The sequence below is a fragment of the Eleutherodactylus coqui genome, chromosome 13 (genome assembly GCF_035609145.1).
Source record: "Eleutherodactylus coqui strain aEleCoq1 chromosome 13, aEleCoq1.hap1, whole genome shotgun sequence".
NCBI lineage: Eukaryota > Metazoa > Chordata > Amphibia > Anura > Eleutherodactylidae > Eleutherodactylus > Eleutherodactylus coqui.
The window spans coordinates 57755532-57869034 of NC_089849.1; the positions used below are offsets into that span (position 1 = coordinate 57755532).

Here is a 113503-nt window from a genome sequence, read left to right on the forward strand (position 1 = left end):
CAACATAAGAGATATGCCAGTATAAGGTCACTTCTCCCCACATGTAACAGGGTCTGATCATAGTGTGAACCCACAAGTGGGCTCTTACCCTAGTGGTAATTGTACATTTTGCCCTTGTGTTACGAAATCTGCTAGTTAAGACATAAATATCCCCTCAATTCCTACAGTTATTGTACTGTCTGATGGTATATGTGGCAAAATGCCCTAGTCAGAATATTTACATGAGGAAACCTGTACAAGAATTAAGACGATGTGTACCTAAAACATCTTGGCTCGGTAAGAACAGGAGCCCAAACTCCAGTAGATAGGCACATGAATAACATGCATGGTGGCAATACTGAGTCCTTCAAATTTTAGGGACTCGGTCTTGTGAGCATTGGGCCACGAGGTGGGAACTTAGATTCCAAATTTATGAGAGACGGATGGAGGAACCCTATTGGCCTGAATGAGGGTTTTTCCTTTTCGGCTTTCATTTGATGGGTTTAGTTAGTGACTTATTTCCATACACTCTATTATACTACATGGATTTCTGTTTGCACCTTTATTTTTTTTCTGCACCTCTCTATCAGCCCTTAAGGAGATGGATTTAAAGTTTTTTTTTTTTGTTTTTTTTTTTAAAGATAAATTATATGCATACCATTGCTTTATTTTAACGCCTTAGGCCTCATGTCCACGGGTACAGATCCGCAGCGGGTGTCCTGCGACCCATAGGGATGCATTGGACACCCACAGGTAATTAAATACCTGCGGATGTCATTTTCCCTTGAGGTGCGGATTGCATGTGCGGGAAAACACCCGCAGCATGCTCCATTTTTGTGCGGGTCTCCCACGGGGACGGCTCCTGCAGGCTTCTATTGAAGCCTATGGAAGCTGTCCGGATCTACGGCACACCCGCAGCTGAATTCCTGCTCTCCAGCGCCTGAGAGCAGGAGTTAAAAAAAGAAGTTCACGCCGCATGCGCGGCACACTGCCGGTGTGCCGAGCACATCCGCCGGCCTGAAGAAAGAAGATCCGGCCGCGAGGGAGGCAAGATCCGCAGCGTCCGGACAGGTAAGTAAATCTTTTTAGGCCTCATGTCTGCGGGTACGGAGGGACCCGCTGCGGGATTCTGCATGAAGAATCCGCGGCGGCCTGGTTTTTCCCGTGGGCATGAGGCCTTAGGCAACTCTCACATATGAGTTATTAACACTGCATTGACATGCATGTTTGACTGCATTTTCAACACAGTTATAAACGCAGCCAAGCAAGCTGATGCCAGAACTGGAAAAACCGCAGCTGAAAACAGTCAAAAAAGCAGTAACCACATTCTGAAAATGCAACACATTCATTTCATGGGCAACATATCGCTTTTTAAAACACAAACGCATGAAAATAGTACAGACAGCGCTTGAAAAACGCGATTTAACACTTGTCTGAAAAGCCCCATTGAAATCAAATGGTAGTGATTGACAGCATTTGGCGCTACGCTGAAAACGGAGCATTGAACACAGAAAATAAAGCCTGTGTGAGAGTCATCCATTTACCACGCTTGGTCCTTCAGGCCAATCTAGTTTCCTTCTAGGACATTATCACCGACTGGGTTGATCAGGGAAATGCAGTGGATATAGTATATCTTGACCTTAGTAAAGCATTTGACAAAGTATCTCATACTATACTTAAAAAAATTACCAAATATGGGATTGACAAGGCAACTGTTAGGGGATTCACAACTGGCTGAGCGATGGTACTCAAAGAGTGGTCATAAATGGCTGCACATAGAAGTGGAAGAATGTATCAAGTGGGGTACCACAAGGCTCTGTCCTAGGCTTAGTGTTGGTCAACATTTTTATAAATGATCTGGAGGAGGGAATTGATGGGAAACTGATCAAATTTGCTGATGACACAAAGCTAGGAGGGATAGCTTACACTAGGGAAGAGCGAGAGAGTAGTCAAAAAGATCTAGAAAAGCTTGAACAGTGGGCAGCGACTAACAGAATGGTATTTAACAAGGAGAAATGCAAAGTTCTACATATGGGCAAGAAAAATGAAAAAAAGCACATACAGAATGTGAGGAATTGAGCAAAGCAGCAGCACATATGAAAAAGACTTGGGTATACTAATAGATCATAGACTGAACATGAGTCATCAAGGTGATGCAGCAGCCAAAAAGGCAAACACAATTCTGGAATGTATTAAGAGAAGCATAGAGTCTAGATCACGGGAGGCAATTATCCCCCTCTACTCTTCCTTAGTCGGACCTCATCTGGAATACTGTGTCCAGTCCAGAGCACCCCATTTAAAAAAAAAAAAAAAAAAAAAAAAAAGACAAACTGGGGCAATTTCAGAGAAGAGTTACCAAGATGGTGAGTGGTGTGCAAATCATGTCCTATGAGGAACGGTTAAAGGGTTTGGGAATGTTTAGCTTGCAAAAAAGAAGGCTGAGAGGAGACTTAATAGCGGTCTACAAATATCTGAAGGGCTTTCACAGTGCGGAGGGATCAGCCCTATTCTCATTTGCACAAAGAAAGACTAGAAGTAATGGGATGACACTGAAAGGGTAGAGACACAAATTAGATATTAGAAAAAAAACTTTGACAGTGAGGGTGATCAATGAGTGGAACAGGTCACTATGGGAGGTGGGGAGTTCTGCTTCAATGGAAGTGTTCAAACAAAGGCTGGACAAATATCTCTCTGGGATGATTTAGTGATCCTGCATTGAGTAGGGGGTTGGACCCGATGACCCTGGAGGTCCCTTCCAACTCTACCATTCTATGATTCTATGAAATATATAGCGCTTGGTCCTGGGCCAATTGCAGGTGCAGAGGCTTTAATACTGCGCTGTACTTCTGCTATTAAGCAGTAGGCAGAGTCTTCAACTGTCAGAAACAGCTGAGGACCCGGAGTAGAAGGGAAAATCGTTAAGTTGCTTCTGACTTCTGCTTTCACTATTAAGTACACAGAGCTCATTGAGCGCTATATAGCCTGAAAAAGAGAAGTGTTCGTTCCGCAATGCGAATCGGCGATCACATGACCGCCTGGCGCCCTTTGTCACAGCAGAGCTGCCGGATCCTAGCAGACCCAGATCATCTGTGTTGGTTACTACAGGGGGATGTTTTTCCCTGTAACTGGGGCTCCTACTAATGCCCCAAATACAGTGAAAAAGTATCAAATAAAAGTGTAAAATTACTTTTTTTTAAAAATAAATACGTTTTTGTTTTTTTTTGGAAAACAGTACAGAAGATGATAAAAATATACATATTAAAAAAAAGGCCCTCCACCAATGATGCCAACAGTCGCCACGTGCACTATGTAATCTGAGACTATACAAATTATATATCAAGACATCCAAAACCAAATGAGGAACCCATTCCCTTACTTTAGTTTAGTGTAAATATACGAATCTCAAAAATAAACTATGAATATAGCCCTATATATGTCACGGAAAAAAAAAAAAACTGCAGCAAAAATAACTTTATATATTTTTCCCAGGGTTTTGTTGCTGTACTCCCGTAATCCCACTATTATACTACTGATAAGAAACATTAAGGGCTCATGTCCACGGGCAAAAGAAGAATTAAAATCCGCAGCAGATTTTAACTCTTCTCCTGCCCGCGGATCCGCACCCCATAGGGATGCATTGACCACCCGCGGGTAGATAAATACCCGCGGATGGTCAATAAAAGGGATTTAAAAAAAAAAATAGAGCATGAAAAAATCTGGACCATGCTCCATTTTCGTGCGGGTCTCCCGCGGGCTTCTATTGAAGCCTATGGAAGCCGTCCGGATCCGCGGGAGACCTAAAATAGGAATTTAAAAGAATTTACTCATCCGGAGCGGGCGGGGAAGGTCTTCTCTTCCTCACGGCCGGATCTTTCTTGCTTCGGCTCATGTGCCCGGCGCATGTGCGCAGCACGTCGGCGACGTGCCGCCGGTGTGACGAGTTCATCCGCCGGCCGAAAAAGAAGATCCGGCCCTGAGGAAGAGAAGACTTTCCCCGCCCGCTCCGGATGAGTAAATTCTTTTAAATTCCTATTTTCAGCGCTCATGTCCGCGGGGCAGGAGGGACCCGCTGCAGATTCTCCATGTAGAATCCGTAGCGGGCCTGATTTTCCCCGGGGACATGAGGCCTAAGGCCAGCTTCACATAGTCGTCAAAAAACGCACTAGATGTGTGTTGCGAGATGCACAAATATGAGCCCCATTCTTTTGAATGGAGTCTTACACATTAGTGATGTTCCCCTGCATGGCGATGCTATGTGGGAAACTCATCGCAGCATGTTCTATCTTGGTGCGCGATCTCGCATCGCAGCCCCATTGAAAGCAATGGGAGAAACTCTACCTGAAGTGATGAGAGGCTGTTTTGCCAAGAAAAAGCCTTGCATCCCTGGGAAATTGACATGATGGGGAGTGCGATATGGGGGCGGGTTTCACTGCTTCATATGGCGCTCAGCTGTGTGAGGTTAGCCTAAATCCAGTAAAACAAATACTGGCACATGGGCCATATGCAGCTAGAAAAAGTCAGCATTGGGGTCTGTTCACACGTAGCGGGAGTGCTGTAGATTATAGTGTTAAACATGACAGTAAGCACTCTCTGGGCGGTTTCAGACCAAAAATCCTGTGTTAAAATGTATATAATAGAAAAAAAAATAAATAAATAAACTTGGCAATCCTCTTGCCTTACCACCTCCTCGCAAGAGTCGGAAAGGTTTACATCCTGAAAAAAACCCTTACTTATTCAGTATACCTTGTGACTGCTTTGCTTGATCAGTATATCGTATATTGAACTATGATGGTTTTTCGCTCTAGATTCCCTTGATTTCCGGTCACTTGAGAGCACAGCATTATGGGATTGCAGATAGTATTAAGGGCATGTTCATATGGGACTTTGCATTGTGCTTTGAAATGGAACCTAAACCATTAAAAAGGTGTATGAGTAGCAAACCAAGCTTATGGATGCTGTTCTAGGTGTGCTGCTCATCAAAAATACACCATATGGCTTAAAAAAAAAAAAAAAAAAAGAAGGATACATAAAACATAATCAGGAAATGAATGAACTATTTTCCGTTCCTTGGGCTATAGGAATACATGGAATTGCACCATACTTGCATGTATACAACTGCCATGAGATTGTAATGCAAAAAAGAAAAAAAAATCATCAACAAGACAAGCAGTGCAAGAATTCCTACTGCAACAAGCAGCAGTGTGCGGCTCCCGCCTCATACAGGTAAGTGCACATGGGTTGAAATTCTACAGCAGATGCGCAAGTGAAATGCAAAGCCAACTATGCAAATTTTGGTGCAGATTTGTCACGGTGGATAAAGGCCCATTTAAACAGGAAGAATGTCGGGCAAACGATACCCGACACTCGTCCCCGCACATACTAGCTCCCATGCTGCAGCACAGGAGCTAGTATCGCAGGCTGGAGCAGATATCTCTCCTCGCTCTTCCCTGCCCCTCTCCATTGACCAAACATATCGTCTAGGCAGCATAAACGATGGACAACGATCTGATCGCTCAGTGTAAATAGCAGCTGTTCAGTACTGAACGGCCGCTATGCTAAGTCAATGGAGAGGGGTGGGGGAAAACAAGCAGTGAAACCTCCTCCAGCCTCCTCGCTGTGAGCCAGCGATACTAGCTCCCGTGCAGGGACGAGTGACGGGCATAGTTTGAACGACACTCATCCCGTGTAATGGGACTTAATGTATATTAAAAAAAAAATAATCTGCATCTGAATCCGAAACAAATTATGCTGTGGATTTTGAAATCAATGGGAAAAATGCTGCAGCAAGTTTACGACCGATCCGCATCGGATAGACGTGTTGCAGACTTGAAAATCTAAACTGGAGGTCAATTTCCATATGCAAGAACTGGGCAGCTTATGGATGAGATTGTTAAACTGTCATTCACAGAACCTGTTCTGGATTCTGCTGTGGATATCTACCGGCAGCATGTCCAGCATTTCCATCATGCCTGAATTCACCCTAAAGCTAGGAGCACACTAGTCGTAATGAGCGACATGGGAGACTCGGGCGTAACTCGCATTGGACAGCACATGGTCTGATACACACTCTGCACCTCGACATGTCCTATTTTTCATGACAAGGATGAGAATAGGACATGCCATGAGTTTCTCCACATGGTCAATGTGGAAAAAAACATCTAGTTGTTTAGCCTCATAGGTCTATAATTGGGCGAAGTGCTGTCTGTGGATTATCACGGCCAGCACATGGCACCAAATCCGCTAGTGGGCCAGAGGCCTAACTGTAGGTAAACTGCTGTCCAATTCCAAGGTCAACTAGCAGAACTTTAAAGTTCATAAACTCATTACTTCATACCAGGAAACTATCAGGTCTTCTAAGCGGTCCGGGCAGCAAGGGGCAGGATATAATGACAGACATGCTGATGTCAGCGGTCTGTCGCTCATAGCAACTGGTTTAGCATTTTTGAAAATCTAAGTTTTAAAACTTTGCAGGGATGGACTAGAGAGGAGTCAAATGCAGCTTATGTATATCCATATATACAGCCACCATCCCAGCATCCCATTTGCAGATAGATATATATCTGCAAAAAGATTCCTCCAACGCCATCCATGCAAGAATTGGAGACCACCTGCTCAAACATGTAGACATATTTATTCATAAACACCATTAGTCTAAATGGCAAATCTGCAGCAAATGCGCTAAGACTGCGTGTTCATTGTCAGACCTGCAGCCGCTGATTAATATGGCCGTCTTCACCGCACACTGTGGTTGTATTGTAGTTTGCACTTTTTGCCTTTTATTTGGCGCATGAAGTCAGCCCAAAGTGCAAACTCCTAAGCCATATCCTCAGCAGATCGCCTTTGTAGAATACACGTTTAGGTAGATTTTTAGGCTGAGAAATAGTGGAAATGCTTGAAACCCAACTTCAGGGGATGTATAACAGGTATTTTTAAAAACATTTAATTACACATGTAATTTAACCCTTTTCTTCAGAGGGGACTTCCACATTCAGAAAGTAAGGTTTAGTACCGTAAGAGTGTAGTTCCAGGTTAGTTATTAAAGGTGTGGGGGGAATGTCCTAGAACAGACTTTGCTATATTACTAATCCCATTATCCCCCTCAGTGTAGGGGTTGCAGAGAGGCTGCACTGAGGAACAGACTCAATAGGTTCCTCTAGAGGTGTTCACATGAATGATTGTTAGGAGCGCAAAACTGCGTGCAGCTAACAAAGATATGGCATGCGAGTGCAAACTCGCATGTCGGCTCCGAGGTGCGCACAAAGATGTCCCATCTTTGCTGCGTGCTTTCCATACACTCCTATAGGAGCCTTGAAAGCCCGTAGCCCGCACCTCAGAGCGTGTGAATGGGCTACTTCTTGGAGCTTGAAGCAGCATGCTCACGCAATCTTAACAGCGCTGTTAGCAGCAGGCTTTTCGCTCTACGCGCGTGTGAATGAGCCCTGATGCTCCGATGTAGAAAACTTGCAGCATGTTCTATTTTTTACGCGCACACACACACGCGCGCGCGCGCGCACACACACACTTTTCAAGTACGATGTGATTTTCTTGTTTTTCCTGAAGGATTAACATGCAATATTCACATTGCAAAAGCACGTTTGACAATGCGATGCCTTGTTGTCGCAAAACATATTGCACTCGCAGGCTAAAATGCCAGCAATATAAGTGTGACATCGCGCTCGCCCATGTAATTCCACCCTTAAATTGATTTTCTGTAATAACAAATTATCAGTAATAACACTGACGTTCTACAGTATTGTGGAGTGTAGCGGTCTAACACCAAGTGGCCCTTCATTTTCACACAAGCATCCACATGTCACTGTATCTGGTAGTGCAGCTCAGCCTGGTTCACTTAAATGGCATCTACAAGCCTCTGAAAAATGAACTATGTTCCCCTTGATGGGCACTTTGCAAACTATAGCACTACTGGCACATCACCCATAGTATCCAGTTGGGCCGTCTGTCCCCGGGCGCTGTGATATACTGCGGGAGCATTATCTTACCGCGATTTTTATACGATTTTCCACTTATGTACATCGGGCTGTACTTTCCATAGTTATCCTATGTGCAAACAGCTGCGGGCATATTCCATTGTTCTCCTTGAGGCTTGTGTAAACCGGACACGAGGAGAACATCCTGCAGTCTTTTGAAAGAGGAGTGAAATACATTCAAATGGAATGCATTTGCTCAGACTTTCAGTGGCTTAACAATGGATTTTAAGTGAACTAAAATCCATAAGTCAAGCAAAAAAAATGCACAATGCCCTTGTTTACATGATTATAGGTCATTTTCGGACGTTTGAACAAATTTTGAGCGGTAATCATTGCATGTAAAAGGGCCTTTAGTCACGTACCTTCCCCTTCACCAGCCATGACATACTATCAGTATCGTATGTATGGTTTTTAATATTTATTATTGTACATCGGTCTGTAGTACAGATGCATTATCTTAAAAAAATTGTCTGTCATTGCATAAGAAGCACATAAATAAGCCCCAACAATAGATGGGCATTAAGGAGAGAATTGTGATCGGACCCGATAATGCAGCCCTGTATACTAATGACCTGCAAAGTGTCCAATGAACGGTCCTGCCACTCATACTGGTCCCGATTCTCTCATCCGAATCCTCTCCAGACCTTCTACTTGCCTTGTAATTCACATTTACAAACAAGAGTGGATGGAGCAGAGACGCAGAAGTAAGACGAAGTAGATGGAGCAGAGAACCAGTAAGAGCTGCAAGACGGCCCTTCAAAAGGTTTGCAACTCATTATCATACAGCGTGCAGAAAACAAGTGATTTCTCAGTGAAGGTTGCATTGTCAGGTACATCTAAGGTGGTATACAGCTCTTCATAGTACCCCATCTGTTGCTGGGGCCGACTTATGACTTCATATTATGACAGACTTCCTTTAAAGTGGTATTCCCATCCTGGCTTTGAAAAGCCAAGATGGGAAACCACCGCCATGACTACCAGCCACCCGGCTGGAGACTACGGAAAGAGCCGTGCGTAGTTTCCATAGCTTTCACTGAAGTGAAAGGGAGCTGCGGAAACAGCATAGCACGCTGTGCTACGCCATTTCTGTAATCCCCCATTGACATCCTTCTTCATGTCTCACAGGAAAAGAGCCACCCAAGATCTGCCAGCAAGAGGTAAGAAATCCTAAGCTGAAAAGGACAAACCTGATAGGAGATAAAATTGCGAAAAGATTGACAAATACATTAAACTTTATACCACAGAGTAGTTTGCAAACACACGAGAATTAAGAGCCCTGTTGCAAATATTGCAATGTAATTAATAACCAGCTCCGTATGCCAACTTAAAAGAAACATTCATTCTGTTAATTTAATGGCTGTACAACAATAATGAGATCCACGATTACAAGTCATCTTGTTGTTTTTAAGTCATCGGTTTAAAAAATATGGTACATCTGGTTTAATATGAAGAACGGGTCCTCCTTGTACCCTACTGAAAAAAGTAGCAAGTGTGCAGAGCCATCGCCAACCCCCGGCAGAGGCAGCCGTTCTCAGAATCTGGATGAGAACAGCAGTGGAGTCTTCCAGTTACAGAAAAACAAGCTGATTATCCACCAAAGATGTCATTATCTCCAGAGATCACTGGAGAGAACTGCAGTCGGCTCCCCTCGGTGTCATTACACTAGAGAAGACCTCACCAGTGATGCAGAATGAACCAGCAGCTGCCTTTAGTACAGTGCATGTTAGGCGTAAAATATTTCCGTGGGAAACAATGCAGGCTCCAGCTAAAGGCAAGTGAAATCTGTTTCATGGTGCTTTTCCCAAAAAGACAACAGGTCCCCTTCCCGATTTCCATTGTGCAGATATCCCAGTCTCTGGAGATGGCAGGAAGCGGCTTTTTATTTATCCCCTCCCCATTATGTGGTTTTCCCAAGTTCAATTTTCTTCTGAATGGCACGTGTGGAGTGGTAGATGAGTGCATCAATAAGTCCTGCAACTGCGTTATGAAAGTAAAGAGTCAGAGGAGACAATGCAAACAGCATTTAATAATATCCATAGGCATCAGATTATTAGTGACCGTAGCTTTAACTAGTCTTAACCTTCAACTGCATGACTTACCTGTAAACACTCCTCCGATAATGGCACACACTCCAGTAAGAAAGTGAGTGAATGATCTAGAATAAGGAGTAACATATTACACACCTGCATCCATACAGGAAGGCAGGAGTAAAGCCCAGGCAGGGCCCGAAGATCTCACCTGTGCTTCTCTGTCAGTTTTACCATCATTGGAGAAAGCTCATACAGGACAAACACCCCTGGTAGACCCTGATCACCAATCGCACCATTCGCGATTTTTTCATGTCTGGTCACTGAAAACTGATTGGTGCGTAATGCCTGCAATAGAAAAGGAGAACAGAAGTTTAAAATATTCATTGTAGCAAAAATGTACTTGTCAAGGACACTTAGAAATTAACTGTTTAATTAAACACCTTTTGCTGCATTCATTCAGGCAGCTGCGGATTACTTGTTCTCCCTTTAATCTACACACAGCACTTCAGCGTCATTCTAGTCTTATATGCAGGTAAACACACCTGGGTCTGGACTTATCCAGGTAGCTTTTCAGGGTATATTTACATGTGGTGGATTTCGGCTTTAAATTTTTATTTTTTGCACTGCAGCTCTCCCGCACCCATAGAGATCAATGGGGCCTATCCGCGTGTGATCCATGTTAAAGTGAAGCATGCTGCATTTGATTGATCTGCGGATTTGCTAAATGAATTATGCCCATGGACATGACACCTTAATATTTGTCATAGAGCTGCTAATACCGTGCACAGACATAGTTATAAAGTAGGGGTGCACAATGTTCTCTTGTCCAAGGCCCCCTTGTCATATTGAACCACTCCTAAGAATTTTAAAAGGGGTAGTTCTGTTTGAGACCCTTATGGCATATCAAAAGATGTGCGATAGGAGGGAGTCCTGGGCAAGCAGCTGGCACCCATCTGGAAATAGGAGTCTACTTCTCCCCAATCAGCACTACAAGCAGGAGGCCATCTTTGGTTCCTCCATATAATCAGGAGATAAGAGTTTGGCACTATTAGTACTGTACTTGTATTTTTCACATCAGAGAGATAAGTCGTGCATAGCTCAGGAGCTGGAACGACATGTGGGCAGCCACATACAGGCAAGTATTTCTGTGTCTGGATGGGGACTGCACAGAAAAGGCATTGTGAGTTGCAAGTGGCCCCTGGATCGCAGGTTCTACACCGCTGTTTTAAAAGGCTACAGGCTGGCTTCCTGCAGTCACCACTAGAGGGAGATTAGGAGCATACTGCTTACACACTGAACTCAACAACATCACAGCATTCAGCAAGCTCCCTCTAGTGGTGGATATTCTAAAAGGCAGAAAACTGTTCATTTCACCTTCAAAACAAGGGTGGATGAGAATAGACAGATCACTCCTATCTAGCCATCCACTGATAAAAAGTGGGCACAGCCCCAGCAAGGAGAGCCACACATAGAAGTCAGTCTCTTGAGGTTCTCTTAATCCATAGTTGATATACGGACCCATCTACTAGGCTCTGCAGAGATCTCGGAGTAACAGAATATTCTGAATGCCAATGTAGAAAACTAGTCCAACTCCACGCTTTCAGTCACGCAGTACAGCTACTTTGGATCTAAATGGTTGCAGTTTCTTACCTCTCCGTCTACTTTCACATATACTGTCGGGACAATTTTCACAAAGTATTGGAACATCATAGATGCTATAAAACAAATATATATATATTTAAGAAATAGCCTTAAGAAAACAGAGTTGCTAGACCTAAAAATACAAGTTTAGTAACTCCTTCAAGGTACGTTCACATGTAGCCGAAAACAGTGCAGATTTTCTGAAGTGAAAAATCCACACCAAAACCATAAAACGTGTAAATCCAGGCTGCTGGTGCGGATTCTGAAACGGTCACAGTTTTGATGTGGATTTTACGCTACAGGAAATCGGCACCATTTTCTGCTAGATGAGTCTTAGGCCACCTGCAGACAGGCGGAAATTCCGCGGTGGGATTCCCCGCAGAATTTCCGCCTGTACACGCCTGCATAGGATTGCATTACAATACGCAATCCTATGCAGAAGGCTGCGATTTGTTTGTGCGAAATCCCGCGCAGAAAACAAACCGCAGCATGCTCTATTTCTGTGCGGGCTCGCAGAGCCCCGCACAGAAACGTCACCCACCGGCTGCTGGCACATGAATAAGCCAGAGCTGCGGGAGTGGGCGAGTCCCGTGTTGCTCTCTGTAGGCGTTCGGGTCGGGTCCCGCTGCGAGAATTCTCACAGCCGGATCTGACCCGGGCGTCTGCAGGCGGCCTTAGTCTGATTTGTAAGAAATATTGCTATACACAATAAGCAAGAAAAAAAACTAAGATAAAGCTTTACTGAAAGTCAATGGCCGCAGCCTGCACCCCCCTGAACAGCCTGCAGCATTGTACCATCTGCAACACTCCTGCTTGAAGTTTGAATGTGCTGCTAGCACAGCAGGCTAAATCACTTAAGAGGGGTATTCCAGCAATGGGGCTTCTTTTCAGTTTTAACCCATCCATTACTGCATAAAACTATATTTACGAGGGTGCAAATTTTCCACAGCGAAATATCCACATAAAAACCCACATGTGGGAGCCAAGGGTGAAAGTCAGCAGCATAAAATGACATGCTGCAGTTTTGAGATCTCCACTGCTGGCCGATTTACTCATGAAATTTCTTTAAAAGGGTTTTGTGGGTAAAAACTATTGATGACCCATCTGCAGGGTAGGTCATCAACAGTTAAAATGCCAGGGATCCACTTCTCGGGATTCCTTGCGGTCAGTGCAGCGGGGCTGGATGTAGTCATCGTGGTCAGGAGTGGAAGTGGCATAGCCACAATCGGAGCTCAAGCCTCCTATTACACTTCTGCCTCCAACGCCGGGGTTGCCACTTCCACTGCCGACCACGATGACTACACCCAGCCCTACTGCCATGACAGCAGGTTGGATGATCAGCTAATTGCTGCAGATTATCTACTAATGACCTATCACGAAGATAAGGCATCAATAGTTTTTGCCCTAAAGACCCCTTTGAATCACATTAAGTTGCAAACCTGAAGAAAAAGCTGCAGCGAATAAGCCACGTGTGAACATACCCCAGCAGGCGTTAAAAGTTCTAGCTTATTCCACAGTCTCATCACATACCAGCTGTGGGTTTCGCCAACTTTAAGTGCCATTTACTATAACACTAGAAGTCCCCATACACATTAGATTCCTGTCCAATTTCAGCAGGACTGGCAAACTATTGTGTGTACAGGGGCCTCCTGACTTTCCTCTGACAGAGTAGGTCAGGAAAAAGAAGGACTGAACACGCTGAAATTTAAAGGGTGGATCCTTTTAACCCCCTTGAATGTAAGACGCTGCCAGAGCTGTGGTCTGTAGCTTTCTCTACAGTATTTACGCAATACATATGAGCGTTCAAGTGTATGTGGGAGTCAGGGAAATGGCTGCCGGCCGACCGAGAGTTTGACCAATACCTACTGGAGATGTATGGGCAACTTTACTCAGAAGTCTGCAACCTGCGACATTCAGAGAACAGGTGAGTGGTGATTGCGGCCAGCTACATTCCACCATCATCTTGCCTAGGAAGGTATCACACATGGAGTTCTGTGTGCACTAATGTACTGACTGATGTGACGGAAGGTGAACCCACACCGATATATCAATGACCTGTACTTTAATTACATCAAGACAACCACATCACAAAAGAAGATTTCCACTTACACTGTACAGCGGACACACTCGTCCCATCCAGAGGGTTCACTAGACCTGGATAGTCTCGTCCAAAGGAGAGATGTTTAATATGATGCGTCATATTAATCTGTAGGGGAAATGGGTTTATGTTTAGGATATTTCATTTGAAGTAAATTGTAACACATCTCAGAACTCCAAGGACAGGATGGGGAACCCTACCTCCGAGATCAGGAAAACCCTCCCATCAGCCGCTCGTTGGCAATAAATATACATCCTCTGTACAAAACCATAAGCCCACATGCAGAGAATTCAACCCCGATTTTAGTCCGAATTTACACAAACATGCTATTAGCTGAATACAAGTATATACAAGAACTTACATTGTCAAGTCCAAAGCTTTGCAGGTCATGAACTGAAGAGGAGGAAAAAAAATAAAAAACAGATAAACCATCACCATATTTTTCAGGCTATAAGACGCCCCCAGGTTTAGACAGCAGAAAAGAGGGAAAAATATTTCATACAAAATTAAAAGTCTCTAGGGTTCCAACAAAATGGAGGGGCTACCATCATTAATTTGGTATACTAGTATGGAAAAGGGTGGTTAACAGTGGGCAGCCTCTATTAAACCTAGTGTGTCCATTCAGACAGTGACGCAAACACATAAAGTCACATTACACAGCACTGCTGCATGCACATTGTACATGCGCACAACACACGCACAGCTCTGCTGCACATGCCTGCACACAGCTCTGCTACACGCACACATGCAGCGGCACGTTAAATACCAAATTATTAACACTAAATCCCTACATACAAGTGTAGTAATACATGACCCCCACTTGCTGCTTCCTGATCACATGTTTTTAACATCAAAGTTCTGCTGCGACTGTAAGCCTTCTGATCTTTGCTATTGTCTATCCCTGTGTGTACAGAGGAGGACCTGCACCCCAGGGGGGATATGAGGGTGATCTCCAGCACTATCTGCTGGAGGGGACTGATCAGGCAGGGAGATTGAAGATTGTGCAGCCACGGCATGTATGACTGCAGAGTTCTCCCATGTATCAGCACACTGCTGGATCATTAAGGCAGCGGTCAGGGGCCTCTGGATCTATCAGACCCCCCTGCCCCTATACGATAGAGCGCAGATGGTTTTCAGCAAAAATTTATCTTGCTGAAAATCTGCGTCATAGTCAGAAAAATCTGGTACATTTATAATTCAAGAAAGGTAAATTCTTACTACAGAAATCAATGCTCCTTACGTACCGTATATACCGGCGTATAAGACGACTTTTGAACCCCGAAAAATCTGCTCTGCAGTCGGGGGTCGTCTTATGCGCCGGTAATACAAAAAAAAAAAAGTGTAAAAAAAAAAAATTACTCACCTCCCACGGCGTTCTGTCGCGCTCCGGCGGGATGTCGCTCGCTCCGGCAGGCTGTCGCTCGCTCCTCGTCCCCGGCGCAGCATAGCTTTCTGAATGCGGGGCTTGAAATCCCCGCTTCCAGAAAGCTAATACACACGCCGGCAGCCATGACAGCATTGAATGGCTGTGATTGGCTAAAGCACACGTGGCTTCAGCCAATCACACTATTCAATGACATCATTGAATGGCTGTGATTGGCTGAAGGCGCACGTGTTAGCAATCACACCCATTCAATGATGTCATTGAATAGTGTGATTGGCTGAAGCCACGTGTGCTTTAGCCAATCACAGCCATTCAATGATGTCATGGCTGCCGGCGTGTGTATTAGCTTTCTGGAAGCGGGGATTTCAAGCCCCGCATTCAGAAAGCTATGCTGCGCCGGGACGAGGAGCGAGCAACAGCCTGCCGGAGCGAGCGACATCCTGCCGGAGCGCGACAGAACGCCGTGGGAGGTGAGTAATGAATTTATTTTTTTTTCTCCACTGTATACCGGCGTATAAGGTGACAGTTGTGGGGTCGTCTTATACGCCCCGTCGCCTTATACGCCGGTATATACGGTAACTTTTCCTATTAAAAGTGAGAACGTTTCTTCACAGGGTTTTTGATGGGAAAAAAAGTGAAGCCTTAAAACTGTCCACCTTCAGATGGTCATACCACCGGGGCATTTTACTATCTGTATTCCAACTGCAAAAGCTGGAGCTCCGACTAAGATCTCCAGCATGTATTATCAGTATTGATTCAAGGGCAGCACATAGCCCCATTATAGGCTATGCATATTAATGTTTTACTCACGTGGAACAACTGTTGGCATGAAAAAACATTTGCATGTCCTATTCCTATGTCCTTATCACTTGGACAGAACACGGACAGGTGTGCAAGCGCTGTCCAATGAGAGTTACTTCCAAACCCCTTGGGCACAACTTGCACACTCAGAAGGTGTGCACCCAGTCTAAGGGCTTATTCACACAGGTGTGAGTCATGTAGGTGTGTCCAACAGAGTTCACACAGACCCATAATAGACGAAGCTACTCATACTTGTGCCGTATGTGTTATCCTGGTCCACATTCATGGATGAGAACAGCCCATTAACGTTAAGAGATTGGTGAACATCTGACAGCATCCATGTCTGGTCCTATGTTTTTTTTAAATTTTTTCAGACCCAGCAAGGGCTCACCATTGTGAATAGGCCCTGACGACAACAGTAACACTTCAAGAGATCAGAGTTACTCTGGCGATATCCTGAGCAGTCCTTTTTCACACAGCCAATCCAGTGTTGGATCCGGATGCACCCAATGCGGTATTCTCGTCTGTAAAAACTGGACTAGAATAGAGTTTACTGATGCTCTTTTCCGCTACACAGACCAAATGTATGAATAGGCCGACTATTATGGGTCCGTGTGAACTTCCCTGGACATATGGACAGCACAATCACGTGACTCCCACCCACGTCAAGAAGCCCTAACATAAGGCTTTACCGGTTTCACAATTAGTTAGGAGGCTAACAAACTGACTAGCAAAACTGCACAATCCAGAATCTCAAAGCCCATGAGATGTACTATATTTGCCAGTGACAAACTGAAGTCAGTTAGATCAGTCGCAAAATATGAACCGAGCCCCGGGTGCAAAGTGCATTTATTACATTTACTCAATGACTTAAAAATAAAAAAAAGGAAATATTATAGCAGAGACTTCCACACACTAACATTATTCAGAAACATTACCAACATGTCACAAGTTAGTTTCCTCTAATTCAGAAAAACAGTCCTATAAAAGTTCATCCAGGACACTAAACTGGTAGACTATGTGGACTGAGAGAATGAAAGTTACAATACAGCAACACACAAGGGTAACCGGTGTAATAATGAGGTTATAAAGACTTACTCTCAACAGCGTGTACTGCACAGAGAAGAAGGCAGGAAGAGAAGAGAGAAATGCATTCTTTATTACACAGCAGTAGCTGCTACCGTCAAACAGAGCCGTCTCCAGACATGACTGATCGGAGGGGGTTAGCCACATTATAGGAAAGACAGGCAGACAGTAAGAAATAGGTAAAACCAATGAACTAAGGGCCGTTTCAGGTGAGCCAATTAATCGTTTCAACAAGCGAACAATGTCAGATTAATTTTCCCATTTTTAGTTGTTTCTTCTTTTTACAACTTAGTGGATGCCCCCCAGCAAACACAAACGCAATACAAAGCGCACACACTAAATATTAACCAATCCGTTCAGCAAACTGCACATAAAGAGCAAAAAGCAACAGTACAAAATGCAAACAGCCGATCCACCGTACAGAGTCATTTACAGGACAAGAAAGGTTGAAGAATAAGAACCCGTCCCCATTCTCCCAGCCCACATAGTCTCCGTGTTTATCTTCCTGTTCAGATCCTGTTTAGCTTGCTCTGGGCATTCAAACGCACAACACATGATTAATGCTCTTAAGAGGCAAGATCCAAAAACTGAGCTGTAGAGCACAAATAATCCACAACCTGATATAAACCAATTACATTACAGGCAATGCAATGCTTACCGTGGACATGTGACTGCTGGAAGCTTTTTCCAGGGGCAAAATGAAAGTTTCCAGCAACCTAAATTGAAAGAGAAGTCAAATGAGGAGTTATTTTGGACATAAGGAAGAAAGTTTCTCCGTGAGGAGAACACCAAGCTTGTTTAGGAATGCAATGCTTCCTGGGGACAAAGTATGCAAAGCAGGAAATGGAAAGGTACCTCCTCATCGCCACCTTATGGAAGGTGACCTCCCGATAGATCTTACTAACTTACAGGGGAGTCACCTTCCAATAGGTGGCACTATGGAGTTACCCTTCTATTCCCTGCTTTGCGTACTTTTTGGACACTAATATTATGACTGAAGCCGGACTAGATCAGAGCTCCAGCAAAGACATTACCTTGTTGACTTCTAAGAAGCCGTACACCTCACACCCCTCATTCTTCTGCTCCTGCATCTTCTGACTGAACCCTTCTCGTTTACACTGTTCTATTGAGTCTGGGGTCTTGAACGCCCACCCCTTCCTACGGTAAGCTTCTCGAACATCGTCACATGTGTTACAACACCTGCAGAAGATACAAGGGGAGTTATGATTGTGCATTTTAGAAAAAAAGATGCATTTTTTTTTTTTACTGTTCAATCGGTTTTTATTGAGAATTTTTCAAGTAATGCATTTTTTATAGGTGTGTATTCTATATAAATACCTAATATCATCAGTTTCTGCGCCATAGCAGCTTTCGCAGCGATTTGGATCTAATGTTTTTGGGTCAAACACTACTTCTTCCTCCACTTCTCCTAGATCTGAAAACAAACAAGATATTCAATAAAACACCAATAAGGGCCCTTTAAACACTGAACGATACATTCAGATTCTTGTAGGACAGCGGAAATCTAAATGATATTCAGTGTAAATGCCTGCACGAGCTGAATGATCCGATTGATGAACCACAGTTTGTTCACCGTTTGGTTTATACAGACATAAAAATCAAACGACAATTAGCAAATGTAAACGGGTCATCGCTCATCTGTGAATGACGGCCTATTTCTTAGGGCTCCTTCACAGTAGTGATAAAATCATGTGTTTGAGTGATGCAAGAGTGAGTGAAAACGCAGACTTATGAAAGCAATGATCTTCAATGGTTTCATTCCCATTTGCGATGCTTTCACTCATGCGATGTGAAGAGAAAAAAAAAAAAAAAACAGCGCATACTTTCCTTTTGCCTTTTTTTTTTTAAATCTCCCACATTTTCCTATGGAGACTCCTTTTTATCGCATCACAAAGTACAAGCTGTGATTTTTGTGTGATGCGTTTAATATTAGAAACTCCTATTGTCCTTCACAATAAAAGACATATGAGAAAAATCACAAGGGGCAGTAATGTTTTTGCAAGAAAAAGCACCTCTAACGCTCAGACATCGCAATCACCGGTGTGAAGGAGCCCTTACTGGGGAAGGAGGCAAACGGGGAAGACCCCCAAGCCCGCTCCGCCTCCATTCACTTAGTGATGATCGCTCACGTGTAAAAGCACAGCAACTATTTATTGCTAAGCTGGCTATTTGGCACTATTGCGCCTGACAGTTGCCCCGTGTGAAAGGGCCCTAAGGAATGAACACATGAAAAGTCTATAGTGGGTGGTAAAGACCCTAAAGCCTCAACAGTGGTACGAGTACACCAGGGAGTAGGTCACGTCTGAAGGCAGTAGGTTCACGGATATTATCTTGTACTTTTAAATAGATTGTTTGAGATGTAACAAAATTAAGCCAACAGCAGGAAAGTTAATAAAACAAACAAAAAAACCCAAAAACTATATTCACCCGTTCAATCCCCTGTTGCTGCAACGGTCTCAGTTTACTTCCATGCTGTACATGAACTTATTGGTGCAAGGAAGTAAACAGACAGGCTGGGACCAGTAGGGAGGCCCTGGTTATAGCCCCATTCAGTGCGCTGTGCAATCCCGGGTACAGTATGTTTGACAACACCAACTGCATACAGCAAGCGAAAAGTTCATGTTCACAAGTAGCGGATTTTGGGGCAAATGTGTATTAAAATCTGCACCATCTGGGTGGCTTTTTAAGCTTTTTTTTTCTGCGGATATTGAGTAGATTCACTATTTCCACGACATAAAAGCGCCCGACCAGGCGCTTTTACATCATCGCCGGCAGCTGCATAGATTCCTAGGGGAGACTATGCTAGCTGCCAGAGAGAGGAGGTGGGAGGGAGTTTAGCAGCGCGACTGCTAAACTTCAACTTTCTCTTCTCCACCCCTTGCCGCTGTTTGCAATGGGAGGAGGCAGACCTAAGCTCCACCCCTCCCATTGCTGGCTGCAGACAAGGGGCCGGAACTTAGCTCCACCTCCTCCCATTGCAAACGGCCGGAGGGGAGGAGGTGAGCCGGCTAGGGGGAGGAAATGTCTCCCCAGGCCCCACGGCATTGTGGCCCCAGCGTATATGTGCTGGGCCCTTTGCCGTTCAGGTGTTTTTACAGCGTCAGCGGGCACATGTAAAACGCCTACAGCCGTGTAATTGGGCCCTAAGGGAGCGTTCCCAGAGTTTTACACCGTCCTGTGCGGTTCAGTTAGGCGGTTACATCACAGGTGCTAAAAAATGTGATATAACCTTTAAAAGGAAACAAACGGAACCATTCGCTGTCATCAGTGAAACTGACCTGACTTTGGTGTCTGTTTGACAGGGTTTCTGTTCATTTGTGATATATGAAGTGCAGAATAACCTAGTCAGCTAAATTATTCTACGCTCCAAGTAACGGAATCTAATAGAAACCTTTTGGTCAGTATCACTTATGACAAGGAACGGTTCTGTTGGCTTCTGTCACCATGCGGTTTTTGGCAGCTGTGATGCAGCATAGTGAAACCATTATGGCATGCACCCTTATTCCTTAAAGGGGACCTGCCAGCACCTTAGGGCCACAAAACCTCCAGTGTGCAGCCATAGATCTAGGTTTACCTTTCTAATGACATTTCTGTGACAAATGGCTGTCACAGCATTAACTAAAACAGGGGCTTTTTCTGAAAGCCTCATTCTGATAATCAGAATTGCATGGAATAATTCTGATAATGGGTATACATTAAGAAATTGCTATGCACGAAATTCCCTTATGAAAAAAAAATGCATTTGGGTATTCTTTTAGCTTGTTTAGCAAATAATATCAAGATTTAAATTTGAAAATTTGGGGGGGGGGGGGGGGGGGGGGAACCCCCACAAGATATAAATTTTAGGCCATATTGCCCAACCCTACTAGAATTTCTTTGCTTTTTACAGCTTGTTAAAGGGGTTGTCAAAGTAAAAGTAAAATGCCTTCTGCATGCAGTAAAGCAACAAATAGGCTAATAACCCCCGTTTCCGCTGTTTCCTTCACTGCCGCTCCTAGTCTCCCCTGTGACGTCACATTTACAGGCTGATCGATCGTCGAGCTCAGTTATTGGCTGCAGTGCCCTATGACATCCCGTAAACCAAGTGGGACTGCAGCCTGTAAACAAACACATGCAGAGGACTCTGCAACAGCACAGGAGACAGCGTGAAGTTTGTATAAGCCCATTTGTTATTTTACTGCATGCAGAAGGAGTTTTACCTAGGATCTATAACTTGGACAAACCCTTTACTGTTTCATATGGACCAGCAATTCCAACAACATATGAACAATTGTTCGAGTAGTGCATTCACCATGCTTTTCGGCTTCTGAATTCACCGGTTTGCCATCCTTATCCAGCCTCTGCTTGAACAGATTGTGCTCCACATCCAGCTGCTGCTCCCCCGCTACATCCATCGCATCTATGCTCAGATCTGCCGTACAAACAAGTCAGAGGATCAGGTAAAGAAAAGCCTTGCCCAAAGTAAACTGCAACGTACCTGCCTGTATTTGGTACTGTATGTGAACTACCATTTATTGATACCTCTGTTGTAGTTACACCACATAGTAGAATTCAAGCATTGACATTCTTTGGAACTGAAGCACTATAACAGTGGCCACTAATTGTCAAAGACAGCTAGCACCAGTTATGTATGGAGTGAGATCAACTCCTGATCCCGCTCTATACAAATCCCAATGCAGGAGAGCGTACATATACATCCAAAAGCAACAAGGTGAAGCACCCTATTGTGCTTACAGAAAGTCTGGGCGCCCTCGTTAGAGAACCCTGGCTTAGTTTCAGCTACGTTGGCACATGACTGTCTGCTGGGAAATTTGATTCCCCAAGATTTTTCTGTCACTTAACCTCTCAGATGGGTTATTGTTCTAATTTACCTGTGGGTCTGTTATAGATACCGTGTTTCCCCAAAAATATGACACTGTCATATTAATTTTTGCCCCAAAAGATGCACTAGGTCCCGGACTCTCCCGCTGCTCTCCACAGCTCCGATGCGGTTCCCACAGTCCTTGACCGCTCAAACAGCATCACTTCCTGGTTACGGGATTCATAAATTCCAACACCGGGAAGCGATGGCTGTGATTGGTTCATCACTGCTCAGCCAAATCAACAGCCATCGTGTTGTAGAGGCAGGATTTATGAACTGTCTGAGCCACGCCCAATCACAGCCACCGCATTAGTTTATCGAGCGCTGCATTGATTGGCTGTAATTAGTTCTTCGACTGCTGTTCAGCCATCGATCCTGGAGGTGGGATTTATGAATCCCGTAACCAAGAAGTGATGTTGCACGAGTGGCTGAGCACTGCGGGGACCACGTCGAAACTCTAGAGCAGCAGGAGGAACCTGGACTGAGCCTGCTAGGTAATGTAATTTTTTTTTAATGTAGTGTAACTAGGGCTTATTTTTTGGTTAGGGCTTATATATCAAGCCTCCTCAAAAATTAGGCTAGGGCTTATTTTCGGGGAATCGGGGTATCCAAATCTGTTTATTGTGATATCTATATCATTATCTCCTTGCATTTTACACAGTACACGCACTACGAGCCATGTACTCTGCATTCTGTGTTTGTTTTCAGGGGGAAGGAATGGGAATGTAACAAATCAATAAAGAATGAAAAATGTTAGGAAAACGGTCAATAAAACCTATTGGAATCAATTCTGATGTCTTAAACCACACCAACCGTGCATTACCAGATCCTACTGCAAAACCTGTGGATCAAGTTTTTAATCTAAACATACTTTCTATGAGCAAACTGCAAAGGATCAACTTGTAGTCGCGAGATTAGGCTACTCGCTGCTGGATAAACTGCGACACACTTAGGTCCCCTGCACACAGGCGGGATTTCCCGCAGAATTTATGCCCGTGGAAGCTTCCATAGGATTGTGTTATAAAACGCAATCCTATGCAGACGGCCGCGATTTGACTGTGCGGAAAACAAATTGCGGCATGCTCTATATCTGTGTGGAACATCACAGAGCCGAAGCCGTGGGAGCAGGTAAGTGCCGCGCTGGTCCCTGCAGGGGCTCGAGTCGGATCCCACTGCAAGAATTCTCACAGCGGGATCCGACCCGGCAGTCTGCAGGCAGCCTTATACAGCTGGAAAAGGACTATAATTATATATATATATATATATATATATATATATATATATATATATATATTTTACACATACATACACGCACCTCATTGCCCTTTTCAACTAAGTCCAGATAGATTATAGGGATGTTTTAACCAGGTTGGCAGTGGTGGGGGCCAGAAACACACGGTAATGATAAATCTGATTTGCTACAACATTACAACCTGTTTGATAACTAAGAACAGTACAGAAGAGGTTTTACTCACAGGCACAAGGCATATGTGGAAACACTATATCAATGTTTATCTTTAACTTGTCTCCTCTAGATTTGTCAACAAATAATTCTGGATAAACCTGAAAAGAAGCAAATAGATTAGATAAATTGTGGAATCCGTTTACTGCACAGATTTAAAAAAACAAGACAAAAACAGATGACCCAGCGCCACAGATACTTAAACACCATTGTACCCTCTTACACAAAACTATAGCTGCAAAGCTGTTAACAGAAGCAGCAGGTACTTACCTGTCCAAGCAACCCAACGCTGCTGCCCTGTGGTCTTCCCATAGGCTGCAGCAGTCATGTGCTGTTCTCCTGGCATCACTGCTCAGACTCTGGAAGCCATGCTGCCAAGAGGACGACACCTGATCGCTGCGGCCTCCAATTGGCTGCAATGGTTTGATGGTAGCATTCCTACATAAGGAGCTGGAGGCTGCAGTGCTGGATCACCAGGGTAAGTACTGCTGCTTTGTCATTAGAACACATTTACAGCCATATTTATTAAAATAAATAAATAATAGACGACAAACCACCACACACACATATGGTATCATCCCATCCACAACGACCCATATTTTTACAGAGTTTATCATGCAGTGTGTGGATAATCAAGAAAAAAAATTTTGAAAAAAAAATGCCAAAATGCTTTTTTTTTGCTCATCTCTCCACTCAAAAAAGATGCAATAAAAGTGTGCACAGAAGCCATACACACCCAAAAATGGTAACGATGAAATAGTGCAGTTCATCGAAAAACCCTCACAGTGCTTTATCAATGGAAGTCCCTGGGGAACTTCAATTCCCGATGTAAGGAGCCACCAACGATGTCCGCGACATAAGGCCCATGTAACTGTTGCAGGCAATCACCGACTCCCTTCAGCCGATGAATAGCTGGGGTCTCATGAGACCCAACGTTGGGTCGTCATAACTCCTTTAGGAAGGGAGGTTCAGCAGGAACAGGAAAGCCAGCGAGACGTCAGTGGTGATGGGTTGGGGTAGCATATTTGGGATTTCAGCCGCACTTAAGCAGTGCTGCCGATTAGAGCCACCTGATTGGCTCTTCGGCACCACGTGACTACACTGCGTGCACACGGATTGCCTTAAGCAGCCGTGCACTACACACTACACACTACACTTAAGCATCAGTGCACGAAGAGCCGTGCTAACCCTAACCCCTCGCGGGTCCCGTGAAGTAGCACTCGTGCACATCTCCAAATGGGGGTCTGTGCACAGCTGCTTAAGTATAGTGTGTAGTGCACGGCTGCTTAACTGTAGTGTGTAGAGCAGGGCTGCTTAAGGCAATCCGCGTGCACGCTGTGTAGTCACGTGGTGCCGAAGAGCCAATCAGGTGGCTCTAATCAGCAGCGCCGCTTTAGTGCGGCTGAAATACCAAATATGCATTGGGGTAAGATCTTACATAGCTTAGGCCTCCAGCTCACTTCGAACCCATGCTAGTCAATGTGGCAACACACACTAACTTGTTTTTTTCTCACAGACACGGACTTCATGAAAAAAAACAAAAAAAACTCACTGTGTGCACTATTCTGCTCCGTTTTATGGATGAGACTTGCCTATTCAAGTCAATGGGGAGAAGGAACAGAAAAGAAAACAAACAAAAAAAAAAAAAAATATGGGTGCTCTCCATTTATTTATTTATTTCTAAAGGTGCAAGGAAAAAAAAAACGCGAATTGGGCTCCTTTCATTTTTTTTTTTTTTGCAGAGGTGAAAGATGGATAGCACATGGAGTAAAAACATGGAGGTGTACACGGTTGCAGACACAACAATGCTTTTTTTTTTTTTTTGTAAAGTGTGCACCTAGGCTAGGAGCAGGCTCACACAAGCGTAATTTCGTCACGTAGAACACTGTGAAAGGAGTTAATGAAGGTATACAGATTTTCATTGACACTGGCATTTAAACATTGCTTTGAACAAGGCCAAATAAAATAAGACTTGTGGTAGACTCCAGAACAGAGGAAGGTAGATTTATGCCAGATCATCCCAGTAATGAGGTGTAGGACAATCACTTACAGCTTCACGCTTACCTCTTTAGTGAGAAAATACTGGAGCTCAGAGAAAAATAAGATCAGCATGATGAGTCCACTAATCACCGTAACTAGAAGGGAAAGGAAAAGAACGTTCGGTCAGCAAACAGTGTGTAACATTTAAAAATCATCACTTTATAAAAGGAGGATAAATAACCCTTCGAGGAACAACGGACATACGTGTTCCATAGTTGTAAACGGTTTCAAATTCAATGAATCAATTACAGTCCTACAAGGGTTAAGGCTGATTTGTGCACTACGGTTGGCATACACTGTGAACAGATCCATATGGCTCCTGTCACCCGGGTTCTTTTGGCAGTATGAGTATACAGCTCTCTATGTATGGAGTAGTGGGCAATGCTTTCCCATGTAATACAACATATTACACTTTTTTCGGCTACAGAGCCCCATAAACAACCCATGTGACTGCACGCCTATACAGTAACATCTGTCAGTGTCTCATACTACTAAAGTGAAGCTCGAATGCAGTGGGAATAGAGCCCAATCTGCTCACAGTAATCCCATATGAAACCAGTCTGATTTCCTGTGCATTTGTTCTTATAACCCCCATTCCTGCACCCCAGCACAACTTCTGGCTTCACAATAAGTTACCAGCCTAAATGCAAACAAATGGTTAAATGCCACGAGTACAGCAGCTCTGCCAAGGTGCGTCTCCGGTTCCTAAAGCTATTGTGTCCTCAACCGCCTCTATACAAACACATCACTTCCCTGTGACACGGGATCTCCACATCATTGGGTAGAGAGGAGCAAAGAGCCGTCCGCGGACCCAATCAGATGACCGATGTTATATGTAACGGGCACTAGGACGGGAGCTAGAACGAGCAAACTACTGACCTTTTTATCCGCGTAAGACTGGTGGGGAAGGAGCAGATTAGGGGCACATTTCTGCATCAGTAATACGGACAAGGTCCTCGGCCTGGACTCCGATCAGCATAGATCCCTACGATAATTTGAGATTGGGCTACATGTGGCTGCCCAGCAACTAGCGCAACCACTTGTACCCAGTAAGGAAGCTGCCCAGCGACCACAACACTTGCCCAAATTTTTAGAGTCAGGCTACCTTCACACAGGCCAATACTGCGTTTTACTCGCGGATGCAAGCAGTTTTTCATGTAAAAACGCCTTGCATCACTTTTGTTAAATTGCGAGCCTCAGGCGCTTGTTTCACGCGTGGCCGAGGATCGGCAAGAGCTTTCCACTGATAGGAGACATCACATCGCACTCACAGGCGCATCGCTTGGCATGCCATGTGTTTGACTGTCCTATTGAATACAATGGGCGATGCGTCCCAGGGGACACGAAAACTAGGAGATGCAGCAACTGTTTTACCTCGCAGGAAAATATCGCTCATGTGCATGACTCCATTCAAAACAATAGAGTTTATATTCGCGCTCGTGTTAACGAAGCCTCCGGCTGTGGAAACTTTTTTTTTTTGCTTCCTTTAAAAGTGCAGTTCATATACAGAGAATACTAGAGAAGAAAATCTACTAACTGTCCGCTAGATTGATGGAATATCTACTCTGTGACCTGCGCCGTGCCAAACCTGCAGCAGACCAGGCGTTACAACATTTGGTAGAAGCCCGGCTTGTGCAAAAAGGTCACAACGTTTTGATAGATATGTCGCTTTCCCAAAAAGACAATGTGGCCGCCCTCAGTCCAACACATTTGAAAACTGGCATAAAATACACCAGAAATCTATGCTGGCTCCTGGCTGGTGTAGATGTCCATGTCGGTGAACGGAGGAGTCGGGATTACCGAATACATGAAGAGGCGTGCGCCAAAGGGGATACCACCAGTATATGAAGTGTTGGTCTTAATAAACCTCCCCCATTGGGTCTATTATTTCTGATGATGTGATGCGAGTCTCACAGAAATGAAGACACGCTCATGTCCACGGGCATGTTTGAATTCCGGGATCCGCGTGGCGTACCCGCACGGATGATCCGGAGTTCAAGCCGCCCATAGGCAATTCATGAGCGCCCACAGCTAACTTAAAGCATGCAGGTTTGTTTTCCGGACCATCTGAAGTCAATGGAAACCGTCTCACACTGCTGCGGGTCCCGTGGGAAAGCAAGAGATAGATAGATATATTTTTTTTATTTGTTTTTTTTTTTTTTTTTTTTTTTTAAATCTCCACTGCGCACGTGCAGGGGTCGTGCCGGCCGAAGGGCCCACCCACATGCACTAAGGAAACGTCGGATTACTCGCATATGTCCGGAATGTCCTCATGCCGGAGGCAGGGTGGGATCCTGCGGTGGGGCTCCCGCCCACAGAACCCTACCCGCCCATGGACATGAGGCCTAATTGTACAAGGGATGATAATTGGGAGCAGCAGCGCCCATCAGTTGTCCCTGTGACTGTCACTCCTCTGCTTTCACAAAGGAGCAATAGTCATCCAGTGAATGGAGGCGGAGCACGCCGGGGATGGCTACCATTTTATCCAATTACTAAGCAGCGTGGAGACTTTTACTACATCCTCCATTGTGCTCTTGAGCGAGGTCACCTTGTCCTGCGGGCGCTCCAGCCGCCCTCCCTTTGGATTCGGGATCCAGATATCGGTTAACTTTCAAAAAGGCCCCCTTGGACTGGCGGTGTGGATGCTTGTCACCTGACAGGCGTTCCACACCAGGCGAGTTCCACCTTTACTCATTTTTACGCAAGATATTAATATATTATTCATTGATCGGAGCACAAACCCATTTATCGATACATTTGTCCATTCTGAGTGAACAGGCCGTGGCTCAGAGAGGAACATCTGCCTGTTTATACGGAGGGCGACGTCGTTTACTGCTCGTTTCACCAAGCTGGAATGAAGTGACAAATGACTTCTCCCTCACTGTGTCGGGTCTCACAGTTACACCCGTGGGCATTGGGCTTATTTGCACAGCTGGATCTGGAGCGGGCATTCACCACCGGATCCCGCAGTAAATACTGCCCATAGACATGCTATACAAAACGCTTTTCCATGCCCAGGAGCGGAAAGCAACTGCGATTTTCTGCTCGGGTGGGGGGAAATCGCAGTATGTCCTATTCTAGTGCGAGCCTCACACAGACGGCTTCCATTGTAGTCAATGGAAGCTGTCCATTCCACGGTGATTCCGAAATAACAATTTCGAAATCGCAGCAGATCCACGTCATCGCCAGTGTGAAGGCGCATCATTCTCTGCACTGCGCATTAGTAGTGGCACGCCAGCCGGCACATCTGACAGGTCCGCAGGGGTCACCACCAGGGGACCGGGTCTGATTCCACTGCGAGATCGCTGTGTGCATTGGGCCTTACACAGGACAGTATGGTCGGCCCATGTAGGAGCACCCAGAGCCCCTCCTGGTCGCACAGCTGTGGGGGTCGGTCCGTCGCAGCGGAGGTCACAAAGGGAGATAAGAGCAGATATCCCATCAATAGAACAGTCCATAAATCTATTACCCAGAAGGCACCTTGTCACAGCTGCACCCTGCGGTCCTGAGAACGGTCCCCAGCGCGGCTCTATAATTACAGACTTCCACATACGACACGATGACTAATTGTCGAGGTAATTACACCCTTTCACGGACGCGTTCTGTCTGAGCAGCTCCAGGCTGATCCATCCCAGAGACGCGAGTGGCGGGCGATCACACGCTCCGCTGATAACGGGGATACAGGGCGCCATTCTCCCAGCAGTCACAGCTCACCGTGTTATACACACCGTGTTTTACGCATGCGCCCGAGTGAGACGGCTTTAAGGGCGGTTTCACATCTGCGGTCGGCGCTGGCGTCGCACATCTGGCACGAAACACCAGAAGAAAGAGCGGCATGCAGGCTTTTTCTTCCGTCTACAAGCCGGGCAGCTGAGTGAAAGCGAACGGACACCATTATAGTCGGCGCAGTCCGCCCGGCGATGACCAAACAACACGTGGTTCATGTGGAGAACTATCTGTGTGGTCGGCGTTCCCATGGTTACCAGCTGCCCTGCCCCCCACCGAGCATACTGCTGTGAGGACCAACCAATACGGCCACTACGAGGTAACAGACCGGTAGATAGGGCTGGGCTCCCGTTATACGTCCCCTCCTGCCGCCTGTCAGTGTCCACCACGGTCGGTATCACAGCTGCTGCAGCCCCCCTCTACCTCACGCCTTTAGCCCCGCCCTCACCCACTGCTCCGCCGCACGTCTTCACTCGGAAATCCTCCAACGTCTTGGGATAAGCATCAAATTGCCGGAGCCGGTGAAACGCCTCCATCTTCTCCACCGGAAGTAGACGTCCGCTACAGCACTTCCGGGTCCATTCACTATACGTCCTAATTTCATTGGTCAAGCTTGCAGCCAATCCTGTCAAAGCTTTCGGATGACGCGTGCGCAGTGGAACAGAAGCAGAGCGAGAGCTCGCGCTCGGAAACGTCACTACTTCTAAGCGGGACACGATATAGTGTTACTTGTGCGCATGCGCAAAATTCTCTACTAGGAAGAAATAACGAGGCTGTAGTGCCACCTAGTGGCAGATTCTTTATTTTGACAGATAAGTTTTGGTTTTGCTGTATAATTTATTTTCTGCAGCCAATTCCATGTTTATGAATCATTAGACTAGGGCTGGAGGGCAGAGGTCACGTGGCCAAAGATCGCAGTGTAGCCCTGTGAGCTCACCGTTCTGGCGCTAAAAAACAGAATGAAATAGATGCTGTCTGTATCGCTATTTCGTCCTGTGAAAGATACCGCATGCAGCGTTTTTTCTTCCACCCCAAAACTGGGCAGCAGTCAGTGGGGTCCGCCATTTAATAACAAGTTAGTAAAATCAAACAAAAACACACAATATGACTAAAAATATAAAATCTGTGCTCTTCTTAAAGTACAAAAAGGATTTGAAGCTCACAATCTCAGGGCCTCTTCAGATGACGTGATTTTCGGGCGTTTTGCGGGTGTGAAAGTCAGTTCAATGGTTTTGTTTGGACTAGCAGGATTCTCGTGCGATATTACTAGGCGCGAGAAAAGATGGGGAAAGACCTATATTCCTACTTTTTTAAAACCTCACATGCAATAGCGCAGAGTTTGAATAGTAAAAAAAACCTGACTGGTTCATTAGCAAATACGCTCTGAAACGGCGAGCATTTTTGCGCACGTGCCCATGTGTAAAAGCCCTCATTCAAGCCTAGATGGGAGGATGTTTTTAATAAGACTCCACTTTGTTTCCTTACGTAAAAATGCCTTTTTTATGTCACCTCCCCTGATTCCCAGGGTCACATGATCTGTCACACATCTCTTAAGATGGAAAGGGTTACAATTAGAGATGAGCGAACGTACTCGTTTCGAGTAATTACTCGATCGAGTACCGCGATTTTCGAGTACTTCAGTACTTGAGTGAAAAGATTCGGGGGGCGTCGGGGGCGGGGGGAGGCGTGGCGGCGCGGGGGGTAGTAGCGGGGAACAGGGGGGAGCCCTCTCTCCCTCTCCCCACCACTCCCCGCTGCAACCCCCCACTCACCCACGGCGCCCCCGAATCTTTTCGCCCGAGTACGAAAGTACTCGAAAATCGTGGTACTCGGGTGAAAAAGGGGCGGGGCCGAGTACGCTCGCTCATCTCTAGTTACAATCATAACATTCACAAAAGTGTTTAGGAATAGGCTTACGGTTGGTTTCACATCTGTCTTGGAACCTCTGAATGGTGGTTCCGTCGCAGGTCTGGCACAAAATACTAGAAGAGAAAGCGCCGTCTGCTGGGCTTTTTCTTCCGATTAAAAAAAGGGCAGTTGAGTGGAAAGCGAACGGACCCCATTATAGTCAATGGGGTCAGTTCGGCGCTGGAAAGCGAAACCTCCGAAGCGGGTGTGAAACCACCCTCAGTCCTTCCATATCAGTTCTTGGCAGCATGAATACCAATTGTCTGGTTGTCATGCCAACATAAATGAATCCACAAGAACATAGTAAACAGCATACCATCCTATATTCTCTACCCCCTGCTGAATTATAAAATTAGAGGACCACATCATATATTTACAAGCCCACAGCTATATGAACCCCATGGAGGGCTCCTACCACCAAAAAGAAGCCCCCCCCAACAGGGGAGAACATAATGACTCCTTGACAATAGATCATATAAATTCCAAGTGATTTGTGGGTAGGATGACAGACAAATCTCTGGTAACAAACCAGCCCCTAGTTTGGATACCGCATCACAAAATCTGTCCAATGTTAAGGCTATGGAACTACTGGGTCAACCTACCCAGTAGGCAAAGGACCAATCCAGCGAGGTTGACAGCTGTCCCTTGGTGATCGGAGGCGAAGATACCAGGCGGATGTGAAACTGTGCGAAGAGGAGACCTATGGATGAGATACTTAGCCCTCAGCTAGTACAGGAGAGAAGGGATAGCCCTTCCTAGAAGCGGGGCTGCCGTCCTGATAAGGACGACCCTGTGGTCTTCCTCGAGGGCTTAGCTAACCCTGACAGGACACAAGACAAAACACTGTAAAACAGTGGCATAGCAAGGTGAGGTGGTACCCAGTGCTGAAATTTTTTTGTCACCCACCCCTTCCCTAAATTTTGAAATTATTGAAAAAAGGGAAAACAAGATACTTACAGTTACAAGTGTAATTTTCTAGTAAATTTACTTAACATTGTGAGCATAAACACTTAAATCCTTTGTCTCCTAACTCTGTTCTCAATTGACAAGATGGCTAAGCCAGAGGGCCGAGCCTGACTCAGTGAACCTCAGTGAACCTAAGATCTCTCGAGTGAACGAGCCCTTAGGATATTCTGCACACAGATTTCTGCCTCATCTTTTGACGCTGCTGATTCTGACAGTGGCATTTAAATGCACTGTTAAGTATTATGGGGTCCCGAACAGACCCCACTTCCACCCCACCACCCCATGATTAGAGAGTGAGGCGCTGATTGTTGCCATGGCAGTCTTCTGAAGGCTCAAAGGGCTGCTATGTCCGATTGCTTATCAAGACATATTGGTGGCACATCGTGATAGACTGCCTGTCAGAGCACCGTATAATGAAATACTATGGTACTGCATTACACTCTATGAGTATCGAAAGTTCAAGCCCTCTGTAGGGACTAAATAAAAATGTAAAATTGAGTAAAAAAGATTATTAAATAATTAGAAAATATAAAAAGTTATAACGTTTAAAAAAAAACCCAAACCTTTCTAATTAAAAAAAATCAAAACAAAAAACCCAAAACATATTAGCATTGCTGCATCCGTAAAAGTCCAATCTATCAACGTAACATGTTATTTGTTCCGCACGGTGAACGTTAACTGAAAAAAAAAACAACAGCAAAATTGTTCTTTTTTTTTTTGTTAAAACAGACTCCAAAATAAAGTTTAATAAAAAGTGATCAAAAAGAGGTATGTACTGCAAAGTGATAGCAAGAGAAACTGCAGGGCGTCCCGCAGAAAACTAGCCCTAGTACAACTACGTCGAAGGAAAACTAGAGTTATGGCTGTCAGAAGATGGCAGCAGAAAATTTTAGTTAAAAGTTAATTTTTAAAAAGTAATACAGCAAAAAAAACTATATAAATTTGGTGTTGTGGTAATCGTACCGACCCACAGAACAAAGTTGCCATTTTTGCTCATCAAAGATGGCAGAACTGCATTTTTTCATATCTTGCCACTTAGAAATTTGTAAAAGTTTTTCAGTACATTAAATAGAACCACTGAAAAATACAAGTTGTCCCACAAACAACGAGCCCTCCAATTGCAACGGCGATGGAGAAATAAGATTATGATTTTTTTAAAGTGGTGAGGAAAAACCGAAAATGGAAGATAATAAAAAAGGCTGCGTTCTTGGGTGTTAAAGCTGGCACATTTTGCGCATAACACTGCGATGATGTAAGAAGCTGCAGGTTGTTACACTTGTATACATACAGAACCTACATACAGTATAAATATCACCACCGCCGCTACAGCACCATTCGCAGGCCTTACTGTCGTCACTATCCTTCTGCAGGTAGGCGATCAGGTACGGGATTGGGTCTTCTGGTCGGTCGATGAGCAGATTCTACATCATTTTCTAAGGAAAAGAACCCAATACCAATAAGCGTCTCAGAGCGGCCATCGGACGATCAACTGTACACTGCAGTAATGTGCTGTGTAACTACAACCGCTCAATACTGAATGGCTGCTATTTACACTGAGCGATTAGCTCATTGTCCATCGTTTATGCAGCATAAACAATGGGTGATGAGCTGATTTCTTATTGCTCAGTGTAAATAGCAGCCGTTCATGTTAAGTTATGTTAAGTTATGCCGCTATGTTAAGTTAATAGAGAGGAGCAGGGGAGTGCGAGGAGAGAATTCTTCTGCAGCCTTCCCGCCCCCCTGCTGGATGCTCTGTGAGTGAGCCAGTGCTTCTAACTCCCATGCAATAACACGGGAGCGAGGACACACAGGGAAGAGTGTCGGGCATCGTTTGCCTGACATTCGTCTCGTGTAAATGGGCCTTAGGCTCCTAGCCACCCTTACTTCCTCAACCATCTCCTCCCTGTTGGTAAAAATTAGATCAAAGATAGCAGATCCGCTTGATTTCTCTTTGACCTTTTGGAAGATAAAGTTGTCAGCAAGAGCGGATAAGAATTTGTTGGATCCATTACTTTTACCTGAGAGAGATTCCCAACAAATGTCTGGATAGGTAAAATCTCCCATCATCACTATGTCATGCTTTTTGAGAGCTTGGCTATCTGATGTAGAAAGAGTTCATCCATATCTTCTGGATGCCTACAATGGTGTTCTTTCTGTTTGGATTTAATTTGTGGACTTTTTGGTCCGGAAAACAAATTGCAGCATGCTCTATTTTACTGTGGACGAGCTGTGGATCCCGTGGGAAACCAGGATTTAAAACAAAACAAACCCCTACTGCACATGCGCGATGGCGCCCACACACATCCGCCGTGAAGAAGAAAGAAGATTTGGTCTGGAAACAGAAGACCCGCACAAGTAAAATAGTGCCCTCGACCGCGGGCAGGGTGGGATTCCACTGCAGGCTTCCGAATGCAGAACCCGACCCGCTTGTGGACATGAGCCCTTTTTTATCTCCATTGCACAAAATTGCACAACTGCTGTTTATACTAACTGCACAAAAGTTCTCAGTGCACATTTTAACCAAAATATGTGAACCTTGTGATTAGCAGTCTTCCCTCTACTTGCTTTTCCTCTTGTACTGCTTCCTCCTGTATCTGTTTGTTGGTCAGATGTGGTTGTCTACTCATTCTCATCATTCACAATTCTTTAGGTTGCTTTTGTTCATGTATTCTATTGTCTTTTTGGGAGACTGTTCTTGTCTATTGTATAATATGTAATGGTTTTGTATACCCTTCTCTAATAGGCTGTATTTGTTTTTCAATTAAAGTTCCTCAATCAAAAATATGTGGGCCCATCTGTTGCATCCAGGCGAACCTTATTGGATGGGTTCCTAGCTATATAGGCGCCCCTCTATGGACCAAAAGCCTCCGAATGAATAGGAAAGCTGTACACTAGGATATGTACTCTCACTGATGCAAGTGGGACAGATGGATGAATAGATGAGGCATATGTGGCCACATATTTTGATCAACCCGTATGCTAAGTACCTTGCATTTTTATGCGGTTAATATAAACAACAGCTGTGCAATTTTATGCAGATATTAAAAGTGAATGAGTGCTAAGACATGTGTTGTAATTGTTGCAGCCATGGCTTACCTTCACATTTATTTGTTGGAAGTGCTGACTTTGTTTTTTGGTGCATGTACGTTTGTGTTTGCAGTGGCTGCCTTCACTTTTGTTATGCACTCCATTCATCCATCTGTCCCAGGTACTACAGTAAGAGTATATAGCCAAGATGTGTATGAAGGTGTCCATAGCTTTTAAGGTGTAGCAGCTATGACTCTTGCCAGTTTATTAGGAGACTAGCTAGGATATACAGATACCCATCTTTTTTCCCTTCTCATTCGTTCTGATCATCACCCTCTTCACCTAGGTGTGTATTCTTGTGGGGTTTTGTATGTTTATTGTACATTTATGGATACACCATGTAACTATTTTTTATTAATGTTTTCAACTCTGTTTTTACTAAATACTTATCCCCGTGTATCTAATAAACGTTACTGAATAAGTTCATCATAATGTTTGCTGTTATTATTGTACACACAGGACAAATCATCAGTAAGGTTTAATAGGATCTGTGAATCAACCCATAAGAAGTAGACCCATGGGGCAAGTGCCCATCTCCAAAGTCAGCTCTAAATTGAGTTGTCTTCTGGATATCTGTAGCCCCGCTGTATTAGGGGCCATTAATGTGTCACAGTCTGGGCTCATCAGAAAAGCCTCTGATATTCTGATGACTTAGTACTTCCACCAAGGTGTCAGCTCCTTTTTTAAAAAAAATAGATTTTTAAAAGGCCCTCTTGGGATTCCATGTAAAAAATTCAGGTAGGTCATTGAATCTGCCTTAAAATCCCCATGTGATTCATACGGACTGCCATTGTTTAAATAGGGGTTCTCTAAAACACCATCCTCTTGCATAGTACTGGAACCTGTTGCAGATTTAAAGAGGACTTATCAGCACTTCTGACATGTCCAATTCAGTAAATACTTGTATTCCTAATGAATTAACAATTCTGGGACATCATTTTTTACAGCTCTTTGTTTTACCTCCTATATGTTTGTGAATAAATTGATAACTTGGTGTTACCATTCCACTTTAAAAGTCGTGTGTCCCTACACAGTCTGGCCCTGTCAGTGCTGGTTGAACAGAGTGAAAGTTTGCAGGGTCACCTTCCCAGTGGGCAGACCCAGGCTGGCCCACAGGGGAATAGGTGAATCCCCTGATGGACCCTGAGCAAGAAATGGACCCCCAGTCTTCCCACCCTCCTGCAGTAGATACAGATTGGAAAGGTTTTATATGCTGCCTAACTAATACATCCATTTCATGAACCGAGTAGTTTATCTATTTACATAGCTGCATTGGCGGAGATGACATCTAGGTGCACTGACAGATCTGCCAGTATTCTCCCTTCCTGCCTTCTTGTCATTGCCCCCTGCCACCAAACATCTTGAAGCTATTTCCTAGTGCCTGCAACCTGGCACTGAGTGCCCATATATTACCAGCTCATAGAGCTGAGAGGCTCGCTAGTCCAAGGTAAGAGCCAGGCACAGACTGAGAGGACCCCAAGACAAACAGTCTGAAGCAAAGGTCAGGCAGCAGCTACTACTGAAAATAGTAGGAGACGGGACACATACTAGTTAATTTGAAAAAAAAATTCATGTCATCCCTTCCCCTTCATAGGGAACTATAACTCCCAGCTACAGATAACTGAGAACCCAAGGAACCTTCTTAAAGTTACACACAAACTACGCTGACATTCGCTTTTACTGCAAATCGGCGCAGTTTTCAAATTTTTCATTAATGGCAAAACTGTTGTTTACCTGGAAAAACGTAGAGACATTAAAAGTCAGTTGTAAACTGACTTTTTTTGTGATAAAAATGCATATCTGTGCATTTTTCGGCTATTGCTGTGACTGTTACATGTGATCTCACCTTTTACAAGATATGCATGAATGCCGCCTTTGGAATCCTCACATATCGGGTGACTGGGAGGCCACCAATTCTCACATGCCGTGTTCTCCATATACTTCACTGCATTCTGGGCTGCACACAAATGTAGCCACCTTGATGTGTATGGAGAATGTGGTGGCTGGGAATTTGCGAACAGTATTAGGTAATATTTGCAATCTAGCTGTACAGCGCTCATAATGATTGTTAATGATGGTCCCCAGCACCCCAGTCTGACACTGCCAGCTGGAAACATCAAGTTGTCAATGTATTTATAAAATTTCAAGCAGGAGCAACAGAAGAATAACACAATGCAGAATCATTATATTATGGGGAATATACAGATTTCCGAAAACAGAAATGTCAGGAATGGTGACAGCTCTGTAAATCAGCAACAATTGAACCCAGCTTCCAAATATTTTATCGCCAACCGCTTAAAAAGCGTGGTTCAAAAGGCAAATTACCACACCTCATGAATCAAATCCAATTTTTTTGTAATGCTCACTTGTATTATGCTGCATCCACTCAAATGAGCTGCACTTTTTTCACTATAGGTTGCTATCTAAAGGGGTCTGCCAGTCAAAGTGCTAACGACCACTTGTCCATCTCTCCGTGTGTGAGTCAAATGCAGAGCCTGACAGCACCTGTGAATGTCAGTAACCGGCTCTTAGCTCCGCCCCCTGATTACATGATGGTGATGTCATCACAGTTCCTTAATCCTTTTGCATTGAATGAGGGATTATGGACAGACTACATCCCCCACAAACCCCCGTGGCCTCAGTTGCTATGGATACAACAGTAGTCAGTCTGGCAGTTTGTAGCTGCTTGTGAGACAGCTGCACACCTGTGTGGAGATTCCAATAAATGAAACCTCACAAATGTACACATACAATGTTGGTGGTGCATATTGACCAACAACATAGAAACATAGACCTTCATCACTATCTTCACATCTCCTGAACGTGATATCAGGTCATCTCCAGTGCTAATGCCGCCAACACCAGTCCAATCTTCATCTAATCAGCAACCGATGCCCAGTGGTAAAACAAACCCTCGCTGTCGCACAAACATGTCCCCACAGAGGGTTCAACGCCGCCATGAAGCTAATGCAACTTACCTGACACAGCGACAAGCCACGATTCCACCTCAGCCACCATCTGAAGTTTGTAAAACACATGCAGCTCATGTGCGAAAGCTACAAGGGAACATGTCTCCTCAGCGAGCTGCTGGATCACATACAGCTCATATGTGAAAGCAACGTAGCAGTTCCATGTGTGTGTGACCTGCATGTAGCAGAGCTGTGTGTGTGACGTGCATGTAGCAGAGCTGTGTGGCGCATTGTGCCACCAGAAACACTGGTACTATAATTTACTAATAATTACTAGTAGTATAATATTGATGACCCATTCTTAGGATAGGTCATCAATATCAGATGGTGGGACTCTTATTGATAATTTTGTGGGAAGGAGCCCTGGAGCAACAGAGGATTCAACAGTTCATATACAGTGAAGTGGCCTGCATTGGTTCTGCAGCTCTCTTGAAGGGGGCATCAGAACCCTGCTGATCTGATATTTATAACCTATTCATAGGATAGGTGATCAAAATTATAGGACTTAAAAACCCCATTTGATAATCTTGTAGCCATCTGTGTTAGGCCCATAAACTATCACTGCCACAATCCAGAGAACTTTATTACATATAAGATATGTGTCTGCAATATAGCTAAATTGTAAGAAAAAGTTGCCCAATGTCAACTTTGACACACAACAAAAGAGCTGCAGCAATCTTCTCAGCTGTGTGCCACATCAGCTCCCATTAGGTTTCCACTTCATCCTGATAAGTTACAATTCTAGAGCATCCTTCCTTATGACTCAAAATTGTGGTATTCCTCACTTGACAACAGGATGTTCCTGTCCCCCTATGTCATTAAGGTATGTCCCTTTACACTGATAGCATAATGTCAAATCATGCAGGGATATGTCCCATGGACAAGGAGAATGGTTATTCATACACTTCCAGGAGAAATAAAAGAGGAATAGTGCAATAAAGAGACCTAATAAAATGTTCTAAATTTGTCATTTCACTTGAGTGTTCCTTTTTTAAAGCCATGACACAGATGTAAGAATTATTTCTCTACTTCAAAGTTTTACCAAAAAGCTGTACTTCTAGGCAGCACACCTGCTGTTTTGGGGTCATATTTGACTCTGATCTTTCTTTCTTTACTTGTTATATTCAATCACTTGCCCGCTCATGACACCTGCACCTCAAAATATCTCCAAAATCCACTCTTTTTTTTACTGTAGAAACAACAAAAACTGTTAGCTGATGCATTCTCTGCTCTTCTCTTTTGCAATTTACTACTGATCAGTCTTCCCCTCACTAAAGTCCTCCCTATGAAAACCTATCCTAAATGCAGCTGCCAGGCTCATCTTTTGGTGCAGCTATTACACTAATGCCTCCATCCTGTGCCAGTCACTCCACTGATGCCTCCGTCCTGTGCCAGTCACTACACTGATGCCTCCGTCCTCTGCCAGTCACTACACTGATGCCTCTGTCCTGTGCCAGTCCCTCCACTGATGCCTCCGTCCTGTGCCAGTCCCTCCACTGATGCCTCCCTCCTGTGCCAGTCACTCCACTGATGCCTCCCTCCTGTGCCAGTCACTACACTGATGCCTCTGTCCTGTGTTAGTCACTACACTGATTCCTCCGTCCTGTGCCAGTCACTACACTGATGCATCTGTCCTGTGCCAGTCACTACACTGATGCCTCCGTCCTGTGCTAGTCACTACACTGATGCCTCCCTCCTGTGCCAGTCACTACAGTGATGCATCTGTCCTGTGCTGGTCACTGCACTAGTTGCCAATTCACAATTCGCTGTACCACCCTATATCTCCTCCGTCATCTCTGGTCTACCGGCCTACCCATGCTCTCCATTCTATTAATGACTTAAGACTAAGGGGGAAGGTAACCAAGACTTGAGTTTCCAATGCTAATCTTAGTATAGTTTTTGCCACCGCATAATATATTAATACATGAAGAGGTGCAAACTAGTGTAGACTTCTGGTATAATTTACACCAGTTTCTGACATAAAATTATAGAAAAATCTGTCGATCTGGGGCAGCTATGTCCCTTCCTTAAACCTCGCCCACTTTTCACAAAACTGGTGAGGCTGGCAGAAAAAGAATTAAATTGGAATTTTTTTTCAGCGCAAGCAGGACTTTGTGCAAGAATATGCTACTTTATGTCAGTATTTCGGTGTAAATTACTTTGTAAATATCCTTACAAGTTCCTCCATAGTCTGAACCTTCTACTTCCATTTCCAAGATTTTTCCTGAGCTGCTCCAGTTTCCTGGAACGCACTACCCCAGATAATCAGGTTACTTTCCCATACCCACAGTTTTAAAGCAGTTGTCCGGTTGTTGGAGGATTCTTTTAATTATAGGTGCATGTGCTAAAATAATAAAAGCGGCTGTGCTTACCCACCCTCTCCCATCTTTCACCACTTTTATTATTTTAAGGCCGGGCTCACACGAACATGTGGTAAAACACTGTGTATAGTGCCGCGTTTTACCGCTGTGTGAGCTGGCCTATCGCCACGTATGTTTTGACTGCACATGACAGCATATCTCACGTACGCTGGCTTACACAGTCTTCTTGGTTTCATTTCTTTCTTTAAATTTCCCATCCTGTAGCTTAGCATATGTGCAGCATTTATTACACACCCATGCGTGTAATATGTGGTAAAATAGAACATCCTGCGTTTTGTAAGCACATATTACACGCAATAAATATATGCAAGTGTGAATAGATCAATGGAAGTGAATGTAGTTTCATTGACCCCATTAACTGCGTATTATACACTCGTAATACTCAATAAAATCACGCTCGTCTGAGCCCAGCCTAACACATGTGCACCTATAATTAAAAAATTAGTCCAGCATCCAGATAAACCCTTTAACTGTGCCCTAAAAATGCATCTCTTTAGGGAGGCCTACCACATCACCCAAACTAATTCTTCCCTACCTAACCCACTTCTCCCTCAGAACCTGTTCACAGTATTCCCTACACCCCATACCCTAATGGACTTCACTGCCTGGTGACGGCTCATACAGCTTTATGTATACTACCCTATGGAAAATGGCTGGAATGTTGGACTTTAGAGAGAGACAGTACTTGTTTTGTACATTTCCTCATAGACCATTAGATCTTGTGAGCAGGACCTTCACTTCTCAAATTGTTTATTATAGGTCATGTCTGATTTTGGCGGACTTGTGAAGTGCTGTAGGATATGTTGGCAGCCATGTCATATAAAGATTATTCTGTGCTTGTAGCTCAACAAGAAGACGCCACGACAGTCACAAGATGCATCATGGAGAACATTTTTTTTATATTATCAAAGTAGAAAACACAATATCTTTTCATGAATGTAGAGTAAGGCCAGTTATTTGTAGAATTTCAGTCTTCCTTCTTGGGCTAATGCCGCTATGAGTTTTGACTCAAACTCTGCATTGTGAACACCCGTCCATCTGAAAGCTCCGGCAAATCTGTTGTTTTCCCAGTAGTGGTGCCAATTTCCTTTTTGGTCTGCACCGAAACCAAATACTGATATCTACAAAAATAAACACAAATCAATTATATCACTCCTAATATTACATTTATTTACAAAGCTGGTCAAATATAACATGCATGCTTTACTTATTACACGCTTCATATTCTTGTTTCAAGTAAATGTGCTATCAGATTGATAATTAAAGTAGAGTAAAGAAGAAGTATTTTTTGCTACTAATTTTTGTAAGGAAAATAAAGGAATTAGTGCGCAAAAAGGGGGGGTTACATCAACTTTTTTCTGTTTTATATATTTTTTCTACTTTTATTCTGTGTAGGGAACTTAGGGGACATGCAAACCCATGGTAGCTCAGATAACAGATACCTGTATTTTTTCACATGGACATCCATGGCATCACCGAAGTCTATTATTAGGCTTTTAGTTGCCATGGAAACTCATCGGCCAGTCAATGAGCTGACGGAGGGAGTTCTCCCACCTGTTAACCTTTTATACGCCGCGGTCAACATTAACCGCAACATTTAAAGGGTTAAATAGCCAGGATCAGAAATATCTCTGATCCTGGCTAATGCTGCAGGGTGCAACCTGTATAATACAGAATGTTTCCACAAGTGATGGCATGGGCACAGCTGCTAAGCACTCACCATCACTGCACCGTAACAAATACGATTTCATCATTTAATCGAACCGCCTGTGACCATGAGACCGCATTTTTGATCATTGGAGCACACGTTTCTGCACCATTTGGAATGCAGAAGCATACGCCACCAGTGACATAACTCACGCTAACACTTCCAGCGGCCATACACACTCGGCTCCGCAATAAAGCATGCACCAAATAGAATGATTGGCGAAAAAAGTTACCACTCCTCCTCCATTGCCACAAGTGAAGACAGGAGGGAGATTAAGAATTTTGTAAACATAATGCTTCTATATATCTTACTCATTTTTACTTCATTAAGGAGGTTGAACCTTTGAAAGTGTTGCATTATACTTTCCTGTACCTTACTTATGTAAAACAAAATGGTATTAGCCTAGATTGTGGATTCGGATTGCCAACAGTGGATTTTAGTTGGGTTCTCTGTTCTGTGGACCACAACAGAGCAGGTGGAATTTTATTTTATTCTTTTATCATGTATTGTTCTTATCATCTTCAAACCCCTGGAGAGCTGCAACTTTTTTTCTTACTCTACCAATATACAACCGAGGTGTCATCCAACTCCTGGAGTCTTGTAGACGTTCTTTCTTGGTGGTTGTCCTGAGAAGACAAGTGGCTCCAACTCTGACGGAGGTGTGCTGCTGTCCACCAAGGTAGGCTGACCACACCAGGTGAGTTTTCTTCTCTTAGGAGTCTTTTGTTTTATATATATTTTTTCTGGACCTTGAAGCGCTGCCTTTGTTTTAATTATGTCAGTATGTAAGGCATATTATCACTTCCACAAGGTAAGCAGAGACTTGTGGGAAAATGCTGGATGTAAAAGGTGCATATGTTTTTTTTTACTTTGTGCATGTAATTGCATTTGTAGAACTTTTCATTAAAAATCCAGAAAATCCCTTTTGGGGGTTTTCTGACAATTTTCAACTTTCTAGAGGAAGATAAGCAGTCCTGTCCTGTCTGCTCCACTCCCTTAAGGGCTCATGTCCACGGGCAAAATGAGATTTAAAATCCGCAGCGGATCTCCCGCGCGCGGATCCGCACCCCATAGGGATGCATTGACCACCCGCGGGTAGATAAATACCCGCGGATCGTCAATAAAAGGGATTTAAAAAAAAATGGAGCATGAAAAAATCTGGACCATGCTCCATTTTCGTGCGGGTCTCCCGCGGGGACGGCTCCCGCGGGCTTCTATTGAAGCCTATGGAAGCCGTCCGGATCCGCGGGAGACCTAAAATAGGAATTTAAAGAATTTACTCACCCGCAGCGGACCGGGAAGCTCTTCTCTTCCTCACGGCCGCATCTCCCTTGCTTCGGCTCGGCGGATGTGCCCGGCGCATGCGCGCGGCACGTCGACGACGTGCCGGCGACGTGCCGCCGGCGTAAGGAATTCATCCGCCGGCCGAAAAAGAAGATCCGGCCGTGAGGAAGAGCAGAGCTTCGCCGCCCGCTACGGATAGGTAAATTCTTATTTATTGTTATTTTCAGCGCTCATGTCCGCGGGACAGGAGGGACCCGCTGCAGATTCTACATGTAGAATCCGTAGTGGGCCCGATTTTCCCCGTGGACATGAGGCCTAAAACTCCTTGCAGTCATCAAATGCAGGTCATCATTCATGTGACCATTACAGCCAATCACTGATCTCAGTAGTCATGTGCCAATCATGCACACATGACTGATGAGGCTGGCGATTTGCAGGAACCAGATTGGTGGCGCTGGAGCAGTGGGATGTTTAAAAGGGGAGTGTGCTTTTTTCCCCCCTTCCTTTCTCTTATACAATTATCTGCTCCCTGGCAATTTTTAATGACTGTTGAAAAACCCCTTTAAGCTTGAGACTATATAAGAATCTGGTCAACAGGACCTCTAACTAGATGTACTCACCTCATCACATATATGTAATGCAAAAAAGAGGGCCAGCATTCCAGTAGACGGATACTTTCCATGATGATTGGTCCAATTATCATGGATGTATTTAAAAAAGGCTGGGTTAAATATTAATACCTGAAATGATATGCAGAGAGCATACATGTTAGAATACATTGAACTAATAAATGGGTCAATATATATCATACATGTACACACTCCCCTAATTTTCTATATATCCATAAGGAGCATTACAGTCACAGTCAATTTAAAAGATCCAATTAAAAACAATGGGACCATTAGGTTGTGCTTCAATCTGTTAAAAACCGATCCACCAGAAATGGACATTTGATGTAGATGGAACTGAATGGTTCTTCCTTCGATGTCACAGTTGTAGGTTTGTAAAGACTAAGCGATTGAATCACAGTCTTAAAATCTGAGATCATGGAAAGTGTTTTTAACCGATGGTTTGACAGTATCTGCAAAAAGGTTGTCTTATAAAAACAATCTCTGCCCATATGCCCCAGAATTACCTCTACAGGCCTGAAGGGAAAGACACTGTCACAGTTGTGGCTTCCCCGTGCAACAGCAAAGGAGCTGCCTTGGCAAAATAGCTCCTTTAATATACACTACTTTAATATACACCCACTGATAAAGCCCCCCATGAACATTAGAGAAAGGTCATCCAAGGCTGCCTTTTACAGTGAAACTGGCCAACTAGGTATTCAATGGGGGCACCCCGATTCTCTCCAACAATGTTGTGGAAAAGAAGGATCAGGCATGCTGAATTTCATTGCCTGATCCTTTTGTTCTCTCTAGAGCTGTATGGCAGTGGCTTTCTCCACTGAAAACATATGCACACATGCTTAGCCAGGCATTCATGTGTATGAAGATGTCGGGAAGAGTAATTGTTGATCAAAGGATCATTCAGGTGATAGCTATTGAAGGTGTATAGGTACCTTTACTGTTATTAGGGCATGAAATGCCTTAGATGCCTACATTAGAGATGTATGATGGCCCATCTGTGCAAAAGTACATGAACTGGGAAGCATAGTGGCTCAGTGGTTAGCACTGTTGCCTGGCAGTGCTGGGGTCTTGAATTCAGATCTGACCAAAGGCAACATCTAGATGCAGTTTGTATGTTCTCCCCCTGTTTGCGCAAGCATTCTCTTGGTATTCCAGTTTCCTTCCACACTACAAAAATCTGCAAATCTGGATTGTGAGCCCCCATGGGAATAGGGCCCAATATAAGTGATGACAATCTGTGTACAGCGCTGTTGAATATGCATGCACTATGTGAGTAGAATAAATAGTTCGCATTTCAATTCACCATCTCAACAGTGGAACTGTACTGGAGTAAAGCTGCCTATACACTGGCTCGGACTGGCCCACCATGAAGCCGATGACTCCCTGGGTGGGCCCAAGCCCTATACAAGCGGCACTTCATGCACAGCTTACTGTACCTCTGCATGAGACTAGTGCAGAGATCATTGGAGGAGAGGAGGTCTTGCTCACCAGCTCCATCGCTCCGTTTGCAGAGAAGACTGTCTGCTTGTTATCACAGCCATAGATCTGTCTCTGCTGTTCATGCTGTGCTGTCAGGCCTGAGAGAAGAGCGAGGTGGGAGACTGCAGAGAGACAGAGGAGGACTGGGAAATGCAAAGGAGGCTCAATCCTGTCCTGCCTGCTAGCTGAGAAAGGCTTATCTACTGCCATCTTGGGCTTACTACATTATTTATGATCAATATATCAAGCAAGCTTCATCTGCAGAGAAGGTGAGTATATATAATGTGTGCAGATATGTACGTGTAATATGCATGTAATTTACAATATATATACATACACACATACATATACCAAGCAGCACAGTGTAAAGTCAAACAGCTGGTGTGCTTATATACACCATAATAAAAAAAAAAGGTTTGGTACGGCGTTAGCCAGTTGTTTTGCTGGGAACAATCACATTTTTATATACACCATAGAACTCACAGCCCTCCTGAAGAAATGAAAGGTGTTTTTCTGGCACTTAAAAGAAAAATACAGGCTTAAAATGATATCAAATAAAGAAAAACTGCATCCTCACCCAGTTCAGTGCTGGAGCCCAGGTCCCTCCCACTAGGAACCTGGAAGAAGCAGTTGGCGGTATAGTGATTCTTCCATGGCTGCTGCAGTGATTCTTGTGTAGTGGCCCAGTACATATTTTCCTAGCCCCCTCCATAATGTTATACATGTAATGTCTTGTCTTGATGCGCTGTGCAAAATGTCTTGTGATTCTGTTGTGTGTATTGCACAGCTGCAGCGTGTGATGGGTTAATGTCTGCAAAGCATGTGCTGATTGTCTGTAATGTATCAATTTCTATCCTGTCACATGGTATGAGAGAGGTGATAAATGTGAGTGACTGAGAGCGGAAGAGCAGTTCCATGTCTTCAGGAGTGGTAGTCGGGAGGTCCAGCTACGTGGTGGCACCTTCAGCCCTTAAGTAGTGAAGCATGGAAGAGGAAGAGAGGTTTTTTCCCAGAATGCTTGTTGCTGTAATGAAGAAGGAGTGAGTCCCATCTGAGAGGAGTGAGAGCAAGAGCAGTTGTGAGCAAGTGCGCATCAAGGCCCAGTGCAGAGGTCCTCAATTGACTGTTTCACACACCCGCACGTCCTGAAATCTGGGACCACCTGGTGGAGGTACTCTACAGTCATTGTTCACACTCAAGCGTCTGGAAGTCTGAATCCCGCTGAGTGGAGGTACGCATCTTTGATTAATCACGCATTGGTTGATCTGAAGTCTGGGTCCCCGTGTGGAGGTACTACTGTCAAGTTTTTTGAACTGCCTGCACTGTCCTCATTTCAAAGTGTGCTTTGTATTGCTGAAGTTTCCAGTAAAATTATTTCCAGGCCCTGACAGTTCCCATGGACATGAGGTACTTAAACTGTCTGTGGCTCATTTATTTCTCCCGCCGATGTTCATGCCGAAGGGGGTATCAGAACAGTGGCGTCACCCATGACAAATTCCTCTACACCCGTTATCCTGTTTATTGTTGCATCCCCATGCCGGGCATGTCCAGAAGAGGCCCGGCACTGCCCTGGCCTTGGCTACGAGTGACCCTCCATGAGGGGGTGTGGTAAGTGCTGCTGTGATAAGCCAGCATCTTGTCCTCCCAGCTCCTCAGCGTATGCCATGTGTCCGGGGTCACCCTACGGGACGCTGCATTTCCATGGCTACTGCATAGTGTAATGTACATACGGAGAACAGAGGTCCGATGTCGGACCGCTCGCCTGCATACTGTAATATACGATTAAGGCCAGGCTCACAGAGGCGTATGTTTACCGTGTTTTACGCGGGCTCTGTATGCTCGTGTGATACACAGTAATTCGCAGGCAATCAATTACATTGCCTTACACTGTCCTGATGACATTAGCATGTCGGAATTACCCAATACGCGAGCGCAAAAAGAAAGCGGTGTGCTCTATTTTGCCGCATGCGGAATAGGACCCATTGTTCTCTATGGGCACGTATATACGCACGCCCATACTCCATTACATTATAAATAAAAAAAGAAAAACAGGTGTACTGCACATGACAGAATGCATGAGTATGCAGTCATGCGCAGTACATGTTCGCCACCATACGCAGCAGTATGCAGGGTCATGTCTGTAAAAATGCTGTAAACCACTACCCCCATAGTATTTTACGATTACAGCCATGTTAGCCTGGCCTAATTCATGCTTCATTTTCAAAAAATTGCATTTTTACATGTTTCTGTTGAGTAATTCCAAGGAATCCACAAAGTGCTTTCCCACCCGAATTAAAAAAGAGCTGGGGAGCGTCCGGGGGCAGGGAAATTGGATTGGAAAGGGCTATTGGACAGAACAATACACATCATTAAGATAAGATCAAATTTATGAATCCTTGTTCATTCAAAGCTCACCTTATCTTTATCAGCCTGAAGGAACTGCTTCACTCTTGTGTATGTACTTAAAGGGAAAAATAAGAACATAGAAAATTACTAATTACAAAATATAACTAATCAGTTAGACTTTTTGTAGAATCACTAAGTTTATCACACATTATAATATACTAATAAGAGAGCTAAAAGAAAGGGGGAAAAGCACAAAGGGGTCTGAAATATAACTCGACTTTAGACTCAACTTTCAACTTCAAGGAGTATTCTGGGCTTTTACTATTGATGACCTACCCTCAGGACTACCCTATACTCACAGACTCCGCAGAGATCTATGGCCATATTGTAATGAATGGCATGGTTCTTCAAATGACAATTTAATAAAGTCTACTATGAGGACGAATCTGCAAACCATGAAAAATCACTAATGTCTGGCATGTTTATAGCCACCACCATATTACTTATGCTTACCAGCTCCATGTGGTGCGGATCCATAATATGCTGATAATGCTACACTGTGGGGATTTCAATCTCTATGTGATGCTGTATTTACATGAGGCGGTGTTTTATATACGCAGTATGTGTGATATCGAATGAGAAAAATCATGACATGCTCCATTGGATGCTGTACGGATACTAGATGTATTCCCACACAGATCAGTGAAAACTGATGAACTAACCGAGGTATATATACTTAAGAAGCCTCCATATGGGTGCTGTATGAGTACCGATTGAAACTGCAAGTGCATCAATGAGAAAAACAGTGTGAGAAATTAGTTTTAGATGTTTTCATTCGATACCCATATGAAACAAAAACAGTATCCCTATTGAATACCAAAGGGCAACATAAAAGAAAAACTACTATACCAAACCCACACTGTATAGAATGTCTTATGGCGCCATATTTTTTATACAGTCGTGTTCGAGATACCTTAGACATATTCACAGCTTTAATCCATATCTAACCAAAATCCTGGATTGCAAATGAGGTAATAAGGTAATCCTACCTTTAAAAAATATTGGGTAATTTAGGTGGGAATTAACCTGTTTATGACCCATCTCTTTTTTCTCTTTCGATTTTTGGTCTCACCTCCCCACTTTCAAAAAATTGTAACGCTTTTATTTTTCCGTCGTGGCTGTCTGAAGGCTTTTTTCTTGTGTGACCAGTTGTTTGTTCCATCTCAGATCCGGCACAAAATACCAGAAGAAAAAGCCAGGCAGCTGAACGGAACGCTAATGGACCCTATTATAGTCAATGGGGTCCGTTCGTCAGTGTTCGGCTCCATCAAAAGACAAATCCGTTCAGCCTGGGCATTTTCCTTTCCTGCTCCCCAAACAGAGCAGTAAATCGGAATCCTCGAGAGCAGATATGAAACCACCCTCACATTGCACCAAGAAAGAGGCTTAGCATAAATAAATTAGATTTTGCTATTTTAAGCCAGCTTCATCAATGCCTTCAACATGTATTAACTTTTCCTTTTTCTAACAAGTACCTAATTGCTAGATGGAACCAGTGTGAAGTTAGCATTGTTTTAATTTCTATTGTAGAGTAAAACCAAATGTAAATTGTTTTTATTGTTTCTTTTGAAATATATTCATGATTATATTCATCCCAACCCCCAATTCGTATAAGGTGTACAGCCACCTTATTTCATAGTAGTCAAGATCAACCTCTCCCCATTGTTGAGTAAATTATACACTGAGCGATAACTGCATTTGAAACAACTATTCAATAACGGGTTGGTCCGACTTTCTGGAAGATGTCAGCTTTCAGATACCAGGGAACACACTCCACAAGGTGACGAACAGCCTCCATACTCAACTTGACCCATGCCTGTTGTAGCAGCTTTGTCAGTTGGTGCACATTCTGTGGATAGTTTGGAGCATATCTCAAAACCCTTTCCAGCATATCCCGAATATGTTCAATGGGGTTACAGTCCGGTGAGTTTGGGGTCCCAGGCAGTGCAGAGAATTTATTGTGTTCCTCCAACCACTCCCAAGCTCGATGACATGGAGTGTTGTCCTTTTGAAAGATTGCACTCTGTTTGGGGGAAGACGTCCTGATGCTATAGTACAGATGGTCAGCTAATAGGTCTCTGTAGCGTTCATCATTCAAAAGATTGTGATACGATGATGACCAACCATCCTAGGCCATATTGAAAATGCTCCCCAGACCAAAACACTGCCACCACCAGTCTGTTGAACCCCAAACAGTGCACCCATGAAATACAGCTTCATGCTGTTTATGCCAAATTCTGACCCAAAATGGGACTTGTCACTCCAGATGACCATCTACCATGTTCCAGGGTCCACTGACATATTTCCTTGGCTCATCCAAGGTGTTGTTTGCAATGACACAGGGTGATCAGGTACACCTTTGTCGATCTTCGGCTATTGAATCCCAGTCAACACAAGGTACGCTGCATGGTTCTTGTGGAAATTTGTCCAACTTTCCTGTTGTCTTATTGATGGGTCAGTTGGTCTACTTTAGCATGTTGTTGCTAACATACCATATATGTCCCACCTCATGCTCGTCTCTAGGATCAAGCACATTTGGCCTGCTACTGCGTAATCCTCCGTCAGATGTCTGTCCTAGGTTTAACCAATCTTGGTACACTTTTGATAATGTGGTTCAGGAACAGCCAACAAGTGCAATTGTTACAGAAATAGTAGTGCAAAACCTACAGAGTCAGTCAGCCTGCGGTCAGTCACTAAAGTCACCATGTTTACCCATGACTGCCACATGTTGTCTTCTGCTTCACAGAGGAGAAGTTAGCACATTATCCAAGAGCAGATCGAGATGCAGCCATCACGCGGTACCGCATTACTAATCACAAGATGTCACCTGCCAGCTGTTCCTAATCCAGTGATCATTCAGTGTATATATACACATACACTGAGTATTCAGATAGACTGAGCAAATATGCAATACCATGTGTTAGAGGCCAACTATATACCGGTTACTTACAACTTTATTTCTCCACTTGAAAGGGCACTTGTGATCCACCTTAGGTCTTGAAGTTTGAAAGGGACTAGGACCAAGTGAACTCCATGTGAAAGGTGCACAGCACTTTCTGGGTACATGAAATGGTGGGTTGTTCTGGAGCCAACATCCGCCTCAAAGCCAGATGTGCGAGCCCCATTCATTCTGTCAAGAGATTGAACATGTGCAATAATGTGAAATCTATAATTTAGAGAGAGGTTGAAAAAATACAATTTAAAAAACTGTTAAAACAATTAGAATAGGCAGAGATTAGCCAATTTTTATTTTGTAATTCATTTTTCTTTAGAAGGCAAGTTCCACCCTTAAGAATAGGATAGGGGATAACTATCTGACCTGAAAAATAACAACGTCCTGAAAGTCCCTGACTGAATAGAGTGGCGGATGAGCATATGCACCACTGCTCCATTCATTGCAATGGGACTGCTGGAGATAGCCAAGCACTTGAACTCAGCCAACTTCAATAGTGCCATTGAAGTAAATGGAGCAGATGTGTGCATACTCAATAGACGCTCCATTCAGAGACCTTCAGGACCCCCTGTTCTCATGATCAGTGGGGATCCCACTGATTGGACCCCCTCTGATCAGCTAGCTATCCCTAATACTGTAGATAAAGGGATTCATTTTTTTTTGATGGGACGCCTTTGTAAACAGGCAAGTGATTATTTTCTGAAAGTAAAAGATTATGTAAATCGAGTTTTATGTTTTTTTTTCATTCATCATATATACTCGGGGACTAGTTACATAAGTTGGCTAGTATTGACTTGGTTAGTTGTTCCTTTTTATCTGATAATCCTGGATTCCTTCTCCGTAGGTGGGTCATGTGATCTCATTCTGACCATCTGAGAATCACTTACGTTTATGTTCTCTAAAGAAGTCAGGTTTTCAGTCAGTATAATTCCTGTGTGATGGACCCTACCAGACCAAGTTTTTATTTTTTTACTTTCACTTCCTTTTATTGTCTCTTATAATTAATAAAAGATTTTATTTACTAATTCTTAAATTATTTCTTTTTTTTTTTTAGGCCCCATAGAGGACTTGAACTTGCGATCATTTGATCGCTACTGCAGTATAACGCAATACCATAGTATTACATTACACCACGATATGACAGGCCTGGCTTGATAATCAATCAGCCATGCCAGCGCTGGGGGAGGGGTCTTCAGAAAGTCCTAGGCTGCCATGGCAACCGAACAGCACCTCGCGATTGCAGTGCAAGGGGCTTTCAGGACCCCTAAATGTCGATCGGTAGATTTAAATGTCGATGTCAGATGTAACAACTGCGATCAGCGTTCATGGCGGGTATCAGCTCCAAGAAACAGCTGCCACCTGCATTGTATGGAGCCGGATGGGCTTACAACTCCCTACATACAAATCTCCAATGCACGGGATGCAACTGTACATCCTGTGTCATTAAGGGGTTAATTTTAATTATCCTAATTGCTGTCCACTGAGACTGCGGTGTATAAACATAAATGACACATTAGCATTGTTATGCTTGGGAAAGGCTCATTAGGAGCTAAAACATGGTTTCAAATAAAGGATCTTCACTGAAGTGCAGCCTGGATCTCTATTATTTACTGAAGTAACACATCAGCAGAAATATACCCCTCGCTTCCTTATTTCAGTTGCTTATATGACTGCCCTGGGCCCATCAGTTGACTGCCCCAGGCCCATCAGTTGACTGCCCCGGGCCCATCAGTTGACTGCCCCGGGCCCATCAGTTGACTGCCCCGGGCCCATCAGTTGACTGCCCCGGGCCCATCAGTTGACTGCCCCGGGCCCATCAGTTGACTGCCCCGGGCCCTGCCCCCGGCACGCGGCTTATTTTGCTGGGGGAATGTATCACAAGACAGGAGAAAAGTAATGTAGCATTACATGGCAGGCATTCAGACAATTGGCTTTCCTTGTAACACAAGGACTGCTCAAGATCCACCCAAACAAAACTTGCTCTTACACAGCACCTCTCCACAGAGGAACTTAGGTATTGATAAGCCATCCAGGCACAGCGCTGTACATTCTGTAGTGGTGGTGCCTGGTATTGCAGCTCAATCCCATTTACTGAATGGGACTAAGCTGCATAATGGCCATGTGACCAACAAACAGGACAGGCAAATGAAGAGGCCGCAGTGCACTCCTGAGCGCCACAGTCACTTCAAACAGCTGATCAACAGGGGTGCTGGAAGTCTTACCCTCACCGATCTGATATGGATGACCTACACTAAGAATTGGCCATCAATATTTAAATCCGAAAAAAGCCCTTTAATGCTAATCAGTCTTGCAAATGTTCTATTTAAGAAAACCCCTACTAGCACGTGAACTCGCCAACATCTGGCGACAATTTACAAAGGGTGTGCCCTGTTCTGCAGGAAGGAACTCCCTGGTGACTTTCCAGTTGCAGATATAATTAAGAAGAAAATACAGTTTAAAAGACGTACAGCTATTCATCTCACATCTTCTTGGCTTACAACTTAAAGCTTAAGGGGTCCTTCAGACGAGCGTATGCACAGTGGCATGTGTCTCAGTGCAACTTTTCTGCGCACTGAACAAGAATTTTGCGCTTCTATCGTGTGTTTTATTGTACTTTTTCCTCCGGCAGGGCATGTTCATTTGTAGGCGGTAAACAGGGACGCACCGCTTGAAATGTCGAATTAGTCTAATGAATTCCAGATGTGTTCTCTTTCCAGCAGAATTACGCAGTGTATTACGTATCTTCTTATGTATTGTGCAAGCACTTGCACGCCCTCAACTTGACTTCTATGGGAACCTTTGGTGCTTCAAATGCGCAGAAAAGTAGAGAATGCTGCAAGTTTGATGTGGGACCAAAATGCACATGCAAAATACGGAAATGTGAATGAACCCATTGAAATCAAGGGATCTTTTGTAAATGGGTTGGATCACCAACAACAACTATCATTCATCCACAGGAAAGTGATCAATGTATGTGCTCTATTCACTTTCCATTGGACTGCTGGAGATAGCCATGCGATCTATACTTTTCCGTGGCAGTTAGTCCCATAGACAGTGATTGCATCGTTAATGTATATGTAACTTCCGCTCCATTCACATGGGATTGATGGGCTAAATCCTTTACTTGTCTCCTGCCTGTTGTGACTCCTTTAGCCCTTCCATCCCCAGGACATATGCGTACATCATGGTAGGGAAGAGGTTCCTGCTAAATGCCATACATGTACAAGATGTAGATGATGCCACCTCAATTGCTGAGATAACATCATTCGCAGTGGGCTGTGGGCCTGTACCTGATAGCTAGGGTCCCACTGCAATGGTGGGGGGGATCACAGAGAACTCCGATCGCCTTTGTTAAACCCAATCAAAAAAAGTCATATGTACCCCAAAATGGTACCAATAAAACTATAGCTCATCACTGAAAAAAAAACCCTTACACAGTTTAGTCCTTAGGAAAAAAATTAGGGTCTTTACAAACAGTGAGGTCAAAAACTAAATCCCCCCCCCCCCCCAAAAAAAGGATTTTATTGAGCATTTGCATGGCACCCCTCGATCTGTCTGTAGGGAGCCATTTGGGACCCTCAACATCGATCGGGGCATTGAAAATGCTGCTGTCAGAAGTGACAGCGGAATTTTAAAAAGGTAACAGTTCCAATCAGCAGCGCAGCTGATCGGAGCTGTTTTGGGGGCGGGTGTCAGCTGTGAAAAACAACCCCCCAAACACACAGAATGTAACTGTACATCCTGTTATTGTTAAGGGTTTAAAGGGTAAACAACAAAATCTAAAATTTTCTTTTTTGATGACTTACAGGTATCCTAATGCGCACCATCTCAGTTTATAAGAGCATACTTAGAATATCAGTAAAAGGGGTTTCCAAAGACTTATAATTGCTTCATAAGCACTCTGACCTTCTATAGCCAGTGATTTGCTGTAACAGTCACATGTCCTGGGTCAGGAGAAACCTGGTAGCACAGAGTGGTTGTATAACGATTTTCCCTCCTTCACACGGGCAACAAAGTCGCATGATTTTGGTGCGTTGCTACGAATTGCATGTATGAGAAGCCCATGTTTTCCTATGGGTTCCTTCACACATGGGATGTTTGTAGCATGCAGCAACCCGACACAAAAACCTTGCGGGTCCGGTGATATGCCCGCGATATGCAAGGTTTTGTAGCCCATGCTTCCCTATGGAGCCTTCCTTTCAGTTGCATCACATCGCACGAAAACGTGATTTGAAAAGGCTCGTCACTAAGGGGTTAATAAATAAGCAAGCAAATGATAGATTTACGAGTCCATTAACTTTAACCCTTTCCAATCCACTGTCTGACATCTAAAGACATTACGATTTAAGGCTATACAGCTCCAATGTTGGAAGACGTCGGTCAGGGTTCTCTTACTGTATATTGCCAGCCTCTCTGCTGTCAGAGCCTATCCAACGTGTCACCTCATGCAGTACTGACTTTAGCCAGCAGATAGCACCATTGTATAACGGAAGAAAAAGAGTAAGCTCCCTAGGAAAACCAGGATACAAATTGGAACAATCACAATATAATAAAACATGGGAACTACCTGATAATGAACTTATGTGCATTAATTTTTTCTCCATGATGCGATCCTTTGAGGTTACCAGAATTTCCCACAACAGCACAGCTTCGGCACGGCCGGTTATACTGTTCTTCATATGGGTCCCCACTTGGAATAACTTTGAACAGTTGCTCTAGTACCCATGGAAGGTGACTTGCATTGTTTAACCCTTGAAGTTGCTAGAAAATATTTAATAAAAAAAATAAAAAATAGAAATTACATTTTATACATGTACAAATGAGTTATTTGTAATCAGAAAATAGTTTGATACTTCAAAACGGGTTTAAAGGGGTTGTTGGGTTAGCGAAATGTAGCATATACTTGCTGTTCCATAGTAAGGGTTAATACGAGCAGCTCGGAGTATCATTGACACGACACACAGCACTTGTGTAAATCGCAAATGATTCTGTTTATTGTGCCAGTCAGAGAATTTATAGTCCTTTAAGACAAATACATTGAGGACAGCTGACTAGAGATGAGCGAACGTACTCGTAATGAGTACTTACGCACCCGAGTACCGCCATTTTCGAGTACTTCTGTACTCGCGCGTAAAGATTCGGGGGGCGCCGGGGGGCGGGGAGAGGCGCGGCGGTGCGGGGGGTAGCAGCGGGGAACAGGGGGGAGCCCTCTCTCTCTCCCTCTCCCCCCCACTCCCCGACGCAACCCCCCGCGCCGCCACGGCGCCCCCCGAATTTTTTCGCCCGAGTACGGAAGTACTCGAAAATCGCGGTACTCGGGCGAAAAAGGGGCGGGGCCGAGCACGTTCGCTCATCTCTACAGCTGACCAAAAGTCACCTGACTTACCATATGCCTTACTTGTTACACCTTTTAGCTCCCGCAGTGACGTCGGTCTTTTGGTCACTTAATTGGTAATCTATAAGTACTCCTAAGCTTAGTCAAGATCTAAATGTATAGAAGATCAAATAAAGTAAAACAGATAATAAAAAGTTCTATTTACTTTGCTTTCCGGATTGATTCTTCCCCGTAGTGATTCAAGGCTGTTTTGCCATGAAGACACCTCGCATCACTGGGGAATTCATACTGTGAGAAGCGCGATATAGGGGTGGGATTCACAGCCCCGTATCACACTCGCTCGTGTGAAATTAGCCTGAATCAATCAAAATAAGATTGTGTTCAACATACACTATGGCTTCTCTTACAGTTGCACTTCTAGTGGTTTTGATGCAGGAAGCAGACAGCTCTGTACATTGCACAGTGGGCCAGATTGGTACTGTAGGCCGAGTCCCATTCACTTCAATAGGACTTAGTACTATGCTGGACCACAGTGCAATGTATGGAGTGATCTTGCTTCTTGCAGGAGAACAGCTAGAAATGGGACACGGATTTTGCCAGAATTGGCATTTATCATCCCTATCCTTGGGATAGGTGATAAATGTCTGACCACCGGGTTGGGGGAGGAACAAGCATCAATCACTAAAATGGGTGTCCCGAGTTCCTCTGTTAGTCTTAACTGCACAACTGATTGGTATTCGTGCGTGCCTCTCGTCACTCTATTCAAGGTCTATGGGGCTGATGAAAACTGTCGAACACGGTTATCCCAAGAAACCTCAATGCAATGTTGGATGGTTATCATGAACCGCTAGAAGCAAGCGGATAAAGCAAATACTTCTAGATCACTGCATCAATGAAGCCGAAATAGGGAACACTGTAGGATTTTCATGTTAGACTACCAGATATATCCATCTTCAGGTCTGTCTTTGTTTCCTCTTCTATCCTGCTGACCGTGCTCCAGTTCTGTGAATGCCAGCAGTCTTCAGTAATTCATATCAGAAGTACAAAGTATTTCACTTGTAAAAGCACTTACTGGCTCGGAGAAATCCTATTCTTGAGGCATTGTGCTGAGCGACACATTGATCTGTTATTTTAATAAGGACACAGAAGGACACAGCTTGTCCATTGCAATGCCTAATGAAAGCGTTCACTTGCAACTTTGTTCAAGTTCTTCTGCATACATTAAACCAAAATGCTTAAAACCAAAACATTAATTCTTCACGAGATACAAACAAAATACGACATTTGCATAATGTTTCTACAACACAACCAAGAGACACCATTCTAGCATAACAAAGGGTCATGAGACATATGACTTGTCCGGGCATGAGCTAACAATTCACTCTTCTGTAAACATCCCATACGGGGTCATCTGTACAGCATGTAATAGCTATGATGAGAATTGGCTAAGGATCATGGGAAATGTCCATGTCAATACAAGCCTTCAGACTGTGTGCATGTATCATATATATTATACACACAGCACATTGCCGCAGATAGGGTGCGTTCACACATAGCGGAAAATCTGCACCAAAAACTGTATATATGCAATAAAAGAGGTGACGTATGCTGAAAATCAGCACCAAGATCAACACCAAGATCCACACCAATGGTGCGGTTTTTGATACGGTTGAAAATCTGCACCATTTTCCATATGTACTGCGTTTTCTACGCATGTTGCTATGAGACTTGAGAAGAAAGTTTTTAAAAAAGAAAGGAGAAACCAGGAATCTAGTGCAGGACAGCATGGGTAAAATACAATGTACATGCTCAGGCATATGCGGTCCCTTACATGATCATAACCTCAAAAGTGATAGATAAGTCAGTACCGATAGGAGATATTCACTTGCCATTTAATTTCCTCCAATGTTGTTGCATGGCTACTTTAGCTGAATTAAGGCAGAGCTGTGATCTGTGACTACAGTTTATCTACATTGTCTGCAGGGGGTCTGAGGTAGTCTGAGACACACCCCTGTCTCATCATTGGTTCAGGGAGATACGCCTCCTGTCTCATCACTGGTTCATTCTGTCACTCCCTCCTTGCAGCTCTGCGTGCTGTGTATAAGCAAAAGGGCTAATTCGCACGGGCAGATTTCGCTGCAGAAATCCGCTGCGTTGCCCCGCAGCTATCAGGTTCTATTGAACCTAATAGCGAAATGCTCACGGTGTGGAATTCCACCACGAAATTCCGCACCATGAAATCACACGTCCGGCATGTTCCATTTGCTGCGGGTGTACGCGCGGATGGCTTCCATTGCAGTCAATGGAAGCCATCCGTCACGCTATCTTCCGCTGTAGCACAGCCAGCGCGTCATGTGATGCTGTGGGCGTGTCATATGAAGCGGCCGGTGTGCCATGCGCTCTATTGGTCATGCACACCGAAGCGTCATACGGGATGTCGGGCGGCGGATCCGGGGGTATTCCACTTGGGGAATTCCACTTGCTGAGCCCATCACGGCCGTGGGCACAAGGCCAAAGTCTTTCACAGACTCACCAGGACCTCAGTGCAACGAGACGGGATTTTCATTACAGTTAAGCTTATAAAATTCAGATTACTAAGAAAAACAGGTTAATCGGGTAATTGCAACATATTTCAGGGCATGTTCACATCTGCAGCCTCCGGCACAGATCCAGCATGCAATTCCAGATAGAATAGCATAGCATGCTGCACTATTTTGAATGTTGAAACCCCAACAGCCCTTATTATAGTCAATGGGGTCCGTTCAGTGCTGTTCAGTTCGGCATGTGCTGGGATGTTCACTGTTCTGCTCAAAGGTTAACACTAGAAATTAACTGGGGGCACGGACATAATTGTGAATGTGCCCTTACTGCGGTAATGCAAGGAAATAGAATGTGCTATGCAACAGACTGCCTCTCCATAATACACTTATTTAAGGTCAAGCCGTGGCATGAAATGATTGTACTACTAAATATGCAGGTTCAAGATAAAGGAAGTTATGTGCTGTATTTGTACAGAGAGGGAGGCATTGCAGGCTTTATATATTAAAAGCTTCTCCATGAAAGAATGACCTTGTCACCAGTCCGCTGCAGCAAAGAAAATGATTGTTATGTGCAACAAAGACATTTTCTCCTCTGAGACAAAGTTGATACATGAGGTTCTGTGTAGCAACATAGACTATCCTACCAAAATTAACTGAGCAAGATCAAAAGGTAGTATTTACTCACATATGGTAATACTTAATGGGGCCACTTTGGCCCTAATGATATAGGATACTCTAATGTCTAATACACTTCAGCTGGCATTTTCCTTCCGCTAGCATTAGGGCCCATAGGAGGGCTCACTAATATCAAAGTGGTTTTTTAAGTGATTACTTTTAAATAGCCCCCCCCCCCAAAAAAAAACTATATAAAAGTTATATACTCCCCGTTGCGCTGGACCGCTGCGATTGTATCTGACAGATTACATTCTGTCCGGTTAACATCCCATAAGCCTGTTATGTAGGCTTTAAATGAAGAAGCCTGAGGCACGTTTTCGGGACGTCACTGATGACGTTCCTGCCAGCTTCCCATTGACCGCAGCCGCCATGTGGATAAATAACCCAGTTTACAGCTGCAGCCAATGTAAACACAGACCGGAGGATGACAGCAGCAGTGGGGGAGCAGCATGGCCAGCAGGAGGTGAGTAGAGAAGGTTTTTGTCTTTTTAATAAGTTGTGTCCCCCCAATGCCACCTGTTTGGGGGGGGGGGGGGGGGGTTCTCAGAGAAACCCTATTAACATATGTAGATAAATACTACTTTTGATTCTTCATCAGGTTTCCACTTTATCAGTCAGTGGGGTCTGTTGTGCACTACTGGTGTCCGACATATGAGGGATCCAGCACTTCCCTCACTTTCATTGATTTGCTCCTATAATGGAGCAGAACAGAAATGCTCATAATAGTAAATCCCATGTAAAACCTTATTCAGTTCTACTCACCAGCCACCATTTCAGAACATGATCTGGGAGGACCTGATCCTTTCTTACTAGTAAAGGCTCAATAGATCCATTGAAATGTTGTTCGAACCATGGAGTCCTTAGGGGCTTTGGCTTGCACAGGCCACATGTACATACATCTTTATCAAATACATCAGCAGGATCCACTGGATTGGAGTACTCTGGGCAGAAATAGATGAAATAGATCAAGAAGGCAACCGCACCTAGCACAGGTGGAATCCATACTGTCCTTTTCTGGTGGGTAAATCGGTACTGCCAACGAATACAGTGCATCATAGCAAAGAAGAGTTCTCTATGATTCCAGAAAGCCTCGAACAAATTGTATCACAATGTAGCATAATACTTTCCCTTCCGTACTTTACCCATGAATGAGGTGTGATGTCCCGAGGAGATCTTTATGAACTTAATACTGCGTTGGATAATTAATACTTTGTTGGAAAACTATTGTGGATGACACTCCACCTGACATAAGTACTGTTTAGGCACAAAATATTTGCTAGTGAAGTAGGGCAAACATTATGCAGGAGCTTGATGACTGATCATTCCACGATACTCCCATGCCAACACATCTTATTCCATATTTCCAGTACATGAAAGAAACTTTGAAGTGACTTTGCTCCAAAAATGTTTTGCATTGATTATGCGAAGACCATGTGACTTCAGTATTCAATAGTGATTCCTATAGTGGTCCCGAATACTTGACTGGAAAGGAACTTTCAAGTCCAGAGTTCAAATCCTTCATATCTTAATGTGAAAGTTGTTATTTTCTTGAAACTCCTGAAAAATAATCAAGACCTATCATTTAGAAGGGTGTAATCATGGAAATAAAGACCAACGCATGTGAATATTATGAAAACAAGAAGGATGATCGTTGAGCTGCTCCATTCTGTAGACATAAAAACACTTCACTTGAAATATACAATTATGTAGGGGAGTAAAAAACAGAATCTAGACAAAAAATAAATAAACCTGTAACTGAGCGATGGACATTAAAAGGAATATTAAAAGGGGTTCTCTGGTTTAGCAAAAACCCAATTTGAAAGATCCTATTAGGACATTTAACCCTTTCCAATCCAATTTGTGTCCTGGGGGCTTACTCCTTTTCTGCCGTTATACAACGGCGCTATCTGCTGGCTAAAGCCAGTACTGCATGAGGTGACATGTTGAATAGGCTCTGACAGCAGAGAGGCTAGCAATATACAGTAAGAGAACCCCGACGGACTTCTTCGAACATCGGAGCTGTACAGCCTTAAATCATAATATCTTCAGACGTTAGACAGTGGATTGGAAAGGGTTAAAGGTGTTGTCCGGTTCTAAACTGCTGGTGGCCCATCCTCAGGATAGATCATCAATAATAGATCACTGCCGATCAGCTCTTCGCTGGGTTGGGGCACTTCTGTACGGAGCAGGTTTCTTCAGGAAGTAGACAGCTCTATTCCCACTGCAGTGGCCTGGCTTGGTATTGCATACAGTATTTTCACTTTTATTACCATTGTAACTGTTGTATTGTCTGTGCTCCCCTGTGCATTGAAAGCATTGCGGAATAAGTTGGTGCTATACAAATAAAGATTATTATAATATTATTACCACCACTGAAATAAATAGGAACTTGGCCTGCAAGCCTGGCCACTGCAGTGGGAATAGAGCTGTCTGCTTCCTACAGAAATCAGCTCAGTGCACAAGCCCACCTGTTGAGAAATCAAGTGATTGGCAGTGGTCTATGCTGACAGACCCCTGCAATCTACTATAGATGACCTACCCTGAGAATAATCCATCCTGAGTTTACAGTGGGACAACCCCTATAATAGAGAGATGTTCTTTGCCATCAATTAGCCAATGAGAAGAGCGACTGCAAAAGGTGGCTTTCAACCTATTGAGAACCCATCTAATGCATGCATTGTATAGATAGGCCTTTGATTAAAAATTGCCATTGTTTCAACTATGAAGGCATTGTAGAAGAACTGAACAGTTGCTGCCAGATTGCCATGCAGATTAATGGGGATTTCTGGGACCTTATTGATGACCTATCTTTACAATGACAGATAAAGAAAAGAAAAGAAAAAAAGAGGGCGGAAGCAAAACCGTAGGGTCATCTTGGTGAAGAAAAAAATATATATACGGTAGGTTTGAAGAAAACTATGATACTATGAGTAGAGGAAGTGCCACCTACCAGATAATGTACCACCTGGGTGGGTGTGAGTTAACAGATGAGTAAAACTAAAAGACTGGTGGTGATGGCGCAACACTCTTAGCTTGAAGGTATTAACCCTTTCCAATCCACTGTCTGACGTGTAAAGACATTCTGATTGAAGGATATACAACTTCAATGTTGAAAGACTTCCGGCAGGGTATTCTTACTGTAGATTACTGGTCGTTCTGTTGTCTGGGGCCTCTCCAGCATGTCACATACCGCAGTACTGGCTCTAGCCAGAAGATGGCACCATTGTATAATGGCAGAAAGAGAAAGCCCCCTAGGAAACCCTGATTCCAAAATTGAATTGCAAAGGGTTAACAGTAACAATGTGGTACAACAACATCTTGTTTATTAAGCAAAGTGCATAGCCAGCATACGAAAGCTCCATCAGTTCAGCTGGTGAAAGTACTTCTCCAGTCCTGACCGCCCCAGATCATACAAGCAAACGGCAATCCTTTTAACCCATTAGTGCCCAGCGATTGTCTGTATACTTTTTACCTGCTGAACTGACAAAGGGTTTTTTCCCCCGAAACACGTTTCCTTATGCTGGCAACCTGCTTTGTTTAATAAAAGGAGAAGAAGTTGTACCACATTGTTACTATTAATACCATCAAGCTACCATAGTTACTATTAATACCATATGGGCCATCAATATCAGATCAGAGGAAGTCCAACTCCTGACACCTATCAGCTGAATGAAGGGGCTGTGGGCTCTTTGCAAGCAATGTATCCCCTTCATTCTTTGCCAGGCACAGCTCCGTACAGTTTGTAGTGGCTGTGCCCAGTACTGCAGCTCATTTATATTGAAATAAATGCAATTGAGTTGCAACACCAGGCACTACAAAATGTACGGAACTGTGGCTGGTAAACAGTGAAGCGGATGCAGCACTTTCCCAGATGCCGGGAGTCAGACTTCCACTGATCAGATATTGATGACCTATATCCTAAGGATAGGTCATCAATATAAAGATATTGGATATTCTCTTTAAAGACTTGTGCACATGTTTTGCATGGCGCTACCATAGAGGTATACAAGCTCTCTACAGTTTTGATTTCATATGGAGTTTATTGTCAAATTCCACACAAACCCCACCAAACAAAACTGTGCCACGTTCCCTCCTTTTGTCCCTGAGGTATTCTCCCCGACACACAGAGTATGACTGGGCATAGGAGCTTCACGGGCTCAGTGCACTGCCGTACAGGCTCTGTGTCAGTATGCATGAACCCCAAATGGGGCCGCCAGTGAGTCAGGTTACTTTTGGGGAACCTTTTTAACAAAAACTGGTCATGAAACGCAGAAACACTCATTTAAAAGAACCCACTGTGTAAAATGATATAGAATTGTATCTGTTTACTGCATCTTTCCCAACTTCACAAGTAGATAGTTTCTGGTGTCACACAACGTGGGAGGACATGGCTGTGTAATGTTCTGCATTCCTGGCATCCTATTATTAAATACAATTTATGGTGCTTTTCAGCGTAACATTTGACAAGTTTTTGGACATCACAGCTTTTCCACTTAAAGGAGAATTGTAAGAAATACTGCTCTGGATTATATAACATGGAACTTATGGGGCTTTTAGAGGGAACAATTATTGTTTGAATGAGCGAAAGTGAACGATAATCATTCAGTCTAAAATGCAAACCAATCACTTAAAGATGAAGGATATCGTTCACTTTTCGTTTTTTCGTTCATTTTATACAGGCATAAAAACTAGAGATGAGCGAACGCGTTCGTCCGAGCTTGATATTCGTGCGAATATTAGGGTGTTCGGGATGTTCGTTATTCGTGACGAACACCATGCGGTGTTCTGGTTACTTTCACTTCCTTCCCTGAGACGTTAGCGCGCTTTTCTGGCCAATTGAAAGACAGGGAAGGCATTACAACTTCCCCCTGCAACGTTTAAGCCCTATACCACCCCCCTGCTGTGAGTGGCTGGCGAGATCAGGTGTTCGCCTAATATAAAAGTCGGCCCCTCCCGCGGCTCGCCTCAGATGCGGTGTGAGTTAGATGAGGGACAGTGCTGTTTATACCGGAGCTGCTGTAGGGAAAGAATTGGTAGTTAGTGTAGGCTTCAAGACCCCCCAAAGGTCCTTATTAGGGCCACTGATAGCTGTGTGTTGGCTGCTGTTAGCAGTGGGATTTTTTTATTTTTCTCAAAATCGCCTCTGCAGACCGTTGCACCTGGCATTAGGGACAGAAGTGCTGCATAGGCAGGGAGAGTGTTAGGAGTGAGTGTAGCCTTCAAGAACCTCAACGGTCCTTTCTAGGGCCATATTTATCCGTGTGCAGTACTGTCCAGGCTGCTGTTGGCTGTGCTGCATTTTTTTTGGGCTTCTCAAAATCGCCTCTGCAGAGCATTCCACCCTCCATTGATACTGCAGGGAAAGAATTGTATAGGCAGGGCCACAACACAGTTATTATTCATAGAATATACGCAGTGCTGCCTGTTGGTGGGAAAAAACTGAAAAGAAATCTATTTGTCCAGCCTGTGTCCGTCCTTACGCCTGTGGAGACGTGTGAGCTGCGTGAAAAACATTGCTAAATCATACGCACCCAGCTACGCTTTACTGCTGGCTTCGCCATTTGCTTTCCTTAATTGGGAAAAAAAAATACCTGCTCTGCCACAGTTAATAACTCTGCTACCCTCACGTTCTGTGACACATAAGCAGGGACACAGCACAGTTATTAAACTTCTCAGGTTCATTGAATATACGCAGTGCTGCCTGTTGGTGGGAAAAAACTGAAAAGAAATCTATTTGTCCAGCCTGTGTCCGTCCTTACGCCTGTGGAGACGTGTGAGCTGCGTGAAAAACATTGCTAAATCATACGCACCCAGCTACGCTTTACTGCTGGCTTCGCCATTTGCTTTCCTTAATTGGGAAAAAAAAATACCTGCTCTGCCACAGTTAATAACTCTGCTACCCTCACGTTCTGTGACACATAAGCAGGGACACAGCACAGTTATTAAACTTAGATAATTCATTCACTAGAGGCAGTGGGGCCTTTCGTTTTCCAAAAAGGGCAAAAATTATATTTGGCCTGCAGTCTTGCGCCAATTTATTTCCTGCCTGGGAAATCTAATCACTGGTAATACAGCATGCTGAGGGGTAGGGGTAAGCCTAGAGGACGTGGACGTGGACGTGGCCGAGGACGCGGAGGGCCAAGTGAGGGTGTGGGCACAGGCCAAGCTCCTGATCCAGGTGTGTCGCAGCTGTCTGCTGCGCGATTAGGAGAGAGGCACGTTTCTGGCGTCCCCACATTCATCGCCCAATTAATGGGTCCACGCGGGAGACGGTTATTAGAAAATGAGCAGTGTGAGCAGGTCCTGTCCTGGATGGCAGAAAGTGCTTCGAGCAACCTATCGTCTACCCGCAGTTCTGCGCCGTCCACTGCTGCCAATCCGAATCCTCTGTCTGCTGCTCCTCCTTCCTCCCAGCCTCCTCACTCCACTACAATGACACCTGCTCAGGAGCGGGAACACTCCCAGGAACTGTTCTCGGGCCCCTGCTTAGATTGGGCAGCAGCGGTTCCTCTCCCACCAGAGGAGTTTATCGTCACTGATGCCCAACCATTCGAAAGTTCCCGGGGTCGGGGGGAAGAGGCTGGGGACTTCCGCCAACTGTCTCAACAACTTTCTGTGGGTGAGGAGGACGATGACGATCAGACACAGTTGTCTTGCAGTGAGGTAGTAGTAAGGGCAGTACGTCCCAGGGAGCAGCGCACAGAGGATTCGGAGGAAGAGCAGCAGGACGATGAGGTGACTGACCCCACCTGGTGTGCAACGCTTACTCAGGAGGACAGGTCTTCAGAGGGGGAGTCAAGGGCATCAGCAGGGCAGGTTGCAAGAGGCAGTGCGGTGGCCAGGGCCAGGGGTAGAGGCAGGGCCAGACCGAATAATCCACCAAGTGTTTCCCAAAGCGCCCCCTCGCGCCATGCCACCCTGCGGAGGCCGAGGTGCTCTAAGGTCTGGCAGTTTTTCACAGAGACGCCTGACGACCGACGAACAGTGGTGTGCAACCTTTGTCGCGCAAAGCTCAGCCGGGGAGCCAACACCAACAGCCTCACCACCACCACCATGCGCAGACATATGATGGCCAAGCACCCCGCAAGGTGGGACAAAGGCCGTTCACCGCCTCCGGTTTGCACCCCTGCCTCTCCCCCTGTGCCCCAACCTGCCACTGAGATGCAACCCCCCTCTCAGGACACAGGCACTACCGCCTCATGGCCTGCACCCACACCCTCATCTCCGCTGTCCTCGGCCCCATCCAGCAGTGTAGTTCAGCGCACCGTTCAGCCGTCGCTTGCGCAAGTGTTCGAGCGCAAGCGCAAGTACGCCGCCACGCACCCGCACGCTCAAACGTTAACCGTCCGCATCGCAAAATTCATCAGCCTTGAGATGCTGCCGTATAGGGTTGTGGAAACGGAGTCCTTCAAAAGTATCATGGAGGCGGCGGCCCCGCGCTACTCAGTTCCCAGTCGCCACTACTTTTCCCGATGTGCCGTCCCAGCCCTGCACGACCACGTCTCCCGCAACATTGTGCGCGCCCTCACCAACGCGGTTACTGCCACGGTCCACTTAACTACAGACACGTGGACAAGCACAGGCGGGCAGGGCCACTACATCTCCCTGACGGCACATTGGGTGAATTTAGTGGAGGCTGGGACAGAGTCAGAGCCTGGGACCGCTCACGTCCTACCCACCCCCAGAATTGCGGGCCCCAGCTCGGTGCTGGTATCTGCGGAGGTGTATGCTTCCTCCACTAAAGCACCCTCCTCCTCCTCCTCCTCCTCTGTCTCACAATCAAGATGTGTTAGCAGCAGCATGTCGCCAGCAGTCGGTGTCGCGCGGTGTGGCAGCACAGCGGTGGGCAAGCGTCAGCAGGCCGTGCTGAAACTACTCAGCTTAGGCGATAAGAGGCACACGGCCCACGAACTGCTGCAGGGTCTGACACAGCAGACCGACCGCTGGCTTGCGCCGCTGAGCCTCCAACCGGGCATGGTCGTGTGTGACAACGGCCGTAACCTGGTGGCGGCTCTGCAGCTCGGCAGCCTCACGCACGTGCCATGCCTGGCCCACGTCTTTAATTTGGTGGTTCAGCGGTTTCTGAAAAGCTACCCACGCTTGTCAGACCTGCTCGTAAAGGCGCGCCGGCTCTGCGCACATTTCCGCAAGTCCCACACGGACGCTGCCACCCTGCGCACCCTGCAACATCACTTTAAGCTGCCAGTGCACCGACTGCTGTGCGACGTGCCCACACGGTGGAACTCTACGCTCCACATGTTGGCCAGGCTCTATGAACAGCGTAGAGCTATAGTCGAATACCAACTCCAACATGGGCGGCGCAGTGGGAGTCAGCCTCCTCAATTCCTTTCAGAAGAGTGGGCCTGGTTGGCAGACATCTGCCATGTCCTTGGTAATTTTGAGGAGTCTACCCAGGTGGTGAGCGGCGATGCTACAATCATTAGCGTCACCATTCCTCTGCTATGCATCTTGAGAAATTCCCTGCAAACCATAAAGGCAGCTGCTTTGCGCTCGGAAACGGGGGCGGGGGAAGACAGTATGCCGCTGGATAGTCAGGGCACCCTCCTGTCTATTTCTCAGCGCGTACAGGAGGAGGAGGAGGAGCATGAGGAGGATGAGGAGGAGGGGGAAGAGACAGCTTGGCCCGCTGCTGACGGTACACCGGCTGATTGCCTGTCATCCTTTCAGCGTGTATGGCCTGAGGAGGAGGAGGAGGAGGAGGATCCTGAAAGTGATCTTCCTAGTGAAGACAGCCATGTGTTGCGTACAGGTACCCTGGCACACATGGCTGACTTCATGTTAGGATGCCTTTCTCGTGACCCTCGCGTTGCACGCATTCTGGCCACTACGGATTACTGGGTGTACACACTGCTCGATCCACGGTATAAGGAGAACCTGCCCACTCTGATTCCCGAAGAGGAAAGGGGTTCGAGAGTGTTGCTATACCACAGGACCCTTGCGGACAAGCTGATGGTAAAATTCCCAGCCGACAGCGCTAGTGGCAGAAGGCGCAGTTCCGAGGGCCATGTTGCAGGGGATGTGCGTAGATCGAGCAGCATGTACATCCCAGGCAGTGCAACAGTCTTTAAGGGCCTGGCCAGCTTTATGGCTCCCCACCAAGACTGTGTCACCGCTCCCCAGTCACGGCTGAGTCGGCGGGAGCACTGCAAAAGGATGGTGAGGGAGTACGTAGCGGATCGCACGACCATCCTTGGTGACGCCTCTGCCCCCTACAACTACTGGGTGTCGAAGCTGGACACGTGGCCTGAACTAGCCCTGTATGCCCTTGAGGTGCTTGCTTGTCCTGCGGCTAGCGTGTTGTCGGAGAGGGTGTTTAGTGCGGCTGGGGGAATCATCACCGATAAGCGTAGCCGCTTGTCAACCGACAGTGCCGACAGGCTAACACTCATCAAGATGAACAAAGGCTGGATTTCGCCAGACTTCTGTTCTCCACCAGCGGACAGCAGCGATACGTAAGCAATACGTAGGCTGCACCCGCGGATGGAAGCTACGTTCTCTCTCACCATCCAAAACGGGGACATTTGTGCTTCATCAATCTGTGTCTAATATTCCTCCTCCTCCTCCTCCTGCTCCTCCTCCTGAAACCTCACGTAATCACGCTGAACGGGCAATTTTTCTTAGGGCCACAAGGCTCACTCAAATAATTTTTCAGAACAATTTTTATAAGTTTCAATTAGCTTAAAAGCGTTGGAACTTTAACTTGAACCAATTTTTCGTTACACTGGGCTGCCTCCAGGCCTAGTTACCACTTAAGCCACATTAACCAAAGCGATTCACCTGCCATCTTGGTTGGGCATGGCCAATTTTTACTGAGGTACATTAGTACTGTTGGTACACCAATTTTTTGGGGCCCTCACCTACAGTGTAATCATAGTAATTTCTATGTTCTTCGCCTGCACTCATGGTACAGAAAGGTGTGTGGGGTTGGCCTACAGTTTAGCTACATAAATGTCACTTGTGCCTTGGCTATACTAAGGCTACTGAAATGGAACGAAGACTGCGCTCCCGCTATACTGCTGCTTCAGAATTGTTACTGGGGCCTGTCTTGAGTGCTACTATTGCTTACATGGAACGAAGACTGCGCTCCCGCTATACTGCTGCTTCAGAATTGTTACTGGGGCCTGTCTTGAGTGCTACTATTGCTTACATGGAACGAAGACTGCGCTCCCGCTATACTGCTGCTTCAGAATTGTTACTGGGGCCTGTCTTGAGTGCTACTATTGCTTACATGGAACGAAGACTGCGCTCCCGCTATACTGCTGCTTCAGAATTGTTACTGGGGCCTGTCTTGAGTGCTACTATTGCTTACATGGAACGGACACGTGGAGAGGACACGTAGTGCCTCAAAAACATCCCCCTCCTCCTCCAACAGGGAAAACATTGTTGGCAAATGCCTTTGCATTGGTTCGTCTGGCGGCAGTCCAAGAATTTCACCTTTACCGACACTACAAGAGAGCCCCCCCACCATCCCCCCGCCACGGCCCACTTAATCCTGGCCACATTCCGAAAACCAACAAAATACAACCGTGGTACTAGGTCCGCAGTCACCACCACATTACCACCAACGCGGTTACTGTTAAGGTGCATATAACCACGGACACGTGGAGAGGACACGTAGTGCCTCAAAAACATCCCCCTCCTCCTCCAACAGGGAAAACATTGTTGGCAAATGCCTTTGCATTGGTTCGTCTGGCGGCAGTCCAAGAATTTCACCTTTACCGACACTACAAGAGAGCCCCCCCACCATCCCCCCGCCACGGCCCACTTAATCCTGGCCACATTCCGAAAACCAACAAAATACAACCGTGGTACTAGGTCCGCAGTCACCACCACATTACCACCAACGCGGTTACTGTTAAGGTGCATATAACCACGGACACGTGGAGAGGACACGTAGTGCCTCAAAAACATCCCCCTCCTCCTCCAACAGGGAAAACATTGTTGGCAAATGCCTTTGCATTGGTTCGTCTGGCGGCAGTCCAAGAATTTCACCTTTACCGACACTACAAGAGAGCCCCCCCACCATCCCCCCGCCACGGCCCACTTAATCCTGGCCACATTCCGAAAACCAACAAAATACAACCGTGGTACTAGGTCCGCAGTCACCACCACATTACCACCAACGCGGTTACTGTTAAGGTGCATATAACCAGTCTGACTGGGGCATGCAGACACCTTGACAGAATGAATAGTGTGTGGCACATAGGTTCCCCATTGCTATGCCCACGTGTGCAGCTCCTGATGGCGGTGGCACAGGATTGTATTTCTCATTGCTTCTGTACAGCATTGTGGGCTATCGCCCCGCCCCTATTAAAGAGGGTCGCTACCTAGCCGTGCCAACCCTGTGCAGTGTGTGCCTGCGGTCCCTCGTCGTGGCAGACGCACTTCTAAATAGACATGAGGGTGGTGTGGCATGAGGGCAGCTGAAGGCTGCGCAGGGACAGTTTGCTGTGCGCTGTGGGGGGGAGGGGGTGCGGTTGGGCAGCATATAACTCAGGAGAAGTGGCAGTGGAGTGTCATGCAGGCAGTGATTGTGCTTTGTTGGAGGTAGTGTGGTGCTTAGCAAAGGTATGCCATGCTAATGAGCGCTTTTCAGAAGTAAAAGTTGTTGGGAGGGGGGGGGGCCCACTCTTGCCGGTATTGTGGCTTAATAGTGGGACCTGTGAACTTAGGATGCAGCCCAACATGTAGCCCCTCGCCTGCCCTATCCGTCACTGTGTCATTCCCATCACTTTCCTGAATTGCCCAGATTTTCACACATGAAAACCTTAGCGAGCATCGGCGAAATACAAAAATGTTCTGGTCGCCCATTGACTTCAATGGGGTTCGTTGTTCGAAACGAACCCTCGAGCATCACGGGAAGTTCGTTACGAATAACGAACACCCGAACATTTTGGTGTTCGCTCATCTCTAATAAAAACCATTGTTGGCTCGTTCACTTATCATTCGGTTTAAACAGCGCTCCTTCATTCTTCCCATTCACTTATACAGCAAATGTGAAAGACTGAGCGATTTCTATTTTGAAAGAGCCAACAAAGTATCTTCCTGTCTAAACAGGCTGCATGAGAGCGAACAAGTTAGTGATTATGTCACTCACTCGTTCAAATGATAATCAGCTCATCTAAAAGGGTCCCTAATGTATTATTAAGTCATGTACAATGCCTATCCAATACCAATTAATGAATATCACTCACTGAAGGTACTATCATGATGAAGGAATCTTGTTAGACTCCATAGCAAACTAAGGTCAGGAAAAAAGCATGGGAGGAATTGGGCTAAGCAGCGGCACATGTGAAAAAAACTTGGGCATACTAATAGATCACAGACTGAACGTGAGTCAACAATGTGATGCAGTAGCCAAAAAGGCAAACACAATTCTGGGATGTATTAAGAAAAGCATAGAGTCTAGATCACATGAGGTAATTTCCCCCCTCTACTGTTCCTTTGTCAGACCTAATCTGGAATACAGTGTCCAGTTTTGGGCACCCCACTTTCAAAAAGACAGGCAAACTGGAGCAAGTTCAGAGTTACCAAGATGGTGAGCAGTCTATAAATCATGTCCTATGAGGAATGGTTAAAGGATATGGGAATGTTTAGCTTGCAAAAAAGAAGGCTGAGAGGAGACTTAATAGCTGTCTACAAATATCTGAAGGGCTGTCACAGTGCAGATGGATCAGCCCTATTCTCATTTCTACAAATAAAGACTAGAAACAATGGGATGAAACTGAAAGGAAGGAGACATAAATTAGATATTAGAAAAAAACTTTCTGACAGTGAGAGTGATCAATGAGTGGAACAGGTTGCCACGGGAGGTGGTGAGTTCTCCTTCAAGGGAAGTCTTCAAACAAAGGCTGGACAAATATCTGTCTGGGATGAGTTAGTGAATCCTGCACTGAGCAGGGGGTTGGACCAGATGACCCTAGAGGTCCCTTCCAATTCCGCTATTCTAGGAGTCTAGGTTTACACATATCGTTAATGTTGAGCTGTTGAGCCAGAGTACTAATTGCTCATCAAAATCCATAACAAAATCCTTGTGCATTTCAGTGGTGGATTCCCCTCAGTGCATTGCAACAAATATGCACTGACAATCCAGGGAATTTTCACAAAAGTCATGACACACTGTGAATTAGATCAGCATGTCTAGAGTTGACTACAAACTTTACACTGTATGTGAACAGGGTTGGGTAAAAACCTCATTCACTTTTTTTCTGTAACTGCACTTTACTGCTCCACAGTGGCCCTCAGTAGTAACAGTGACCCGTACAGTGTCACCAGTGTAATAGTGACCGCCACAGTGGCCTCAGTATTGATAGTGAACCACACAGTGGCCCCAGCAGTAATAGGGACCGCCACATTGGCCCTAGCAGTAATAGTGACCGCCACAGTGGCCCTCAGTAGTCATAGTGACCCCCACAGTGGCCCTCAGTAGTCATAGTGACCCCCACAGTGGCCCTCAGTAGTCATAGTGACCCCCACAGTGGCCCTCAGTAGTCATAATGACCCCCACAGTGGCCCTCAGTAGTCATAATGACCCCACCACAGTGGCCCTCAGTAGTCATAATGACCCCCCACAGTGGCCCTCAGTAGTCATAATGACCCCCCACAGTGGCCTCAGTAGTAATAATGACCCCCACAGTGGCCTCAGTAGTAATATTGACCCCTACAGTGGCTTCAGTAGTAATATTGACCCCTACAGTGGCCCAGTAGTAATAGTGACCCCTACAGTGGTCCCAATAGTAATAGTGACCCCCACAGTGGTCCCAGTAGTAATGTTGATCCTTACAGTGGCCCTCAGTAGTAATAGTATCCCCTATATTATCCTCAGTAGTAATAGTGACCCCCACAGTATCCTCAGTAGTAACAGACCCCTGTGGGCTCAGTACTAATACTTTTACTACTGAGGCTGATATAGGGGACACTATTTCTAATAGTTTCCCCTATATCGACCCCAGTAGTAACAGTGATCCCCCACAGTATCCTCAGTAGTAACAGAGCCCCCCTCCCAATATACATACCTTCTCCTCATCTTCAGAGTGGAGAAGGGAAGGAAGATCCCGGATGCACACACTGCCGTCAGTCTGTGCATCCGTTTGCGACGCAGCAGAGTGATTAGCAGCTGGGGAGCTGCAGCACCCCGACTGGTTTCACTTTAATGGTGACCAGACATCCCCCAAAAGTGGAACAAATGGCTGTCCCCGCTGGGGTCCCGTGGTAAAGCGGGACACAGGATCCCAAAGCGGGATTGTCCCGCCTAAATTAGAACATCTGGTCGTCTTAAACAACCACTTGGAAAAGGATATTTGGCACAAGTGGACCCAAAACTCTAACACAATAATAAACCCCTAATATAAGAGGGCACAAAGGTGCAGCAGAAGTAAACCCCATATGGAGGCAATCACTTTTTTTCGTATTTACAAACAACCTAAGTGGACAAGCACATGTTTTATATACATGATGGAGGTTGGGCCCAAGGAATGCCAGACCACCACCATGTGCAAAAACATCTCTTAGACGTGCGTTACACTACCATATTTGTGCAGCGTTTTGCATATGCAACACGCAGTGAATAGAACCTATTGATGTTAAGTGGGTGTGGCCACATTAGCGTATTTTGCACACACATCTCATTCTTGCAAAAAAAATACACAGCATGCTCAATTTTCGTACACATTTGCGCATAAAAGTAGCACATATTGAATTAACTTAATTGCCCATTTCAATGAATGGGAGCATGCTTGCATGTTTTTCTGCATGCACAAATGCGCAAGATTTACGTACACAAAAAGTACAGTAAAACACGCACCTGCAAATAGGCAATGCCCATCATGCATATACGTGATGCAAAAGCATTTACTACTCTGACACTGGCCTTAATCACGGAAACCGTATTTGATTTTCAACCTATATAGATAAAACTAGATATAATGTATATTGTTCTAATTATACATATATAATATATATTAATATATATATTATAATTACACACACACACACACCTTACCCTGATGTAGTAGTGTATCAAACGAACAGCTTTGCCCATAGCGACCAATCACAGCACAGCTTTCATTTTACTTGCTGTGATTGGTTGCTATGGGCAACAATTTTTTTTATTTTTTTTAAAGACGGCTTTCATAAGTGTGTTGTGCCAGCCTACTTTGTTTGATAAAAAACTGCATCACATCAGGCTAAGATGTGTATATACCTATATATTAGATTATGTACCACTAAATGTTATGCCTCACACTTATCACCACCATAGCATCCACAGAGTGGGTCACGTAGAATTAGACCGGCACCACACTGTTATGAAAGCTGTCGAAAAGATAATCTGTTTTTGATGCCCATAGCAACCAATCACAGCACAGCTTTCATTTCTTATACTGCTTAGGTAAAATGAAAGCTGCACTTTGATTGGTTGCTATGGGCAGTAAAGAGATTTGGTTGTAGACATCTTTCACAAGAGTTCAGTGCCGGCCTACTTCTCCGTGGCGCTCCTTGTACTACAAACTTCATGCCTCACATCATCTTCATCCACACAAGCTTCTCCGAGTCATCACCTGCTGAGGTTCCACAATGACGATTTCACAAAGTGGCCAAATCATGATTGAACAAATTCCAAACTTAAAGGGGTTGTCCCGCGCCGAAACGGGTTTTTTTTTTTTCAATAGCCCCCCCCCCCCCCCCCGTTCAGCGCGAGACAAACCCGATGCAGGGGTTAAAAAAGAAAACCGCACAGTGCTTACCTGAATCCCCGCGCTCCGGTGACTTCTTACTTACCTGGTGAAGATGGCCGCCGGGATCTTCTCCCTCGGTGGACCGCAGGGCTTCTGTGCGGTCCATTGCCGATTCCAGCCTCCTGATTGGCTGCAATCGGCACGTGACGGGGCGGAGCTACAAGGAGCCGCTCTCCGGCACGAGCGGCCCCATTCAGAAAAGAAGAAGACCGGACTGCGCAAGTGCGTCTAATCCGGCGATTAGACGCTGAAAATTAGACGGCACCATGGAGACGAGGACGCCAGCAACGGAGCAGGTAAGTGAATAACTTCTGATAACTTCTGTATGGCTCATAATTAATGCACAATGTACATTACAAAGTGCATTATTATGGCCATACAGAAGTGTATAACCCCACTTTGTTTCGCGGGACAACCCCTTTAAGTCCTATCAAATCATTGTATGTTCTGGAATCTATAATACTGAAGAGGAGCGCCGAACTGCACAAACAGAGAGAATGAGGCAACGAAGAGCCAACGAAAGTGAAGAACAGCGAAGCTGCAGGGCTGCAGAGGGTGGCTCCTGAGCATGGATTTCCATATATGTATTTCTGTATATTTCGCAGTCGCTGTCCTGGATCGGCTCTCTACTAGTTTATAACATACAAAGAATTGTTCTGTGCTGGCCGCCATTCCAGGAAGGAAAAAAGTTATGTATTTTGCATCAGCGGATTAACATAAAACGCGATGGATATGCAAAAGTAGGTAAACAGTGGCACACACAGCAACAAGATGGTCAACAAGCAAAAGGTAGGCTGATGCTATACGAAGGGTTATACCCATCAATTATTCTTACCTGGTTCCTACTTTTTGGTTAAAAAACTTTCAAAAAAGGGAAAACAAAATATTGTTTTACCAAGGATCAACCGTACAGGCGAAGGGCATTTGCACTCGGGACAGAATATTCCACTCCAAAATCTACATGTCTTACACACGAATTTTGATGCAGAAATGGTAATGGCCAATTCTGCATCAAAATCCGCATTTAGACTTGTGGATTTTGACTATAAAATATTCTACAGTGCCCTGCGGAAGATTCCATCCGGATGCAATGTCTTTTCTGCTTAAAGAGAACCTGTCACCAATCCTTACACGTTAGTTTCAGTAAACAATTGTATTCCCATGAAACAACAATTGTGGGGCATCTTTTTTTTCTTTTTAACTACTTCAGAACTGCCAAACGCATATAAATGTCCTGCAGTCCTGAAGTGTGTATGAGGCGGGCTCGGGGGCAGAGCCCCCTCCATAATCGGTGGCTAGCTGCTGTTTCTGATGCAATCACAGTTATCTCTGATCGTGGCATTTAACAGTTTAGATGTCACAGTCAAAGCTGAGAGGGGGACCACTTCCTGCACACTATTGGCACCTCCCGCAGCATGATCAGAGAGTGCCAATAAGTTAGTATTTTGGTTTAGAGACTACTTAGGCATCTATACATGACAGGCCTATAGGCCTTATCAAGCCCTGGCTACTGCAGGGCTTGAAAGGCAACATAATTAAAAAAGAAAACCTCTATATACTGCAATACTCAAGTACTGCACCATATAGTACAAGCGATCAAAGGATCATAAGTTCAAGTCCCCTGTGAGGTCAAAATAATAGTGTAAGATAAAATTTCATAAAGTTTTTTATGAACGGTTAAATAAAAGTTCAAAAACAAAACAATTAGAAAAAACATATATTTGGCATCGCCGTGTATGTAAAAGCCTGAACTATTAAAAAGGACGGAATGCCAGAATTGCAAATTATTTTTAGTATTCTGGCTCCCAAAAACTTTGAATAAAAAATGATCGAAAAGATGTAGGTTTCTGAAATGGTAATAAAAACAAAGAATGAACCCTCACACAGTCTAATGGACGAAAAAATAATTACAAATCTCAGCATATAGCAATGGAAAACTATTTTTATTCAATTTAAAAAATATATATATTTTTTTAAAATAGAAAACATAAAAAAATTATATTAGGTATGATTATATATATATATATATATATATATATAAATTTGGTATTACTGTAAATCGCACTGACCAATAGAACATAGGTCACATCATTTTTACTGCACGGTTATCAATGGAAAAACTAAAACCACCAAAAATGGCATAATTGCATTTCTCCCCACTTAAACTTTTTAAAAAGTTTTTCCATACATTATATAGTACATTTAATGGTACATTTAAAAATACAACTCGTCCTGCATAAAATAAGCTGTCATATGGCTTGGTCAATGGAAAAATTAAAAAGTTATGGCTGCTGGAAGGCGGGGTTAAAAAAATGAAAATAGAAAAAAAACCGCTATATCTTTGGTCCTCAAGTGGTTAAAGTTCTGTATTGCGCTGTTTCCTCTTTTATTCCTCCTAGAAATCACTTTCACAAGAAGAATGGTAATACCACATTTACTTTCGAGTACCTCGGCGCCATCTACTGCTAACTAAAATGTAGGAATAGTAATGCCTTGTGAGCAATCCGTAATAATACCTTGTGAACAAGATCACTTGGCTAACAATGGTATCATCTTAGAGAAATACATTGAACTTTATAGCCAGTAGTGCATTGCCGGCTGACACACAAAAAGGAACTTATCCGTGTAATGTAAGGAGCTGCAAGACCTGCTCACATGTACGGACCACGGACAGGATACAGATCCCCAACACACAGCAGGACTATAAGATGCCAGGGACATTCACATGTTCTACGTCTAATGCTGTGTACCTGATCTTGAGTAAATGTCCTGTAGGTGGCCTTTATGTTGGAGAAACAGGACAAAAACTTAAAGGGGTTGTCCCGCGCCGAAACGGGGTGTTTTTTTTTCAATAGCCCCCCCGATGCAGGGATAAAAAAAAAAAACGGGTAGTACTTACCCGAATCCCCGCGCTCCGGTGACTTCTTACTTACCTTGTGAAGATGGCCGCCGGGATCTTCACCCTCGGTGGACCGCAGGTCTTCTGTGCGGTCCATTGCGGATTCCAGCCTCCTGATTGGCTGGAATCGGCACACGTGACGGGGCGGAGCTACGAGGAGCCGCTCTCCGGCACGAGCGGCCCCATTCAGAAGGGAGAAGACCGGACTGCGCAAGCGTGTCTAATCGGGCGATTAGACGCTGAAGATTAGACGGCACCATGGAGACGGGGACGCTAGCAATGGAACAGGTAAGTGAATAACTTCTGTATGGCTCATAATTAATGCACAATGTACATTACAAAGTGCATTAATATGGCCATACAGAAGTGTATACCCCCACTTTGTTTCGCGGGACAACCCCTTTAAAGCAAGGATGAGAAAGACAGAATTACATGTGGCCAAGCATTTCTCTAGTCACAGACATGACATAGAAGACCTGTTGGGTAACGGTTACCCAACCCTACTGTAGTGGCCCAGAGTTAATAGGGCCCCTCCATAATGTTACATGTGTGTCTCGTGTCAATGTCTTGTCAGTATCTTGTTTGTGGAATGCATCAGATTCATGTGTATTGAATGTTTACAGGAGTAAAAGGGTTAAAGGGGTTGTCTCGCGCCGAAACAGGTTTTTTTTTCCCATAGGCCCCCCGTTCGGCGCAGGACAAACCCAAGGGATGTGTTAAAAAAAAAATATATATATATATTACTTACCCGAATCCCCGCTCTGCGACTTCTTCTTTCTTCCTACTTCTTCCTTCACCAAGATGGCCACCGGGATCTTCACCCACGATGCACCGCGGGTCTTCTCCCATGGTGCACCATGGGCTCTGTGCGGTCCATTGCCGATTCCAGCCTCCTAATTGGCTGGAATCGGCACACGTGACGGGGCGGAGCTACGATGACCAGCTCTCCGGCACGAGTGGCCCCATTCACCAGGCAGAAGACCGCACAGCGCAAGCGCATCTAAAAACGCCAGAAGACAGCGAAATTAGACGGAGCCATGGAGACGGGGACGCTAGCAACGGAGCAGGTAAGTGAATAACTTCTGTATGGCTCATATTTAATGCACAATGTATATTACAAAGTGCATTAATATGGCCATACAGAAGTGTATAACCCCACTTGCTGCCATGAGACAACCCCTTTAATGGCTGGTATGTTCTGTTCTGTCTGGAAAATGTAACATTTTGTGTGTATCATTTGTGATCATGTGATCATGCCGAATGTGTATGTGTTTGTAAGGATGAGTATAGTGTGGCGAGTGTGAGAGCAGTCAGTCCGTCAAACACAGGGCTGGAGAGTCTGACGCCCACACACCGGACAAATCAGTCTGTGTGTGGAGCATGGAGGAGGTTGAGCGATGGCCTGATGCTCAGCCTGGGCCTAACCAACCCAGGAATCCTCAGCGCTTCTGGTGAGCGCTGGGAGTGAAACAAACCATTCCAAAGCAACTAGACGAAGAGTGAGTGTTGACCGGTAGAGAGAGAGTTTGCTGGGAGTGGGAATCACACAGATAACTTGGACTGTGGATTGTCCGAATACCCCAAGAATCCTCCCTGTTGCACCACTTTGGCTTGTTATATCTGTACCAGGACTCTTTGTTGGAATTTAAGTTCAAGAGTTTGCAGCAAACGGACAGAGCCAACCGTTACTGGTTCTCGTTCAGAAAATTACCCTGTGTGTGGACTGTTTTATTACATCTGGGAGATATGTCGCAGAGGACAGAATGGTGACATCACAAGTGACAACTGGACTTAAGGTAACCCCTGGGTTACAACCCCCTTGATCTACCACAGCAGTAACATGGTCGGGTCCTAAGCTACACCCAGAGGAGGAAATGTTAGAGCCCTGTGACAAACCTTTCTCTACCTCGCTGTCTCCTGAGCTGTGGGTCTGCTCCTTGGATGCTGCACCACCAGTATGCACACCTCAATTCTCAGCTGAGGCAGGCCTCACTTACAAGTTGACGTGTGGGGGGTTGCAGCTTCTACCAACCTCAGCAGTCCTACATAGTTGTCTGGGGGGTTCGGGAGTGCTTCCGCTCTATTACTCTCTCAGACCTCTTGCCAGTGCTGGTTGGTACTCCTGTCCTTTGGACCACAGTAATCCTGTTCCTCTTGCCTCACAAACTGCAGCTTCCTGCACTCCTCAGTCCAGTTTCTTTTCTCTCCAGTGGGTAGCAAGAAATGATCTTTTTTTATGTTAGAGCATCAGCAAATGTACAGTAAGAATGCGCACTTCAGCTGCACTAAATTTTGGGGCACATGGTGATTTTAGTACCATTTTTGGTGAGCTTTTTGAATCCATCTCTGTCAGAAGAGCAGAGGGGATTTATATTTCTTTTCTACTATGAAATACAGTAAAATAAACTGGCTATATATTTTATTGTGCAGCATTGTTATGTGGCTTTTTGGAGAAGAAGATGTATAGAGTTTTTGCTGACTGTATGAAAATAAATGGGATAGTTGGCAGAGACAGCAAGTCTAAGAGATGTCTGGAAGAAGACTTCAAGGTGTAACTCAACTGCAGCACAGCTGCAAATCTTTATAACACTAATGTATCCTATGCTGCAAACTCTGATCAGCATCCAAGGTGAATTAAATACATTATCATCCATTTAAAGCTGGCCAAAGAGGTAAAGAACCATTTTAAATTAAATGGTTTTATATTTCTCTGATTGCCGCAGGATAATAAAAAAAATTACGGAATGTCTTATGAATAAAACAATGAGCAGACATAAAGAACACTTTAAATAGAACTTATCACCATGAGGTTTGAGAAAAACACCCCTCAAAAAATAGTTACTTTCTAAATAGAACATTAAAATGTCTAAAAATACTTGAAAAGGTGACAACAACAACTCTGACCCAACTGTGAACTTCCAGGCAAGGGACTCCTGACATACCCAACAGTGCTTCCAACACCCTCTCCAAAGGCATGCAGTGTCGGATCCATGAGACCTCGGAAGCACTGTCTACAGTATTTATACGAATAGCAGTTATTGGGGTATAGAAGTATCTCTTTATGAGGCAACCCCTTCATAGGAGTTTTCCGGTACTCAGGAAAACTTTTCTTTTTTTTAAATTTACAGCTGTGGAATCTTGTGAAAGAAGAGTTAAAAAAAACTACATACCTGCTTCAGTGGCTTCTTGTCCAGCACTGGAGCCTTGAACCATGGCACAGCTGCGTATATAGGACCCCCTAGCCAATCACAGTGATTCTGCCATGACATGAATGGCACATGACTCAGCCATTTTCTTCTGGGTTTGGCATGGCACAGATTTGGGCTCCAGAGCTGGATGTGGAGTGACTGAAGGAGGCAAGTATGTCTTCTTTCTTTCACAAAATTCCATAAGAGTAAAAAAGCAAAAACTTTTTTTGCATTCCAAAAACATTTCACAGCGACTTCCTGGACAAGTAAAGATGGCCGCACCGATTCTCTGACTACCTGCTTCTCACTGCGAATTAGTATGCAACATTAGTCTAAGACACTACACCTGCTTCAATTGGCCAGTGCTTCCCACGTGAGCAATGCTGACCAGTCAGAGCAGCATGTAGTGTCTTAGACTACTGACGCATACAGTGTGCATCGTGTAGTCAGAGAATCGGTGTGGCCATCTTTGTTTGTCCAGAACTGGAGTGTCGCTCCAAGTCTAAGCTTGCATTTGATAGATTTATATCAAATTATTGGATGCAGATTCTGCACCCAAATTTTGCAGCAGGTTTCATGTAGTTTCTGTAGCGGAACGTATGATTGCTCAACTATGTTGCAGTTAGCATATCTTTTGCGCAGTTATTTAAATTCTATTTCTGTTTTCCCAGCAGGAACCCTTTACTAAAGCCAAGAGATAAAATTAGATCCCTCACTACTGTAAAATCCCAAGACAATTCACCTGTTTGCCGCCACGCTGCCCATATTATGAGGCGTACATTTCGGAGACACATTAACAGCTGATTTCAGTTCATTGCTCTCCAACAGCTGGAAGTCACCTAGAACTTGGAAGTCAAATTCCTCAATATGAAATGTCTTTTTCTCGCCTCTCCATAAGGCCTTAGTCTTATGACTAGACACCACGGTGCTTTAAAATAGCTCAGTAAATAGCAGCTGTATGTCCTGTGGTTGTACGGACGGCCATCACAACTTCTGTCGCTAAATTTAAAGAACCATGAAAACAAACACCAGTCTATTTTGACAGCTAAGCTCCCCAAATATAAGTCGGTTCATCGTCCCGCAAAGAGCACCTGGTTTATGGTGGATGACAGCCAAACCTCTGGGGTTTCTAAACGCTGGAAATATAACAGCACACAGAAAAGTGTGGGCATTGGAAAAAGAAAGTGTATAAAAAAGGGCAATTTACAGCTTGGAAATGTGTGTTCGCTTCTGGACATTCATATGTAGTACACGGGGGAGACATATTGACATCTGTCAAAGCAAGGTTGCAATTACAAGTTACTTTTTTGTCAAATCTTTTTAGGTGACTTGGCTGTCCACAAGCACACCTCTTGAAATGTGAAGATTTCACCCAGACTATATTATATAAGAAATCCAATAGTCATTCAATAACTTTTTTCTGATTGATGATGTTAAGTATAAGATGAGCAACCAAGAAAGTTCTACGATATTCAAAAATGTGGAGAACTTTTTGGAAAACAATTTAAACTAGATTTCAAATGGTTCTTGGCATAGACATATACATTAAATTATTATTGCTTCTAAAGCCTAATGTAGAGGTAAAGTGTTATATAGATCTGTAATATGGGCCCAGACTGTACCGCTTGGATGACTCCAATTTAATAACAAAAATGTTAAAGCCATTTTTCACAAGTTGATGATATGGTACAACATTGTATTAATGTTCCTTGTCCTATAATCCCTCCACCTGAATATGGTCGCAATCAGCTGATTGAATCTTTTAGTCAGGCATAAAAATGCTCGTTCGTCAACAGAACATCTCCGGTGTAAACAGGGGATGTGCTGCAGACAAATGCAATCTGTATGGGGACAAACTATTGTATTTATGATTGTTCGTCCCTCTTCTAGGGATTCTCTACAATACGTAAACAGCAGTAAGGAGTGCCAATCAACATGTTACATTGTCAACTAGAGGCCTTAGAGAGGAATATGGTACCACATGAAGTCTCACAGTTCCTATAGCGCCATAATATAGAATCTGTGTGTCACCAAATAATGGTAAAAAGAAAAAAAAAGTTTGGTACCATGTTAGGGTGGATTTACATTGTAGTAGACATGATGATTAGTTAGCGTAAAATGTCTATTGATTTGTATAAACTAGATGTATTACGCAGCTGTAGTGATTTAACTCTGTAGAGGCTAATGGCCACATAATTTCATTGTGGTAATTGCTGGACAATGGCATGGTGAAAGATGTGTGCTACAACGTTATCCTAATGTAAAGCTCTAGTGTAGCCTCTTAAGGGTTAAAATCACATTGCTATACTGTAAGACTGAAAAGGTGTATCCATCTTGGGTGTTTCCTCAGGTCCCTTCCCCCACCCTCAACTTCTGAGAGAAGCTGGTTTTTGCCTGACCACATGTTGAGGAGACAAAGGTTGACTTGTACACTGGACTTGGGAGAGGTGGGGGATTCTCTATGGCCCAACGATTGAAAATCTATATATGTTATCGATGTCATGTTATACGCTCATAAAGGGCAGGCATTATGTGTTTTAATAAAACTGAGGGTCTGAGCATTGTACTGCCCAGACCCAGTTTTAGATCTGAGACTTACATCTTATGTCTGACTGGTTGATATAAGGCGCGCGCATGCCATACTACATAATTAGGAAGCTACAGAATACCCTGGAACCTGCTGGAGAAATTGGTATCCAGATCAACATGGGACAACTATCATCGAAATAGCTACTCGAAATAGTCGCTAAAGCATATAACAGACTGTTTGTGCACATCAGATGGAGCGGTTGTTGGCGCTGAAGCACACACCTCCCTCCAAAGTTATTGGCTAGTTGTTGAAAGACAAACAATTGCTTGTTTACTCATACCATAATTAATCAACTAGTGATGATTTTAGGTAAACTGAAACAAAGCAACAAGTTTACAAATTCTTACTTGTCACCCAGTTGAAACAACTGTCACATTCGCTCTATCGAGCGACTATTTGGATGATCATTGTCCTTTGTAAAGCCCCTCTAAATCAGTAGAAAAAGAGATTATTGCTCTCTGTAAGAGAAACAAAATGATCCTATAGATATGATGGATAACACGGAGGACAAAACAATGCCAATTGCATTAAACCATGATGCTCCTTGTAAATGGCGCTTCCATGATAAGTAAGGCCTTGTTCCCATTTTGGATTTGACTTCAGTAGGCGATTCCACAAATAAATCCACATCTCATGCAGGTGAAATGGGGGGGGGGGGGAGGTTGGTGGCACTGTGGCAAAAAGGCTATTGAATGGTGGTGGAACTAATCATCATGCAGATCTGCTACAAAACATGCCAAACATCCATAGAAAAGCCATGGCAGAAATCTGAGGGTCAACCTAGAATTTCTGCTGCGTAATTATGTGATTTTAAGGCGTCATGTGAACATAAAACTTCTTTTCTGAAGAAAAGCGGCTGTGAGCAATGTGGTATTATTCATGGCATTGCCTATACACCCAAACACAAATGTACCTACTGTAGATGGTAATGGGCTGCGTACTATGGGCATGCTCATCAGTAAAACGAAATATCAGCACCTTGTAAGAGACTGCATTAGATAATGTGTTACTCATTTAATTAATTATAACCCCTACGTGAGATTAAAGCTTTATTAATGCTGGTAGTGGTACTAGTAATAACCCCCTCCGCATCACGGACAGTAAATGCACCAGACCCCCCAAGCTACACCCCTGGATTATCGATGAGTGAAAATAATTACAGCAAAAATGTCTAAAGTATAAATTTATCAGATAATGAAAAGTAATTTTTTTAGACATGGGTGAAAATGCAGAAAGAAGAAACACAGATGGCACGATGCCTTGTAATTGCTGGCAGAGTAGGCTTACATTACTTAGCAAAAACTTGCTGGCGTAAAGCAGGAGAGGGTTAATATACATCTGTGTACATACATCCAAGATGTTCCTGCAGCAAAGAAGGACTAACCTGCTCTCTGGATGAGATGTATACAGCTGGCATGCTGAAGCATGGTGCTGTGGATTAAAGCCTCCGTTGTGGGTGCCCACAGAACTCCCCTGAGGTGCCCAGCAGTAATGATGCCAGCGGAAACCTCCTGTTACAGCACCACTTAAAAGTTGCTGATCTATCAGGAAGAAATAATCCAGAGGAATGCTAAATCTTGTCTTCTGAGGAATGTGTAGCCTAAGGAAGGAAAATACAGAAACCTGATCAGAGGATTCTGATCTCAACTTGTGTTGTAATGGGAAGTCTGGTGCCAGATGAGGAGGATTTGGAGGCTGGCAGTTATAATAGAGGAAGTATAACCCTGCATTATGCTGTGTGTAGAACTGCAATCTGCTTTCTGGTCTGCATACTCCTGTATTTACTCTGGGCACTATATTAAAATACAGCTAACTTACCCATTGTTGCCCTGCAAGACATGTACGCCCTATGGCCTCACTTACCCTTAAGATTAAATAAACATACTCCCTTTTCTGTACTGCTGATATCACAAGAAAGTGGCTCTAACTGGCCAGATACGGTTTTATACACATCCTGGTTGAATTGCTATTACTTGCTTCTCGGTTATAAAAGTGATTTTTGTGTCAGATAGAAAAGGCCAGATTGAGGTTGGTGGAAATCCCTTGACAAACATTTAGTGGATGGCCATATCCCATCTGTTGAGTTTAGACCCCACTTTATTTTAATCGATTTTATTTGAACGAGCAAGTTTTACGAGTGCAATAATAGCCTTAGGCTGCTTTTACACGGGCGACAAAATCGCATGATTTTCTCGCAATGCGACAGAGCTACAAATCGCATGAATGTGAGGCTTATACTTTCCTATTGGTTCCTTCACATAAGCGATGTTTTGTAGGTTGCTACATGGCAAGAAAAGAAAAAAAGTGTCATGCTGAATGTTTTGTAGCCCATGTTTCCCTATGGAGCCTTCATTGTGTTGCATCGCACGAAAACGCAGTTTTTGTGCGGTGCAATACAACTTTTACAGTAGGAGGTCCTACGGTTAGTCGCTAAAATAATCCCTAGCAGCATTAAACAGCAAAAAAAGACATTACCTAACAGGCACGGTCTGCTCCGTGGCACTTCTCCTACGGCAGATCCACGGCACTTGTTTGTAGTCTTCAGCCAGCAGTTTCTGATCAGGGGGTTCAAAAATCCCACCTCCAGGGAGCACTGGCTCCAATTGGTTCTCAAGCACCGTGGCTCTGCCAATTACTGCAGTGTTCGATGAACCAATCACAGCCATCGCATTGAATAGCTGTGATTGGTTCTCCGGCGTCATCGCTCAGCCAATCAAAGCCAGCGCTTACTGGAGGTGGAATTTTTGAACCTGTGACCATGCCAGCAAAAGAGTGCCACAAAATCTCAATATCGCTATGAGAAAAGGCAGCGATATCGCACAGAACACAGCTGCAATATCGCCATCGCCCGTGTGAATGAGGCCTTAGCCTGATTCTGACCTTTCTTCACGATCACATTCGATTAACACTAGGGAGTGGAGATGGCCAAATCGACAGTATATTAGTGTTGGGCTTTATATGCAACTGAAGACAATGTTCAACTAGGTGGTGGGGAATGCCATAAGAGAAATAACGATGATGGCGGCTGTTGAAGTCTGTTTGACAAAGAGAATGCAGCAGAAAGCGGTGGCACTGAGTGTATCACTTTGCCGTTTGTGGTTGGGGGATTGGCCAACTGTGACAAACGTCATTGATGCCGATCACATTACCATCTGTGTTGATCATAGGAGGCGCGTTGGCTTCCCACTTACTCCAATAAACCACCACAAGCAGCTGAGTGATACGCGATTGACTATATTCTTTTGGGGAGAAAGGCCATGGTGTGTGCAACTGGTCCTATTAGTTAGAAGATGAACTGTCCGCTCTCCTGACTTACCTTTTTTAGTAGATATTTGCATTTCCTATTAAATAACCTTTCTGGAGCATCTTCATTAATAATTCTGGGTTGTGCTGTTCTTCTCTTATAACGATTAAGGGTTTATGAATATGTTGACTGTTGTATGTTTCTTGTCAAGGGAGGGGGTGAGGGTTGTTACACATTCAGCGACTGTCAGCATGGTGCGGACCAAGTCAGAATTTATAGGAACACCCAAACTGGTAACATCCAGTTTATTTTACTTATTCATATAATGCATATATATTTCCCAGCACTGTACAAAGAGGCCATCATGGTCCCTGTCCTCATTGGGGCTCACAATCTCAATTCACCTACTAGAGCGTTTTTGGAGTGTAGGAAGAAACTGGAGAAAATCCAAGGGTAGAACATAAAACTCCATGTAGATGTTGCCCTTGGCCAGATTTGAACTTTGGTACCCAGCGCTGCAAGGCAACAGTGATAACTACAGTGTTAAATTCATAAATTTCTAGAAGGAACAACAGTGGAATGGCACAACACAGAGTTATAAGTAGAGAACCGCCAGAATGGTTATAGGTAGAGCTGAGCGAGTATACTCGCTAATGCACATTACTCGAGCGAGTAGTGCCTTAGCCGAGTATCTCCCCACTCGTCTCTAAAGATTCGGGGGCTGGCGGGGAGGAATGGAGGGGAGATCTCTCTCTCCCTCTCCCCCCCCCCCCGCTCCCCACCGCAACTCACCTGTCACCCACGCCGGCCCCCGAATCTTTAGAGACGAGCGGGGAGATACTCGGCTAAGGCAGTGCTCGCTCGAGTAACGTGCCTTAGCGAGGATACTCGCTCATCTCTAGTTATAGGGAATACACTTATTTTCTAAAACCGATTATGTCCAGAGAGCTGACTATTTAACTTGAAGGTAGTTATGTAGGTACAAGATTGTTTTACTGATCAAAATAACTCAATAAAAATTAACCAATTAATCACTCTATACCACTATAAATTTAAAAACTACTTAAAGCAACTCTCCAGTTTTGGGACAAAATTCTACCCTAGTACCACAGGGTGTAGGGGGTACATTACCTATAGTTGATTTTGTCAGTCGTTTGAGCTTCACGTTTTCAGGCCACCACTATCTTAAACCTATCTAGTGGTCTCTAGTGTATTGGTAGTGTTATGACAACCAATACATTATACCTGGTTGGCCAGTATTCCTCATGTGATCAGCGCTGGCAAATCACAGAGCAGTGCATAGTGTAATTAGAAAATATCAGCAGCCATCTTGGCCTATCAAAAACAGGATTAATGAACCGGTAGAATCAAATGGTGGTTGAAACAATCAAATAGAGGTAATGTACCTCTTTCACCCTCCCGTCCCAGCACAAGATTTTGTTCTGACCCAGAGGGTTGCTTTAAAAATTTTGTTATAGTCAAGTTTTTTTTTAGCATTTATGCATTCACCAATCATTCTAGGTAAACCTTTCGATAATGACTAAGAATTTGTATGCATGTTTTATAAATGTCCACTTCAGACACCAGGAGCTACACCTGCAGCCTGACCCTCTCCCTATGGTTTCCCTATTGGTCGTGCTGGCATGGCAACCTAAATACTCACAGTAGCCATCCAGCATGTCTTGCTCCAGCAATTAATGAAGAAGAGGGTTTTCCTCGAAAAAAGTTTGTCCTGCTTGTTTTACTCCTCATAACAATATCTTTATATCTTACCATCATCACCATTTTCTGGAGTCGTTGCGCCTTAAGCCATTTTTCTCACTCCCAAAGTGTGCTTCTTGACCGGTCTTGTACAGGTGCACGTCTGGCCGGTAGCATCTCCTACGTACACTTGTGCCACCATTCATCAACGAACTTTATACGTCCACCCACCGAGTAGCTACACTTTTCTTTGACCCTTATAAATATATGAGACATTGTTGGAAAAGATGACCGACCAGTCTTCCATACGCCCTTCAGATGTCTTTTAGGTTCATTGAATCAAAAGCTTGTGATGTCTATGCTTCCAACTGGATCATGTTTGTGAGCTTTTTCTAATTTATGGAGAACAACTGCAGTAAGAGCTCCGTTAGAAATGTACCTGCTTTTAGACACCTTCTATAATTCATGTGCTTGTTAATTGTTTATGCACAATGTACTCGGGTCTGTTCTACATCATGTCAGTTCTGTAGTTTCTTTCATGCAGCTTTGGTCTTCGTGAGGCTACTTTTCCGGCCATACCATACAGTAACACATCTCAGTCATTCAGATCCTCGGGTAACAGAGGACTTGTGGGTAATGGCAGCTAATATGAACCCAAGAAGAAATGTGACTAGGAACACTGCTGCAATTGGTTTTCAGATCCTTATCACCTCAGTGCTGTATATAGGCCTACCTCATTTACATGCATTTCTTAAAAGGCGTATATCAGGGGCAAACCCAGGATTTTGAAAGAAGGATTTCCGTCTCTTCTTCCCCTTCTTACTAATAAGAGGTTTTTTTTTAGCTCACTGATCTGTGTGTCAAAAACAAAAACCCTCCTACACTGAGGCGGCACCACTTCTTACTAACCTTTTTAACTATTCTAAGTTGTAATGTTTCTATGCCAAGAGATGGGGAGAATGCTCCATATCTGGTGGACCTGCCCGGAGGTTAATAGATTGTGGTCGCAAGTTCTTGATCTACTAAATCATCTTTTTGTGGGTCTGGTACCCAAATCCCCCAGGTCTTCTTTCTAGGAGATCATCCTCCACGATTTAAATTTCAAGCCCATAAACCTATTCAATTTATATGTATGGGCACAAGAATTCATATAGCTTCTAAATGGAAATCCTCTACTCTCTCAGAGGTCATCAACAGAATCTCCACGATTATGCTATACGAAATAATTAATGCAGTTAGAACCGATACTATGACCAACTTCTTAAATATCTGGCAACCCTTGATTGACTACCTAAAGGTGCCAGGACTGTGTTACAATATATCAGCTACCTAACCATTGCCCTAGTAAACAACTCCGGTTAAGTATTATGGATACTCCAGGAATTTGATATGGATTCTAGACGACCTTTTGTTCAACACCCTTTGTTACACCTTTTTCCTTACCCTATATTTTTGAATACACTGTTATTTTAAAGCATACCATATCTTCGTAAGCAATAATTGGCCCCCTGCGAGAGGATTTAAGAATGATGTTAAGTTGCAGCATCAATCACTATAAAGACAGACCTGGTGCTGGGAAGTTGAGCTACTCCATGCAGACACAGCCCACAAAAAAAAAAAGTACACTATGGATGACATATGCTACTATATGTCACTGTGTGACGTGATTCTCAAGGTGCCTTAAAGTATTTTGAAGCTTTCTAAAAACTTTTGACATGTCAAGAGTTTTGATTGTCAATTCGGCTGTTCTATCCCTGCTCTGAGTGGTGTATGGACTACATACTCACAATGACAGATAAATGGGCACAGCGCTCAGCTGAAAGATGCTGTCCGTTCGTTTTAGTGATAGATGTGGGTTTCAGAACTTGGACCCTCACCGATTAAAACTTCTGAAATATCCCTATAACATGTCAGAAGATTTTAAAAAGATGAAGGCTTTTTCACTTCAGTGTCAAAAGGTCCGATTCGGACCGTCCTTCGCTGAATCGCATTTAAAAATAGTATGAAATAGCGCAGCATGCTATGCTATTTTGACCTTTAAGAAACTGGAAACCCAGCTAGAAGCCAAACGCCCCCATTATAGTCAATAGGGGCCACTTGGTTCCATCATAAGTTGGATCCATTCGGCCAGGGGCTCAGATCTTCCTCCTCCCCAAATGGAGCTGGAAAACCAAACCCCTTAATGCTGATGTGAACAAGTCCTGAGTTAAATTTAACCTACGAAAAACTGTACAATTTTATGTTGGTTTTAAATTAGTGTCGTCTTAAATGAACCTTCCATTTTTATCCTTTGATGCCAACAATTGGTTGACATTAAATGAATAAATAGGATACAATTGCACACATCATGCCAGTAATCTGCCCAACATGTTTAAATAATTGATGACATATGAAAACGAGTTATGTCAATGTCAAATTCAGAAAGACAAAAATGGCTAATTTGTCTCAGCTGTGCCACATAATTATAAAACATCGTGTGTTTTAGGACACAGAACATTTATAGCAGCCATTTGCATCTTTTATATTTGCTTTTAAACTTATTTGTCACAATGTCTGATGCTTAAAAAAGATCTATTGGCAGCTTTTAAACACTCATTGTCAAAAAAACTCAAGCACCTAGGAGTTGTCGGAACCGAATGTAACTTTCTATGTGCGATTATAACGTTGATATAAGTAAGTGATTACAGTATCAGAGCAAAAGGATAATTTATTGCAGAAAACTGAACACTTGAAGGAAGGCTCTAGTACCCTGTTGTACCGCCTCTAGCTTGGATACAAGATGTGATGCAGGTGGACATGGAGGCTCTAGTACCATGTTGTACCACCTCTAGCTTGGATACAAGATGTGATACAGGCGGACATGAAGGCCCTAGTACCCTGTTGTACCACCTCTAGCTTGGATACAAGATGTGATACGGGTGGAGGCATACAGGTTGTATAGGTTATCCTGCGGCACATTGGTTCACATTTGCTATAACTGAACTTCTAGATCGTGAAAACTTGTTGAAGTTGGCGTCCTAGATGGTCCCATACAGGTTCTAATGGAGATAAATCTGGTGACCAGGCAGGCCATGTATTGTGGCAGTGTTGTGGAGGCATTCCTGTGATACCCTTGTGTGTGCGGCCTAGCATCATCCTCTGCATTACTAGGGGTGACTGATGGTCATTTGTGATGGCTCCCCAGGCCATCATACCAGCAATGGGGGCAGTGTGCCACTCCACAGCAAAGGCAGGATTGAGACGCTCACCCCTAGGTCCCCAGACATGAACATGGTCGTCATCAGTGCCCAAGTTAAACCTGGATTTGTTGCTAAAGATAACTCGATTCCACTCTGTAGCAATTCAACTTTGTTGTTCATGACACCACTACAAATCCAGCCGATAGTGGGTGTCAAAGGCAGTACATGTAATGGGTGCCGTGAGACCAAATGTCCTTCCCCCCAGGTGCCTGGAAATGGTTCCAACAGACACAGAAGCCTGGAACGATGGTGTGACCTATCTCTGAATGGTGGACAAGGAAATGATTTGAACTGCATGTGCTTGTTGGACAATCCTCTCTACTGGTGGACTGTCAAAGGCGTCCAAGCCTGGTCACCTCGTGTGCATACCCTCATGCATCCACTGGTCCCTACACCTTGTAACAGTCTGGTCAGAATGGCCCAGGTGGCGGGCAATTCATTGATATGACCAGCCAGCTTATCGCATACCAATAACGCGCCCCTCTGCAACTATGTTAAGTGGCTGAAATCTTTGTGATTGCATCGTAGAGGTGTCTAGTGGTCAACAAGCTCTAAAACAAGCAGAAAAAGAGCTACACTACACACTAGTAGCCTCTGGGAGCCTCTTTATAGACCAAGAGTGGAACCACTTTTAGGTCCGCAAGGGGCAAGACTGTTCATCTAATCACACCACAACTTTAATCATTTACATATCTGCCTGTGATATAACTGCATGCCAAGTTTTGCAGCAAACCAACAACTCCTCCTAGGGGCTTGAATTTTTTGACAAAGTGTATCAAGAAGGCAATGCTAAAAACTAGAGATGAGCGAGCGTACTTGCTAAGGCAAACTACTCGAGCGAGTAGTGCCTTATGCGAGTACCTGCCCGCCCGTCTCAAAAGATTCGGTTGCCGGCGGGGGAGAGCGGTGAGTTGCGGGAGTGAGCAGGGGGGAGAGAGTGAGAAAGAGATCTCCCCCCCCCCCCCGTTCCTCCCCGCTCTCCCCCGCCGCTCCCCGCACCCCGCCAGCACCCGAATCTTTAGAGACGAGCGGGCAGGTACTCGCATAAGGCACTACTCGCTCGAGTAGTTTGCCTTAGCGAGTACGCTCGCTCATCTCTACTAAAAACCAAAAAGTTCCCCATTTTATTCCCATATATGTGTTGTTTATAGCTTGTTATGACATTCATAGATTAATATTTCACCACGGAATGGCAAAAACAACTTATTGTTGATACAGCTAGTTTAGCAATAGCATCCATGCTGGGTAAACTGACAAAAGAAGAGGGGGTCCAATCTGTAAGACATTTTAAACAAGAGACATCATACTAATTAAAAGCTATCTGGAAAGTTTAGTAATGCATGTGCAGAAATGGTGCAGTGAATTTAGTGATGACAGCCGAGTGTTAGGGCATCTCTACATGCTGCAGTGATGCATTGTAGCCGCAGGCGGATTACCACTAATTGACAGGCAGGACCTGGGCTTATTATTTTAATTGTCAAGTCCAGCTGCTGGCCGCCAATTAGTGTTGATCTACATGCAGTTACAGTAAATCACTGCAGCATGAACGGGCACCCATAAAGAAGGGCCGGGTGCAGGATATCTTTACCAGCCAATATATCTTGTTATATGCAGAGATTTGATTCCTTGGTCTATCACTTAAAAGGAATGGGTCATCGAAAAATGATCTATTGTGTAACTCAAATCTTTACATTAAAGGGAACCTGTCACCAGAAAATTAGCACCACCACCATAGTGTAATGCAATATAACATAAGCAGTCCACACATGCTTGCACCCAAAAAAGACATTTAGCAGTAAAAAGGAAATTCTTACTTTATATTTTCCACGCCATCTACTTTTACACCTCATAGCTAACATCTATGGGCTAGATTCACACTGATGTCATGGTTCCAATTTATAATATAAGCTATGGTACTGTGATGCCAGACATCCATATAGTCAATGACAGGCCCCACTGAGTTATAATGGGATCTGTATTTCATATTGTATGGTGCACTATTCTTGTTGTAACAGGTGATTGAAATCCTGGCTCATCCTCTGATGGAGGCTCTGTTCTCACTTGTGCTATAGGGTATTTTCAAGCGCAGTCCGCAGCATAGTTCTTAGGGGGCATTTATGCCTCAGTTGTGCCCACATCTAGGATTTTCATAGGGGTTTACATCTCAATCCCCGAAAAAAGGGAGTCAGGCAGAACCCTTGGACGAAACTAGTCACTTCTGTTGCCTAATGGAGACCGACAGGTCTTTGTTTCGGCAGATTTCCATTCATTTCTGGTATTTTGTGACAGAAAGAATAACATAGTCCACCACATTATTCTTTCTGGCACAGAATGCTAGAAAGTAATGGACTATTCCAATATGGAAACCTTATGGTCTCAGTTTCAGCAATAGAATTAAATCGTTTATCTTCCAGGTGCCATCCAAATACCTTTTATTTTTAAGGGGGGAGGGGGTAGAATCAGAGGTAACCCCTGATGAAGAGCCAAGACTTGGGCAAAAATAAGGCATGGATGCCCTCTTACCTCCAATAGCCACCATTAACCCTTTCCAATCCACTGTCTGACGTCTGAAGACATTATGATTTAAGGCTGTACAGCTCCGATGTTGGAAGACGTCCGTTGGGGTTCTCTTACTGTATATTGCCAGCCTCTCTGCTGTTGGAGTCTATCCAACGTGTCACCTCATGCAGTACTGGCTTTAGCCAGCAGATAGCGCTGCTGTATAACGGCAGAAAAAGAGTAAGCCCCCTAGGAAAACCAGGATACAAATTGGATTGGAAAGGGTTAAAGTCAATGGGATCTGTCAGAGTTTATAAAAAAAATATTTATTTAGCAGTATTCTAAATAGAAGCCATGATTATCTACCGTCAACTGATAAAAAGCTAAATTTGCACGGTTGTCTTTTCAATCCACACAATGATTTAAGAATTTACTTGTAACTAGAGATGAGCGAACGTGCTCGGCCCCGCCCCTTTTTCGCCCGAATACCGCGATTTTCGAGTACTTTACTACTCGGGTGAAAAGTACTCAGGTGCGCCGGGGGGCGGGGAGAGGCGTGGCGGCGTGGGGGGTAGCAGCGGGGAACAGGGGGGAGCCCTCTCTCTCTCCCTCTCCCCCCCACTCCCCGCTGCAACCCCCCGCGCCGCCACGGCGACCCCCGAATTTTTTCGCCCGAGTACGAAAGTACTTGAAAATCGCGGTATTCGGGCGAAAAAGGGGCGGGGCCGAGCACGTTCGCTCATCTCTGCTTGTAACCTATAAAAATAAAAGAAATTACATTTTCATTGATTACCTTTCTCAACCACCAAAACAGCTTTTCACATAACTGGCGCACGTCATAAAACAGAATACATTTCCTGACTTGGTAGCCTTGCAGATAAAGCCTCCAGAGGAACAAAGAATAACCTTGCAACGTCCCAACATCTGAAAGTCCACAACATAAAACAACAACTAAAGGTCAGTGCGACTTCAAACTACAAAATATGCCGTAAAACATATGAAGTTCCCAAATTCTAATAACTTCAAGCAATTGTTATCTCACCTACTCGAAGACATAGAAATGTGAAAGATACAGCAATGTGAAGGAGAGAACATTTTCTTCTGCGGCTCATTAGCAAAAGAATAATGCACAGTCACTCACAACTCAATAGTCACATTGAGTAATAAAACACTTAACCTGATTCTGTCAGAAAGGAAGCACATAAATTAACCCATTGAGGACACAGACATTTTTTCAGGTTTTCGTATTTTCATTTTTACCCTCCGAGAGATATAACGTTGGTCTTTCTCCATCAAGTTACCATACAACAGCTTGCTATGTATTAGCAGATTGAAAAACGTAAAAAAAATTTAAAGTGGAGTGAAATGCAAAAAAAAACATAAACAAAAAAAAATGTGCCTTTTTTGTTTAGTTTAATAGCATTCTTGGGGGGATAAAAATGATTGTGTTAACCTTATTCTGAGGGTCAGTACGATTATGGCAATACCAATATCATATAGTTTATGTTTTACTACTTTTTAAAATAGTAAAATGAAACAAAAAAAAATTTTAAAACCCCCATATAAATTGGGTAAAAAAAAAAATAGGTAAACAATTTTTTCTTAAATTTCTCCTTCTGTCACCATATTTTTAGATCCATGACTTTTTTTAAATTTTTCCATGCTTTGGACTGTGAGGGGATTTGTTTTTGCAAGGTGAGCTGTAGCTTTTGTTTGTACAATTTTGGCTACATCTGACTTTTCAGTCACTTTTTATTACATTTTGTTGAGGCATGGTGACAAAAAAACCTCCATAATTTTAGCACTGTGTATTTTTTTTTTAATGGTGGCAGACCTGTTTGTTTCCATGGTTACTGAATTCTAAATAAATCCCTATGTAGCCTGATCCTGCATTCTGTCCCCTTCGTATTATATACATAGCTTGGTGAATTAGCAAGAAGAAGAAACCACCTTAGTAGAAACAGATCAGACTGCACAGCTTGTTTATATAGATACACACGGATCTGCATATGAGCTGTTGACACAAAATAGTAGCATCTCTTTAGTGAAGACAAACTTGCTATATTTTGTGTATAAGATACAATAGAGCAATGTAAACAGTGATTGCAAAAGTGTACATACCCTTTAAATTGGCTGTTCTACCAAAATGGAGAATATCTGATTTCCCAGGATCCTGGCAGAGCAACCAAACAAACGTCTTACAAAATATTTCTGACCGCTGCCAATGGGGCAATATATATGTAATAAAAGCAGGAGTTGAATGCAGCAGTAGCAATAAACAGTGTTTTTACTGTAGATTAGATAGCAACTAGTAAGGCAGTGCAACAATAAAATACATTTTAAAATTCTACACACACACACTTAGAAGATAGCAAAGTCTCTAGTAAGTCAAGTTTAGCTGTATAACCAGAATCTCAGTATCAGTCACTTCTTACACCAGGTGCCCTTGCTTTGTTAGACTCACTGTCTCTTATCATTGATGTAACCTCCAGTCCTGGGGCGTAACTAAAGGCTCAGGGGCCCTGATGCAGAAGGTGAGGTGGGCCCCTCCCTCTATCTGTATCTGTACCCGTACCCATACCTAAACCATGCTGCACAGAGGCATAACTTGAAGATTCTGGGCCCCAATGCAAAACCTGTAACAGGGCCCCCAACTATAATGCTTTATTCATAGTACTGGGCTCTTTAATATGGAGAAGAGAGGCCTTATGGGCCCCCTAAGGCTCCTGGGCCAGGGTGCAACTGCATCCCCTGCACCCTCTATAGTTACACCCCTGCTCCAGTCTAAAAGGCCAGCCTTTCTCTTGGGTTCCTGTTCTCTTTCCCTACTGTCTATGTCACCACTCCAGTAAGGAGGCTGGCCTTCCCTTCTCGACACAACACTGATAATACTCCCAGAATATTGCAGGTGATGGCCAGTAGCCCAATTAGTTCCCCATCTTTACTAGGACTCTGGAGCTCTCTGGTGTGGGATACGGGTATGCCCGATTTGGATACAGAAGCAGCATCTCTGTGTGTTATATATACACGATATTGCTCCTATTGACTTGTGTGAAGGGAGGCAAGCCATATTTTGTGTTGTGAGAGGGACACACTGCAGGTAGTATTCTTTATTAGGGCACTCTCATAGCACAGTTTTTTTAAGGGGCACGAATAATAATAGTCATGCCTAGTAAACACCCTAAGTAGGCAGTGTATCATTCAAGGACAGAGGTCAACAGAAAGCTAAAGATGCGTTTAAACGCAACAATTTTTGTTAAAAAAATCCTTAAAACAAAGTGAATGATAATTGTTTGGTTTAAACTCGAGCCAGTGACCAAATGACGAATGAGAATCGTTCACTTTTCATTCGTCGTTCAGTCCCAGCAGGACTAAAAATCATGATTGGCTCACTAACTTCTCGTTGAATTTAAACAATCCCCACTGAGTGTTTAAACAGGAATGTGGAACACTGAATGAGACGTGAATCATTCTCAACGATGATCTGAGGGGACGTCACTCATTCAAATGAGAATTGGCTCGGCTCATCTAAAAGGGGCATAAGGCCCTTGTGCAAGATTAGCATATGGCTTCTGACTCATGAGCTCTGAGCATAGAGAAGCCTATTTTGTCTTCATTAGCTCACTCACTTACATGCAACCTAATGGATATTAGAAAGTGGCTTTTAAAAAGGACAATTGTCCCATTTATCCACTGGATCCCTGTGCAACTGCACTTGTTGTACATTTGAAATCAACACCCCTATTAAGGGATTCAAAAGGCATCAAGCAGAAGATCATTATGCCGTACACCGTTCTCTTGGTGCCCATAGGCAGTAAACTAAATTTGATAAAAATGGACAATTTCTGTGCAAGTGATCATTCATTGGGTGAAATTTAACAATGAACAATGGTTTTAGCCAATCGATGGCATACTGTCATTATTTGGAAAAACGTCAACCACGTTTGTCCAGTAATTGGACAAAAGATATTTTTTCCCCCCATGAATGATTTTTCCCTTGACAACACAATTTTGTTTTGAAAGGTTTCCAGAAAGAAGATTTCTCCATCGACCTTACGTCATTGAATGTGTATGGCCAGTCTGAACAACAGCTAATATGGACTATAATATGTATGGTACCATCTGCAAAGTGATTGTTCACCAGACAATTGCTTGTAACACGGCTGTTCAATCATCAAGCTGTATCTAATGCTGGGGTGCTGTGAAAAGCTCCCAGGGATGCTGTGGGAGAGGGAGAGAAAGGGAGGAGATATTTTTTTTTCTTGCAAAGGTACCAGGAGATAAAAGTTTTTTGACAAGCTGTACCAAAAGACAAAAAAGGAGTGGAAACACTGATCTAATATATATGGAGTACTTTAGGCTCTACATATGGCACAACACAATCACTGGGCCACATTTATCAGTCATGTTAATGGAGCTGAGCTGCAACCCCACATAGAGAACCTGAATGAGAGTGGTCCTGTGTCAGAACTACAGAAGGCTACTTTGCACTTTTGGTTGTGGGCTTCCTCTTGTTCCTGTTTTGCTCCCATAAACAGTTTTTCTAGTCTCAGTAAATGCAGAAATAGGTATAAGCTTAGCAATGAGAATTGTATCTTTTAACCCTTTCCAATCCAATTTCTATCCTGGTTTTCCTAGGGGGCTTACTCTTTTTCTGCCGTTATAAAACGGCGCTATCTGCTGGCTAAAGCCAGTACTGCATGAGGTGACACGTTGGATAGGCTCTGACAGCAGAGAGGCTGGCAATAATACAGTAAGAGAACCCCGACGGACGCCTTTCAACATCGGAGCTGTACAGCCTTAAATCATAATGTCTTCAGATGTCAGACAGTGGATTGGAAAGGGTTAAAAAGACGAATCCACAACTGTAGCAAATTGTACATTTTCACTACCCTCTCTAAAAAGGGAACAGATATCTTGAAAGATTTCCTGTTTTTGAATGTATACGTTACCATACGTCCACTTGTTTTTCATGCTAAATGTAAAGCGGCACATAAGCAAATGTTGCTTGAGAGGTCTGCCAGGGTGCACTGAAAGATCTGTTACACTCTAATTGGAGCCTGTTAAATACTATCTTCCTGCTCACTTAGCATTCCATTTGTCTTTTCCCTTAAGGCCAGCTAATAAATGTTTCACAGTTGCCCTAAATAGACTGGCGTGGTTTACTCATGACTACCACAAGACACACGAAAATATTTGCAAAGCTTTATTCTTGTCCGGACGCACAACGGTTTATACGACATGCTACTCATTCTGCTGGAAAAGTGTACAGAAACATGTGGAGCTTTGATGGAGAACTCCGTAGTTTTACCACTTTGTCTTGTATGAATACAATATTACAACCTTTCACTGTAGTTCCAGAAATTACTAAGCAGCCAAGAAGAGGCAGCCAGACAGCCAATTCTTTATGCCCACAGCCACCACTAGGGGAGCACCCTACAGCGCATCAATATTTAGGGTGCATTCACGCAGGTGGGAAAGTCGTGCGAGTTGTGCAAGTTGCAAGGTCTCACATGAGACTAGAACTTGCAATCTACGGTCTACTGCACATCACAAAGACAAGGTGTCCGTGTGCTGTGCAATGCTTGCCGCACCCGACAATGTCAGGCATAACTTGCAATCACCCATGTGAATGCGCCATTACTCCCGTAGAAATAAATGGAGCAGTTGTTGTCATGCATGCACAACCCCGCTCCATGCACATGGGACATTTGGGGTGTGCCGTTTTTGTGATCGCTGGAGGTCCCAGTGGTTAGACTCCCATTGGTTAAACATTTATCCCCTATCCTGGGGATAGGTGATAACCGTCTTAGGTGGGAATACCACTTTAAGTACTGTATTAGTCTCAACACTACTCTGATCTACTAGAGATATTACTAGAAATTGTATAGCGCATGTAGAAAGTTAGACAAATAACTAGAACACCAGTGAGTTTATAAGCCCCAGCTTAAATATTCTGCATTTCCATTGCTGTGTAATAGCAGTAGAGATGTTAGTAAAAGATACCTCTAGTCAAAAGAAGAATAATGACTCTACTTCTGGATCTGTGCAGAAACTTTCTCCAATATCTCTTTAAAATCAGCATGCACTGTCTCCTGCCTTCAGTTTATCAGGCAGCAGAAAACTATTACCAGTTTACTAGCGATGAGTGTAATAAGCGGTTTGTGTCGGAAATCGGGCCAATTTCAGGAAAATCATCAAGAGTCTGGATGGTAAATTCCAACTCCCATGTAAGTCAATGGGAGAGAAAAAAAAAACAAGGAAAAAAAATGAGGTTCACTAATTTTCCCTCCCAAAATGTCCCCAATGCAGCCAAAGCCCCCCCATATTGCATGGAAATACAGCCATACATCTGGGGAACACTATTCTCCTCCAAAAAATTTGTCAAAATAGTGTACAGTGGTGTCACTGAAAACAAAAGAAAGGCCACACAGGGTCTCCTAGATCAAAAATTGTGCCTAGGAAGACAGCAGGTGAATTCAATGGGAGCTCAGTCTATGGGACCAAACTGGGCGCTGCAATACGGAAAGCATTATCTACTTCCAGTACTGTCAGCAGGCTCAGTAATCAGCTAGTCTTTGAGAATTCCAGTCAGTGGACCCTGATGATCAACCATTGATGACCTAGCCTAAGAATGGGTCATCAATAGTAAAAAAGACAAAAGTCTCATACAATCCCTTAAAATCCATGGTAGCAACTGAATCAGTAGGAAATAGTCCCCACTTATCTCTACAGAGCTAATATCTTAAAGGTTTTCATTTTCTCAGTGCTGTCAACAAGTTCAAAGTGTCTGTTAATGCAAGATACTATAAGGCTATGTGGTGACTTTGTGATACATGTCATACAACCAAAGAGTTTAGTGCTGCACTTCCTTCATCACAAGTAATGAACGTGAATGCGGTTGAGTTATACCTGTACATGCAGAAAGAGGGTAGAAGGCACCTCATCTGTAGGAACAAAGATATGACAAAAGTGCATACAAATGATGGCCCTCAGTGGGTTCTGCCAAATACAACTTTGATCAAGTTGGATGTGTATACGGTATTTATCACCAATTTCCTCTCTGCAGGCCATCTCTCTAATTGTCAATTCTCCTTGATCAGTTGGGTGGAGTCTAGTTGCTATGTCTCCATACACTGCACACATAGGAGAGCAGGACATCTTATCTGTAGCACATCTGCACAAGTGACAGCAACACGGAGAACATGATACAGCAGTACAGATGCGATTTCAGTAAATCACTTGCTAGAAGCTGCAGTCAAGTCTGTGAGAGTCTCTGTTTCTGCCTAATCCTCCCCCTTCTATCGCTAGAATTCTATTGGCAGCATTAGACAGCAACAGATAAAGACTTCCCCCTCCCATAAAACATCTTGGTGTTTCTGTTAGACAAAAGGCACATAGCTGTATTTTCAGGCCTGTGCTGTGTATGTAATTCCACAACCACCATATGGCTCTGTTATAGCCTATCAGGCTATACAGAAATTATTTTTCACATGTAACTCAGGCCATGTCCTATTCCAATCTGATGTAATGTTTGTGCATATTGAGCACACAGACAGGTGTCCGTGAGTCGTGTTCTAGGTTCTTGACTGTAACTCGCATTATGGCCGTTTTCCTCTGCCCTTAGACTATGCTCACACTACCATGCAGCTTTTGGTTTTTCTGTTCCATAATGGCAACAAAACACCTGATCCATCCTATGATGGAAACTAACAGCACCCAATGAATCCCACTGCCTATATTGGGGTCTATCCCGCTTTCATGATGCCCTCCAGCATTTCCCCAGAAGAAACAATGAAGCATTTTACGTCGGAGGTTCCGATGTAGATGTAAAGATAGGCATACTAGAAATGGACTTCACATGAGAACAGGCAGTGAACAGTAAATTAGAAGGAAGGGAGACCCTCGTGACCAGTACTTTAGGGGGATTTTGCAGCACAAATGTGTAATTTTATGTAAATAAAGTGATTTGTTCATCTGCTAATTATCACACAAGCACATTCGTTCAAAATTCAGTGACCATTTAAAAATCACAGAAGGCATCATTATAATGAGGAACCACATAATACATGACAGCAGTGTGGCCAATAAATCAATGACTTCTATATTTATAGCTAAATGTGCCATTTCCAGAACACAGCAAATAATCTTGAACTGTTCCTATTCTTGCAGCTTTCCGCCCCCTGATTGCCGGGTTTTTATTTACAATCTACATGATTTTGCAACGGGGAGAGGAAGCGTATTTAGAAGCACCTGTAACCACTTCTGTGCACATGGCTGCTTGGACTGAAATTGTGGTCACCCTGGCAGCGGTTGCTAAACAGACTGGGTAATGGCTGGTTCACGGATTCTGATTTGTTATTCTATCACTGGAACGGATCTGTCCTATGACAGAACCGAATGGCGTTGAATGGGCCCCCTGACTTTATTGGGGTCCTTCCGACTTCCGTTATGCCCTCCATGCTGTGCTATTGCATGTTGGATTTTAAAGGAAATCTGCAAGGATACCTTTGATGCTAATGTGAATGCAACCCCTAGAAATCTGCAAGAACATAATTCTAAAAAAGAAATATAATTTGGGACAAACTTACCATCTGTAGCAGCCAATTATACAGTCTAACGACTATTGCAATACGGACCAATTGTACTACTAACCGCCAGGATCGGCACACTTAATGCACCACTGACCACAGGGACTATATCATAGACCGCAGCTATTGCTTGCTGACCCCAACACTGACCACCAGCCATACGTGCAACTTTCTGTATTGATTACTGTGAGGGAATCCTATGAGAAGCCTTTTTTTTACTAATCAACAGCTGCTGTTATACAGTATATGAAGATCTGCCATAGAATGCCTTGAAAAAGTCAATAAATTATATTTATTTCAAAAGTTGCTTAAAATAGAGGCTTACTTTCTTTAACAATAGCTAAATGTCAAATAAAACATAACTCACATAGAAACTTCACCATTACAGAGATTTTTTAGTGGTTACTTCTACGATGACCCCAGCCTGTAGGAAAAAAGGACTTTATATAGGTAGAATAGCAATTATAGTCATTACTATTGCATCCTTTCTTATACAAAGCAGCATCTGTCTCGGCTTGCCTTTCCATAGCCATAGAAACTGCATAAAATGAAGCTTAGACATGTTCTCAGCTAATAAAATCTGTGCTATTCAAACAAACGCCAAGCAGTAAGTATAGACAGCATTTCATCCAGCACATTATTAAACTACAACACCCTCAAATCCTGCCTTCTGCCCTGTAACTCCAATCAAACACTTCCCACGATATTACCTTTGGGGGTCTCTGCAAAAACCGGGATGTTCGTCGTTTGCAGAATAAAGAGGCAGCTGAATGTTACATGTGAACTGTGTGTAGGAAAGCAGTGAATGCTTACATCCTTGCTGGAACCTCCCCCACAGTCAGACAGGAAACATCAGCATAGTTAGCAGATGTTTTGCTAGCTGGACTGTGGAGGGTAATGAACTTGCTACATACAGTCACAAAAAAATATCCAACGGTTTCCTCTACAGCTGTCCGTACCTGCTGACCTCAACCAAAACTCACCGAAAATATCCTGACACAGCGATACAAGAATGGAACATTGTTTCAATAGCAGGAATTGTGTTGTCAGAGAGAGAGAGAAGTAACTTAAATGTAACCAAGGGAAAATAAATAAATATACATAAAGAGGACCCACACCCTCACAATGTGGAACTGTGACCATGTCTGGTTTTGGTTATCGGGGCACATACACTACCAAAATACTTGAACCCCTGAGTAAGAACCAAAAGTAGTATTTATTTCCATATCTTAAAGGGCTCCTTTGGCCCTAATGACATTGGATACTTTCTTCTGACGTCTGATACACTTCAGCTGGTATTTCCCTCCATTCATCCTGTAAAACGTCTTAAGACTTCTCTCAAAGATGATGGATACTGTTCATATTCACTGACCAGATAGTTAAGTTCGTCCCAAAGATGTTCAGTAGGGTTCCGGTTGGGAATTTGTGCAGTCAGTCTAATCGTAGAACATCCAAATTTTCAAATCAATGTAAAACAGCATTGGATCTGTGAGGAGGCGCCTTGGAAGTACTGCTCACCGTTTCCAGAGTATTGCCACATTGTCTAGAAAATCAAGGTACAGCTCCGTGTTCATTGCTCTTGCCTCTACAACCAACTGACTAAGACCATGCAAGTAAAACATCCCCAGAATATAATAGAACCTACACCATTTCCCCAAGGATCCTCTACACCCAGTTATGTCCATGTGAATTGAAGATGGGGTAGTGTGATTCGTCACTCCATAGAACGTTCTTCCAATGCTCAACTGTCCAATGACGATGCTTCTTGCACCACTGTAGATGGGTTAAGGCATTGCAATTTGTGATGGATGGCTTGTGTGCAGTAGCATAACCTGTAATTCCTATAGCGTGCAGTTCCCGTCACAAATTAGGACTGACACCTCCAAGGGTTTGCATCTCATGTAGCATGGTTTGGGACACATGGCAGCTTGTGACTGGTAGGACATTGTACTCAGAAGGGAAGAGGCTCCATAGTAAAGATAAAAAAAGGGCCACCATTATGGTGTCTTGTGTTGTCAACCTACTCTGTCCTAGGGCTCCAGAAAAGCTGCATGGTCAGCATTTATGGTATGTACACTCTTGAATGTACTCTCTCCTTACCCACCCTGCCAACATACCTATAACTTAGTAAGCATCTAGAATAAGACAATCTTAAAAGGGTTTTCTGAGACTTATTATTGATAACCTATCCTCGGGACAGGTTATCAGCCGTTGATCAGTGGAAGTTTGCACTTAGGATCCACATCATTCAGCTGATCACTCAGCCTGCTGTTGCTGCATGACAGCACTGGAAGCGGATTGCTACTGCAGAATTGACAGCGCTAAGTTTGGAATGCAGGCACAGTTCCCATTGAATTCAATGGGAGCTGTACCTTCAGTACCAACCCAGGCAGCTGCAATACAGACAGAACTGTCCACAATGACTGTGCCAGAAGATCAGCCATTCGTTGGGAATTCTGAGAGGTGGACTCCCACCTATCAACTATCTTGAGCATTGGTCATCAATACTGAAAATCCCAGACAACCCCTTTAAATGTACCTTTACACAAAGTTTAAAAAAGCATTGCCTTAAAAGCAAGTCCATTAGCTATTACCCTTATAGACATCATTAGATTGATACCAAGACAAGCAGTGGTAACATAGCCATGTGCAAACAAGCGCTAGACCGCCCACTGAGTATTTTTCTTGACTCGGACTGGTCCACTACCGTTGTATCTTGTCCCCACCGGAAGTGAGGGGTTTGGCTGAGGTCACGCCCGGCAATGCCTCTAATTCCAATTGTCTGACAGGGAACCGACTGACAGGGGAGTGGGGAGCACCTTCCAGACTGGCAGAAGCAAGGCAGGGAAGTCCATGGGGAACACTGCAGCTCAGCCGCTGATCCATACGCAGACTGACAGTGCAGACAGACACAGAGCGCGGAGGCTGCCAGGGACAGTGAACGTTTCGGAGTCAACAAAGACATCCCCGCAGGATGCCATGACTGCACATGTCAGGGTGCAGGGGACTATGGCAGCACACCAGGGAGTGGTGCTCACAGAGCGGAACACGTAGGAGCACAGGCTGTGAGCGTTGCTCCTGGGGCAGAAGCAAACATAGCGCACAGAGGTCGCAGCCGCACATGGCTGCCCAAGCGGCCACAATCAGACCTGCGACAGACAAAGAAGACTCCCAGTGCCATGCACACTGCGTCGCCAGTGGTGTCGGAACTCGATAAAAACACAGGCACACTAAAGCGGAGTAGCAGATAGGGGGCATCGTACATCAGACACTCACAGCTCTGACTTGTCTGCTACAGTGTAAGGAGCAGGGCACTGGGTCGAAATCGGAAGAGGCTAAAAACAGGCACTGCAGCGGGGTTTCACGTAGAGGACCACAACTCCGACGTCTCTGGTGGAGTGTAAGAAGCGCAGCTGCCAGAACCATCTGCAGCCAATCAGCACCTGTGGGTGTCCCCTGGCTGTCAAGCCGGTGAAGCCTTGTCTCCACCCCTCCTTCCGGTGGAGACAAGATACAACAGTACCAACTTGTCCTTTATTTCTGCTCTCAGTCTTCTCTTTCTACCCTTTGATTAATAATGGTCAGCTCCCTTCTGCTTTGGGAAGACAGATCAAAGACACATACTATTACCTAACTTTCTTTATCAACCTGACAAAATAACACGAGTTTCAGCCTGTTTTTCAACCTACATGGACTTTTCTTGCCCCAACTATCTAGCCAGTCTGTGAGTGCTTGCCACTAGGGGGATGAACCCAGGGCACCTCACTTGGAAAAGTTGAAGAACTGTAGGATACCTTACAATTAATTTACTGTCATCCAATGCCAACCTATTGTTACACAAATGATCCATACCCTGTTAAGTGATAAAAGCAAAGTATTTGGAGATACTACATAGCCTCTCCTCAGGCCAGTGACATCATATTTATTCACCCGATGGCCTTTCAACACTTCAGTTCCATTCAAATGAATGGGTTTGAGCTGCTATACCAGGCACAGCTGCTATGAAATTTACAGCTGTGCGTGGTATGCAGTAAAGAGGCCGCATCACCCAAACGCCATATGCTCTTCCAACAGCTGATCAGCAGAAGTTCCAGGCGATGGACCCTTACTGATTCGATACTGATGGACAGGTCAATGTTCTGGTCCCGAAAAACCCCTGTAATGCTACCACAGCTACACGCACATATGGAGCATGCTCCTGGCAGTTCATAGACTGTTATAATTAGGAGTACTGTATGTATGTATAATGCTATCTAAAAGTACAGACGTACACAAGCAGGTCATGTCTTATGAATTCCAGAAAGAGGCCAACATGCAAACACCCTTATAATTTAGTAGGGTAAATTACAAACATATTAACCCCTTAAGGGCTTAGTCACACGGGCGCATCGGCGCCTGTACCCCTGCTCACTCCCGCAACTCACCGCTCTCCCCCACGGGCAGAAAACAATCGCAAATGGGAATGAAGCCCTTGAAAAGCATGGGTTTCATAATTCTGCATTTTCTCCACTCTTACAATACTCAATAATAACATGAAAAGCATTTCTAGCCAATTGATTCTCATATGAATGATGTCAGTAACCTTCACCCTAGTAACCACATTAAACATTGAAACGATCATTCAAAAGGTCCAAAGCTGAAATCACCAATCCTGAACCGGGAAGCCAGTAGTCCACAATATATTGATAATCCATATTCAATCTTCATTCAGCACTGCTGATTAATCTAAAAAGGGCATGGGGATTGGCGGCACGCAGCAAGTACACGTTTCTCGCCTGCGGAACACATGGTTATGGGAGCCCGACCTTAGCTGTAAGCATTCCAATCATCCTCGATCATGAGGACAGTCTTATTAAATTTGCAATAATTGGAGGCACTTGAGCATAAAACAAATATTCCACAATAAACAGGGTGTAATTGAATCCGATCGTTATGCACTTACTCCAGTGAGTAGTTTGACTCCACAAAACAAGTTCTCAGAGTTGAGGTTGCTGTTCTCCAGCATTAGTTTGTACAACTCTTAACCCTCTACTGATGTTAGCAACTGAACAAAGCCTCTGTATCAAGTCCTCAGTATCACAGTTAGGACATACGTGCTCATGATGGCGGATGCAGGTCACGAGGGTAGTTCTGGACGTCTGAGGTTGAATCTCCATAGATTCCGATAGCTTAGAGATACCCTGGAATTTACTAATCTTCTCCTCAAAGGCCATAGGCTATAGTACCCCAGAGTTGGGGTCCTACAGCACTTCTGTAGCTATGTCATGTGTAGTATGTACTACCATTTAGTTAGATGTATTGGCCCTAAACTGTCATGAAGTAGTTAATGTCTGGTGTCTTTACTAACGAACTCTGCATGACTATGCAGAATGCACCTTAACCCACTCTGTTACTTGTCAATCATCCCTAATTAGGACTGAGATTGGGTAGAAGAATTCCACTTAGCCCAGGATTGGTTAGTGGGGAGAGTATAAAGGACAGAGCGTTGGTGGGGTTGGAGGTTTTGGTTTAGTCAGAGAGAGCCAAGCCAAGTCGAGTCTAGTGAGGATGCAGGCAAGCCTAGTCCAGGCTAGCCTAGGCTAGGCTAGTCTGTGAGCCCAGTCCCAGAGGAAGTCTGGAGAAGAGGAGTCAGAGTCTGGCCACTAAGTACGTAGATGGAAAAGCTAACATAAGCAACTTTACTTCCTGCCACAGGATAGGATAAGATAGGAATTCTTCACTTTCACCCAAAAACATTCATAGTCACATTGTTGGAAAAGTGCCTGGGCTTCGCTATCGTGTTTCAAGTTGATCAAATGCTCTTGTAATGTGGGATGAAATTCTGCTGCATCTGCTGAAAATGGATTGAGTACCCACGTTGGTATTTCAAGGGAACATAGATCATGAAACCTAGTTTGCATATCTTCTTGGCGTGTTTGAGGTGTGAGGAAAAAAACACCTAAATCTGCATCTTGAAGTTTGTCTCCATCTTCGCAGGCAATTTCTCGAAGACTCTGAAACTGACAGAGCTTGTGTCAATTCAGGTTATTGGTATGAAGGACCAGTTTGGCAATGAAGGAAAAGATTATACCTTTAGCCTTAATAAAATTCATTTTGTCTTCTCCTTGCAGCTTTGTGTTGACCTCGTTGAGTTTGTCAATATGTGCGAGATGGGCAACATCAAGACGTTGTAGTTCGATTGCATTACAAAGGCATAGGTCAGCGGCTGAAAAAACTCAGCTACGGTGTCAAAAAGTTCGTAGAGGTGTCGTAAGCACTTTCCTCTTGACAGCCACCTTACTTCGGTGTGTAGGTATAGATGTTTGACTTCTTCGTCATGGTCTTGACAGAGGTTGCAGAAAAGATGTTCATTCAAAGACTGCACTTTTATCATTTCACCATGGCACGTGTCAGATCCCAGCATAGTACTGATAATCTCTTTAACTGCGGGTAACATGATTGTTTAACCAATAATATGTGATTTGCCACATTGCGCAATTAATAATAATTATAAAGAGACTTTATAGGAAGCAAGGAGGCCTTCGTCAGCATTGAGAGCAGATTTTCCAAATAGCTTGCCTATAGTGCTGCAGGTATCAAACTTTGACCTTAAACCTTGGAAAAATGAAATAGGCTTACCCACTTTGTCTGAAGGCATTTTTGCAAGCTGATCACTCAGTCTCGAAGGCTTCATAGCTTCATTCAAAAATGCCTTTTCACAAACGCGGCACAAGGAAAGCTGTCCGCTTGTAGGAGAAGGGATGAATCCGTATTTCAAGTATTCATTTGAATATTGACGGCATTTCTTCTTCTCAGCCATTTTTATAAAATATGCTTCAAGAATGCACTGCTTATGTCGCTCTATCATATAATGATGTATGACTTTTATAACTCTATGATCAATCACACTGGGTTACCTAAGAGAACAACCTAACCCACTGTATTTCATAATGCCACGGATTGGCTGGAACCTTCAATTGTGTGGGTCTCTGGGAGTGGTAAGTTATATCAGTGTTCTGAAAAGACACTTGGCAAGCACTAAGACTACAACTCCGAGAGATCCACGCAAGAGAAAGTGGTTCCAACCAATCAGCAGCATTATGGAATACAGCGGGTTAGGTTGTGCTGTAGATCATCCAGCGTTATGAAGTGTGATTGATCTGTAGTGAAGTCATGGAGTTATAAAAGTCATACATTATATGATAGAGGCGCGCAGGCTGCACATAACTCCCATTACATGTAAGTGATTCATATGGAAATAATTGCCTCGGTCTTGAAGTTCACCTATTGTTTTCCAACGGATTATCGACGAAAACCGAGGTATCACTACTAATTTTTAGAAAGATGTAGTTACTAGATGACCAAAAAAAAAAAAATCAACAAAGCAAGCACAGAACGCCCCCCCCTACGGCCCCCTTGAGAAGTAAATATGCCCATAGCGGGCAATAACGCCCATGTTGAGAGCCACTGGTTTAAAGTACTGCGAGTAGTGATGAGCGAGCATACTCGCTAAGGGCAATTGCTCGAGCGAGCATTGCCCTTAGCGAGTACCTGCCCGCTCGAGAGAAAAGGTTCGGCTGCCAGCGGCAGGCAGGGAGCTGCGGGGGAAAAAGCGGGGAGGAATAGAGGGGAGATCTCTCTCTCCCTCTCTCTCCCCTGCTGACTGCTGCAACTCACCGCTCCCAGCGCCGGCACCCGAACCTTTTCTCTCGAGCGGGCAGGTACTCGCTAAGGGCAATGCTCGCTCGAGCAATTGCCCTTAGCGAGTATGCTCGCTCATCTCTAACTGCGAGGCCTTGCAACAGGTGACCAGTTATGTTGTAGTGTAATATGTCCATGATATAAAGTGTGATGCGATTATACCATGCGATGTATATATGTGTAATGGTGCAGTAAGGCACATGACGAATGGTGTCTCTGAAGTAGTAAGGCTAAATGTGCTGACCTCAGTGCAATAACGCCTACGTCATTGGATGTCCTGTGTATAAGGACGCAGCTCCAATGGAGTGTTAGAGGTCCAGGCTATAAATGAGGAAGCTTTATGTAAGAGTTGCGCTGCAGTCAAGTGAAGCATAGTCAGAAGTGGCCAGATAGACGTGTGTATAATCATGTGCCAATGTGAGAGGTCGGGTAATAAAAATGATGTTTCGGGTTTATAATAAGTAATTGCTTTCTGTAGCTTTAAGATAATTTATGATGAGTTAATATGTAATGTGCAAGTACAAGCACCCTCCTGTGGAGTGGCAGGGCTTATGCCTTTACTTAGTCTTTTTTTATAATCAAAAACAAAGCTGCTGCCGCCACTTGTCACTGATGCGCCATCCTGTACCATCCACCTGCTTTAATCATACAATGATGGCATAGCCTATTAATATGTCATCAGTATACAGGAGGCGAATAAGCCTTTAGCTATAACTTGATCACATTCTCTCACAGGACTGCATATATATATAACATTTCTACCTGGAAACCATAGTTGGCAATCGGGTTGCTTGACATGATGTACATGAAGGGACTGCAAAAACAGAATAGCAGTCTGATGACTATATGCTACAAACCCACTAATAGATTCACATAGCGAGGATGGAAACTAGCAGAATCAATAGAATAAACACTGCATGTCAGTGAATACATGTCGGCTATGTGTACAGTTCAACATACGTAATTTATCTGTCTTTCCACTCTGACTCACTCAGCGCTAGATCGTTTTGGTGCCATGGTTTCAACTGCAATCTAAACAGTGAGCTGAATAGCAGACATGAGCTCCCAAATTTGGAATCTTTGCATGAAAACCAGACAGAACAGTAAAACAAATGTATGGTGCAGACTAGCCGTCATGAACCGCCACGGCGAGATAACAATATTATGGCGATAGGGCTTGTTTTAATAGATTTTAAGGCACAAGGCAAAAAAAAAAAAAAAACATAAAAATAAGCAGCTACTAAAAAATGTGTGAAATTCAGAAATACTCCAGAAAATGTAAAAAGAGTCTTGTCATCCTTTTGAAATGAGGAAAAAAGGCTCTAGGCCAGTGATGATGAACCTTTTGGAGACCGAGTGCCCAAACTGCAACCCAAAACCCACTTATTTATCGCAAAGTGCCAACACGTAAGGGGCCGGGCTTATCACGACTGTTTCAAAATAGACAGGCTGCAGATTTTGACTGGTTTTTGGGTGCAGAAATGCTGCAGAATTTGCAAGGAAATTTCTGCTGAGGATATTCTGCAGCATTTTCGCTACGTGTAATGACACCCCACAGCTCCCCAGTAGTAATATTGCCCCCCTCAGACCCATATACTTACCCCTTCCTCCTCCTTATGGAAGCGCCGCTGCGCCTCTGTTTGACGCTGCTGCTGGCGCTGATCCCAGGTGCACACTGTGACGTCAGTGTGCTGCCGGACACCTCCTCCCCTGCTCTCGTGGAACCTAAGAGGAGACATCAGAGGAGGGGGAGGAGGATCCAGGCTGTACACTGACGTCACAGTGTGCGCTGGGATCAGAGCTCCTAGCAGCGCAGTGAGTGAATGCCGGCAGGGGAGCCGCAGCACATGCCAGTATTCACTAAAGTGGTGAGCGGCCAACAGTGGCATGTGCCAGCAGGGAGGGCTCTGCGTGCCGCCTCTGGCACGCGTGCCATAGGTTCACCACCACTGCTCTAGGCGAAAGATATGCAGCTACATGTTAAAATATAATGAACAGTGTGTATTTCCAGAGCTAACATACATACAAATAACTGTATCATGCCGTGTCCAATCGTACCACCAAACAGCGTTTATAAATAGTGCTGCCATGATAGCCAAATACCGTAGCTACATAATGATTAATAATCCTATACAGTTCCCTCAATACTGCCAAACTGTAACAGCGTACATTTGCCATAGATCTGGGTGCAAATTCAACGCCTAAATCTGCTTCATTTTAGCATCCTAATAATGTTATGAAAATCCGCAATGTAGAATATTCTGTGCATGGGTTTCGAAATCTGTATTGCTAAAAAAAGAAAAAAAAAAAAAAGAGAAGATTTGGCATATCGGTTGCGGGAGGTGGTATTGTGACACAGATTCAGAATAAGATGCAGCCGAAGGAGTTACAAAATGATATAATATTTATTTACAAATACAGGAATGAATAATGTTATAGCAGGCAAGCATTTAAGCTTTAGGGCTCATGCCCACGGACGGAGCGGTACAGGAGGGAAGAAGCTTGTGTGACGGGCACAGCAAATTCCCTATGAAGCACAGGACCTGTTAGAACTGGAGGTATATACTAAGGTGCTGCAGATTTCTAACCCATTAAGCCTCCATGCTGTAAATGAACATAATACACTATCTTATCGTTAGCTTCTGTGACAGACCTTCATGTCGTGTCCTCCACCCGTATG

The 113503-nt window shown here is 44.2% G+C and overlaps 2 protein-coding genes across 8 annotated transcripts; both read right to left on the bottom strand.

Moving 5' to 3' along the window:
- Positions 1 to 9170: 9170 nt before the first annotated feature.
- Positions 9171 to 29690, bottom strand: ERGIC3 (ERGIC and golgi 3). The gene is made up of 13 exons (XM_066586282.1): positions 29566 to 29690; positions 25416 to 25486; positions 23365 to 23452; positions 21320 to 21439; positions 18346 to 18442; positions 18042 to 18207; positions 17666 to 17723; positions 14098 to 14129; positions 13748 to 13844; positions 11648 to 11712; positions 10206 to 10342; positions 10067 to 10122; positions 9171 to 9944 (listed from the first exon to the last, which is right to left on the bottom strand). The coding sequence occupies exons 1-13, from the start codon at positions 29651 to 29653 to the stop codon at positions 9865 to 9867; spliced, it is 1155 nt and encodes a 384-aa protein (XP_066442379.1). The 5' UTR covers positions 29654 to 29690; the 3' UTR covers positions 9171 to 9864.
- Positions 29691 to 41307: 11617 nt separating this feature from the next.
- On the bottom strand, positions 41308 to 103977 carry LOC136587527 (CMP-N-acetylneuraminate-beta-galactosamide-alpha-2,3-sialyltransferase 2-like). 7 transcript variants are annotated; one of them, XM_066586155.1, is made up of 9 exons: positions 103854 to 103964; positions 103511 to 103567; positions 85254 to 85469; positions 60200 to 60994; positions 55455 to 55648; positions 50885 to 51064; positions 47944 to 47989; positions 44041 to 44160; positions 41308 to 41549 (listed from the first exon to the last, which is right to left on the bottom strand). In XM_066586155.1, exons 4-9 carry the CDS (start codon positions 60491 to 60493, stop codon positions 41382 to 41384), a joined length of 1002 nt encoding a protein of 333 aa, XP_066442252.1. In that variant the 5' UTR covers positions 60494 to 60994; positions 85254 to 85469; positions 103511 to 103567; positions 103854 to 103964; the 3' UTR covers positions 41308 to 41381. The 7 variants fall into 7 exon arrangements, with proteins under 7 accessions (XP_066442252.1, XP_066442254.1, XP_066442251.1 ...); XM_066586157.1 differs by lacking the exon at positions 103511 to 103567 and adding an exon at positions 88887 to 89070 and having other exon boundaries at positions 103854 to 103916; XM_066586154.1 differs by lacking the exon at positions 103511 to 103567 and having other exon boundaries at positions 103854 to 103977.
- Between the last annotated feature and the right edge of the window lie 9526 nt (positions 103978 to 113503).

Bases quoted from the DNA above. Each gene is read 5' to 3' on its own strand.
- ERGIC3 (XM_066586282.1), bottom strand. From the start codon at position 29,653: ATGGAGGCGTTTCACCGGCTCCGGCAATTTGATGCTTATCCCAAGACG. The intron at 14,130-17,665 runs GTAAGCATTGCA...CCTCCTCTTCAG, and splicing joins CCAGCAGTCACATGTCCACG to TTCATGACCTGCAAAGCTTT. The intron at 10,123-10,205 runs GTGAGATCTTCG...TCCTTATTCTAG, and splicing joins AAACTGACAGAGAAGCACAG to ATCATTCACTCACTTTCTTA.
- LOC136587527 (XM_066586154.1), bottom strand. From the start codon at position 60,493: ATGATGCACTGTATTCGTTGGCAGTACCGATTTACCCACCAGAAAAGG. The intron at 51,065-55,454 runs GTAGTTCCCATG...ATCTCTTGACAG, and splicing joins GCACATAAGTTCATTATCAG to AATGAATGGGGCTCGCACAT. The intron at 47,990-50,884 runs GTAAGTAACCGG...TTTCCCTTTAAG, and splicing joins TCAAGTGGAGAAATAAAGTT to TACATACACAAGAGTGAAGC.